Source organism: Vombatus ursinus, unplaced genomic scaffold, assembly GCF_900497805.2.
Source record: "Vombatus ursinus unplaced genomic scaffold, bare-nosed wombat genome assembly UNPS02014832.1, whole genome shotgun sequence".
In the NCBI taxonomy this organism is placed as follows: domain Eukaryota; kingdom Metazoa; phylum Chordata; class Mammalia; order Diprotodontia; family Vombatidae; genus Vombatus; species Vombatus ursinus.
In genome coordinates this window covers 37,069,456-37,213,634 of record NW_020954610.1, presented here as the reverse complement: position 1 = coordinate 37,213,634, position 144,179 = coordinate 37,069,456, and the positions used below count along the sequence as shown (strand labels likewise).

Sequence of the window (144,179 nt, the reverse complement as noted above, 5' to 3'; positions counted from 1 at the left end):
CTCCTTTTTGGTCATTTATATTTCTGATGACATCGTTTATACACCTACCATGCAATTTCTTCATCACCTTTTTTCTGCTTCTCCATAGCAATTGAGATGTAGATAAGCTCTTCCTGGATACTCTCTCCTCTCTGGGTTTTCATGACACTGCTATCTCTTGGCTCTCCTCCTTTCTGTATGATCTCTCCTTAGTTTCCTTTCTTGGATCTCATCCTTGTCCTGCCCACTAATTATAAATGTCCCCTAAGTTTCTGTCCTGAGTTCCCTTTTCTCTCAAAGTTCACTTATTAAGTGATTTCATCAGCTCCAATGAATTCAATTATCATCTCTATGCAGATGGTTCCCAAACTCGTATATCCAGACCTAGTTTCTCTTCTGAGCTCTAAACCCACTTTTCTGTTGGAAATTCTGTTCTAACTCTGTTGGAAATTTCAATCTGAATTCCCATAGTCATCCCAAACTCAATATATCTAAGACAAAACTTATTAACTTTCCCACCAACCTCTCCCCTCTTTCAAATAACTTCCTTCCTACTGTTGTTCATGGTACCATGATCTAACAATTCACCCAAGTTTGCATCCTTGACTTATCACTCTCCTCATCCAGATATCTAACCAATGGCCAAAGCTTGTCATTTTTACTGTCTGGGCCTCCATTTCCTCATCTGTAAAATGATAGGAATGGATTACATGGTGTCTAAGGTCTCTTACATTTATAAACCTGAGTCTATTCATACAATACTCAGAAAATTTCTTGAGGTCAGAGAATATTGTATGTGTGAGAGAGGTATATATATATACACATATATATATATATACACACACACATATATAGATAGATATAGATATATACATATATATACATATATACACACATACATACATATATATGTGTGTGTATGTGTGTGTGTGTTTACATATATAATACGTAGAGAGGGAAGAATTTGTAGCTCATGTATGCCAGTTGAGTTGGTGATAGAATACATGTAAGGGCTACCTAAATACTTAATTCCAGATACAAAATTAATGGGATAAGTTACCAAATTAATAGTATCAAGGAAGATGGAGACAATTATCATAATCTGGGTCTAGGAAAAAGAACTAGAGGGTTAAGACAATTACCCATGGAAGACAAAAGCTCTGGAAAAGGGCCAATTAGTAAAGAACATTTTTGTTGATTCATGCAAATAACTGTCTATCATTAGTGATGGATTCTATTACTGCTTTATAAATTGAAAGACTATAAGATCACAGATTTAGAACTGGGTGGGATATCAGAAGACATCAAGTCCATTATTCATATAAAGAAAATTCAGTCCATAAAGGGTAAGTGACTTGCCCAATATCTCACAGAAAATAGAAGAGCTGGAATCTGAAGCTAGGTCTTCTGTCTCCAAATTCAGCACACTTACCACTAGACACTCACAGACAATATGCTCTCTGGAAGTTGTTCAAGTATTGAAGATACTCTACCTAAGTTTAACTAGAATAGATCAGCTGGGTTCTGGCAGGTTCTATAAAACTGGGAAAGGTTCAAGCATAGGCCTAATGAACAAACTATAAATTTGTCTTCTGAGTAAGAGCCATTGTGTTTAAAGAGTATCATCACTACATGTACAATGCCCAAGGGACTTCTTTTCCCCCACCCACCCAAAGCAACTTATGCAGATCATATATTACTACATAAGGGAAGGAGGTTATAATGCATTATTAAGAGGAGTACACATTGATGAAATCACACATCTTTGAAGAAATGTAGTATTAATAAAGGAAAAGTAGAAGAGAAGCAAGTTAGACTGTTAATTAGAATGTTAAAACTTAACTTGAATATCTTCATTGATTAATGTCACAGCTCCAAGTTCCACTTCCTAAAATCATACTTAATGTCTTATGCCACAATTTCCTAAAGATATTCATTATATGCTTACAATCTCCCCTCTAGTTCAGCAACACTCTCTACTTTCCTCCTCCTGTGCTCTTCCAGACTTTTGGGCAGGTCATCCTCTATGCATGAAATAATGATCTTCCCATTCACCATGTCATCTCCTTTCTATTCTCTTTCTCTTTCTATTCTATTCTATTCTTATAACTTTGCTTATTCTTACCACTTTTCCTTAATAAAGCAGGATTTGTTCCTAATAATGACAGTTCACGTTTCTCTGTTGCTTTTAAGTTTACAAACTCCTTTCTTCATAACTGCTTTGAGCTAGGTGATGTGAGTTTGGGGGCAGCTAGTTGGCTCAATGGAAATGCTGGGCCTGGAGTAAGGAAGATATGAGTTCAAATCCTGCCTCAGACACTTACTAGGTGTGTGAACCTGGATAAATCACTTTACCTGTTTGCCTTAATCTACTGGAGAAGGAAATGCCAAAACACTATAGGATCTTTGCCAAGAAAACCCCACGGACAGTGTGGTCCATGAGGTCAGGAAAAGTTGGATATGACTGAACTGACTGAACAGCAACAACTGAACAATGAAAGTTTTATAATCCCCATTTTACACGTGAAGAAAATGAGAATCTGAGAAATTAAGTGATTTGCCCATAACAAATGTTGGAGTTGAGATCCAATTCCATGTTATTTCCTTCTACTGCACCATACTGTTTCTCTTCACCATCAATTCCACCTAGATAATCATCTATGGTGGCATGTGCCCAGCATACCACAACTGGGAATAGATAGAAAGAAAGAAAGAAAGAAAGAAAGAAAGAAAGAAAGAAAGAAAGAAAGAAAGAAAGAAAGAAAGAAAGAAAGAAAGAAAGAAAGAAAGAGAGAGAGAGAGAAAGAAAGAAAGAAAGAAAGAAAGAAAGATAGATAGATAGATAGACAGACAGATATGCGTGTGTATGTGTGTATAGTTCATGGCCAGTATGGGGATTTCTTTCTTTTGACTATACAGATTTGCAACAGAGGTTTTATTTTTCTTTACCTGTCAGGTGGGGAGAATTGGGAAGGAATGGCACAGAAAAGAGGGTCAACTTTCATTCATTGAAAAAATAATTTTAAATGAATTTTTAAAATGAATTGCTCAAAGTCATACACAAAAGGTATTGGTGTGTTGTATGTGTTGACTGATCTTGCCTCCCAAATTAGATTGGGAGCTTCTCAGTTTTAGAACCACAAGTTCACTCTACTTTGTAATCTTCTAGCAGCTAAAACAGCATTCACAGACAATATGCTCTCTAATATTGATTCAACAAACCTTTTCTTAGCACTTACCATGTGTAAGAGATTGTAGCAATTGTTGTGAGAATGTAAGTAGGAATAAGATGTGGCTCCTGACCTCAAAGTTCCAGATCTGTGATTTAACTGATATATAAAACTCCTAGTATAGAAACAACCTCCATCAATGCAGCTTAGCAACTCATCAACCAATTAATCATTAAGCATATATTAAGTGCCTATTATGTGCCAGGAACTATGTTAAGTGCTAGAGATAGAAAGACCAAAAAAAAAAAAAAAAGAAAAAAAAAGAAAGAAACAATACCAGGCTTAAGCAGTTATAGTCATAGAAAGTGAGTACCTTGGGCACACACCTAGTGTCAGAGGCAGGCAGGGATTGAACCAAAGTCTTAACTTCAAAGTTGGGCCTCTATCTTCTATGCTATATTGCCTTTCATAATGGTACCCAAAATGATTTTATTTAGTAAATAGGATGAAGAAATTCTATAGTTCTTTTGATTATACTTCTACATTCCCTCTATGCCATTTTTTTTAGTTTTCTTGTTCTCACATTTTAAATTTCTCTTTTATGATTATCATTTATTCATTCTTGCAATAATCTATCACCTCCACCTTCTCCCCACAAGTAGCCTGGACCCTGCCCATGAGTCCCTTGGCTCTGATAGACCAGGTTTGTTTTATCTCTCTAGGTCCCAGGCCTACATTCCACATTTTCCTTAAAAAATTAGCAATTAGTACAAATCAGGATTGATTTATTATCTTTTTAATGGTCTAGACTTAAGAAAGTGTTAATAATGCAGATTAAACTTAAAAGTGTGAAAGCATACATTTCTGTTGCAGAGCCCAGTTGTCCAATATTTACCAGCACATCCCTGACTGTTGGGCATTGTGGAGCAGGGCAATGAAAAAGGTCTAAATCTAGAGGTAAAGTAACTAGGCTAAAATTTTGACTTTTCTTCTTACTATGTGACTTTGTGCAAGTCACTCATTATCTTTAGGCTTCCATTTTCTCATTTGTAAAATGAGTGACTTGGAGTGGATGACCTCTAAAATCTCTTCCAACTCTGAATCTATGATTCTATGATGTTACAGAGAGGAAAATTGTACATCGATGAAGAAAAAAACTTTCTGACAGGGCTATGGAAAAATAGATTGGACTCCTTTAGAAGTTAGTGCTTTCCACCTTACTGAAAGGAAGGAAGGAGAGAGGGAGAGAAGGAAAGAAAGAAGGAAAGGGAAGAAAGAAGGAAGGAATGAAAGAAAGAAGGGAGGAAGAAAAAAGAAAGGAAGGAAGGAGGAGAGAGGGAGGAAGAAAAGAAGTTAGAAAGGAAGGAAGGAAGGAAGAAAACAAGCATTTACTAAGTGCTACTATATGTCAAGCCCTTTCCAATATTACTTCATTTGATCCTCACAAGGACCCTGGGACATAGGTGCCATTATTTTGTCCATTTTACAGTTAGGGAAACTGAGGCAAACAATGATCTACCCAGTGCTACACAGATAGTAGGTATCTGAAGTCATATTTGAATTCAGGTCTTCCTCACTCCTTGCCTAGAGTTCTAGCCACTGTGCCACTTAGCTGGCATTTGTCTGCTGTCTTATAGAGAGAAATCATGTTCAGATATGGGTAGGACTAGAAGACCTCAGATTCCTTCCCATCCTGAGATTCCATTATTTCTTTTCCTTTTTTTTGTAAAGGTCTCTTCTTTCTTTTCTTCCTTTTTGAAGCATTTTCAGGTTTATTTTCTTTATCTCCTTTTCTGCCTTTTCTCACTTCTTTTTCCATATTTATTTTTTTTCCATTTCTAGTTATTTCATTTTCACTTACACAGTGATATCTTTTTTTTTACTGTAAGTTTACTTTACATCCTTCGTGTGCTACTGTTTTTTGTTTCCCTATTTAAATTATTCCATCCTCACTTATTCTGTGAATTACTAGCATTCATAACCATGGATTAAATACTTTTCAGAAAATGTAATATACATGTAAATGTATATGCTAAGAATATTTTGTGGTAATGTGCTGCATAAAGTAAGAAATGGTAGTAATTTTGCTGTTGAAAACAAATTGGGCCTCTCAGTATCACACAACTTCTTGTAGTGCTGGCCCTGTTCCCATGGAAGCAATATCTTACAATCATTTTGTTAAAGCTTCAGTTCATCTGCCAAAAGTTGAGAGAACACTTGTGCCCATCTTAAGAACTAACACCATCCTCAAATGCAGTAGAGCGAAGCATTTATTTTTCTTATTTCTTTTAAAGAAAACTCTGATTTTGAGGAGCAGCATGTACTCCACAGAAAATATTTTATGATACTATACGCTGCTGGCCTTAGAATTTACTTGCATCTTTAATCTATGAATATTAGATTTTATGACAACTAAATTTAAAACACAGATTTTACTAATCTTACATGAAGGACAAAGGAAAAAATGCCCAGAGGATTGATAAAAGTCAGGGATATTATGGCAAATCCATATGAGCTCCAAGATGACAATTAAATAGAATTGAAATGTAGAAAGAGCTATACCTAGTGAGAAAACCAAGTCTTGAAGGGGAGGGATGGATTGTTTCCTACCAAAGATAGGCTGCAGACTATAGTCTTTGTACTCCATGTTACCTGTTAGGCCTCTCTTATAAATTCTCTCTTACTACTCTTTCACCCAGGCCTGAACTTCCAACCCCCTAGGGTCTCTTTGTTGTTTCCTGCCTCTCCCAGGGTCTGCCTTCCCAATTTCCCCTACTTGTTTTCTGCCCAACTTCCATACACTCTAGAGCAGGGGTGGGGAACATGTGATCACATGTGGCCCTCTAGGTCCTCAAGTGTGGCCCTTTGACTGAATCCAAACTTCACAGAACAAATCCCCTTAATAAAAGGATTTGTTCTGTAAAACTTGGACTCAGTCAAAAGGCTGCACCCATGGACCTAGAAAGCCATATGTGGCCTTGAGGCCGCAGGTTCCCCACCCCTGCTCTAGAGTAGTAGGGAGTCATGGACTATCAGCCATGCCTTGAGAGTATGGAACAAGTCATCCTCTTTTTTGTAATGACTACACCCAAGATGATCACATTTCTGTACCACTTTCTGTCCTTGAAACTAAATTTACTTCAGGTACAAGAATTCTTATGGCTCTAAATATAAATCTCAATTTATTATTTTAGAGTTGCAATCTCAATTTCTGTGTGATTGAATCTGAACATATTAATGAGAAGCCTATTAAGACTTTCTCACTGCTCAGAACAGAATAAATTCATGTTTTCCATCTAAGTACAAAGGTGAATGAAATGAAAGCAATTAGTTAAACATGAAGTAGCAGCTTAGTTACTTTTTCATCTTTAATATGCACTATGAAAAGCATTTCCTAGAACTCACAGAAAGTAGTTTAGTCTAGAAATAAAAGGGAAACAAAAGGGATAATTCCAAAGAGTTTAGTGACAGATAGTAGACTGAGAACTGACCGGACCTGACCTGGATTTGGTTCCCAGGCCAATGAATTGCCTAGGGCTGACCAGCCTTGTCACTTCCAGCCTCTGATTATTTTGTAAATCTCCCAAACTCTCCCCTGGAGAGATTCCCAAGCTTTTTTTATGGACTTTTGCTTGTTATGCAGAAAAGCTTATCTGGTGAAAGTGAGATATACCTAACCCCTCCCACCTGAAGCCACCATCCTCTCTGCTGTAGAACCCAACATAAATCCTGTTCTGGGCTCCCCTTCAGGTGTGTAGCACCTGAGTTGCAACTCAGTTACCCCAATTAAAGACTTTCATTTTGTTGTATTGACTGTTTGCATTAAAATTCAAGTTGACATTAGCAAGATTTTAAATTTCCCCAAAACTTCTTTTATAGTGGTGTCCAGAAAAAAATGTCAACATGTTGATAATAAAGTCAACCTGAATACCATATAATAGTGCATTCAGCTGAAATAATATTATGATCTCTGCAAAATATATATATGTATACACACACACACACACACACATATATGCTTTAAGGATCTGTGAGCTTGTGTCTGAACAATGAGAGCTAAAAGATGCCTATCAAGTATTCTGTTGAGAATTAAAATTACGACATAGTATCAAATCCTTGTGGAATTTTATCAACTCTTCAGTTGAAAAGTAGGTCCACCTGGTTGATTGAAATGTATAATATTTGAGTCCCTGACTTTAAACTCAAATTTCTAAAACAAAACTCATTAGTATTCCTCCAAACTAACCTTTCTTCCAAATTTTCTTGTTTTTGTCAAATTCACCATGATTTTTCTAGACACCCATATTCACAACCCCAAAGTCATCCTCAAGTCAATCTCACTTGCCCCATGGAGCCAGCAAGTTGCCTAATTTTCCACATCTCTTGTATATGTCTCCATCCCTCTATTCACATAGTCACCACCTTAATTCAGATCTTCATCACTTCTCATCTTGAATATAATAATATTCTCTTCCACTTGAACATCCACATAGATGCCAAAGTTATTTTCTGAAGATGATCTGATCATGCCAACACTTTTCTCAATTATCTCCAGATTAAAATACAAACTTACTATTTGGCATTTAAGGCTCTTCACAAATAAACCCAACCATACCTTTCTGGCCTTCTTGCACACCTTGGTGCAATTTGACTTTTCTTGTTGTTCTTCAACCATGACACCCCATCTCATCTCCATGCCTTTGGCCCAATGTGGAATGCTCTCCCTCTTTACTACTTGGAATCCTTGGTTTCTTTCAACTCTCAGCTCAAGTGTTTCCTTCTATACAAGTCCTAATTCTGATTTTCCATCCCCGCCCCATCCCTGACTCCTGAACTGCTAACATTGTTCTTCCCCCCCCAGGTTATTTCGTGTCTGCTTTCTATGTGTTTTCTGTGTGTGTTTGTGTCTGAAATACTGAGCACAGTACCTAGCACATAGCTGATGGGTGGATTCATTGAAAGCTTTCCATGTCATTTTTTTTTTGTATCCCAGGAACTCTTACTTATGGTACTATGTTAAGGCAGAAATTGAAGATGTTAGAGGTCAGAATTAAATTTCAACACAAACATGGCTTTGAGTACCTCCTAGAGTAGCCCCATAGAACCCTACTGTTTCATGGAATGAGGTTTGAAAATTAAATGTCTACTCTTCCTTTTTTTTTTTCAGAGGTGGGGAATAGAGCAAATATTCTCAAATGTCCAATATGTTGATTGGTTTTACTTAAATGATTTCTTTCTTTTTTTTTAATAAAGAATGACATACTGTTTATGGAGAGAGAAGGGATATATTCAGAAGTAAAAGTTATTTTTAAATATATATATTTAATACTTTTTACAAAGAAAGATGCTTTTTATACATAGCATTTTCCACCATGAGTCTTCAGTCGTATTGCTGAGAAGAGCTAAGTCAATCATAGTTGATCATAGCACAATGTTACTATTGTATACAATGTTCTCCTGGTTCTGTTCACTTCCTTCAGCATCTGCCTACTCATCATTTCTTATAGCATGATAGTGTTACATTACATTCATATATCATAACTTGTTCAGCCATTCCCCAACTGATGGACATTCCCTCAATTTCCAATTCTTTGCCACCACAAAAGGAGCTAGTATAAATATTTTTGTACATGTAGATCCTTTTCCCTTTTGTATGATCTCTTTGGGATATAGACCTAGTAGTGGTATTGTTGGATCAAAGGGTATGCATAGTTCCAGATTGCTCTCCAGAATGATTGGGTCAGTTCACAATTACATCAACAATGCACCAGTTTTCCCACATCTTCTCCAACATTTATCATTTTCCTTTTCTGTCATATTAGCCAATCTGATAGGTGTGAGGTGGGACCTCAGGGTTGTTTTAATTTGTATTTCTCTAACAGTGGTTTAAAGTACTTTTCATATGACTATGGATAACTTTAATTTTTTTTATCTGAAAACTGCCTGTTCTTATCCAAAAAGGTTTCTGTTTTTGTTTATAAGAAGTTTTATTATGTTCGATATTAAAGTTGAACCATAAATTACCAAGGTGGTCCTAATACACATATAAACATACTCAAGCTATTTACATATTTGTCTTTCTCTATCCTCAAGGTTTTTTTTTCTTTTCTTTCATGACTATTAAGAATGGGTAAAGTATAAGATGGCATATTCCAATTGGAAGACCAACCATCCTGATTGCATGCCTTCAAAATCCATCAATCTAAATACATCTGATTTTTTAAATGCTATGTTTTCTTTTTTAAAAAGTATGCTACTCAATAAAGTATGGGATCCCATTGCTTTTAATTGTCTTACAGTAGTTTCCCAAATACATTGCTTACAATAGTTTTTCCAAATAATTTTCACTTTAATTTGCTGACCTTTTTTGTCCACTCTTAGACTCCAACTTCTCAGTTCCCAATGAACTTATAGGGAAGTAGAAAGGGCACTAAAGACAAGAAAGAAGGAAAAGCTTGAAAGAAATGTAGAGCAAATTTATACTGAAGTTGACACAATTGTGAGTGTGAAGAAGTACCATATTCAAATGAAGGAGAAGACATCAAAGATATTGGGGGGGGGGGGTGAATCCCAGACCAAGAGAACATAAATAACTTCTGACTCTTATGACTACTCTACTATTTATGCAAAATCTTTATGAGTTATTTATGCATAAATCAAGAACACCCTTGAGGAAGGCATTATTTGTGAACCAGGAGGCTCTTTACACATGCATATATGTGATAATTCAACAATGGACCACATCTTTACCATTTCACAATTGACTGAAAGTTGCAAATAATACTGAATTTTACTGTGTATATTTTTTATTGATTATTTTTTAAAAGTTCACTCTATAGAGTAAAATGTTGCCTTGCAAGTTCTTTTTTAACAAGGTATCCCCCATCCATACATTAAAATCATTCCAAATTCCTCTAAAGATATTAGGATAGGGTTTGGGACTGTACCTGTGATTTCACTAGCATAGGAAACTCCTAGTAAAGAAACTTCCTCCCCCTACATAGGCCAACACTGTCTGTCATATGTAATCTTAGGCTTAGACTATACTCTAGATCACAGAGAGGCTGGGATAATATAGTATGTTTCAGAAGTGGTATTTAAGCAAGTGTTTTCCTGCTCTACAAGCAACCTTCCATTCACTATGTCACTCTGATTCAGAAACAGAGGCCGATTTGAAGAGGGACTTCCTATAGATGGTGACATCTTCCTGGTGTTCCTGCTTGCAGATTACATTGTGCTGATTGCAATTAGTACTATAATATTGCAGAGCCTCCAGGAAGAGATATATAATCTCTCTAAAGAATTTGGCTTGAACATCCACACAGGCAATGCCAAGTAGATGAAGCTTGACAATTTCCCAGATTATTATATTCATTTGGATGGACAGCCTATATCAGAATTCCCTAACATTTGTTGGGTCTTACATCCCTTTGCCAGTGTGGTAGAGTATATAGACCCCCTCCTCAAAATACCATTTTAAAATGCATTAAATAAAATACATAGGATTTCAAAGGAAATCAAATCTATTGAAATATAGTTATCAAAATATGTGTTTTTTAAGTTCATGAACTGCAGATTAAGAAATTCTGACTTATAAAGCTCATCTATCAGTATACATATTAGGGACAGAATACATAAATGGACAATGAAGTGGGCCCAGAGTTTACCTGGAATGGAAGATGGGGCTATACTGCCTTCAGGTAAGTGCAAATCTCCTTTCCCAGGAAAATTATGGGCCATATTTTTAATTCAACGGTTTTACTGGTGTTGCTGTAATGTGGCAGTGAAACATGGAAGATATTTCAAATGACTGTGACACAAAGGTCAATGGAAAGGTGTATGGGAGTATGTGAAAAGGCTTTAACATACAACTGATGAGAAATTTTGAAGAAAAAGGAATAAAATATATCATCAGGAAATAGTAAGTTGTCAACTCTCAAGATACTAGCAAAAATTGAGGCAAGCCTCCAGCACAAAGGTAGCCCCAATGTTGCAAACTTGCGGGACTCAGAAGAGGATGGGTTTCAACAACTAGAGTAGATTTCTAAATCAATGAAAACATAAGTCCATTTAAGCTTTTGCATAGTCTTCAGCCATTTGGTTACCTATCCTAACCTTACTTTACTTTCTAACTTCACTTTTTACTCTTTCATGTCCAGTGGCTGTTGCTCTGATTGAATGTTCATAGTTTATTAAAATTTTCTGTGCAACCAAAAATTAAAAAAAAAACTTCTACCATGATTCAGTATTCTTTCACTAGCAAAAAAAAAAAAATACATGTTACTTAATTTCTTTTAAATTCAATCTCCTTTTCTATATTTAATTTCTCTAATATTACATACCTATTCATATAATTTTCTTATATTCCTTAATAATCTGTCCTGATTCCCACTTTTTATGGCTTTCTCACATACTTTTCCTATTTCTATTTCACTCTAAAGGGAGTCAGTAGAATCTTGTTACCCTCCCTGTGTTTTCTAAACAATAGTCTACTTTGTTCTTGCTCAGTAAACCATTTATAATGCATACAACTTTCTAGAACTTCTTTGTCACTGATTTTCTTCACATCAGGTGTTTCATACTAATTTCCCTAAAATACTGAGATCATTTGCTTTTCCTTTACAATGCTTTCATATATGAAGTCATAAACATATCAAGCTTCATAGACACATACTGTTCTTAACATAACAGTATATAAAATATCACTTCAAGTGTTTGGGTGGCAAACAACCAAAATTATGTATTTAAGGGATTTTACAGTAATGTTTTATTGGTGTTGGTATTGCAGTGAAAGCATTGCTACAAAATAAGAACAAAAGAGACTTAAGTATTCTATACTGCCCCTACCACAACTCCCTAAATTTTTCCAAGAATTGGCTCGAAAATTGTACCACTCTCAATGGCAATCAGACCAGGAGTCTGGGGCATGACCCGTACTTTTTCATGTATTTTGTAAGAAGGGAGAGGGAACTGTTCATGGGAACTTTTCCTATAGCCCAACTTACATTGTATTATGTGTGTGGTTTGTCCTTCATTCTCGAAGAGGACCATGACATCAAGGAGATGATGACATGACTTGTAATTATGTCAGTCATTTAATCCTTTGACTTTAAAGAACTCTCAAGTTGTATTGAGTCAGAGGCCTGAGGTCTACAAGTTCAACAGAAACAAAAGATTCCCAAAAGGCTTACGATCTAGAATGAATAAAAAGGCACTTATTAAGCACCTATTATGTGCCAAGTACTGCCCTGAGCATTAAGCATTGAGGTTACAAATGGAAATATGAGATAGTCTCTGCTCTCAGGAAGCTCCCATTCTAACTGGAGGATGAAAAAAGAGGTACATAGACACATACATATAGCACATATACATACATGTGTGTTACATATGCATGTTTGTATGTGTATATTTGTTTGTGTATGAGACAGTTAGATGGCATAGTGCAGGCAGGAGTGCTGCCTGCAGTCAGTAAAACTGGAGTAGAAATCTGGCCTCAGACACTTAATAGTTGTACAACCCTGGACAAGTCATTTAACCTTTGTTTGCTTCAGTGTCTTCATCTATAAAATAGGGAAAATAATAGCATCTACCTCCCAGCATTGTTTGGGGGTCACATGGGATAATAATTATTAAGTGCTTAGTACCATGTTTGGCATGATGGTTGACTATGGTTGTTGTTGTATACACACACACACACACACACACACACATATAGGTATATAAATATGAGTTCGATGAAAATTGGCAAAGAAGACAAAAGATGGAAATAGTCAATATTGCAGAGGTTGTGGAAAGTTAGGCACACTAGTGCATAGTTAGTAGACTGTGAATCAGCATAACTAATTTAGGAAGCAATTTGGAATTACGCAAATAAAGTAATGAAATGCTCATACATTTTGGCCCAGAGATTCCACTACTAGGTTTATACCCCAAGGAGGCCATTAATAAGAAAAAAGTCTTATATACATCCAAATTTTTATAGCAGTACTTTTTTTGTGATAGCAAAGAACTAAAACCAAAGTAAATGTCATCATCAGGGCAAATAGTAAATATTAGAAGTCCTACACTTTAACTGAAGGTGGTAGTTGTTAATTCTAGCTCTTTCTCTTTCTATTGGTGATGGATAATCTGGGCTGGGAGTGAGGAGAAGGAAAGAGCCTTGTGCGTGTGTTGAGGGGGAAGGGGGGTGGGAGGTGGGGAGGGTCCTTCTGCTTGTCTCCCAATGGGTGGACTTCAGGTTCAAAAATTCAAATGGAACAAAAACACAAACATAGTATTTCCACACACACATACATATATATGATTTATGTATAAAAGACAGTGTTAGTACGAACATACAAGTTCAGGCCACTTTGAAAATCCAGTGAAGTCCATCCTATTTTGATTGTTTTAATGATACAGAGAAACACACAATTCCTGGGTATGATCCCATGGTCTTTATTCAATATAAACAGTTTTTCTAATTTTTGTATTGTTCAGAAAAATCATGGAATATCTGATTTAAAAAGGATTCACAGAATCAGACTCCTGATCTTGCACCTATGTTTCCATCTGTCATTTTCATTCCCTGCATCACATTGCAACTATTTGTTCCCTTGTGTGTGCTTTGGGGAAATAACAATTTCAAATAATTTGGAATCAAATTTAAGTTTCTGTTTGATTGCATTTAAAAAGGCAAGATGTAAACAGAATATTCCTTATTGCAATGCATCCAAATTACTATTGAGCATTTCATAGAATCATATACTTAGAGCTAGAAGGGGCTGCAGAGGTCATCTAGTACAATATCCATGGTGAAGTACCTGAGGCTTGTATTCCTTCAATTTCCATCAACTTCTTACTCATGCAAGAAAATGATCATCTTAAGGATATAAAGTCTTTGGAAAATTTCATTGTTCTCAAAGAAGTATCTACTAAAATGAGCTACTGCATTTTCCCCAGTCCCGAGGTGAAAGGCTAAGAGATTGGAATGTTCCCTATACAATCAGATGTATCTTTTTGTTGGTTGGTTTTGCTTAAGTTTTTCTTTTTAAGACAGAAGGGTTGAATGGTGTGTGTGGGAGCGAGACATCTATAATGAAATTAATAGAGTGGAAAAAACCCAAAAGAAATAACTAAAACAAAAAAATGAGTGATGTTTATATAAGGAGGGTTAGTATCTTAATGAGAAAGTTAGAGACCCAGTTTTTCCACATTTGAGAGGGGGGAAAATTCATTTAAGCCATCCATTGTTCCATCAAACTTCTTTCTATAGCCCATTGTTTGGTGCATTTTCCTTTTCCAGTCTACTGGAAATCTTATGCCCAAACCCTAGAGGCATCTCCCACTTTCTTTAAAAAGCTCTCCTAACAGCCTATTTAATCAGTCAGGAAATTTCTCTGACTATCCTATTCCTTTCTGGGTTTAATTTCTTTCCTCTTTCCCTAGGAAGTCTCCCAATGGTCTTAAGCAATGAGTTTATTTATTGATGTTTATATTCTTCCAAAAATTGGGGATTTTTTGTCTCCTCTGGAAGGCTTTAAAATGGGATCAGAAGTAGGACATTTATTTTCCTGTAGAGAAGCCTCATGTTTGTGTAGTAATAGCTTGTCACCCAGGTGAAGGCAACAAGTGGCACACATTGATACAGGAAATGATAAGCCATGAGGGTGATGTAATGATCCATGTGGTATATGTTAGCCAAGCACCAACTAGGCTGAAAGAAAACTTTTCTCCACCTCCAACCTAAGTTGTATCTTTTCCAGGGGGAGTCTAAGGAATATAAGAATAGATCAGCATAGACCTTAAAAAATTTGTCCCAGAGTGGCCCCAAAAACTCTAGGAGCTTTCATAAGATAAAATTCATTCCAAAGTTATTCCCAAATAGATTGCATGGCTGCAAACTTCACAAGATAAGACCAGTATGGATATGGCATTAGGACTCCCAAGGAAGACTCTGGAATAGAACCTATTATCACTTTTTCAAATAAAGGTTCTTAACCTTTTTGTGACATGAACCCTTTTGGCAGTCTGACAAAGTTTATGGACCCTTTCTCTGAATAATGTTTTTAAAAGTATATAATAAAACACATGGTATGATGTTTACATACAATTATCAAAATAAGGACTACAGGTTAACAACCCTTCTATTCTACTTTCATACTTAGGAATGGATCTAACCTTTATTTTAGGTAACAATAACCTTTTATCCACACACTTTGGACTCCATAGCACATCATACCCAGTGAGAGTTAAACTAGTGTACAGCTAAATAATTTTCATTATTCCATTCTAATTAACAGTTTCTGATTCTGACAAATAGGAACTAAAGTGTGGGATAGAAATGGTGGGAACCTTTGGAGGCTGTAAACCCAGTCCTCAATATTTGTTATAGATAAAGAAGAGAATCATAGGCATATTTTACATGTACCCTAGATGTTCAAGCAGATATCCAAGAGTTCATAGGTAAAGCAAGAAAAAAATATACTTTAGAGGAATGGAATTCTCTCAGGAATGAAACTATGGAACAATTTCAACTGATTGCCATGAAATAAAAAGGCAGATTTGGCATAGGAGAGGGGAAGCAGCTTAAAGGTCAATGTGGCTGAACTGTGCTATTCAATGAATTCTTGTTTTTACAGAATACATAAAAGAATGAAAGCAAGGGCAAGCACCTGTAGATGACTGCAAAAGAGTGGCATGATACTATAAAAACAATTTGGGGAATGCTACAAAGCCCATGCTACGTGAGCTGAGCTTTGCAATAAATTCCAAAAACAAATAAAAAGGGGATTTAAAAAATTATTTTAGGGTCAGGAACATTGGGTCAGGATGGAAGATTGCCAGCAATTGGACTGGGGATTTGGGAGTTGGGGTGGTAATGGATGATGACAAGAAAATAGATCTGTTTGGCTTCTATTTTGTTTCTGTTCTCTCTATCAAGAAGAATGATCTTAGGACAAGAAAGAAAAGAATGAAAATGATTAAGAAGGCGTTGAAATCTAAGACACAAGAGGAGATGGTAGTCAAGCCCTTAACTGCTTTCAAAGAGTTTGAATTATCTGTCCAAGATGAACTACATCCTAAGGCACTGAAAGAACTTATGACTGACTATGTCACTATCAAGTTGTTTCATTTCATAGTTCTGACCTATGTGTTGTCATTGGAATTTGATAGAGGAAAGAGTAAGGCTAATGACTTTGCATAACTACTTCACTTAAATCCAATTCACTCGCAAGTCAAGACATCACCTTCCTTATGTCATTGGTCCTCTTCAAAAACTAACTAGAGTGGACTGTTATTTCCTTCTTCAGTTCATTTTATGGATGAGGAAACAAGGCAAATAGGGTTAAGTGACTTGCCCAGGGTTATACAATTAGGAAATGCCTGGGCCCAAATTTGGGCTCAGGTCCTCCTGACTACAGGGCTAATTTTCTTTCCACTGTACCACCTAGTAGCCATTGACTGTCAAGTAGCTGTCAATAATCTTTGAAGAACTATGGCAAATGGGAGAAGTATCCTGAGTGAAACAGGCAAATGTTTCAACTTTCTTTTTTTTTGGCTTGCAAATATTTTTATTTAAATGCAATTTTTTGAGGATGGTAGGTTATAGATCTTATTGAAGGCAGCAATATCCATGGATTGCACATAATCTTCAAAGGCAGTTATTTGTTCTTCTAGCATATCTGTCTCAACTTTATCATCTTCAACTACACATTGTATCTGAAGCTTCTTGATGCTATATCTCACTGGAACTGGTTTAGAAGATCCCAGACCAAGCCATCTGCCTGAATACTTATGACACATTGCCCCAATTTTGCCATATCTGTCTCATCATCCCAAGGCTTTACATCTAGTAAGGTGGAAGACTTGGCAACAATTGCAGTTTTTTTTTAATTTCTTTGATTCATACTGAGCAAGGCATTCTTCTTGTAGCCTCTTTGTTTCTTCACTTTCCTCTTCATCAGCAGACCCAAAGAGATCAATGTCATCATCATCTTTGCTATGTGTAGCTCCACCACTTCCTGTGTTATCTCCTACATCAGCAGGCCCATACTTGCCCAAAGCCTTCTTTATTCCTGGCAAGCTTTTGCTTCTCATAGCATTTAATGTGGTTATACCAATGGAGAGCATGGTTGGCAGGTGATGGGCCTAGGACAACTTTAAATACTACAATGTCAGCCTGGGATGGCACATGCCTCTCAATGTAGCTCTTGTCTTCTAGGAAGTTGTTGAGGTGCTGAAGGCCAGTGGATGTCTTGAGATTTCCGAAGTCGATGGTAGTGGCGGGAGGAACCAGGAAGAGGTAGCAGCAATGGTGGTTACAGAGGAACTGAGCACAGAGCAGGAAAGGAGCACAGCGTGTGACCATGCTAGCACACAGCCCAATGAAAAAAGGGTGTGTCTCAACTTTCTTAATAAAAGGGAAAGAGAATAGATACTCCAAACAGTGGGTCAATGTGCTTGATATAACTTAGTTGTAAAATTCTATAAGTTTAACAAGAATTTTACCTAATAAAATTCTAAATTACTAGTGAGATAGTTTTTAAACACTTAGAACAGAAGGAAGTTATCATTAAAAGATGCACAATATTTATTAAAAACAAATCATGTAACGCTAACCCACAAGTTCTCAATGGGTGGTCCAGGGAGCCCTGAGAACTCTGGAGACCCACTCAGGGGTTCCATGAGTTCAAAACTATTTTTATAATACTATTAAGACATTTTAATTTCTAATACAATAAATGTTGATAGACATAACCCACAAAACAACAGCTGTTTCAGGTCCTCAATAACTTTTAAGAGTGTAGAGGGAGAGACTTCAGGGAGCCAAGATGGTGGAGTAAGAAGTAAGTTGCTCTCACTCTCCCTTATTGACTACTAAAAACCCAGAAAATATAACCCCAGGATATCACATGAAGAGGCACAAAGACATATTACGGTAGAGAGAAGGAAGGGCAGGAGATGAGCATTGTTTGAATCTTACTTTCATCAGATTCAGCTCAGAGAGGGAATAACAATCAGTTAGGTATACAAATCTAATCGATCCTCTAGGAAGTAGGAGGGGGAAAAGGGAGGGGATAGATAGAAGGGAGGGAAGAAGTAGTAAGGGAAAGGGGGAAGAAAAGGGAGGGAGCTGATAGTAGGGAGTGTAGATTGAGGGAGGTAGTGGTCAAAAGCAAAACTCTAGTGAGGACGGAAAGGGAGAAATGAGAGAGAAAAGCATAAATGGGGAGAAAATAGGATGGAGAGAAAGACACAGATAATAACCATAACTGTGAATGTGAACGGGATGAACTCTTCCACAAAATAGAAGCAGATAGCCAGCAGAGTGGATTAAAAACCATAATCCTGTAATATGTTGTTTACAAGAAACTTTTGAAACAGAAAAATATATACAGAATAAAGGTAAAAGGCTAGAGCAGAATATATTATGCTTCAATTGAAGTAAAAAAAAAGCAGGGGTAGCCATCCTGATCTCAGACAAAACAAAAGCAAAAATAGATCTAATTAAAACAGATAAGGAAGGAAACAGTATCTCGCTAAAAGGTACCAGAGACAATTCAGTAATATCATTAGTCAACATATATGCACCAAGTGGTATAACATCCAAATTCTTAGAGGAGAAATTAAGGGAGTTACAGGAAGAAATAGACAACAAAGCTACACTACTGGGGGATCTCACCCCCTCCCTCTCAGAAGTAGATAAATCTGATCACAAAATCAACAAGAAAGAAGATAAAGAGGTGAATAGAATTTTAGAAAAGTTAGATATAGTAGACCTCTAGAAAAAATGAATGGGGATAGAAAGGAATATAGCTTTTTCTTGGTGGCACATGACACCTATGCAAAAATTCACCACGTATGAGGGCATAAAAACCTCACAATCCAATGCAGAAGAGGCAAAAATATTAAATGCATTCTTTTCAGATCATGATGCAATAAAAATTACAAGTAATGAAGGACCATGGAAAGATAGACTAAAAATTAATTGGAAACTAAATAATCTAATCCTGAGGAATGAGTGGGTCAAACAACAAATCATAGATACAAATATGGTGCTGATAACTAAACCTGGAAGAGTCAAAACAGAGAAAGAAAATTATAGACCAATTTCCCTAATGAATATAGATGCAAAAATATTAAATAAAATATTAGCAAAGATATTACAGCAACTTATCTTGAGGATAATACACTACGACCAGGTAGGATTTATATTAGGAATGCAAGGTTGGTTCAATATTGGGAAAATTATCAGCATAATTGACCATCTCAACAACAAAATTAATCATATGATTATCTCAATAGAGGCAGAAAAAGCTTTTGACAAAATATAACACCCATTCCTATTAAAAAACACTAGAGAGCATAGGAATAAATGGTGTCTTCCTTAAAATGATAAGTAGCATCTTTCTAAAACATCAGCAAACATCATATGTAATGGGGATAAGCTAGAAGCATTTCCAATAAGATCAGGGGTAAAACAAGGATGTCCATTATCACCACTGTTATTCATTATTCTACTAGAAATGCTAGCTTTAGCAATAATAGAAGAAAAAGAAATTGAAGGAATTAGAATACGCAAAGAAGAAACAAAGCTATCACTCTTTACAGATGATATGATGGTATACTTAGAGAATTCTAGAGAATCAAGTTAAAAATTACTTGAAATAATAAACAAGTTGCAGGATATAAAATAAACCCGCATAAATCTTCAGCATTTCTATATATTACTAACAGCCCAAACAACAAAAGATAGAAAGAGAAATTCCATTTAAAGTTACTGTAGACATAAAATATTTGAGAGTTTACCTGCTGAAACAGACCCAGGAACTATATGAACACAATTACAAAACACTTTTCATACAAATAAAGTCAGATCTAATAATTGGAAAAATACCAGTTGCTCATGGGTAGGTCGAGCTAATATAATAAAAATGACAATTCTACTTAAATTAACTTACTAATTCAGTGCCATACCAATCAAACTACCATAAAATTATTTTATAGAGCTAGAAAAAAATAATAAAATTCATCTGGAAGAACAAAAGGTCCAGAATATCAAAGGAATTAATGAAAAGAAATGCAAGGAAAAGTTGCTAGTTGTACCAGATCTTAAATTGTACTATAAAGCAACAATCATCAAAACTACTTGGCACTGCCTAAGAAATAGAGTGGTGGATCAGTGGAATCAGTTACATATACAAGATAAAGTAGTCAATGACTATAGTAATCTATTGTTTGATAAATTCAAAGACCCCAGATTCTGGGATAAGAACTCACTGTTTAACAAAAACTGCTGGGAAAACTGGAAAAGAGTATGGCAGAAACTAGGCTCAGACCAAAATCTTACACCATATATCAAAATAAAGTCAAAATGGGTACATGATTTAGGTATAAAGACTGATACTATAAACAAACTAGGAGAGCAAGGAATAGTTTACCTGTCAAATCTATGGAGAAGGGAAGAATTTATGACCAAACAAGATAGAGAACATTATGAAATGCAAAATGGATGATTTTGATTATATTAAATTGAAAAGTTTTTGCACAAACAAAGCCAATGCAACCAAGATTAGAAGAAAACAAAAAGCTGGGAAAGAATTTTTACAACCAATGTCTCTGACAAAGACCTCATTTTTAAAATGAGGAAGAATACAAGTCGTTCCCCAATTGATAAATGATCAAAGGATATGAATAGGCAGTTTTCAGAGGAAGAAATTAAAGCTATTTATAGTCATATGAAAAAATGCAAATCAAAACAACTCTGAGGTACCACATCACACCTATCAGATTGGCTAACATGACAAAACAGGAAAGTGATACATGTTGGAGAAGATGTGGGAAAACTGGAACACTAATACATTGTTGGTGGAGTTGTGAACTAATACTACCCTTCTGGAGAGCAATTTGGAACTATGCCCAAAGAGCTATAAAACTGTGCATACCCTCAGACCCAGTAATATCATTTCTAGTTCTGTATCCCAAAGAGATCATACAGATGGGGAAAGTACCTACATGTCAAAAATATTTATAGCAGCTCTTTTTTGTGGTGGTCAAAACTCAGAAATTGAGGGGATGCCCATCAATTGGGGAATGGCTGAACAAGTTGTGGTATATGAATGTAATGGAATACTATTGTTCCATAAGAAATGATGAGCAGGCAGATTTCAGAAAAACCTGCACATACTTTGATGAACTGATGTTGAGTGAAGTGAGCAGAACCAGAACACTGTACAGAGTAACAGCCACATTGTGCAATGACTAACTTTCATAGACATTGCTCTTCTCAGCAATGCAAGTATCTAAAATTCCAAAAGACTCCTTGTAGAAAATGATGTCCACATCCAGAGAAAGAACTATGGAATCTGAATGTAGATCAAAGCATACTATTTGTGCGCTCTCTCTCTCTCTCTCTCTTTTTTGGTTGTTGTTTTGTTTCTTCTTTCTTGTGGTTTCTCCCATTGGTTCTAATTCTTCTCTACAACATGACTAATGTGAAAATATGTTTAATATGAATGTATATGTAGAGCCTATATCAAATTGCACACCAACTTGGGGAGGGGGAAGGGTAGGGAGGGTGAGAAAATTAAAAACTCAAAAACTTATGGAAGTGAATGTTGGAAACTAAAAATACATATTTTTTTAAAAAGTGTATAAAGGGCTCCTGAGACCAAAATGTTTGATAAGTGCTGGCTTATCATTTTTCCTGAGGATGCTAGATTTTGTGTGTACTATGGAATGCTATAAATATATTGCATCTGGATATTAGTAGTCTTCCATGATATTCTTATGGACAAAATGGGGAGATGTGAGATAGATAATAATATAGTTAAATGGGTTCAGAAAAATTGGCCAGACCAAATAGTTTGGCTAGCGAATCTCTGTCAGCCTGGATGGAAGTTTCTAGTGGAGCACAGCAAGGCTTTAGCTGTCCTTAGATCTATTTTGTTCATAATTTTTATTAATTACTTGGATGAAAAAAATATAAGTCATACTTATCAAATTAGGAATACCTAATATAGTAAGTGATGTATTTAAGATAGAATGGAAAAGTGAAGTTAGTAATTAACACTTTGAAATTTAATAAGAGTAAAAATAACTAAATTGCACTAAGTAGAGGATAGGTGTTAAGGTGGGTAAAAAGAAGTTAACATGAGAAATTTCTAGGGATTCTAATGACATACAATATAATCCAATGATATAATATTACAGACAAAATAATGTGAACTTACTCTGCATTTGTGAAAGTATAGCATTCACATTGAAGAAGGTGATAATCCCACTGTTCTCCACAATAGTCAGATGACATCTGGAAGATGGTATTCAATTCTGGGTGCCATATTTTGGTAAAGATATTGACAAACTGGAGTGTGTCCAGATGATGAGAGGACTAGGATCAATTAAAGGAATAAGGGGTGTTTATGGTGGAGAAGAAACCAAGGAGTCCTAAGAAGAACATGATAGCAACATTCCAATAATTAAAGTATGGTCATGTAAAAGTGTAATTAGTCTTATTTAGCTTCAGGTGATACAAGTAGGACTAATAGGTGGAGGTTACAGGAAGGTAGATTGGGCTCAACAAAAAGGGGAAAATATTAATAATTAGAACTAAAAAGTAAGTCAAGTTCCCTTACTATAGTGAGTTTCCTATCATTAGAAATGTTTAAATGGCTCCTGGATAACCAGTTGTCAAGAATTTTGTAGATAGCATTCACAATTTGTATATGTATTAAACTAAGTGATGCATGAATTCTCTTTTAACTCTGATTTTATGATGCTACAATTTATGAACATTGGGTTACTTTTTCCTCAAACTAGAAAAAAAAGAGTAATCCTTTTTACTTCACCTCCATTACTCAAAATACCATCTTTTATATGGTTTCCACCCTCTGTCTGAAAAGAATAATACAAGGTATTCCAAAATAATGGTGATAATCCCCTTGTCAACAGTATACTTACAATAGTTATTCTTTCCTTACTTTCAAGAAATCTTGGAGAAAAATTTCCATTAGTGAAAATTATCCCAAGGGATCTAGCCAGGTTGTTGACAAAGTTTTCCTTCATATTCTTGACTTTAGGGAATGAGAATCAGGACAACCTAAAGCACAGAAAGCTTTCAAAGAGATCATGCTTTTTACTAACAAATTTCCCCAAGAGATTTGCTCTTATTTTAGGCTAATCTTTTACCCAGGAGAGGAAAACAAAAAGGCTTTGTTCTTTATACCAAATCAGTCTAGTCTACCTGGGTCAAAAATGCTTCTCTGAAAAAGCAGAATGCTTTTTTTGAAATTGCATAATTTTCACAAGAAATATATATGTTATATATATATGTAATTATATAATATCTTGCTATCTATACCTATAGATCTTTTACTCTAATTTTGAAAATGTTGCTCAAAATGTAGTGTTTGAATAGAAATATGTATAAATTATATAGCCCATAACTATAGATAGATCAATATGAATATATAGACAGATATGCATATAAGTAGATATAGATTTTGATACAGTTTCTATTGGAAACTGATCCTTATTGGCTTGTAAGTTAATGATAGACTTTAGGATCAGAAAGGATAGGACTTCTGAATAGAATAGAATTCTCAGACCTTGTTGATCTAGTCTGTTCCCCCTTATTTCACAAATGAGGAAACTGAGGAGGAAACTATTATCACTTGGAAAAAGACAATTGCTTATTTTAGTTCAAATATTCTTGAAAGCATTTTGACATGAGAAATCCAGCATATTTCACAATAATATAGAAATGCCTTTGACTTTACCCCCATACAATCACGACTTGTCCAAGAGCCTTTTGTTTAATGGACTGCTTTTATTTTTAATAAAAATTGATTAGTCTTGTAACAACTTTTAAAACTGCATATGGCTCTTCACTCGTACTTCTCAAAAGCATCTTAAAACATACTCTATCATTTCCAGGTCATGTGAGCAACAAGATGGAGGACTAGACTTTTTTTTTCTTTGATCCCAATGACCTCTCAAAAACAGAGAGTATGTGTCAAAGACAAAGCAATGTCAACTGTCTCCAATTTTACCAAGAATCCAAAGGAAAGTTTTTTTTAAATCCCCTAAACAAATTCCATTTGTGTCACAGGCCGACATTGACTGATACATTGTCCCCATATTGAAATTCTACATAAGCTAACTCATATTTTATTTTGCTTACCCATTCTGGGTTAAGTAACTACTGTGATACATTCACTGCCAATTGGAGTAAATTCACTGGTAATCTTTCTTTTGTGAATTTTCAATTGATCTTTGTTTTCATTTGTAAAAGATTACATATTTATGCAGGAGTGGCACTAAAACAGTCAATAATCCTGGCCACTGTTTTATTCCCTCCACATTAAGCAGATTTTTTGCATCCCCATTGGAACATGCCTCACGGTATGAAAAACTCCAAATAGAAGAGAAGACATTGTCTCAGCATCTTCATCCATTAGATTGAGCCTTGAAAGAATGACAAGAATGTTTGAAAATCAACTGCTTTCAGCTAAATAGAGAGATAACCTGAACATTGTATTAATTCTCTCTAAAGTTACATCTGTAATATAAATGTTTAAAGGTAAGTTGAACACTAAACTTATTTCAGTTTTCTAGTTCATCTATGATCTATCAGTGTGGAGGGTCTCCTTCCACTGTTATCCTGTGTGATTCACTCTCATCCTGTGTGATTCACATTGATATCTTTTCATGAATCCACCATAAAGGAGGCACCCAATCATCTAGACTGTTTCTTTTAATAATTCATAGACACCAATGCAATATAGGTTATCCCACACTCACTATGATGAGCCCACATCCTTTTCTGGTCCTGCTTGCTTTTGATGGCATGTAACTTTCAACAAGTACTGTTGATTTTACCTTTCATTAATACCTCTGTCATATTCTGCCCCCTTCTGTTCTCTGACAATGGTACTATCCTATTGTAAGTCCTTATCACCTCATGCCTAGACTTTTATAATAACTTCCTTGTCGGTTTTCCTGCCTCAAGGCTTTCCCTGCTCCAGCTCATGTTCCATTCAGCTTTCAGAGTGATCTTCCTAAAGCAGTTTTAACCATGGCACCTCACCCCTACTCAACAAATTCCAGTGGCTCCCTACCAAGATCACTTATAAAAATTCTGGGTTTTGGGGAAGCTAGGTGATGCAGTGGATAGAGCACTGGCCCTGGAGTCAGGAAGACCTGAGTTCAAATCCAGCCTCAGACACATAATACTTCCTACCTGTGTGACTCTGGGCAAGTCACTTAATCCCAATTGCCTCGCTAAAACAACACACACACAAAAAAAAAAACAAATAAAAATTCTGGGTTTGGTATTCAAAGCCCTTCATAACCTGCCCCCTGTCCAGCTTTCCAGTCTTCTTATATCCCTGTCACCCCTGACGTACTCTCCAATCCAGTGATATTGACCCCTGTACTTTTCCTCAAGCAAGACACTCCATTTCCAGACTCTGGGCATTTTCACTGTCTGGACTTAATTTCCCCCCTCATCTGTTCCTCTTCCCTGGCTTCCTTAAAATCCCAACCCATCACCAATCATCTTGACTTTTGTCCTGCCACTGGATTTTGATGACTCTGGAAGAGAGAGTGAGACCAATGACTTTGCACAACTCTGTCTCTGTCATTGGTCCTCTTTGAAAACAAAGGATGAACAACAAAAAAGCCCCCCTTCTATATGAAACCTTTCCCAACCCCCTTTAATTCTAGTGCCTTCCTGTGAGGGATTGTCTGATGTTGGCTACGTGCCACATGGGGGTTGTGGCAAGATGGGGCAGGGACAAGATATCAGGAAGTAACCGGAGCCCACGCTCCTGAGGCAGGGGCTGTGCTAGGCGGAGTTGTGGTGAACTGGGATGGGAACTGGATACGGAGAAGTAACCAGAGCTCACGCTCCCAAGGCAGTGGGCAGTGCTATGTGGAGCTGTGATAAGCTGGGGAAGGAACAGGATACAGGGAAGTTGCTGGAGCACGTGCTCCTGAGGCAGGGGGCTGTGCCACGTGGGAGTGGGACAGCAGAGAACGAGTTCCCTTTGTCTAATCCTCTCCCTAGGTGCAATGTTAACCCCAGATGTCTCCTTCCTGACTTCCTGGGTCACGTACTTTCCCTTTGTGTAGCACTGACCCCAGACGTCTCCTTCCTGTATCCGGTCCTAGCCTCCTGCGTCACATCCTCTCCCTTGGTGCAGCGCTAAACCCAGACATCCCCTTCTGGTATCTGATCCTACAATCAATGACTAGTAGGTGGGCTGAGGAGGAGGGGCTAAGTAGGTACTTAAGGAACAGTAGAGATCGGAGCTCACTCTCTCTTGCTCCTGCTCTCTTGCTCTGGCTTTCCTGCTTGGCCTTGCTGTGATGGCCTCTAAATAAAGCTCGAGTGTTTGCACCTCCTGATCGGCTCGTCTCTGTGTTTATCCGGGTGGGCACCGAAGACTGGTAAATAGTATGACTCTGGCAGCCTGCTCCTTATAGGAGGAGAGTGCATGGCGCAACCAGCACACCTTCCCTCTATTTGTTGTCTCCGATTTATCCTGTATATAGATTGTTTGTTTATTGCTGTTTGCATGTTGTCCTCACCATCAGACTCTGAGCTTCTTGAGAGTAGAGACTGTCTTTTGCCTTTTTTTGTGTCTCCAAGGCTTAGCACAGTGCTTGGCACAGTAAATGCTTAATAAATGTTTATTCATTGATTTTATGATACTTCTCACATGTAAGTTAATGTTGGTAATATGAGTCAGCCTTATTATACCTGTGATATACTTTTCCATTCATTCCTCTTTGGATCATGTGTAATTATGATTCTCTTAAAATCATGATATTCCACAATTCATACCATTGCACTTAGAGGCAAGAGGATAGATAACAGTTCTCTGGTCCTGTTTGATCATTAATAAATTGTAAGAGTGGCATGTTAAACAGCTAATGCTCAAATTTGATTTGAAGTTACTGGCAATAATACTCTTGAATAATTTGGTATTTATAGTTTTATCTACTTTAGTCTCATTAAAATTTATCAAAATAATAGCTAATATTTATATAGTTTGAAAAGTGATATGTGTGTGATGTATTTGGATATACTATATAAATATGTAGGTATTTATATAAAAGTTAATTTGATCCTTGTAACAACTCTCTGAGATAGGTTTTACAAAGAAACTAAGGCTGAGAGGATAAATGACTTTTTGCAGGATCCCATAGCCAGTACCTGAAGTAGCTTTTGAACTCAGTTCTTCCAAACTCCAGCCCCTCACTCTATCCAATGTTCCACCTATTAGAACCTAGCACAGTGCCTGGTACATATTTGTGCTTATTAAATGCTTGTTGATTGAATGATATCAGGCACTGCTCTAGAGGCACTGTGAGTAATAGATTTGGTTTGAAGTATTTTTTTGCCTGAGTGACTATGGATAAGTGACTTTAACTTTCTAGGTCTAAATACCTTCCTATAAAAAATATGGGGGATGGATTAGTCCCTCCCTGCTCTAAATCTTATGATTCTATGAGAACTTAGAACTATAGTAATTTTCATAGCTAGGACACAGTTATATTTTTATTCTAAAGTCTCAAGTATCCTAATGTTTCATCTAGTGTTCACTGTTCACTGACTGAATGGACAGCTGCTATTTGCCAGTCAAGAGATCAAGAAATAACTATCATCAACACTTTAGCATCCAACGGAGAAAAATTATTAGCATCTAAGATGCAGAGGCTACAATCATCAATGTCAATTGCCTGTGATTTCCTCAATGCAGGAAGGATCTGCCCCCACAAAGGCAGATCACCACCCTACTACAATATAAAGCCATAAAACACTTCTGGAATGCAACTTTAATTATGCTAGGAAAGTGATTGAAACTATTCTGGAAAGCAACTTCAAAGTACACTACTAAGAAAGTGATTAAAATAACATTGGATGCAAATATCCTGCTGCTAAGTATATACTCTTAGGAAGTCAAAGTCAGAAAGCCATTTCTCATATATACCAAACTATTCACCATAGCACTTTGGGTGGTAGTAAAGAATTGAAAAGAAAGTAAATAGATTCTGATACGTGAATGAAAGAGAACATCATTGTACTTTAATGGATGATGAATATGAAGAATACAGAGAAACACAGGAAGATTTATGTCAACTGATGCCAAGCGAAATAAGCAAAACTAGGAAAACACCATAAAATGACTGTGACAATATAAATGGAATGAACAATGACAAAAGTCTACAATGTACAATTACAATGACCAGCCTTAACCCTGAAACAAGGATGAGAAAATATATCTCCTTCCCTTTCTTTGGAAAGATGAGGTATGAATGAGAAACATTGTATTTACAGTCAGACTCTTTTGTAGTATTGGTTTTTCTGAGGTGCCTTATCTCTCTCTTTTTATTTTTTGTTACTGGGATAGCATGCTGTATATTTGGGGAGAAAGGTTATATTTTTTAAAAGATTCCAATAAAAAAGTTTCCTGAGAATCACAGAGGTTAAGTGATTTGCCGTAGGTCATATGGCTCCTAAACATCTGACAGATTTGAACCTAGATCTTCCTCACTCTAAGTTGAATTATATAGTCTCTGGAGCACCTTACAACTCTAAATCTATGATCCTATGAGCCTAAGTCCAACACTCAATCGCTTGCAGAATGCTTCTCCTTTGCATTCACAATAAAAAAAAAGTTGAGAAACAGATGGGCAAGAAGGTCAGCAATCTTCATTTATCTGTATCTGATTCCTTTATGTGGGTTAATTACATACTCCATTAGGTAGACACTCAACCAGAAAGTCCATTTTTACTCTGCTTACAGGAGAGTAATTATTATGCTTGTGATCTTCTTGTTTGTTGTTCAGTCATGCCCGACTCTTCATGACCCCATTTGGGGTTTTCTTGGCAAAGATACTGGAGTGATTTGCCATTTCATTCTCTAGCTCATTTTGTAGATGAGGAAACTGAAGCAAATAGGGTTAAGTGACTTGCCCAGGGTCACACAGCTAGTAAGTGTCTGAGGCCAGATCTGAACTCAGAAAGATGAGTCTTCTTGACTCCATGCCCAGCTCTCTACTGTGCACTACCCAGCTGCCTTTTCCTTGTGACCTTATTACAGAACATAATTCAGCAAAAGGCATCCCTAGGAATTTGTCCTGTATCCCATTCCTTAAGAGCTTTGCTTCATATCAGAGGTTCCCAAACTTTCTTGGTAATTTTTTTTCATGACACCTTTAGGCCAAAACAAATACTTAACAATTAATTAAGTAGCAGTTCCAAATAACTTAATAAGTATTTATGTCCTAACAACTTAGTGACCATTTGAAAAATAATACACATACATTGAAAGAAAATAATATTTTTATTTTATTCTTAAATAACCACTATCTCTAATGGAATGTGTGTGCCTGTTGGGCACTATACAGCTTCTCCAACCTTATAATTATATTGAACACCACCACTCTCATTTCTTGTTGCACATTGGTTTTAGCATGGTATTTGCCTTTTATCATACCAAGTGCTGAAAACCCAGCTTCAAAAAGATATGCTATTATAAATGACAAAGTTAGAGAAGTTGCTGACAGAGTGACCAAGTGTAACCCTTGGTTCAAAGTTCCAATTATATGGCATTTTCTCCTCATTGATGGAGACTGACTACTCAGTGCCCTATTCTTGGATGAGGGCCAGGGAAAGTTGGCAAGAGTAGGAGAGAAGAGAAATCTTGGTTCTTCTAGAGGACACACCATTCCAACCTCTCCAGCCCTCCTGAAGAGAGAAATTCTGGGAAGAAGGCAATGTGTGGAGGTTTAATCATTTTTTCATTCACATCTTGCTACATCAGAGACATCAGTGAATTTTCCCTTTAGGTGAGACCTGGAACTCTCTTGGTTTAGCTGGGTTATTTTATACCCAATGGGAGAACTCCTATTAATTAAATATAATTACAAATTATTATTAATACTTCACTTCAATGGGAATGGAACACAATCACTATTAAAACCCATGGTCCCTAGTGGTAAATGGAGAAGATGTCATTTCATCTGCTTTCTGGAATTTAATTGAAGCCTTGGGCAGGCAGAATAGCTGACATTTCTTTTTCTTTTCTTTTCTTTTCTTTTCTTTTCTTTTCTTATTTTCTTTTTTTGCATTATATCTTCTTTATTTGAATTCCACTAGACTCTTTGCCCCAGTGAACGACATTGACCCTTTCAGATAACGGTTAACAAAAGTCAATCTATTTGATGAATTCAGGTAAAGAAAAAGTCTTAACTCAACCAGCAATAGAAGAAAGCTCTACAGTCTATAACTCCTGCAATGCATTGAATCTAATGAAACCAAAGTAGGCATGAGGAATTGCCATCATTTCTTCTCTAAGTTTGTCCACAGGAGAATGTCCTTTCCTTTGAGCCATCTAGAGATAGGCACAGAAAGACCCAAAATATTGGTATAGGGGCATAAGCCACCACAATAGGACTTCAAATCATTTTTATCTTGAGAAAAAATTCCAAGTCCTCTTTTACTATCTCCCTTCAATGGCAATGCTTTATTGAACTCGATGTCTTTGAATAGATTTTAATAGCTGACATTTCTTGCACAACTCCATGGTCATCAGGATTCAGCTGTGGTTCATGGGTTTGAAGCCATCATGACTACACAACCCCTAGATCCCCTTTTCGCTCCTTCTATCACAAGCTCCACTGCCTGCTTCTCTTCCTGCTGAATCCTTTGGCTCTTATAGTCCAACTTTTCTTGCTCCCATATTCAATATTTTAGGTATGTCTCCAAATTTAACTCTATGTTCAATGTTAACTAATCCCTATTAAATTGTTACTGATAATAGCTGGACACATTGTAGTCTCCAGGGTATTTGCATTTCAAAAAGAAACTCATAAAAGCTAAGAAACCTTTGAGTCCCAAGAGAATTAATTGCTGATTGTGTCATTCCTAGAAATTTGGCAAATCCATATAGGAAGATATTTTGGATAGAGAATTCTAAAATCAAGCTTCATAAGTAGATACCTACTGTGCCTCCTTATCAGGTCAGGCCTAGGAGTGGTAAGTGGAAAGGTGCAGAAGATATGGTAAAATATAATAACCTTGTTGCTGTTCATACTCTCAGAGGTTGTAATGGGCTAGAAAAGAAATCAAAGGATTGTTGAGAAGAATGTGTGGCCCTGATTTGAGCAAGTAATTCACCTTTTCCAAAAGACTAAGCCTGCATTGCTGCTACTAGCATGAAAAATTGGTGTTGAAACTCAGTGATTCCTTTCCCACTGATTCATCACTGTATATATTATACAGTTACATTCTCCACAGTCCAGAGTCTCCTTTCCTATGTACATACCTTTACAAGAGCACAATGCCAGTCAAACCTGCTCCAGCACCTCGGGAATGGTTAGACTCATGAAGGTATACTATTCATATCTCTTATTCACAGATCAACATCAGTAATGGCTCCCTACTCAGTGTAAGAGAACTTCAGATAGAACTCTGAGGCTTGACTTGGAGAAGATGGCTCTGACCTAATTAAATGAAGACATCAAAAGATTTATCTACTGAGTTTATTTCATGAAGAAGCTATAGAGGAAATTTCATTTTTATGCCTTACTCTGAGAACATAATAAACTTTATGAGGTGAAATGTAATACTTTTCCTGCTTTATCACCATGCACTTTCCCCCAACAGACAGTAAGTATGCAATTCTATATTCCTTCAATGAACAAGGAAATAAAAAAAAGAGAAAAAAGAATACTAGCATATCTAAAAGAAAGCATTAACTCTGGACACAGCCCAATAATAAAGCAATAGTCCTTCTTATTTCATCATCTGATCTAATTTTATGGATGCTATGTTTCCTAAAAAGAGATTGGAATCTTAATTCAAAAAGTATATATTTTGAATTCTACTAATAATAGTTACCATGGAGCTCTGAGCATCCCATTGCAAGTTAACATATTCTCAGGGCTAATACTGTTTTGGCATTTCATGTGTTCGCTCTTTCAGTAGATAAACCTGCCTTGAAGAAAATAAAATGCCCTACAATCACCCATAATTATTTCCTTTCACTATATTGGCAATTTTGTCTTTCTTGTAAAATAGTATTAAAAGAAAAACTGGTGGTAGATGGGGGAAATTAGTAATCAGTTCTTTTTTAAAAATCCTTGCTTAGGTTTAAACTCCAAACAGAACCATAATTAAGGGGGAAATCACTACGCAGATCAATAATAGGTTAAAAGAATTCTCCATTGTATCTTTTGCTAACGTACTAACATTAGAAACAAGATGTGATATAAATACAATATATTGCTATTATCTTCCTAACAGCCTCTTTCCTCTGGCTCTTCATCTGAAATTCATCAAGCTTTCAAACAATAATGGGTAGGGAAAGGGAGGAAAGGATAAACACAGGTACTGGAAATTTTACCTGTTATAATTATATTGCCAGGTCTTTGTTAGAGTGATGGATAAACCTTACGAAAGACGGTTTAAAAGATTGCGGGTTCCATTTTGCAGGAGTGGGACTTTGAGCAAGTAACATCATAGTTATCTCTTTGACAAATATCTTAGTGAAATCTTTAATAACATCCAGAGTACATGGGTCACTATTTGCCAAGCCACACTCTCTCAAGGAGAATCATGTTCCTTAAAATTAAGAAGGGAAATTTTTTGGGCTGGTCCTTCTTATAGGTTTCTCAGATAGATGCTTAGGTGCTATAATTTCAAAGAGGGAGAGAGAATTCCTATTCATCATCATCTGCCTCCCCCTCCTCAATTCCGCTTCCAGGACAAAATATAGGCCCCCATCTGCTTAAAATCTCTTTTTAAGAACAGGGAAAATACCTTTTCATTCCATAATTTGAATAAGGCTTTATGGTTGATAAAGCATTTACTAAGTTTTTATTGTCTTTTGGTAGGAGTGGGAGAAGGTTGTGTATTATCATGCTAAATGCTAGGAATACAAATACAAAAGTGAGACAGCCCTTGCCTTCAAAGAGCTTCTATTCTAATGGGGGGAACAACAAGTATAGGAGAGTAGCAGCCAAAGAAAGGAGTTATGGTCAAGGGAATCACAAGGCTTTAGGGTAGTCAATTGATAGGCTCTTTCAAGAAGTGATAGTTTTGTGGATTTGATTACTATTTCTGGAGCAAGAGATTAAAAGAAAGAGGGAGGATGCCCAGGTAACATAAGCGTGCGAGGGGAGGGGGGGGGGGGGGAGAAGAGTGCTGGATTGTATATAAAGCATTATATGGTCTAGAGCTGGCTAGATATAGTTAGCTAAGTGAGTTTGTATTCACCTATCAAGACAATTCAACTTAAAATACAAATACTTTGGAGAGTGTCAACAAATTGACAAATTTGAAAATGCCTGTTTCACATCTTTTCCTGAGAATAAGATTTGATTAGGGGAGATGATACTATGTACATGAAGAAGACTTTCAGAGAGAGATGGTTAGGAAGGCACAGAAAAGGGAAGCTTTGAAACCAAGCTCAGTCAACACATTATTTACAAGCCTTGTATTTCTAACACTATTAATTTCACCCTGCCCCCAACCTTTAGAGTCATAAATTGCAGAGCTGGGAAAAACCTTTGAAACAATCTAATCCAACCCTCTAATTTCCCAGATGAGGAAACTGAGGCTCAGGGGAAAGTTATTGCTTCAGGCCAAAGGGCTTTGTACTCACTGTTTGGCTGACCTGGCATTTGATAGAATAGGCAGAAATAGTTATATGTTATGGAACACAATGATGTGGGGAAAGAACGATAGGAAGAAAGAAGAAAGGAAGGAAGGAGAGAAAGAAACAAAAAGGAGAGAAGGAGGGAGGGAGGAAGCAAGAAGGAAGGAAGGAAAGAAGGAAGGAAGGAGAAAGAGAGGGAGAGAGGAAAGGGAGGAAGGAAGAAAGGGAGGAAAAGATAGAGAAAGCAAGAGAGAGAGAGAAGGGGTAAGAAAGAAAACAAACAAAAAAACAAATGCATCACACTCCCTCCACAACAAATTCTTTTGCCCAAAAGATTTGTCTCAGTGTCTCAACTATAGGAGATCACCTTATTCAGAGAAGAAATACATGAATTACCTGCTTCAGAACAACCTCACCCCAGGGAAAAATTAGAGAAACAACTTGGCATTTGTAATAAATATGATTCTTCCTCAAGCTTTCTATCTGCTGATTGAATGGAGAAGACTCTTATTAGCTCCTATTAAGTGAATTATATGGACAAGCTAGCTCCTTTATTTAACTCTTTCTCTTGTGGACCTTGGCTCAGGCCTCCCTTGTGCAAGATAAGATACTTATTTAGTGTGTGATCCTGGACAAGTCACTTAATCTCTTAGTTTCAGTTACCTCATCTGTAAAATGGAGATGATAGCAATACTTGGGTCACAGAATTGTTGCGATGATCAATGCTTTATAAACCTTAAAGTTCTATATAAATGCTCACTATAATTATTGTTCTACTACTATTACTACTAGTACTAGTACTACTACTACTACTACTACCACCACCACCACCACCACCACTACCACCACTACCACCAGCAACACCACCCTGAACTTGTTAACATTTTTTTTCAGAGGGAATTAGACATATTTATACCAGCGGAGATTCAAGGAAGGAAGCAGGGAAACAAGAGGTTAAAGATTTTGGGAAAAGCTATGGAGCAATGGGGTTAAACTCAATAAAGCCACTAAACCCTAACTAAAGATACCTGTGGGCCATATATTGACTTAGAAAACTACGTAATAATGTTATCTGTTTCATTTTATTTTTATTTATTTTGGTAAATGTTTCTGAATTATATTTTAATCTGGTTTAGGTTGTATATGGAATTATTGTGGACCCTCTGGGGCCAGAGCAGCATATTTGACACATCTGCCACAGATAAAAGGAGCCATTTAACATTGAACTCTGAGAGACCAAAATAAAAAAGTCAATAATAAGATCGTAGATTTAGTTATGGAAGAAACATTGGGGACCATCTAATCCAACATCGTTATTTTGCAAATGAGGAAACTGAGGCCTAGAGAGATGGAATAGGATCCACTAACCCATAATATAGGGTCACAGCAAGGCTCAGTTAGGTAAACAAAGCACAGTTTTCTAAAGACTTCACTAAAGAATTAACTGTTCTTGCTTTGCATCTGAGTGAATACTGATGACCTTTTCAGATTGGTTTCTGCTAAACTCTAGGATTTAACAGAGTCCAACAGTGTGAGGAGCTAGAACTGAAGCTATGGGTTTCTGGGTCTTGAAGATACACTGGAGGCTGCTACAGATTAAGGATCAGACCTTGCCATCCTCACACTAAAGCTATCTCCCCTGTCCCAATGTCCTGCTGGAAGAACTAGGAGTCAGAATTTTCAGAGCCAGAAGTAGCCATAGATATAGATTATCCAGTTCAGCTGCCTCATTTGATATAAGGAGGCTGAGCTGAACTGCAATCCCTCTGACTCAGAAGGTATCGATTTTGTAGCAAAATCCAATCCCTATTCCTACATAGCCTCGTCCGATTTCCATGCTCTCAGCTCCACTTTGCCTGCACAGGGAGCTGACAGATGCTGGCTTCTCTCCTAACTCCTACTGCACTTTCCCTGGCTGGAACGGTAACAGGAACAGTGTTGAGTGTTCTATGTCAGGGCTTCTTAAACTTTTTTTCACTTGCAACCTCTTTTTGCCCGAGAAATTTTTATGCAGCCACGTTTATATAGGTATATAAAATAAGTATACAAATCAAACATTTACTGATAATAAATCATAAAGAAATTTTTAAAAACAATTCTTTGGTAAACATATAATTTTACCATTTATTAAAGATGAAAGCAAATTTGCATACTAATGAGATGGATATGCTTGTTTATTTTTATATAAAGAATTAAATCTTGGTAGAATATTTGATACTCTAGGACATAGAGCATCCTCAACATTTTTCAGAATTGATCGATATTTTGATTTTATAATCATCAGTGCCGAGAATGCCACTTCACATAAATATGTAGTACAAAATGGCAGAAGTATGTTTAGGGCCATTTCAGAAATTGTTGGAAATTCTATCCTAATTCCAAGCCAAAATTCATTTAACGATTTTGTGTGTACAGTGGAAACACTGTAATTCATAATATACAATCATCTTGAAACTGAGCTGAGGTGTTTCTGGAAGCATTCATTAGCATTACATGGTGTGATGGCATGTCCCGTGTAAAGTATACATGTTGTATGTTCAGAACCAAGACTATAGTGAAGTTGCACAATGCAGCACAGGCAAGCACTGCCAGAAATACCTCGGATTTATTATGCATTTGATTTTGAATTAATTTTTGGTTGCATTTTCAGAAACCTTTTATTGTTGCCACAATCTTTTGCAACACCCCCACATTCAGTTATGCAACCCCATATGGGGTCATGACCCACCATTTAAGAAGCACTATCTATCTGATATGAGGTTTTGCTGTTGGGTGAGACAGAGTTCCATCCTACTCTAGGGTCAGAACTAATGATACTGGCACAGAAAAATAATTAAATTGTATTGAAACTAAAGAAAGGATCATTAAATGGAAATTTTTCTTAGTGAGAAATTTAGTAGATAAAACTATCCAACTAACCAGATAATAAGTGACAAAAACCTTTGAGATTCTTTCCCTCCTACTTCTGTTTACCTTTGTTTTTATTTTATTTTATTCTTAATTTATGAAATAAAACAAGCATTTCCATAACATAGTAGAATAAAAAAAATCTAAAATATTTATATCTCTTTGTGGCTGTAAGGAACTGGAAATTGTGGGGATGCCCATCAATTGGGGAATGGCTGAACAAGTTGTGGCATATGATTGTGATGGAATACTACCGTGCTTCTTGTTGTAGTTGTTGTTGTTTGTCCTTGTTCTTGAAGAGGACCATGACAATAGGAAGGTGATATCTTGACTTGCAAGTGAATTGGATTTAAGTGAGGAAGGGCTATGCAAAGTCACCAGCCTCACTTTCTCCTCCAAAGCCATCTGAATCCAGTGGCAAGCTATAGATCGGGACAATTGGAGATGGCCTTGGATGCAACTGGAGATCTTGGCCTTTTTAAGCTAAGGTCTTTCTCAGGTTTCAGTTCATCTGAGGCAATGCCCATTTAGTGATTAAGGTTGGGTAAGAAATGAGGCAAAAAAAAAAAGTGGCCTCTTTTACTACTCAAAAAAAATCAATCTGGGAGGGGAAGACCTTCAGGGTTTCTAGTTAGAACAAAAACAACTGCTATTTACATCACTCTGAGCCATCAAAACCCAAACAATGACCAAGTGAGGCTTGGGCTAAGACCTATTGGGCTAGGACCTATTCAGAGAGAGCCAGAGTGATTTGGGTTTGAGGCATGGTCAAGTAGCTCCATTTGAATCCCAGTGGGCTTTATCAAAGTCTGGTTTTCCAGTCCTGTATTTCAAGAAATCATAAATGGAACTACATTGGGCAAAAAAGTTAATTGTCCCAGTTTTTTTTAATGATAGAATAAATAAATAGAGAACAGGAAAAAAATCTAGTCTGTAAACCCTAAGATATCTTGTGAGGTTTCAGCAATCAAAATTTATATTTCTTTGGGCAGAGCACCAACAGGTAAGTGTATGCACAGAGGGAGAAGAGGGAGAAAAGGGAGGGAGGAAAGGAAGGACGGTAAGTACGAAGAAAGGAAGGAAGGAAGGAAGGAAGGAAGGAAGGAAGGGAGGGAGGGAGGAAGGAAGGAAGGAAGGAAGGAAGGAAGGAAGGAAGGAAGGAAGGAAGGAAGGAAGGAAGGAAGGAAGGAAGGAAGGAAGGAAGGAAGGAAGGAAAGAAGGAAGGAAGGAAAGAAGGAAGGAAGGAAAGAGCAACATTGCCCAACTGGAACTGGCCAGTTATGTTCCCAGTGGGGCAGCTACTACTACTCACAGATTGTTGTTTGTCCTTCGTTCTTGAATAGCACCAAGGACATCAGGAAAGTGATTCTTGACTTGCAAATGAGTTGAATTTAAGGTGCTGTAAGAAATTATGAGCTGTATGATCTTTGAAAAACATGAATAGATTTGCATGAAATAATGAAAAGTGAAATGAGCTGAAGCAAGAGAACATTGTATCCAGTAACAGTAATATTGTTTTAAGAACAACTCTGTTTACCTTTTACAGTTGAATGATTCCTGAAATATTTTCTTCTCAAAGACAACTCTCCAGGTGCAGTCAACAAGTTTACCTGAATTTCAGTTAATATATAATATAAAGAAGTACATATATACATATATGTATACATACATATACACACATATACACATACACACATACATACATTTCTCTTAGCCTTTTTTGTCCCCACTGCCAGCAAAGACATGAAATAATATTCTACAGACAAGACACTCTGAAAAGGTCCTTTTGGCTTTAAAAAAAAATGAACCCTGTATGTTTTTTTGAAAAATTAGTCCTTTTTCCTTCCCAGCTGGTAATTGAATACCTCAATGAAGACTAATTTAGTAGTTTCAATATGCATATTGGGCACTAAAAGATCAAAAGATTAGTGTTAGAAGGGATTTTTAAAGATTATTTAGTTCATTTTTTTCATTTTATAAGTGAAGAAATGGAAGCCCAGAGAGGTGAAGAGACTGATGAAGTTATCTGCTCCTAAATCCAGACCTTTTTCAATGGTTTTATAAAAGTCAGATACGATGTTGTCCATGGCTTCACATCTTACACTTACAAAGTGCTTTCATACACGTTCCTACTTTCTAATTTGATCCTTAGATCAATTCTGTGAGATGAATGAGACAGGTCTTATAATTTTCATTTTATATATGAAGAAATGGAGGCTCGAAGGGAGTATGTGATTTGTCCAACCCTGTCAAAACTAGTGAGTGGCAGAGCTTGAGCATTATATCTTCACCCTAACCATGAACAAAATCATAAATATTCTATTGCCAGAAGTATTTAGCTTCGTAAGTTCAGATGACTATTTTTTTCATAGACTCAGTGAAAATTTCATTGTTAGAAAGGTATAGCAGCGTAGAGTGGAAAAAGTGCTAGATATGAAATCAGGAGACCAGTATTTGATACATGTGCTGTGTGATGATGGGCAAGTTATCTAACTCCTCTTATCCTCTGTTATTTAGTCAGCCAACATTATTATTAAGTAGTTACTTTGTGTCAGCACTGTGCTAAGATCTGGGAATACAAAGAAAGGCAAACATAGTCCTGTCTTCAAGGAGTTCATATTCTAGTGGGGGAAACAATATGGAAGTAACTAGGTATGTATAAGACGATGAGACAACATATCAAAATTTATGGGATGCAGCCAAAGCAGTACTTAGGGGGAAGATGTTTTCATCAATAAAGTAGAGAGAAAGTAGGTCATTCAAATTGTGCATGCAACTGGAAAAGAAAGAAAACTAGAAAAAGAACAAATTAAAAATCCCCAATTCAACACCAAAATGAAAATCTTGAAAATTCAAGGCTAGATTAATAAAATTGAAAGTAAAAAATAAATTGAATTAATAAATAAAACTAGAAGCTGTTTTTATGGAAAAAATAAAATAGAAAAACCATTGGCTAATTTGATTTTTAAAAAGAATAAAATCAAATTACCAGTATCAAAAATGAAAAAGATGAATTCACCACCAATGAAGATGAAAATAAAGCAATTATCAGAAGCTATTTTGCCCAATTCTATGGCAATAAATCTAAAAATGTAAGTGAAATGGATGAATATTTGCCAAAAAAATTCCTGGTTAAGATAAACAGAAGAGGAAATAGAATGCTTAAATAACTCTCTCTTAGGAAAAAAAAATTGAATAAGACATCACTGAGCTCCCTAAGAAAAAATCCCCCAAATTAGATGGATTCACAAATTAATTCTACCGAACATTTAAAGAAGAATTAATTCCAATACTATATAAAATATTTGGGAAAATAGGCAAAGAAAAAATCCTTACCAAATTCCTTTTATGACATAAATATGGTGCTAATTTTTAAACCAGGAAGAGCAAAACCAGAGAAAGAAAACTATAGACCAATTTCCCCAATGCATATTGATGCAAAAAAGTTTAAATAAAATAATAGCAAGGAGATTACAGCAAAATATCACAAAGGTCACATACTATGAATTAATATACTAGGAATGCAGGGCTGGTTAAATATTAGGAAAACTATCAGCATAATTGACCATATCAATAACAAAAACAACACAAATCATTATTATCTCAATAAATGCAGAAAAGGCTTTTGACAAAATACAAAACTCATTCCTATGAAAAACACTGAAAAGTATAGGAATAAATTGAGCTTTCCTTAAAATGATAAGTAATATCTATCTAAAACTATCATCTAGAAGCTTATTGGGGATAAGCTAGAAGCCTCCCATTAAGATCCTGGGTGAAGCAAGAATGTCCATTATTACCATTATTATTCAGTATTATACTAGAAATGCTCGTTATAGCAAAAAGAAATTGGAGAAACCATAATAGACCATGAGGAAACAAAGGTATCACTCTTTGCAGATGATATGATGGTATATTTGGAGAATCCTAGAGAATCAGTTAGAAAAACTCGTTTTGACAATTTTTGCAAAGTTGCAAGATATAAAATAAAAATGAATATTAAAATTTGTTTCCACATGTAATTGGAAAATAATAAAATATATATTTTTTTAAAATAAAAGTAGTGGGGCAGATAGGTGGTGCAGTGCATAGCACACCGGCCCTGGAGTCAGAAGGACCTGAGTTCAAATCCAGCCTCAGACACATAACACTCACTAGCTATGTGACCCTGGGCAAGTCATTGCCTAGCCAAAATAATAGTAGCAGTAGTGGTAGTAGTAGTAGTAGTTACATGTTGGGAAGAAAGGCTTGAACCCAGGTCTCCCTACCTCTTAAGCCCAGTGTTCCCTACACTACAATGAAATGCCTTGTAAGATATTCTATCTGTCCACGTCTTAAAAGGTAGAGACAAACAAGATTATGTGGCTTACCAGCTATCAATTCAATTCAACATTTATTAAGGACTTATTATATGCATTATATTATTTGTTCAGATAAACAGAAGAGAAAATAGAATGCTTAAACAACCATCTCAGAAAAAAAAAATTGAACAAAACATCAATATCAATAATATAATGTAATTATATGTGTGGCAGCTAGGTGGCGGCAGAGAATATAATGCTGGCCCTGGAGTCAGGAAGACCTGAGTTCAAAAGTGACCCCAGACATTTAGTAACTGTGTGACCCTGGGCCAGTCACTTAACCTTGTTTGCCTGAGTTCCTCATCTATAAAATGAGCTGAAGAAGGAAATGGCTAACCACTGAAGTACCTTTGCCATGAAAACCCAAATGGGGTCATGAAGAGTTAAACCCGACTAATTGACTAAACAATAATAGTATGCAAGGCACGGTGCTAGGCACTAAGAATACAAAGACAAAAATAAAACAGCTCCTTCCCTCAGGGAGCTCACATAAAAATCACTCATTCCCAGAGTGCTGTAAGGTTTACATGAAAGGCAGCAGCACGATGGACAGAGAGCTGGCTATAGAGTCAGGAAGACCTGCGTTTAAGTCCTTCTCCTGATATAAATTGGCTGTCTGTGCAAATTACTTAACCTGTCAGACCCACAAACATCATCATCATCATCGCTCACATATAGCAACATCCTTTTCACAAGATATTTCATTTGACCCCCATAAAAATCTGTAGGTTAGATTCTGTTATAGTCATTGTTTTACAAATGAGGAAACTGAAGCTAAGGGATCAAGGGGCTTGCCCAGGTCAGGGAACACAGGTCTTCCTAACTCCAAGTCTCGGGACACAGTAAAAGGTTACACAGCTAAGTAACATCAGTGTTGGGAGTCTATTCCAGGCCTTCTGTCTCCAAATCTAGTACCCTTTCCTTGACACCAAAAAACAAATGGCTTTATATTAATGAACATTACAATGAAAAAGAGAAAACCAACAGGGTATCAGAATAAGTACCATCTTTTGGTGAACTTGGGGGGATAGTGCTCTAAAATATACTTTTTGGTCAGCGAAGTGGGAGGGAATTTTCTCTCTCCTCCCTTGTCTTCTCCCTACTTCCCCATCTCTCTCTCTGTCTCTCTCTGTCTGTCTCTCTGTCTGTCTCTCTCTGTCTCTCTCTCTCTCTCTTCCTCTCTCCCCTTCTCCCCCTCTCTTTTTTTCTTTTCCTCTCCCCTCTCTTCCCCTTTTCTTGCTCTTTCCATCTCCACTCTCTCTTTTTCTCTCTTTCCTCCTTCTCTATTTCTCTCTCTCTCTCCCTCTCTTTCTCTCTCTCCCTCTCCCGCTCTCCTTTTCCCTCTTCTTCTCCCCCTCTCTTCCCCTTTTCTCACTCTTTCCATCTCCATCTCTCTTTCCCCCCTCTTTCTTTCTCTCTCTCTCTCTGTCTCTCCCTCCTTCCCCCCCTTCTTTTCCTTCTACCCTTCTACTCACGACTCCCCCCCCCCCCTTTGGTTAGTTTGGTCACTCCCTGCCTTAAGGACAACTACTTGTTTGGTATGTTATACCAGGGATTCCTTTCATGTATGAGTTACACTACATGGCCTCTGAAGTCCCTTCCAACTTTCGTATTCTGTGATTCTGTGATCTTTCAGCAGACTCAATGAATTTTATGCTCTCCTTTCAGGGAGTCTTGAAAGTAAACTATCAAAACCATCATCTCAGGATAAAAAGGAAAACAATAGAGGCACTCGCCTCTGATATCTAGATCATTCTCAAGTGTAATCCAACGGTCCTCACACAGCTGCCTCCAGATGTACTTTGTACAGTCGTGACTCTCTCTCTGCAACAGACCTTTAAGATAATATGTTAAAAGGGAAAAAGAAAAGAAAAAGAATAAGAATATTTACCTACCAAGATGACTCTTGGTTACTTAGAAATGGAGAGAAATAGGGTCCATAGCACATGATGGGGAGTAAGTGTGTGGATTTTCTTTTGTCCCAGAACTTAAAAGTATACACACCACCAAAATTAACAAACCCAGAATATAAATCAGTTACATAAGTGCATTTTAGTGAAAAGAGTGCTGGATTGAAAAGTCAGGAGAGATGGGTTCTGGTCATGACTCCGCTGCTAAAATGCTAAGTGGTTTAATCACTCTGGGCCTCAGTACACATATCTGTAAAATGAGGCTGTGGCAGTAGTTATTTTCTAAGGTCTCTGACAGTCCTAAAAATCCCTTGGTTTTAATAGACAATGTTCATACAAATCAATTAACAAGAATTATGTGTTACAACAATTTCCAAATGTTGTTTTGTAACAAACAACTGTAATTTTAGGTACTCAATGAAGTGCTGAAATCCATTAACTATCCTCAATCCTGCTTTGTCTCACTATGACAGCTCCCACAGCTCAGCAGTTGCTCAGATACCAAAGGCACTCAAAGACTGGCTATATTACATCTCCAGGTACTGGGGTAGCCTCAGGATAGAACCCCAGGCCTAGGTCACTAGAGACAGACACAATTTGTCTAGATAGATTCTTTGATTTCCAGCATCATTCCTTTTCTGATCTTTAAGTCAACCTCCCCAGTTTGTAGTGTTCTCTACTGCTTGAAATGACATAGTTTTACTTTTTATAGAGAGGAATAAAAAGTTGGCCTCTGATACTGGAAGACCTGAGTTCAAACCCCATCTCTGAAATAAACCAGTTGTGTTACTCTGGGCAAGTAATTTACCTTCCCAAAGCCCTGGGCATCTCTCTAAGAACGTACATTGTAGAGAAAGTGTTCACTTGCACTGGTAAAGGGAGTTCTTTACTGAGAAGGCCCTATGCCAGTAAAATCACGGGCCCAGTTCCTAATTCTACTTTGTATTTACTTCTCTACACACATGTTTTGTCCCTCCCCTCCCCAGTATAATACAAGGGCAGGAACTGCTCCATTTTTATCTCTGTAACTCTCAGGCCTAGATAATTAATAAATGTTTGTTGAAGTATTGAATTGAAAATTGCTTTGATATATACATATGCTCTCCTCAATTGATTGGACCCAGATGCAATGGCAGCCTTCATCCAGAGCAATCCTTTCTAAAACATAATAGGGTGTGGAGCACGGACAACCACTGCAAAACCCTTTGATAGGGATGGAAGCAGGCAAGTCTGGAGCCAAATATGGAGAGAAGGAGGAAGCAATTCAATGTCTATCTTCTCAGGACATAAATCCCCACGATATTTAGGGATCGATATGTGGATGCCACTGTGAAGATCATCTATATCTCTTAAATGTAGGGAAGAGCAATAGAATGGCTTTAACAAATGCTGATTTAATAGCTTCCCCTGTTCCTCTGGTTGGTGTGTAAGTAGGAGCCAGGTTGTTGGCTGTTTTTGATATAAAGTCGTCCACCAGGAGGTGATAGAGCTGGAAACATCTCTGGCTATAACAAAGAGAAGTAGCTATGACTAGCCAGCAGATGGCTATTTCACAGCCCTTCCAACTTGATCTAAAAGCATATATGGCACATCATCTGTGAACTAAGAAACATCTTCACATGTCGGCTTGCTGCCAATCACCTGGTTTTGATTTTGCTGCGGAATAAAATGAAGCAATTACCTTCTTGTTGCTAAAACAGATTTCAGCTTGATTCTTCTTACATATTCCTCCTTACCCCTCTCTCAGCAACTTTTGAACCCCATGGTAATAAGTTTGGTTTTTTTTTTTTATTTTATTTTGTTTCATTTTTTCCCTCACCAACACATTCCAAAATGTTTTGTAAATTAGAAAAACTTTGTTTAAAGACTCTGAAACCATAAAGGTCATTTATACGCCGTTCTATCTCCTCAAAACTAAGTTGGCAGAATCTTATCAAATACCACAGCCAGCTAAACACAAGAAGCAAACTCTTCCTCTCTTTCTCAGGTTGCATTATTTACATTGCCTTCCACTTTTCCCATGTTCCATTCCTGTTGACATTACACCTAAGTTTCATTTGTGTTTTCAGGAACAAATAAATCATTTTTACTTTAACTCCATAGCAAAGAAATGTCTTTACTCTATTTTTGCAACTGATGTTTTTACTTTATTTCTGCCATGAGGCTAGCTTTTTTTTTTATTCAGGCTTTCATTTATGGTTCTTATCGTCTTTCCCTACTCCCTCCCCTTAACCTCAAGAAGCAGCTTAGCATGGGAGATAAGAGCACAGGATACCGACTTTGGAAAATTGCCACAGTGGAAAAAGGATTGGAATTTGAATTAAGGGACCCAGGTTCAAATTTTGCCTCTGAATTTTAAAATAAGGGAGTTATAACTTCTATGGACCCTCCCCCACCCCCAGCTGGAGTCAGTAAGACTCACCTTCCTGAGTTCAAATCTGTCTTCAGACACTTACTAGCTATGTGACTGTGGGCAAGTCACTTACCCCTGTTTGCCTCAGTTCCCTCAACTATGAAATGAGCTGGAGAAGGAAATGGCAAACCACTCCAGTATCTTTGCCAAGCAAACCCAAATGGAGTCACAAAGAGTTGGACACAACTGAACAACAAAATCATCTTAAAAAGAAATTATACTTACTAGCTGTGTGACCCTGGGCAAGTCACTTAACCCCCATCGCCTCACCAAAAAGCAAAAAAAAAAAAAAAAAAAAAGGATTAGACATTCTGTTTTGCCTCATAAGGCAGAACCAAGGAGCATTTGGTGGAAGACATGACTGAAAAACAACTGAACAACAACATGGACCCTTCCAACTCTCAATACAGGATCCTAAGACCTGGATTCTAGTCTTCCTCTAACACTGACTAGTTATGTGACCATGGATAAGTCACTTAAACTCTGAGCTTGAATCAGACAATTTTCTCTGATACTGCTAAGATATAGAGGGTTGCTGGAGCAAGCTCTTATACTAATGAAATCACAGGTCTTAGACATATTCTCCTGTCCCTTTGAATTGTGTTTAAAATATTTGTGTCTGTGTGAAGATCCATTTTATTTTTATTTCTATATAAATACATATTTCTATTATATTTATTATTTACATATATATTTATATTATTGATTTAGTATTTATTTTAATTATATTTATGTGTACATGTATACATTTATCATTTATTTCTATTATATTTTTATATTCACACAAAGGCACTAAACACATATACTGTACTCATTTGTATTTTAGCCTTGGAAAATGTTTTCAAAAATACTAGATTGGCCAAAGTATTTTTAGTCCATAACTATGTAATGACCTCACCCATGAAATTGACTTATGCTAAGCCTTACCCAAGTATTCATCATACCCCAACACCTACACACACACACACACACACACACACACACACACACACATACACACACACACACACCAATTATCCTACAGTTGCAGTTGTCAGGCATAATCGAATGCTGTTTTTACCTAGCCCTATGTTGGGCATATATTCCACATGCTTATTTGATTGAGGCATGACTGTAAAATAACTAGACTTATTTTTCACATATGGCTTATAAAATTTCTATGATACAGTTAAAACCTTTTGGGGGTTTCTGGAGAGTCTGTGGATCTGTCACTACCATACCATAGTATCTGCTCTCTAGTCATCATCCTCAAGTCCCTCCAACACAACCTTGGATTCTGTCCCTGTGTTCCCTGACTCTGGTAGAGGAACCTTTGCCTTATCTTTTGGGACTCAGACCTCCATGCCATTTCTCAACCATCTCATGTCACCTAATGTGGACCATTCTTCTTTCTAATCTCTCCTTTTACACCACTCCTTCATGTGTTTTCTTTCCTGGAAGATGGAAATAAAAGCTCCCTGAAGACTGCCTTACTTGGTTGTTTCAGTGCCTGGTACATAATAATTACTTATTATTAAATTGTCTAGCTAGCTATCTGTCTGTCTGTCTGCCTATCTACCTATCTATCTAGTCCCAATTAGAATCACATCTTCTAGAAACCTTTCTCAATACTTTTTAATATTGGTGCCTTCCCTTTATTGATTATCCCCAATTGATCCTGTACATATCTTGTTTGTACTTAATTGATTGCAAGTCATCTCCCCTATTAGAGTGTTTTGTTTTGCTTGCTTTTGCCTTTCTTGGTATCCCCAGAGCTTAATCCAGATGCTGACTATATAAGTACATAAGCACATTTGAGTCAGTCTTCATTGCTGTGTATGTGTGTGTTTGTGTCTATAAGCATGCATAAGAAGTACCTGTGCTGTCCACAATAAGTTGTCTCCATTTAGGGACCTTTCCAATGCCTAACGTCCCAACTTCCTTCTCCCTTCATTCTTCCTTACTGTATGTCACTCACAAGGGAATATAGCAAGTTAGAATGTAGTTGGTGTTTGTCCTTCATTTTTGAAGAGGACCATTTTGAAGAGGACCACTAACATCATGGGGTGATATCTTGACTCGTGCATGAATCGGACTTAAGTGAGGCAGAGTTGCACAAAGTTATCAGCCTCATTGTCTTTTCCAGAGTCATAGAAGTCCAGTGGCAAGACAAAAGTCAAGATTACTGGCAATGGCTTGGGATGCAGTGGTCTTTAATGCCTGACCAAGTTCTATGAGCTCCACAGCTCCTGCATCAGCCGCCTTTATGGCCATTGGAACAAATTGTTCTCATCTGCCCATTCTGCCAGGCAAACTCTTCACATGTTTGGGGTAGATATCCCCCTAACTAACTGATAGATTTGAGGCCCGTGGGTTACCCTCCACCTGATTTAACCATTCTGCCAAGATGTTTTTACCAGCATGTGGCTGCTGCACATGCTACTGGTTCTTGGAGTCACAGGTGAGAGTTGAGTGCCAGGTGGACACCAAAGGTGGATGTATGGGGTGTTCAGGGAGGACTAGCACCTCTGGTGTGAAGGTTTGCTGAGTCCTTTTCAGGGCTACTCATCCAAGTTGGAATGTAAGAAACAATGGGAAGAGTTCCCTAGAGATATTGGGCTTGGTACAGGGCCAATCAATAAATAGTAAATTTAATTTGTTGAATGAATGTGTAAATGAATAGATTAATACTGGTAGATAAACCTGTCTCAGAACTGCCCTAAATGAAGTTGTAAAGTAGGATAATTTTTTTTTCTCAGCTCTTTTGGTGATTTCTTCCTTCCTTGTGGAGAGCCCTGCTCCAGGGTCCTCATGCTGCCCCCAGCTGTCCAGTAGCCCTCACTATGCTAGCTACTGACCTCTCCTGAACTATCTCATGCTTAGCATCTTTTCTCACCCTCTCCCTCACATCAAAATGGAAAGTACTAGTCAGGGTTGGAACTGCTCTATTTGACTTGCAACCTTGGAGAATAGAGAACTAATATTAATAGCAGACATTTATGTAGCATTTTACATCCCATTTGATTCTCAAAACAACCCTGTGAGATAAGTGACACAACTGTAACACGCTATACCCTCAGTCCTCCATTTCTTCATCTGTAAAATGAGGAGACTAGATGAGATGTTTTCTAAGGCCTCTTCCAGTTCTGATCCTAGAATCCCATCATTATCCTCATGTTAGATATGAGGAAACTGAATCTCAGAGATAGTTAAGTGATTTACCCAAGGGCTCCTACCAGGTAAGTAGCAGAATCTCAACTTAAACCAACATCTTTTAAATCAAAATCCAATATACATTCCACTATATCACAGGTAGCCTTTCCAAGCACCAAACCTCAGAGCCATTGCAAGCCTAAGCTCTTGCTTCAAGGTGCAAGCAATGAGAAGAGATGGCACACAACTGTGAAAAGGCTTCAAGTATTTCCTTATTTAAAGGAAAAGTCTATGGTATCTATAACTAGGACAGGTTAAACAAGCTATACACCAATGACTTTCTAAGGGAAAAAAAAAACTCTTTGTAAACTTATTCCATTCTGCATCTTTCTGGCACCTGGGCAGAAAGGTATTGTTAGAGTAAGGAGAATCCCAAAAGGGGCAGATGTTAATTAGGATAGTGACAACCTAAAACTATATCTATATCTATATCTATATATGTATGCATACATATGTATATATGTATATATACACATATACACATACACAGAGAGAGAGAGAGAGAGAGAGAGTTCTGTGGTGAAGAAACCCCCTCAGCCAATGCAGGTCAGCAAATTATAGTCATAAGCAGCTAGGTGGTACAGTGTGTAGAATCCTATGCCTGGAGTCAGGAATACCAAATTTCAAATTCAACCTTAGACATTTACTATCTGTGTGACCCTGGGCAAGTCACTTGACTACTATATGCCTTAATTTCCTCATCTTTAATAATAGTACCTAGGTTGTTGTGAGGATAAAATGAAATAATATTTATAAAGCACTTTGAAAATCTTAAAAGCACTATATAAATGATAGCTGTTATTATTATTAGTCTGAGAGAGTTACTAAGAGTACTGAGAGGTTGAGTAATTTGTCCAAAGTCTCACAGCCAGCATGAACCAGAGGCAGGATTTGAACCCAGGTCTTTCTGGCTTCAAGGCCAGTTCTATCCATTGCACCATGCTGATTATATACTATAAATTCTAGTATATATATAGTATAATGAAATGAAAGAGCATGAGAGTGACAGCTTGAGTATTAAAGAATTATAAGTATCAGCCAGAAGCAAGTACTTTAGGACTATGACCTCACGGTTTTCCAAGAAATCCGAATAAGAAGAGACTGAAACAGAAACAGCAAGTCTTTCTCTTAGATATATTGCCTTACTTCCCTCAGGAACATCTTGATTTCTTTAATGTCATTGCCATATACGCTAGGGCTCATAGGCTACAGAAAAGGCTATAACAAGATATATTAAATTATCTCCTTCAGACAAAGGGGAATAGAATAGCTAACTGTTGACTTAGAAGAACATAAGTAACACAGACTTGAAACCCTAGAGACACAATGATGATATTGAACTTCCTATCAATAAAATATTCATTGGAATTTGCTATTCCTTTTGGTTTCTTTCAAAGTATTAAACACATTAAAAAAAAAGAAGAAAAAAAAAACAAAAGACCCAGACCAAGAGATGAAATGTTAAGTAAACTTTTCTGTTCAAAAATGGCGTAGCAGATACTCTTGTTGCCAGTAGACAGCTGGACTCAAATAAATCAAGAAAATTCTTTTTCATGGGTTAGCAGATAGATTGCAGACTGTAAAGAAGAAATAAGTTTGAAGCTCACCTCTGCCACACATTTTCTTTCTTGGCCTTAGGTAGGGCCCTCCCATCTTTTCTCTCTCAGTGATCTCAACTCCCACAGATGATTCAACATTCACCTTTGTATAAAATCAATATATCCAGCCAACTATAGTCATAGATTTTAGCTAGCTAGCTAGCTAGCTAGATGGGTGGGTAGATAGATGAATATAACTGGAGGGGATGTTATAAGTCATATACTATAGTCCCCAAATATTGGAGATGAGAGAACTGTGACTCGATGTAAGTCTGTCCATTCCAGTGTGTTATCATCTTAATGCTAATAATTTAGTCACCAGCTGCATTATGGACATGTCCAAGCAGATATCTCATAGATCAAATTCCACATCTCCAAAACTGAACTTATGATTCCTTCTCACAATGTCCCCCACCAAAATCAACTTTCCTTTTCCTATCTTTCCTGGTTGTTTTGAGGGCATCACTATTGTTCCTTTCACATTTGCACATTTGAAGTTATCTTTAGATTTTCCCTATCCATTAGTCCTGATACCAAATTAGTTTTGCCAAGTCCTAGAGATTCTACCTACTCAGTATGTCAAATCCATGCCATTCTCACAAAGCTTTAATTCTGGTTGAGTTCCTCATTATTATTTGCCTGGACTACTGCAATGGTCCCCTAATTTGTCTCCTTGCATCCTGCCTCTCCCCTCTCTGATATATCCTACAAATAGCTATCAAATTGAATTTCCTAAAGAACTTATCTGACCATATCACTGCTCTGCATCATCACCATCATCATCATCATCATCATCACTGATATTTATATAGCACTTACTAGATGCCAGGCACTGTGCAAAATGCTCTATGGTTATTTTCTCATTTGATCTGCCCCCATGATTGTTGTGCTCTTATGTTGTGCTCTATATACTCTTAAGTGCTATTATTATCTTCATTTTATAGATGAGTAAACCAAGGCAGAGCAGAAATTCAGTAGTTTTCCTAGGGTCACACAGCTCATGAGTACCTGAGGTCAGATTTGAACTCTAATCTCCCTGTCTTCAGGCCTGGAAAAAATAGTAATATACTAAGTTACAAAAGGATATTGACAGGCTAGAGCACTGGGCCAAATCTATTCAAATGAAATTCACTAGGGATTATTGTAAAGTATTGTACAAAAAATAATCGATTTCATAACCACGTGATGGGGGAGGCACAGTAGTTCTGAAAAAGATATGAAGATTTTAGCAGACCGTAAGCTCAATATTTGGCCATAAGCTCAAAGTAAACAATTTGAGTAGGAGCAGCCAAAAAAAAAAAAAGCTAATAAGATCTTGGGCTTCATTGAGGGACATAGATTTAAGGAATAGACATAATACTCTCTATATACTCTGCCCTTGTCAGACCTTATAGGATTTCTGGGCATCACAGTTTAAGAAAAACCTTGGTTAAGCTAAACAGTGTTCAGAGGAAGGCAGTTAGCATGGTTAAGAGACTACATGTTTTATCAGTCTGTTGATAAACATTTATTAAATGCTTATTATGTGTCAGGGACTGTGCTAAGCTCTGGAGACACATAAAGAAGCAAAAGACAGTCCCTGACCTCAAGGAGCTCACAAGGATCCATTGAACAAATTAGACATATCTAACCTGAGAAGAGTCGACTCTGAGGGGCCATGATAGCAGTCTTCAAATATCTAAAAAGCTATCATTTAAACAACAGACAGCTGGGTGACATAGTGGATATAGTGCTAATTGTAGGGTCAGGAAGACTCATCTCCCTGAGTTCAAATCTGGCCTCAGCTACTTACTAGCTGTGTGACCCTGGGCAAGTCACTGTTTGCCTCAGTTTCCTTATCTGTAAAATGAGCTGGAGAAGGAAATGGCAAACCACTCTAGCATCTTTGCCAGGAAAACCTCAAATGGGGTCACAAAGAGTTGGACAGGACTGAACAGCAAAATCATCTTTAAAAGGGATTAGACTTGTTCTGTTTTGCCTCTTAGGGCATAGGCAAGGAGCATTTGGTAGAAGTTACAAAAACTCAATTTAGGTTTGATGTCAGGAAAAACTTTCAGACAATTAGAGATGTCTATGATTGGAAGGGGCTGCCCAGCAAGTTTGATGGGTTCCCTCTGTTCAGAGGTCTTCAGGCAGAGGTGAGATGATCATTTCTAAGGTATATAATAAGGGGGCTTCCTTTCATATACGGATTGAACTCGATCCTGTGGGCTCTAAGGTTTTTTCAGTTCTAGTGCTACCATCCCTATAATTCTATTAATTAATTAATTAAATTACAATTAATTTTATTGTTTGTTTTTAAGTGAAGGTCAGTGAAGGTGCCTATCATGGGAACTGACAAAATTGATGAACTGGGAGATCAAGATGTTTGAGAGGATGTCAGTATGTATAATGCAGTCCTCAAATAGAAGTTAAGAGTTATTCTGAAGGGTAAGACAAAACCAAGTATGGAACTCGGAGAAAGAAGGGGGAAGAACCTGGGAGTCAATAAATAACTGAGTTGTTGTTGTAGTTCAGTCATTTTTCAGTTGTGTTCAACTCTTCATGACCCTATTTGGGGTTTTTCTTGGACAAAATACTGGAGTGTATTGCCATTTCCTTCTCCAGCTCATTTTGTAGATGAGGAAACTGAGGCAAAAAGTTAAGTGACTTTCCCAGGCTCTCACAGTTAGTAAGTGAATGTAGCCAGATTTGAACTCAAGAAGATGAGACTTCCTTACTCCAGGCCTGTCTCTATCCACTGTACCACCTAGCTGCCCCTAAATAGCAGCTACTAAGATTTAAATAGGGAGAGATTACACACCTCCAAAATTAACTACAGGATAAGTAACTGTACATATATGTATGTATAGAGTACCTAAGAGAGACACAAACAAATTATTCTACAAATATCAAGAAAAGAAAAATAGTTTCTAACTGGATGGCTCAAGGAAGGCTTCTTGATTTTAAAAGCCAATCCATTTTTTAGGTTGAGTACATTTTAAAAAGATCTTAAGTATTTTCACTTGCTGCTTCTAATCAAGAATAAGCCTTGATTGTTTTCCTGCAGTTGGATAGACAGACCATGGAGCTAGTCCATCAGCACACATGTCTAAGGGAGATGCTGCTAATGGACAATGAGCTGGGTCCAGGATAGAGCAGGATGCAGAGAGTTGAATTTCATTTGAAAAATTATACAATAATTTTAGCTATTCCTAGATGCTTCCTGTAACTAAAATTTTTCTTCTTAACATAAAAGACATGTGGTGGACACAAATAAACCACAACATATTACCAATCATGGATTGCATGTTAAAAGACGTATAAAAAAATACTATAAGATAAGGAAACACTTGGACCTCTGAAGGAAGATGTTTTCCACCTCCAGAGAAAGAGATGGCAAATGAAAATATGCATAGTACAGTATTACATGTATGCATATTAGCTTATATGTATATATATATGTATGTTTATAGATATCTATTATATATATATTCGTGTTTAATTGTAGCCTTATTTAGGGTGGGGGAGGGGAGAAAAAATAAAGTAAAAAGTACACATCAGAGGACAAAAGAAAACCTAGAAAGAAGCAAAGGAAAGCTGGATAGTTTTGAAAACAACTCTTATGTTCTGCTGTGTATATGGAAATGTTGTTTATTTTTTATTTTCTTATTTTGTATTTAAGTTTAAAATGAATAATTTTTTAATACTATAAGATATAACTGACTAGAAAAAGAAGTGAGCCAATCACAAAATGAAAGCAAGAGATAACAGGTAGCCCAAATGCTGCATTGGTACCCACATAATGTTGTGACCAAATGGGAGGCCCCCAAAATGTTATATGAATCCCCTATGGAGGATTTATGGGAGGAAATGCAAAAGAGTATTATGATCTTCATGACTGGAGAACTACCAACATTAACAAGATCAGAGAGCTAGTAAAAAATTAACGTAAATTTTCCTCTAGCTACTCTTTTATAAAAACTCCCTCTTGGCTAGGTTGGGGTCTTCAGTATAAAGCTTTTTATATCTTTATTTTAACCTCATAAAAATCCTGTGGTGCTTTATTGTGCTGTGGCAATGACTCTTGGAGAGTCCTATAAAGCTAGAAAGGCTTCAAATTTGATACGAACATCCCAAGACTGACCTAGTCAAGTTTGGTGCAGCTTATTATCAGAAGACTGACCGTAAGGTATTAACTGGGTGGAGAGGGGAGGGGAAGTGGGGGCGGGGGACAGCAACTTACAAAGATTGCTTACTAAAGGTATGAAAGCCAATTCATCTGAATCAGTGAGGACAGTGCCCATGGTGATATAATCAGACACTTAAGAGACAAGGGTAAGGACTGGATTTGTTATTTCAGTGGCATAGAGAAAACCTTGGAGAGGAAACTTTCTCTACTGATGCAGGTTAGCACTTCCCCTCCAATTTATATCCTTAGAAAATTGTTAAGAGCACAGAGAAGTCAAGTGACTTGACTAGAGTAATAGAGAGGCATAAGTTACTATTACAAATTATGATGATAGCTAACATTTACGTAGTACTTTAAGGTTTGCAAAGCACTTTGTGAATATTATATCTTTTGATTTTTATAACCACCTTGAGAGGTAGGTGCTATTATTATCCCTATTTTACAGATAGGGAAACTAAGTGACTCGCCCAGGTTCACACAGCTAGTTGGTGTCTAATATGGGTTCTGAACTCAGATCTTCCTAACTCCAGGTCCAAAATTTTATCCACCTAACTGGCTCCTGGGTTTAAAGCTAATCTTATATTCATTCTGCCACTCTGCCTTAAAGTATTGAAATAGTACCCCTTTATGACCTTGCTGCACAAGTTTATATGTCTTCTTTGTGTTAGTTTAACATGAGAAACATGATGTAGTGGTTTTAAACCCAGATAGGAATGAATCCCTGAAGAAAACCACAAATTAACATTTACCTATGTTCTATTTTATTTTATTGATTTTTGTTAAACGTTTCTCCATTACATTTTAATATGGTTTTCCCTGTGAGTTTGATATCTATAATGGATAGTGTAGTGGATAAAGTGTTGGACTCAAAGTCTGGAAAAACTGAGTTTAAGCCATGCCTTAGATACATATTGATTTTGTTGTTTTTTAGTCCTTTCAGTAGTGTCCGACTCTCCTTAACCCCATTCTGGGTTTTCTTGGCAAAGATACAGAGTGGTTTCGCCATTTCCTTCTCCAGGTCATTTTACAGATGAGGAACTGAGGAAGAACAAGATTGAGTGACTTCCCCAGAGTCTCACAGCTAATAAGTGTCTGAGGCAGATTTGAATTCAAGAAGATGAGTCTCTATGACTCCAAGCCCAATATCCACTGTACCACCTAGCTGCCCCAAATCACTTACTATTGCCTGAGGCAAGTCTCTATGACTAAATTGCAGAACAGACGCTGACCCTCGTTGTTAAAGTGAGTTACTTCACCAAGATTTCCCCAAACCAATCAAATCATAGGTCTGGTCCAAAAGAAAAAGATACTGCATCCTTTTTGTGATAAATGTGTTTGTTCCTCATAAATTTTGTATAGATTAAATCACATTTTAAATACCATATGGGAACTTGTTATAGGAATACTTTGATAAATACTTTTGCGAAGCAAAAATAATGTGATAAACCTGTTCTTTAGTAAATCCTAAGTTTCATGTATTTTGTTATAAAGTAGGATATACTCATTTGTGCTGTTTGATTTCTTTCCCGTGCTTCCTGCCTCTTGCCCATTAAATTATTTTCCTCCCAAGAACAGGGACTGAACTGTGCCTTCTATTCCTTCTACGTGACCTGAAGGGAGCATCTTTCCACAGTTACAATGGGTGCTCACAAGTAGGAACATGACCAACTGGTAGAGCTGTGTTTTCGGGAGAGTGTTGCAAATTGTGTAAGTTCCTGGTTTCCAACGGGGACATGCTTATTATAGACAATTGTATACCTAAGAGAACACAGACAGATCCTGGTGGGCCTGGAAAGGGACTGATGATCCTCTGTAAGTACATTCTTACTCTTAACATGCAATTAATTCCCATCACTTTTATCTGTAGTATTCATTTCCTAGTCCCTGAGAGTCAAATTTCTAAAAGGTTGATTACATTCTGAATTCCCTTTGAAAAGATATTTTTATCCAGCTAGATGAATGACTAGAAGGGCGTGGAGGGTAGGGGAGGACTCGGTTGTTGGAACTAGAAGCAAAGTTAAAGAGTAAGTTTTTCTTCCTATTTCAGATAAAATGCAGAATAAGCTCATATGTAGAAATTTTATACTAATAGGGTACCAGATATAATTCTAAAGTACATAAATGTAACTGAGCATGGGGAGCACATATGGCTAGATTTGGAAACTCGGGGTTTTGCCCAAAGAGGGCAGTACTTGCTCAGAATTAAAAATATGAAGGACTCTCCCCCCTCCCAATTTAGCCTTTAGTACACTTGTGAGTTGCTATAGTCCCCAAAAAAGAATAATCACCTTGTGGTCAGCCTGCTTATAACATAAGACTTACAAATGACTCATATACAGTAATGGACACAGTAACCCTTCGCCTCTCTCCCTGAAGATCCTGCAATGATTATGGAAACCACTGTCTCTGGAGTACTCACTCAACCCATACTCCCATCATCAGGACTTCCCTTCCACCCTTACTTCCCAGAATCAGGAAGAGTCCTCAGATCCTTCCATGGAAGCTGTTGAACCTTTACCCAGCATTTATCCCCTCTCTTTTCTCAGGAATCAGGGAGATTCAAGAGGTTTTGGGGCTCAGAGGTGCCCAGAGGACAAAGGAGTACAGTGTGACTAGACGCTACTTACTATGTGTATTGTATTAAATACTATAGTATTAAATACTACAAGGATTTGTGATTTCCTTGGGAGAGCTTAGGGGGAGGGACCACGGCAAAGGAAGAGGGAGGTGGTCTTTTTACCCACACAGATCACAGGCTCTGATAGATGGTTTTTAGGACTTTCGATGGCAGCAAAACAAAACAAAACAAAAACAAAAAATCAAGCTGAGACCAACCTGGTGGTGAACCTGTTCAAACCAAGCTAGACGGGTCCTCAGACAGCAAGTCTCAGATAACCTATCACCTGGTCCAGATTCAAAGATTTTTTTAGCCCTTTCATGCTGTCCCAGAATTTGTGCTCAGTTGGCACAGCTTTCAAGAACCCAGGGTAATCCCCATACCACAGAGAAGAAGTTGTGGAGGGTTTCACTCACATTATTAGTTACATAGGCTATTCAGCCATAGCTGGGCTAGTAGTACCACTTTAACCTGGCAGCATGGTTTTATCTTACATAGTGCTGTCACCCACTTCTTTAAGCAATGGAAAACTGAATGTGAGGTCAAGTGTCCCAAGTTCATAACCTTAGTTATCTTTTCCTCACTCTCTCTTATCCCACGTATGTAGTCAATTGCCAAGTCTTGCCATTTCTACCTCTATAACATCTCTCTCTATTCACACAACTGCCACCTTAAGTCAGGCCCTAATTACCTTTCATTTTCATTATTGCAAAAGCCTCCTTATTGGTATCCCTATCTCAAGTCTGTCCCCAACATTGCTGCCAAAGTGATTATCCCCAAGCACAGATTTCATCATCTCATTCCCCTATTCAAAATACCCCATTAGCTTCTTATTACCTCTAGAATCAAAAATGAAACTTCTTTGTTTAGATTTTAAAGCCTTTTACAATCTTGCCCCCATCTATCTCTCCTGCCTCATTATATACATTGTTTCCTTTCCCATACTCTGCCATCTAGTCAAACTGGCCTTCTCACCATTCCTTACACAAGACATTCTATTTTGTATCACTGAGTCTTCCTACTTGTGATGTCTGGAATGAATTTCCTCCTGACCTCCACCCTGTATAACCTCTCTCTTCCTTCAAGTTTCAACTCAAGTACCCCCTTCTATATGAAGCTGATCCTATGAAAGAAGGAAAGAAACAAACATTTATTAAGTACCCACTGTATGCCAGGCACTGGGTTAAGCACTTTACAAAATATCTAATTTGATCCTCACACCAGCCCTGAGGTAAGTGCTATTATTATCTCTTTTTTACAGATAAGGAAACTGAGGCAAATAGAAGTTAAATGACTTGCACAGAGTCACACAGCTAGAAAATATCTAAGGCTAGTTTTGAACTCAAGTCTTCCTGATTTCAGGAAGACTCTGTGATGCTTTGGATGAAGTACAGCCTGAAGAATAAAATTAAGTGCTGTGCTTTCCTTCCTTTAGCCAATCTCAAGGGCAAGACTAGGGAAGAAATCCATTTTGAATTTTCATAGCAGTCAGCTGTGCCTGACATCTTTCAGATACAGTAGCTTCTTTTGGGTTTCTATTGTTACTAGTGATGAACTTAACCAGTCCATTTTGAAAGCTATCCGTAGTATACCTGAGAACCTGAAAATGGCCAACAGTCTATCCATTGTACCACCTAGTTGACCCAGAGATGAGATGAGAAAGAAATACATTCTAGGTGTGGTGTAATAGTCAATTGCAAAGGCACAGAAAATGGGGGATGGAGGGTTGTGTGTGTGAGGAACAGTAAGAAGGCCAGTCTGACTGGATTGTAGAGTACATGAAGAAGAGTAACGTGTAAAGAAGCCAGAAAGGCATTATTCCTATGTCGTCTATAAAAAAGATCTCTATGCCTCTAAGGAGGCCTGTAGGCCAGAGGCAGCCAGAGAATTGCAGCTGAAAGAATAAAATCAAAGCTATGGAATTACAATTAAATTGTTTCAAATAATAAAGTAATTTATATTTTTACTTCAACATCAGAAAAACTCATCCTGCAGCTGCTTCAAAAAAGTTTTTTTAAATCTGTTCCTTTGAGCAAAAGGTAAAAGGGACTCCTAGGTGATTTAAAAGTAGTCCACATTACTGTACCAGTGGGATATGTACATTAATGAGAAGAGGTATCAAGTATGAAAAATTAAGTTCTTTCTGTTTTTTTCCCTGTGAAAAGATGATTTTAATTTCCTTATGCAATTGAATTGCTCTCAACACCAGTTGTTTCAATGGACATTAAAATTCTTCTTCTACAATTAAGACTAATCCCTGAAGTTAATCCTGAGAATAACAGTTTAGTTTATTTGCACATACAATGGCAATTATGCCTTACTGTGCTTATGAGATGCACTTAAAAAAGTTGCCCTGTATGTCAATTTTCAATCTAAATAAAATTTTAATATTGCCTGAGTTTCACCAGAAAATAGGCACTAATGCCTAGCAAATGGTCCTAGGACATACTTTACCGTATTGAATAGGGACCAATGACTACCAAAGCTTCTTACAATGCCCTCTCTGAGATGCTTTGGATGAAGTATAGCCTGAAGGACCAATTAAATGCCGTACCTTCCTTTCTTTAGCCAATCTCAAGGGCAAGACTACGGGAAAAATTCATTTTGAATTTTCATAGCAGTCAGCTGTACCTGACATCTTTCAGGTACAGTAGCTTCTTTTTGGTTTCTATTATTACTAGTGATGAACTTAACCAGTCCATTTTGAAAGCTATCAGTATTATACCTGAGAACTTGAAAATGGCATTCTGAATAATGAAATAATTTCATTTTGTTTGTCATTAACTTATTTGTTACTTCTTGTGTTTCAGGCTACAGAGTACTTAGAAGACATCAACAATACTATATCCTTCCACTCTGAGTGAGATCCAGCCAGATTTAGAGATGGCTAGAACCTTAAAGACTCTTGAATCCCATCCTGTCATTTCACAGTTAAGGAAGCTGACGCTAAAGGTGACTAGGGTCATTCACTTGTAAGTGTCGGGGGCAGGATTTCAACTTGGGTTTCCTTGATTCCATGCCCAGCATTCTATTGCTCTGCACCCTTAGCTTCTCTTTCTAACCCCTGACAGTGTCACTGTCCCTGCAACCACTTAGTGCTCACGTATTGCCTTGGTTGTCTCTTGTCGAGAGGAAAGGGTCTGATCAACTTTACACAATGGTGTTTGTGACAATGTCAGCCTTCCAGCAGAGCAGAATCACCCTAGGACAATTAGACAGACCCAAATCCCAACTAGAATTGACAGGATTATAGATATAGAGGTGGAAACCTCCAAACTTGTCTCATCACTCCCCACAATTGTATTTTCTTATATGCCCTATAACTATTACTTCTTATTGTTGAGTAGTTCAGTCATGTCCAATTCTATGTGACCACATGGACTTGGTCCGTGGGGTTTTCTTGGCAAAGATGTTGAAGTGGTTTGCCATTTCATTCTCCAATGTGTCCCCATGTTACATATGAGGAACTGAGGCAAACAAAGGTTAAGTGACTTACCCAGGGTGACATAGCTAGTAACTGTCTGAGGCTAGATTTGAACTCAATTCTTCCTGACTCTAGGCCCAGCACTCTATCCAGTGCACCACCTAGCTGCCCATAGCTATTACTAGGGCCCCACTAGTTGATTCCTTTCTTTGAACTCCTCAAATTATGTCACATAGGCGCTATATAGTTCACCTACTCCTAAAAGTATTCTATATATAATCTCTGAGAGAAATTAAATGAAGCTCTTAGGATCCCTTATCATCATCATAAAATCCAATAGCAAGAGCAACGTGGAGGGGATGTCACTCTTGTCAAACTCAAATTTAAATTAAACAAGCTTTTAAAAAATTAAGCGCCTAATATGTCCACAGCATTGTGCTAAACTCTGGAGATGCAAAGTTCTCAAGGAGATTACAAAGAGGATGTCATGTATTCAACTATGCTTAAAATGATAAGTGCTTTGTTGTTGAATCATGTCCATTTCTTTGTGGCCCCAGTTGAAGTTTTCTTGGTGAAGATGCTGGAGTGGTTTGCCATTTCCTCCTCCATTTCATTTTATAGATGAGTAAACTGAGGCAAGCAAGGTTAAGTGACTTGTCCAGGCTCACACAGCTAGTAACTGTCTGAGGCCAGATTTGAACTCAAAAAAGATGAGCCTTCTTGTCTCCAGGCCCAGCATTCTATCCACTATACCACCTAGCTACCCTGATAAATGCTTAGGAGATATCAAAAGTTCAGAGAGACTTAAGGGAAAACTCAATTCTTGAGAGATCAGGAAAATCACCTGACTGTGGGTTTGAAGGAAAAGAAGGCAGAGATATTTGGCAGGGAATAGGGAAAGAGGAGGCCTTAGGCTCAGATACCGGATTACAGACCATTAAGTAGTTCGGTTTATTTGCAGCAAAGAATAAGGGAAGGGGTCCCATATGAACCAGAAGTATGTATGCAAGGTAGGGATACTGTGCAAGGTGGAGATAGGTTGGCCTATTCTCTTACCAACAAGTGCCTTTATACGTTCCATATCCTTCATAACTTGAGGAGTGAACTGGGAATCAAAAGATCTGAGTTCAAATCCTTCTTCAGATACTTACTAGATGGATGGCCCCAGGCAACCACTTAACTACTGTTAGCCTCAGATTTCTTATCTGTACCATAGAAATAATAGGACCTTCCTCACAAAGTGGTGAAGATTTAATATGTTATTTTTTTTTCAGCCAAAGATAAGATATATTAGAATATCCATTATATCGGGCAAATTCTTAAGGAATCTGAACAGTGGCTAGATTTTAAGAATCTGGGCAGTTGGCTAGATTATAAGAATCTGAGCAGGGGCTAGATTATAAGAATCTAAGCATCTTAATGGAGACAAGATGGACCTTATATACAGCATATGTTGTTATTAAGTTGTGAAGAATTAATATGCATGAAGCACTTTTCAAACTTTAAGGAGCTATATATGTTAGCTCTCATTATCAAAAGAAGGAAGACGGTCTGTATTATCATCATTTAAAATACTCATACTCATGGAACTAGGAGGGGATAATACAGAACAAGAATATAGCATTGTATCTAGACTCAAATTTTGTTCTGGGGCAAAGGGTAGAAAGTAAGAAAGCAAGACCAACAAATGCTATTAAAAACAGAGCTATAAGAATATGTTTCATGTAACACCTCTGTCCACCCATGCTGAGCAGTACACCTGAAGGACAGCCCTGTGACACTATACGATGTGTAAGCAGAGGGAGACGTGACTCCTGATTGGCTGAGAGAATTCTGAGCTACAAAGATGAGTATGGGTGTGAGTGGAAAAGGGACAACTCAAGATTGTTGGAGGACTTCAAAAAAAAGCAGCAAAAGGAACCTTAGATTTTTGAATAGGGAGATGGGAGATCTCTCAGGAGTCAGAAACATGTGAAAGCTGCTCTCCACCCCTTATCCCTTATTTCCAGTGCTGGCAACTCTAAAGAATGCTAAGAGGGACTCCCTCTGGGTGAGATCATTCTCTCCTTGACTAAGCAGAGGTGTTTTATCTTGTTCCCACACTAAAAAGCTCATTTATTTTATTCTATTGTCCATTCTAATCCGCATAACTTCCCTAGTTTCTACACAACTGAGATAAAGATTTACTACCTATTCATAACAGTCATTTGTATAATCAGGATTAGGTGGGAGGGAACTAAGCTGGTAACAGTAAACTAACTATTTCCTTCTCCAAGAAAGCAATCAGAGAATGTGGCATATATCCTGAATCCTTTATTTTGCCCCTAATTACCAATATTTAAGGTGTGCTAGATAGATATATTTCTCCACCAATACCTCTCCTGGAGAAAGTCAAGGGAAAGAAAAATCAACCAGCCAGAACCCTCTTCTTATTCCCCCAAAAGTTGGAAATCATAGTTCTCTTTAGAGACTGGGTGGAACAGATCCCAGATCAGAGATCTATCCATACCACACATGAAAGAAGCAATTTTTAGACACCAACCATGTATATATCTTCATTTGCAAAAATCCATTTGCACATTCAAATCATAACATTTGTACATCCAAAGAAGAGTAAAGCTATATAATTAATATAATTTCTTAAAACTGGAAATATTATTTCATCCATGTTGGGAGCCCCTATTGAGAAACTTCCCTTCCAGTGCAAATCAGAAGCTTCTCTGAAAGTTATAATATTTCAATGTTACCTAAGGGCACTGAGATTTTATGTGACTTGCCCAGGGTCACAAAACCTGTACGTGTCAGAAGAGGACTTGACCCAAAGTTTTCCTGAATAGACAACTTGTGATATATCTATTAAACATACATATCAAGAGGTAAAACTATACAGAAGATTAAAAGATATTTCGCCACAAGGTCAGTGAAACTGGGGGATAGAAAGCCAAAAACTTACATGGTTGTATTTGGTCTTCTACAGTGGATGAAGCACCAGCCTGGAGTCAGGAAGACTTAGTTCAAATCCACCCTCAGACATTTACTAGCTGTGTGAATCCTGAGTAAGTCATTTTTATCTCTGTCTGCCTCTGTTCCCTCATCTATAAAATGGGGATAATAATAGCACCCACCTCCTAGGGCTGTTGGGGGGATCAAAGCAAATAATATTTGCAAAACATTTAGCACAGTGCCTGGCACATGGTAGACACTATATAAATGTTAGCTATTATTGTTATTATGTTATATATCAGGAAAAGGAAGAGGTTTGTTATAGATCACTCAGGAAATGTATCCTGGAGGGCATGGGCTTTAAGCTGCATGTCAGGGTGTAGCAGAAAGAGTACTAGACCTATAGTCAGGAGAGACTTGGTTTTCACTTCAAATGGAAGTACTTGCTTAGCTATTACAACCCTGGCATGTATCTGAAGACCTCCAGTGATGAGGAACTCACTACCTCCTGAGGCAGTCTCTTGAATTTTTTGACAACTTTAATTGTTCTGAATTTTTCCTTCTATAAAAATGAAGTCTGCCTATTTCAATTCCACTTCTGGCTCCAAATCCTTTCCTGAAAATATCTCATTGGTGGAATATAATTGATATTATAAATTCATGTGGTACTGTTATTATATCCTGAATCATTATCATCATCATCATTATCAAAGAATCTGTCAATTATTCATTTGGCTGAACTCTTTTACCATAAACCTGATTCTTGTGTCTGAAGCTGACTGGACTCTGCTTGTCACCTATTCTGCCAGATATTCATTTGTTGTATCTTAGCATAATGAATAATTGGAATGAATAGAATTCCAATATTGCTGGATCATCAGGATGCTAATAGTAAAACTTTAAATAAAGTGACAGATTATTATTTCCTATGGGATTCCCATCAATAGTTATGCTCAATATTCTCACTAGGCGTGTGGATTAAAGAATCTTCCATTGGCAGATTTAGAACTCACTCAAGTTGCAGGGAGGAAAAATTTTAAAAATGGAAAACAAAAGAGGGGTGTTTGAGATTTGAATTCTATTTCACTTTTATGTGAGATTTGGCTCCTAGTTTCAAAGTGAGCATTGCATTTAGCTCTGTGATGAATTAGATGAGGATGGACAGAATGCTCCCAGAGAGATTGTAAATGCTGAATTTAATCAGTCAAACACTAACTTAGCTCAAATTACCTGAACAGCTATGTCTATGTTAGCTTAATAGCCATTATTAGGTGTGGTGCCATCAATAGATTAAGTGAGATACATGACCCATTATTGCTAATTGGTCCCAGCCTTTCACTTCTTATTATCTTTGGAATTAGCCATATTGCAATAAAAAGAACATTGGCCAAGACACCAGGAGACCCCAGTCCTAATCCTACTTTTGCCACTAACTAGCTCTGTGACCTCAAATACTGATTTCACCTTTCTGATCCTCAGTTTTCTCCTTGAATAAGTTGAGACAGATTAAATATTCCCAAAGACCCTCTCTTTATAATATTTCTTTTGGCTCTTGAATTTCATACTCTAAAACAGAGGTTCTTAACAATTTATGTATGTTAATGGACCCATTTGACAAGTTTGATAAAACCTATCAACTCCTTGCTCAGAAAAATGTTTTTAAAAACATAAAATAAAATACATTGGATTTCAAAGAAAACCAATGATATTGAAATAAAGATGTAATTTTTTCCCATCTGAGTTCACAGATTGCTTTACCTTACCTGGAAATCTACTCACAGATCCTTTGAGGGTCTATGGACCCCAGATTATGAATCCTTACTCTAAAGTAGCAAAATACAACATTCACAAAAAAGTACTATTCTGATGCCTTATCATGACACATTGGACCTTGAAGGTTGGTAGACTTTCAAGTACAGAACCAATGATAGTATCTACTATCCAAAGAGAAGTATGAAGAAGCCTGTGAAGAGTTTAGTCAGTAGATGACGGATTCTTTAAAACATAAGAAACAAAACAAATAAAAAATCCAGTCCTGTGTGGCCCCATTCTCTTTCTGTAGTGATGGTAACAGAATGATAGAAAGTAGAATAGTGAGTGTTAAAGATCACACATTTTCGACTGTCTATAAACATTGATTTAAATGTTTGTACTCTTAACATGAGATTCTTATCCAAAAACCTGGAGTGATATACCAATAAAGAAACTGAATCAAGGCAATATGACACTCTCACTCTAAATAGAATCAGAAAACATAAGGAAGTTACTGCCAAACGAAAGGATGGCTCACAGGTTCTCTTTTTAAAATGTCAAATAAACGAATTGACAGAGCTACTTTCATCAATTACCCAAAGTCAATGAGAAATATAATTTCATAGTATCCTTAAGTGTTTCAATGTGCAGCATTCATGATAGTTCAATTAAGGACAGTACTAAGAAAAGAATTGGAGCTTATGGGTCAACATCTGTTGCAAAGAAGGAATAGGTGGAGAAATTCTTTTAACTTCTTCCAAAACCAAATGTATAATATATATGTATATATACACATACATATGTACACACATATACATATGTATGTGTATATATGTCTATATGATGATTATTACTATTGCTGTTATTATTACTAGCAGTATCTGGCAATTTCAAAGCAAAATTGAGCATAGGAAAGAATGATAGAAAACATACATACACATACACATATACTTACACATACATATGCACATACACATGTACATACCCACACAAACTGCTAGAAAATATGGTCCAGGCTTAAGAAATGAAAAAAGACCCCCAAAAAAGAAATTTAAAAAGTCAATTTCTTATAGACTGACTAGAAGCATCATGCTTGTATATGCATACTTTTGTCAAGAAGAGAGTGGTGAAGAAGGAAAGTGATGAACATGATGAGAACCAAAGACTTTCCTAGATGTAGCTAGGTAGTGCATTAGATAGAGTGCTGACTCTGAATTTAGGAAGATCTGAGTTCAAATCTTGTCTAAGACACTTACTAGTTGTTTGACTCTGGAAGAGTTACTTGACCTCTCTGTCTGCCTCTATTTCCTCAAGTGTAAAATGTGAACAATAATACCACCTGCCTCCAAGGGTTGTTGCAAGAATAAATTGTATAATATTTATAAAGCACTCAGCACAGTTCCTACATACTAGGCATTTACTAACTGTCTTTCTTCTTAGCAGACAGAAGGTACCTCTTTCTGAGAGAGGCATTTCCAGATCAGCTCTATGTGTAGAGATAAAACATCAACTAGTTAAGGTAAAGATCAAAATCAACACTAAATTAAAAGAAAGCACAAACATGAGCAGATGCTACATGCTAATACAATAAATCAAACCTAATCTCCTTAAGCAAACTATTGATACTTGAAAGCTGGAAACTGGTAAAGGGAAAGATGTTGATTCGATGATGACAATTTCTTAGGGAACTTTGACTCCAACAGTTGCCACAACAAAAGCCAAAAGAGGCCAGAAACCATCTCAGCCAAGAAATACTGGCTCTCACTGCTAAGTAGAGAAACATAGCATAAAAGGGAACACTGATTAAGAATATAAACTAACTTACAGGATCATGTGAGCAATAAGATGGAGGACTAGACATTTTATCTGGTCCCCACAACCTTTTAAACCTCTCCAAAACAGAAATTATACTCCAAAGATAAAGCAGCTTCAGCTGTCTCCATGGTCTAGGACACCCAGAATCCAAAAAGAAGGTAGATACAATAGGTAGAAACAAGGTAGAAGGTAGAACAATAAATTCTGAATTGATATTCACTGACCCTGAGCTCACTCAACTTCCTTCCCCCACCACTCTTACTTCTGACAGTGAGGTTGCATTAGCAGACCCAAGGACACCACACAGACTTATAACAAAACCCATGCCACATTCCAGGTCCCCTTGCCTCTTTTTCAGTGTTATGGAGATCCTTCAACCACAACAAAAGCCTGCTGGAAGCTGCATCCCTATAACACCAGCTCTGCAAAGCTCGGAAATGCTAGGGTCAGGGTATACAACCCTAAACACCAGAGCAGTAGCTGTCTGAAATGCTGGTGCTGGGCCAGAGAACTAAAGAACAGAAGAAATGAGACAGGATGACAGGGCAGGACATTGGGTGTATTATGTGTGGGGGGTGCTGTGCAGCAGTTCACTAAGCCTAAAGCAAAGAGCACAGCAGTCAACTGGAGCCAGTTCTGACTACCCAAAAGTCACTTGGGGCAATGATCTTGGCTGGTGAACTGTGACTTGCCCAGAGTAGAAGGAGGTTAAGTAGCTTTAAGATCTAGCCCCTAAGAAAACCACCACCAGAGGGGGCAGAATCTGAAAGTAAATAGGAAAAAATCAAGGGAGAAAAGATTGAAATTTCCAAAGATCTTAAGAAGAAGAAGATTCAAAGACTTTGAACATAAATGGATATAGCAATAGGGAAAACATTAACAATGAAATATGGCTTCCAGATCCAGTAAATAAGTTCAGGTATCTATGAGTAAGTACTTCTAAACAAAGGAAAATAACCCAACACTGGGTGTAGCTTGGGGGATTTGGTGCTTGAAAAATGTACTCATCTCACTTTGGTAGTGGGAGGACTTGGAACTCCTGGGGGCAACTGACACCTGGAAAAGTGGGAAAGCATGGACATATCGAAGAAATTTTGAGGCAAATGGAGAAAAAAAGTGGTAATGAGGGGAGGGAATAAAGTAATGGTGGGCTAATAATCAGGGATATGGTGGGAGTGGGGCTCTCTAACACCTGCAATTGGCATGGTCTGCTCCCACATAGATACCCAGGCATAGATAGTGGTTCATCAGTGTTGACAAGTCTCAGGAGACTTTCTGTCACATTCCAATTGCCTGCCTTGGGAAAATATCAGACCTCTCTATTTTATTTATATCTGATTGGCTTGTGGTTGCCTCAGTATGCCTCAGTTGGTGATCAGTCAATATAACTCAGATATTCTGCTTTCTGGCCATTACTGAGTGACCTGTTTTCCTGTGGATCTACCCCATAGTTCCTTGGTCACACAAAAATTCTTCTTTTTGGGGAGCCTCGCTCTATACTCTTCAAGAAGAACTGCTCACTAGTTTCATAGAACTAATGATATAGTGGTGTTTCTTTCCTTCCTTCTCTCGAATTTTTTTCTAGGTAATTTAATAATTTTATTAATAATACCAGTATTTTAATAAAAGGTTGGTCATTTGGCTGTCTCATTTTTAGGCCAAAAAAATCATGGCAGTGGATTCACAATTTTTTTCTTTATAATAGTATTTTATTTCCCCCCAATTACATGTCAAGAAAATTTTTAGCATTCATTTTTACCAGATTTTGAGTTCCAAATTTTTTCTCCCTCCTTCCCTCCCCTCTCCTCTTCCTAAAATGGTGGGCAATTTGATATAGGTTATGGATGTGCTATTATGTAAAACATTTCCATATTAGTCACAGTTGTGAAAGAAGAAACATATCAAAAGGAAAAAAAACATGAAAAAGAATAAAGTAAGTGAAAAAAAGTGTTTTTTAATTTGCATTCAGAGTCCATCAGTTCTTTATCTGGATGTGGACAGAATTTTCCTTTGTGAGTCCTTTGTACTTGTCTTGGATTATTATATTGTTGAGAAGAGTTGAGTCATTCATAGTTGATATTGTATGTTGCTGATATGTATACAATGTTTTCCTGGTTCTACTCATTTCACTTTGCATCAGTTCATACAAGTCTTTCCAGGTTTTTCTGAAAAGTACCTATTTATCATTTCTTATTGCACAATTGTGTTCTATTACATTCACATACCACAGCTTGTTCAACCATTCCCCAATTGATGGATGATCCTCAATTTCCAATATTTTGACTCAAGGAAAAGGGCTGTTATTAATATTTTTGTACATGTAGTTCCTTTTCTCATTTTTATGATCTCTTTGGGATACAGACCTAGTAGTGGTATTGATGGATCAAAGGGTATGTGCAGTATGGTTGCCCTTGTCAATCTAATAGGTGTGAGGTGGTCCCTCAGAGTTGTTTTTATTTGCATTTCTCTAATCAAAAGTAATTTAGAACACTTCTTCATGTGCCTATAGATAGTTTTGATTTCTTTGTCTGAGAACTTCTTGTTCATAACCTTTGACCATTTATCAGGTGGGGAATGGCTTGTATTCTTATAAATTTGACTCAGTTCTCTATGTATTTGAAAAATTAGGCCTTTAACAGAGATACTTTCTATAAATACCGTTTCTCAGTTTTCTGCTTTCCTTTTCATCTTTGTTCCATTGGTTTCGGTTGTGCAAAAGCTTTTTAATTTAATATAATCAAAATTATTTATTTTATATTTCATAATGTTCTCTATCTCTTGTTTGGTCATGAACCTGTAACTCACTTAACTTCTCCTTTAAGACTCTGGATGCTATACCACTTGGTGCATATATGTTTACTTCATTGTCTATGGTACCTTTTTAGGAAGATATAGTTTCCTTCCTTATCTCTTTCAATTTGGTCTTTTTTTGCTTTTCCAGACCCTTACCTTTGCTCTGTGTCTGTGTCTCTTTGCTTCAAGTGTGTTTCTTGTAAACAACATATTATAGGATTCTTGTTTTTGATCTACTCTGCTATCTGCTTCCATTTTATGGGAGAGTTCATCCCATTCACATTTATAGTTATGATTACTAATTGTACTAATTGTACACATCCATCCTATGTACTCCAACCTATTTTTCCTCCTGTTTGCCCTCTCTCTATGTTCACCCTTTCCCTCCTTGACAGTGTTTTGCTTCTGTCTACTGCTTCCTATGGTCTGCCCTCTCTTCTGTCAGTCCCCCTGCCTTTTACTTAATCTCCTCCCCTCCTATTTTCCCATCTGGTAAGATAGATTTCTATATTCAATTGATTGTGGATATCATTCCCTATTTGAGCCAATACTGATGACAGTAAGGTTCAAGCAATGCCTGTCACCCACCCTCCCTTCTTTTCCTCCACTTTAATAGGTTTTTCCTTACCTCTTCATGTGAAATAATTTACTCCATTCTATCTCTACTTTACTTCTGCACCCCCCAGTGTACTCCTATTTCTCATCCTTTAATTATTTTTATCATTCCCTCAAATTCATCTTATACTCATACCCATACCCTCTGTCTATATATATTCCTTCTAGCTGCACCATTAGTGATACAGTTCTTAATAATTATAAGCATCATCTTTGCATGTAAGTATATAAACAGTTTAGCTCTATTGAATCCTTTATGTTGTGTTTTCCCTTTTTATTCTTCTCTTAGGTCTTGATATTAGAGATCAAATTTTTTTTCAACTCTGGTCTTCTCCTTAGGAAAGCTTGAAATCCTTATATTTCATTGAATGACCATTTTTTTCCCTTGGCATATTATGCTTAATTTTACCAGGTACATGACTCTCAGTTGTAGTCTTAGTTCTTTTGCCTTCCAGAATACCATGTTCTATGACCTCTGATCCCTCAATGTTGCAGCTTCTAAGTCCTGTGTAATCCTGATTGTGGCTCCCCAATATTTGAATCATTCCTTTCTGGCCATTTGCAGTATTTTTCTTTGACCTGATAGTTCTGTAATTTTGCTACAATGTTCCTTGGGGTTTTTAATTTGGGCATTTCTTTCCTGAGGTGATGGTGATTTCTTTCGATATCTATTTTGCCCTCTTGTTCCAGGATATGAAGGTCATTTTCCTTGATAATTGCTTGAAAGATTCTGTCCAGGTGTTCCTTTTGATTATGGCTTTCAGGTAGTCCAATGATCCTGACGTTGTCTCTCTTGGTCAGTTATTTTTTTTTCATTCTTTCGAATTTGTTTAATTGATTTTTGATGTCTCATAGAGTCATTAGCTTTCACTTGCCCAATTCTAACTTTTAAGGAGTTGTTTTTTACATTGGACTTTTATATCTTATTTTTCATTTGGCCAATTCTACTTTTTAAGCAGTTGCTTTCGTTTTCCAAGCTGTTGATGTTTTTTCATAATTCTCTTACATTGTTCTCATTTCTTTTTCCAATTTTTCTTATACCTCTCTTATATGATTTTAAGCTCCTTTTTTGGGTTCTTCCATGAGTTCTTTCTGGGCTTGAGACCACTTCCCATTTTTCTTTGGGGTTTTACCCTGTTTTGACATTGTTGTACTCTTCTGAGTTTGTGTCTTGATCTTCCTTGTCACTATAATAACATTCTGTGGTCAGATTCTTTTTTTTTTTTGTTTGTTTGTTTTTTGCTCATCTTTTTTAGCCTTTTCCCTTTCTTTTAATTTTGAGTTCTGCCCTCATCGGGGAAGGGGCACTGTCTCAGGCTTCTTATGCCAGGGGCTTCAGGAACTGACTGTTTACCTGGTGCTGCACTAATGTTGCCCTGAGGCCCATGGGGAACCTTTCTGGTGCTGTGCTGTGGGGGTGAGCGGTGGCTGACTGCTGGAGTCCATAGTTGTCTGGCAACTTACCTGGTGCTGAGCTGGGGTCCTAGTGCTGGTGACTGGCATGTCCTGTGGCCAATAGGGTGTTTCTGCATTTCCCTGGGGCTACACTGAAGCACGAAGCAGTTTGGCTGCTGGAGGCTGTCTATTTGCCCAGGGCTATGCTGGAGTTGGAGGCTGCTCCTTTACCTGGCTATACTGGGGCATGGGGGGGGGGGGGGTCCTGGTGTTGGTGTTTGCCTACTCCATTTCACTGGGACTCAGGATCTCCGACTGGTTTGCTGAGGTGGGGCTTGCTGCTGGCTTACTCAGATAGATGCTTCCTGTCCTGGGCTGGGTTCCCCTTTTACCCAAATGAGGCAAACATTTCTTACCAATCTTCCAAGTTTCTTAGGTTAAAAGATTACTTCACTCCATCTTTTTGCTAGTTCTGATGTTCCAGAATTTATTTTGGGGTACTATTTTATGGTTGTTTGGAGGTGAATATGGGATCCACCATCTTGGCTCCCAGACATCTTCATTATCTTTTCCAACTTATTCTCTTTGAAATATTTCTTTCATTCTTCTAAGAAAAAATTGATTTTCCCTGATAATCCTAAGAGTAGAGTGGCCTTCCTCTAACACTTTCACCTATTCCTCTGTTAGGGAGCCAGTTATGTTCATTGTACACACAGTTAGTTGTCATTGGCAGAAACACAAACATTGCATACTCTAGGTCACTGCAACATTGTCCTTGCTTTCCACACATCATAAAATTAAAAACCTCTGTGCCTTGTCATTCTTGTTACTCGTTCTTGCAGCAAATTACAATAAGGACTCAGTTGGGGAAGGGAGTGAGGGTTCTAAGAGAAGCTTTATTTCTTTAAAGTAGGCTTTCTGATTTTTCTACCCATGGGATATTAGAGTGCTTAGCTACCTTTGTTCAGTGATTCTAGTTCTAAGCAAAGCTCTAATATAAATAGAAGTTGACTTCAGGTGCCTGAAAGATGGTCCCAAGGAGAAATCCAGCAAATAGCTACTTCTTATCTCTTTGTACTCCTTTTCTCCTCTTCCTACTTATTAGGATTCAGTCACTTGTCTTGTTACATTTGTCAGACCATCCTCTGACTCTTATGTACTCTCTTCTCTTCTCCTCTTCTCTCTCTCTTCACCTAGCTGATCATACTTTTCCCTTCTCCTTTCTCTTTTTTTTTCTGATTGTTTTAATTTTTTATGCTCCTCTATTTTATCTATTTCATTTGAGGATTGGTTGACAGTCAACTGAGCAATAATGGAACACAGAAGAGGTACTTGAAAGAAGGAAATGCCTCTTCAAATGATACTATTATTAATACTTTTATTAATTAATTTAAAATATTTTATTAATTTTATTAATTTAATTAATTAATATGAAAATTAATAAAATTTCATAATTTTTATTAATTAACTATAGCATTTTTGTAATGATAGAGAATGAGGCAGATGACTTTGCACAGCTGTGCTTCACTTAATTCCATTTCATATCCAAGTCTAGATATCACCTTCATGATGACATTGGTTCTCTTCAAGAACAAAGGATGAATAACAACACTTGATCTGTACAGATGCTATATCCCCCAGTATAATATAAGCTTGTACTACTTTTTGATTTTGTCTTTGCATTACCAGTGCCTAGCACCTTTACCCACCAGTGGGTAAAATCTCAAAAACTTGCTCAAAAACATATTGAATTCAAAGAGGTAGTATTCAAATTGGGTCCTAAAGAATAGATAAGATCTCAAATGTTGGAGATAGAGTGGAGGACATTCTGGGTATAGGGAACTATATATGCTAAAGTGTGTAAGCTATTAGTGGTGGTGGGGAGGAGAGGGAGAGAACTCCCAAGTACATATAAGGAATAGCATGAAAGAAAGTTGGGAGGGTAGAGTACTACCAGACTAAGAATTAATCAATCAACAATTATTAATTAAAGGTCTGCTATGTGCTAGGCACTATGCTAGAAGCTTACATTCTTTTTTTTATTAGGCAGTTGGGGTTAAGTGACTTGCCCAGGGTCACACAGCTAGTAAGTGTCAAGTGTTTGGTCTGAGGCTGGATTTGAACTCAGGTCCTCCTGACTTGAGGGCTGGTGCTCTATCCACTGTGCCACCTGGCTGCCCCAGGAGCTTACATTCTAAAGGGTCTTGAATGCTAGGCTAAGGAGTTTGGATTATACAATCATGGGTTTAGGGCAAGAAACCTCTTTAGCACTACTGTAGTATGCTCCTCTTCCCTTCCTTCCTCCCTCCTTTCCTTTGTCCCTTCCTTCTTTCCTTCTTTCCTCCTTCCTTTCCTCCTTTCGTTCCTTCCTTACTTGTTTCCTTCCTTCTTTCCTCCTTTTCTTCCTTTCTTTTCTGGTTTGTTAATTCACTTATTCATTCATTCATTCATTCATTGCAGATGAGGAAACTGAGCTCTAAATTGGTGAAGTGATTGCTCAGATTCACACAGTAAATAGTAAAGCTGGATTCTGGCTGCAGTCCTATGACTCTAAATTCAGTCCTCTTTCAACTAGAGGTATACTTAGACTTTGTTCTTCAGTCAATAGTAATTAACTAGCAGATTTTGAGCAGAAAGTCATGATGAGACCTGAGCATTAGGAAGATCACTTGGGCAGCTACATCAAATGTAGTTTATAGAGGCAGGGAAGCTAGACAAGAGGAGATACAGACCCAAACTGGGGTGGCAACAGTGGGGAAAAGAGGGAAAAAAGGGTGCAAGAAGATATTTTGCAGATATAATGAATAGGACTTGGTAACTGATTAGATGTGTAAGTTAAGGGAACAGGAAAAGACAAATGTAATTCCAATTATCTGTAATGTGGTATTAATAACTTGTATTTCCTATCAGTGTTGTAAGGAAAATGTCCATTATTCTCATTATTGTTGAGCTCTGAGGTCTAGTGAAGCCAAATCAACAATTTATTAAGCAGTAGGCAAAATACTAAGCTCTGGGGGTACAAAGAAGTAAAAAACCAGTCCCTGTTCTCAAGGAGCTCACATTCTAATAAGGAAGACAATATGCAAACACTCTGTACAAATAAGCTATATGTAGGATAAGGCAGAGATAATCAACGTAGAAAATACCTTTAAGGGAAATTGCAAAAGGCTTCTCATGGGTGAAATTTTAGCTGTCTTGAAGGAAGCCAGAAAACAGAGATGAGGAGAGAGAAGTGAATGATTTTAAATAATGGGAAAGAAAGAGATTTTAAGACAAATATTGTTCAGAATAATTTTTCAATCTACGTCTTTGTTAATGTAAACAATAATCAATCTTTCAAATTCCTTCTAGGAAAAATAGCCATGCTATCTCCAATGACATAATTTTATCTCAAATTTTTTTAGCCTTATACTTTTAATATGCCCCTCCATGACATGGGGAGGGGTAGGGGATGTGGCACAAAGGGAAGAACTCCTGATACTAATCATGCATGGGCCTTTCTGATGTAAAAGAAACTTCATGAACTCTTGGATTTTTACTTAGCTCTTCACATGTAGCTGGGTTTTGCTATCAGTGCCCTTTACCACCCACAAACTTTTAAAAAAAAATTTTTGAACATCTGAGGAAAAGCTCTTTTCTAGCAATAATCCTCAATTTGTATAACGTGAGTCATCTCATTAAGTACAATACAGGGGTAAAATGATAATTACCCAGAAGAACTGCAAGGCATTTTCTTTTCTCCCTCCTCTCCCTACCCATTTGCAAACTGATGAGGTCCAAAGGAAAAAAAATTCCTTAAGGGAGAAATTGAAGAATACACAGAGATTTCAAAGAGAAAATATTACTCGCATTTACATTACAAAATGCTTGCCTTATAACTCCCTGATGAAGGATAGATAGATACATAGATAAATAAATGGAGAGGGGGAGAGAGAGAGAGAGAGAGAGAGAGAGAGAGAGAATTTGTTCAGCACTTATTATATGTCAGGCCCTGTGCTAAGTGTAGAAAATACAAATACAAGCAAAAAGCCTGTCCCTGCCCTCAAGATGCTTACATTCTAATGGAGGAAGACAACACATAACAGGTAGCTTTAGTACCATTAACTTCCTTTTGCAAATGAGGAAACTGAGGTTCAGTGATTTGCCAACAATCACATGGCTGGTAGATCCAGTATTTGAACCCAGGTCTCCTTACATCAAGTTCAGTGTTCTTTTTAATATATTACACTTTTTTTCTTTGAAAGAAAAAGGTGACTAAGAAATAGTGAACTTGGATAAGTATTCCCTGGATCTCGCTCAGATACATGGAAGCCATTGTGTGAAGGGAAACCCCAAAGTGAAGAGTGTAACCTCTGTTTGGGAAATCAAATGACAGTGACTGAGTGGCCCTCCTGCCCCCTTTACCCCAGAACCATCCCCTCACCTTCTTTTCCCATGATTCACAACCATAATTTAGCTGCCATCTTATGGTCTCCCTCTACTACTTCACCCAACTCCCTCTGTAGCAAAGAGAAAACAATCTGTGGTTGGGTAACCTTGGTAAATAGGAGAAGATGTAAAGGTTCAGGGGTTAAAAAGGATGCTCATATGGAAGCCTGATGGAAAGTTCCCAGAGTTCAGATAGTGTCTCAGGCTACTAAACTCAGTGTCTTCACTCTCTCCTTCCTGTCACCTTCCATTACACATTTGGAACTTTATTATGAAATATCTTGTTCTCTAATCATCTGTATGGCACAATTAAGCACTTTATTAAATGATATCTTGTTCTCTAATTGTTCCAGCATGGCATGTAGTTTCCTCAACTAGATTATAACTTATTTATGGGTGAGGATTATTATGTCTTACACTGATTTTGTGCCAGCAATCCTAGCACAGTGTTGGACATTTAATAAGTGCTAATTGGCAGGGGGAGGGGGGAAGGGCTGGTTAGGAAATGGGGAGAGAATGAGACCTGTGATTTCATTAGTTCATGTTGTCTCTTCTATCAATTAGTATAGCAACTCCCTCTACCAATTAGAATAGCAGCTGCTCTGAAATGTATAATTGTAGAGTTTGATCAATTATTCAAATAATTTTTGTGGATCATTAATAAAGATTTTCCCACTTAAAAGATTGTTTTTTATCTTCCAATGCTCGCAAATAATACTCTTTCCCCCAATTCTCTTAAAAGAGCTAAGTTGAACTTTCTCTAGTTTGTGTTAGATTCATGCTTAACTCACTGTGAACAAATATTTATTAAGCACCTGTTATGTGCCAGGCACTGTACTTAGATTCTGAGAATGCAAAAATTTTATTTTAAACTGTTCTTGACCCAAGGAATTTATTTACACATGTATGTTTCCATGCCCATCAATCAATCAACAAGCTTTTTAAAGTGACTACTCTGTGGCAGGGGATAAAAAGACAAAAATGAAACAGGACATACCTCTCTAAATTGAGTTAACATCCACTTTGAATTCAGGTTGCTATTGTGAAGATGGGGTCATTTCAAGGCAGAATACCAAAGCTATGTACCAAATACTAATATTTGTATAGTACTTATTATATACAAGGTATTATGCTAAATGCTTTATAATTATTATCTCTTTTGATTCTCACAACAACCCAGGGAGGTAGGTTCTTTTTTTTTTTAAGGCAATTGGGGTTAAGTGACTTGCCCAGGGTCACACAGCTAGTAAGTGTCAAGTGTTTGATCTGAGGCCGAATTTGAACTCAGGGCTGCCTGACTTCAGGGCCAGTGCTTTATCCACTGTGCCACCTAGCTGCTCCAGGGAGGTGGGTTCTATTGTTATCCCTATTTAATAGACAAGGAAACTGAGGCAGATGGCAGGGTTTCCTAGCTAGTACATGTCTGAGGCCAGATTTGAACTCAGGTCTTCTTGACTCTAGGCCTGGCATTCTATCTATTTCATGACCTATCTGACTCATCCTTCACAGCCTCCTTGCCAACCTCCTCCCTACACATACCAAAAACCATGCCCTGGAAATATGGAAGCATTTCTTCCCTGAGGCTCCACTTTCCTGATTGGTGAGTAGCTCTCCCAAAATACTATTTCAGTTTAACAGGGAGAGGAGAGAGGCTTGTCAATGAGGGTCCAGTCTTTGAACAACATGGACAGAGGACCCACATGTATGTTTGGTAAGCCTAGTTTTAGAGTCCCACTATGATGTGACCAGGCACATGACCTCAAGGCATATATAGGTGTTCAGTGACTATTTCCTGTCCGGTTACTACATGGTGAAGAAAATCCTTTCAGTGGGGTGCTGACCCAGAACTGAGAGTGCATTGGAAGATGCCAACATAGAAAGGGGCTCTCTTTCTTTCCTGCTAGTAACAATTATAAGGACCACCCTCTGAGCCACAGACAGCTAGTGAACACATAGTTTCCTATGTAAACCTGTATCTAGGATGAGCCCCCCATTGTTTCTGTCTTATTTCCTTCAATATCAAAATGTCAGAAGGCCTATTAGAAGTCTAACAGCCAAGTTCAAGAAAGAGCAAGCCCTAAGGTGCAACCTGCTTTCACCCAACCCATTAGTGTATTGATCCAGCAGCTAAGACATTGTGTCTTCAGACAAGATTGTGATTCTATCCTTTGGCTATACCACACTTGTAAGTCAACATGTTGCAACCACTTTTAGTTTGAATCCACTAACCACAAGAACTAACATAGTAGAGGGGAGAGTATGCTCTGGTTTGGAGGATATTTCTGTACTTTGTTCTTGCTAAATCTTTTTAGTAAATATCCTTTTGTAAAAGATAATGGAAGTCAGTTGCTTATCCATGATATTAAGGATGTATCAAATGGTTAAATGATACTGGGGAGACCTAACTGGCACTTGCAAATAATACTGGGGTACTAATTTCTAATAATTTATATTGAAGGGAACACATCAGAATGGGGGCTCAAGCTTATAGCATTATAGTAGGGTTTTCCCCAATGCTATTAGCTCATGCCCCAAGTCCTATGTATTCTCCCCAATAACAATAGTATTAGTTAATATCTCCTCAATATCACTAGTACCATTGATTGACTTAATGAGTAGTGTTCCAAGTTCATTTAACCAATTAACATCAGCTAGCTTTTATAAGAAGATATTTACTGAAAATATACCCTTAGGACAAGGGAAGAATCATTACCTTACCAGCTTGGTCAGGAGGGATATATTTAGAAATGAACCTAATTTTTTTTATAGACAGCAATAAAACTAAAAAGGAAAAAAAAAAGATTAAGTGACTCACATAGGGTCACAGGATTCAAACCCTTATCTCCTGATTCCAAGCCCCAAACGCTATCCACTGCATTATGTTGCTCATTGGCTTTTTCTATATGTTCAGGGAAATGTATATTGGAGGAAAGACTCTGAGTATATTTTTTGCAAGCAGATGCTTGTTTTATCTGAAGTATGGTGATGTAGGGAGTGGTAGCAGGAAATGAGGATGACTAGGTTGGGACAGTTGTGAAGGTGGGTGGAACAGATGCTATTTTTTTAAAGATAATAATTTCTGAAAAGTAGGTGTTAGGCAGCTCAGAGAGGTTAAGTAAAATCACAGGTCCTTGATGTATTCAAGGCAGCAGTGAATAAGCAGAAATGAAGGAAGTATGCACATGAGCCCTTACTGTGTATTTAGGGAGACTCTAGCGTACTCCATAAGGAACTCAATAATTATAAGGAAATAGTATACCTGCTATGTCCCTAGCACCATGCTACACTCTGTTGGGGGACACACATAAAAAGGTGATGTGATTGCTACTTTTAAGATTACAATTGAGTTAAGGCCCTGGTGGCAAGAAAAAACATCAAGAAGTTTACAGTTGTAGATACCTTTGGTGTTCTACTTTGAAATGACCTTGACTTATAATAGCAATTTGAGTTCAAGGCAGATATAAATTCAATGGACTATTTTGTTTTTCTTATTGATTTTTTTAATCCCTTACCACATAGTAGACATTTTATAAATTCCTATTGGATGGCAGACTGATTGGTTGGCATGGAAACCTATACTTGTAAGAAAACCCCTTGAGGACAGGGACTGGTTGTTGTTGTTGTTTTAATCTTTGTATTCTTAGGACCTAAATACAATGTCTGATATATACTAGGTACTTAATAAATGCTTGTTGAACATGACTAATGAGGAAATATGTTTAATATGATTGTACGTGCATAGCCTGTATCAGATTGCATGCCATCTTGGGGAGGAGAAAGGGGAGCAAAGGGAAAAAAATTAGAACTCAAAAATCTTATAAAAGTGAATGTTGAAAACTATAAATAAATGAATAATGCTTGTTGAAGAATAACCAAAACATCAGCCTAGTGCAAGCTTATAGAAAGTTCTACTTTTATAAGAGAACTGAGAATGTGGGAGTTATTTGCAGACATTGAAAGATAAGAAATTATCTTTAAAGTGAGAATGTTTGTTAATGATCTGTTAAAAAAAAAAACCTCTATGAATGCTTTTTTAGTTCCCAGAAATGGTCTTTGGTAGATGACTGTCATTTTTCAAATAAAACATTTTAATTCATGTTGATTTGGCAGTTTTAAAATCCATGGCTCATTTGACAAGAAAGCTGTTCTCTCTACATTAGCTGCTTAGTTTCATACCAGCTTTGACCCAAGGGTTTAGAGCAAGTGACAGAATAATGGGTGGCCCCTTGGGGAGGAGACTGGAAGAGATAAGGAGTTTTGTGTGATTGTGTGTGTGTGTGTGTGTGTGTGTGTGTGTGTGTGTGTGAGAGAGAGACAGAGACAGAGACAGAGACAGACAGACAGACACAGAGAGAGACAGACACAGAGACAGCGACACAGAGACAGAGATAGACAGAGATAGAGACAGAGACATAGAAGCAGAGAATAGTACAGCTATGCAGATGAGCAGTTTTCTGCTCGCCAGTGGTGAGTGAAAAGTTAGGTGACCAGCCAGTAAGCTTACAGATAGCACAGTTTTAAGAAAGTTTTGTGCAGTAGAATTTGCAGTTAATGTTGCTGCTGTTAACTTGTGCTACAGAAGGCTAGGTTGGTGAGAGAGATTTGCTACAGAGAGGCAAGAAAGCAGAAGTAACTCCAAGTAGGGGAGGGTGATAAGGGCTTTTGCCCTCAAGCGCTGAAATTTAGAGGGAGCTGATGCCCCTTAATTCCTCCAGCAGTTCAAAAATAACTGAGATTAGTACCTAGTTAAATAAGAGTGTTAAATTAGGGAAGATATTAACCCCGGTGAGCTCCTCTCCATTCTCAATCAATCAACATGCATTTATTAAGCACCCTATCCCAGGTACCCTATTAGCCCCGAGGATTAAAAAAATAGTGAAATCTCTGCCTTCAAAGACTTTATATTTATAAATTTAAGATAATTTTTTGGAGGGGGAGGCACTAGAAATTTAAGGTTTCAAGAAAAGTTTCATGTAGAAGTTAGCACTTGATGTAAACCTCAAAGGAAAGTAGAGATTAGAGAGTATGGACAGAAGTGAAGAGGGAACGGATTCCAGGCCTGTGCAAAGACCCAGAGACGAAGATAAAACATCAAGCGTGAGGGATAGTAAGAAGGACAGTTTTACTGGATGATAATATACAAGTAGGAAATATGTAGTAAGGTTAGAAAGTTAGGCTGGGGTCAAGTTGTAAAGTGCTTTCAATGCCAACCAGGCGAATGCGTATTTGATTCTAGATGCAATAGAAAGCCACTGGAGTTTAATGAGGGCAATAACATAGTCAGACCTCCACTTTAGGAAAGCCATTTTGGTAATTGAAAGTTAGAGGATGGACTGGAATGAGGAGAGGCCAGGAAGCTATTGCAATAGTCCTGGTGACAGATATGATAAGGCAAATGTGAGTTGAGAGAAGGGGACAGATGTTGTGGAAGAACAACTGAGTTTAATACCTAGTTTACAAGAGCAGTTAAATAAAATAGAAAGATATTAGCTGGCATTTACTCCACTAGTGGCTGCCACCCAATTGAGCTTCTCTCCATCCTGGCCCTAATCTACTCCTTCCATGGTAGCCTCCTCAGAAGTGGTATCATGGTGTCTCAGGGTTTCTCCTCCAGACACACTACTCAACATTGTGTTTTATTAAAATCAATTTGAGGGTATATTTCATGCTGCTTGCCCCAGGCACCAAGATTTCTAATTATAACTCTGCATGTAGAAGGACCCAAAGGGCCACAAAGACATCTATAAAAAGGCATAGGGGTTAGGAAATATATGAGGAATACCATTACTATTGTCATTACAGTCATTGTTCAGTCAATAAAAGTTAGCCAAATTTCCATTATCTGATGAACTTTGTTGGGAGATTTCTGAGCTTGAGAATATTTGTCTACAAGAAAGGACCAATGGCAAATTGGGGCCTTAAGTGTGGCCCTCATTATATTTGACCAGTTAAGAGTTATTCCTATAGTACTTCCTTCCATCTAGGTTCTGCAAAGTAGATAAGCACAATGTGTTTATCTGTGCCACGGGCAAAATAAAGGAAGGCAATTATTGATATTGGTGAATCTCAATCTCAAGAAAAATAAAGAATTGTTTTAATTCAATTTCTCTGTCAGCTCTTAAGATCTAGAAGAAGTGTCACCATTTGAATTAAAGTCTTTTTTCTGAGAAAATCAATTGAACCAAAATAATAATAATAACTAGCATTTATATAGCATTACTATGTGCCAGGCATTGTGCCACATGCTTTACAATTATTATCTCATTTAATCCTCACAAGAACTCTGGAACATAGAACAAGAATTTCCTTAACATAGTAGAATAGAAAAAAGATGCATTCACATAAAACTACAAATCTATTATGTACAGCTTGCTATTATTTTAAAATAAATAATAATTATCACGTAATTTTCTTTTTTTTAATTTTTTCTTCTTTCCCTCTCTCCAGCCCTAGAGATGTTTACCACTGGACACAAATGTGTATGTGTGTGTGTGTGTGTGTGTGTGAGTGTGTAAATTATGATATACATGTTTCTATTTATCAGTTCTTTCTCTGAATACAGATAGTGTCTTCTTTTATTGGTCCTTTGTAGTTAATTTGGGTATTTATAATAGTCAAAATGACTTAATTGCTCAAAATTGTTCTTAAAACAATATTGCTGCCACTGTATACAACATTAGATTTTAAGCTTGTGGGCATGAGAATTCTATCAAACATTTCTAGACTTTGGTTTCCTCATATGTAAAATGAAGGGGTTGGAGTTCATGACTTCTGAGGTCCTTTCAAGCTTTAAATCTATGATTCTATGATCCTATGGTTCTTATGCCCCAAGACCTAGCCCAGTTGTTTAACAAGCAGCTACTTAATAAATGTTTGTTGAGAACCATAAGAAAATGATGAATGCAGAGAAGCATGCAAGCATGTAAAGACTCATATGAACTGATCCAGAGTGAAGTAAGCAGATTCAAGAAAACAATATTCACAATGACTACCATGATATAAATGGAAAGAACAACCACAAAATGAAACTGCAATGATAAAGTTTGACCCCAAAGAAGACAGGAGAAAAATACATCTTCCTCCCTTCTTTAAGATAGGGAGATTGTGAATATGAAACATATTGTCAGATGTAGTTTTGCTGAACTCCTTGTATCCCTTTTTTTTTTTTCAATATTGGCCCTAAGAATGGCTGTTTGGGGTAAGGAGAGAGAGATATATTTATAAATAAAGGTGAAGTAAAAACAGGAGATATCAATAATTATTTTAAAAATACTAAAAAGGTCCAACCATTTTGGAGAGCAATTTGAAACTATGCCCAAAGGGCTATAAAAATGTGCATACCTTTTACCCGGCAATAGCACTTTTATGGCTGTATCCCAAAGAGATCATAAAAATGGAAAAAGGACCAACATGCACAAAAATATTCATAGCAGCTCTTTCTGTGGTGGCAAAGAATTGGAAAGTGAGAGGATGCCCATCAATTGAGGAATGACTGAACAAGCTGTGGTATATGAATGTAATGGAATACTATTGTGCTGTAAGAAATAATGAGTAAGTGGACTTCAGAAAAACCTGGAAAGGCTTGCGTGGACTGATACTGAGTGAAGTGAGCAGAACCAGCAGAACATTGTATACAGCAACAGCCATGTTATGTGAGGACTAATGTTGATAGACTTAGCTCTTCTCAGCAATGCAAGGATCTAAGACATCTCCAAAAGTCAAAATGGAAAATGTTATCCACATCCAGAGAAAGAACTATGGAGTTTGTGTGCAGATTGAAGCATACTATTTGCTCTTTTTTTCTGTTTTGTTTTGTTTCTTCTTTCTTGTGATTCCTCCTATTGGTTCGAATTCTTCTTTACAACATGACTATTGTGAAAATATGTTTAATAGTAATGTATATGTAGAGCCTATATCAGATTGCACACCATCTTGGGGAGGGAGGTGGGAAGGGAAGGGAAGAAAATTTAAAACTCAAAAGCTTATGGAAGTGATTGCTGAAAACTAAAAATAAATAAATTTTGAAAAAAAATACTAAAAAAGGTAAGGTTTTTTTTAAACACATTTGCTGAATTGAATTCAAAGAATAATTTTCATGTGATAGATTCACAGGTACCTTATAACCAACCTAAAGTCAGACAAAAATCACAGAATAAAGATCTCAGAGATCTAGTTCTAGTCACAACTAAAATACAGGACTTCCTAGTAGTCCATACCCATGAGTTCCTTTGCTGGGACTTATGTCTTTAAATTGCATATTTATCTCCAATCTTTTAATCCTTGGCTTACCCTCTTGCAAATGACTCATGTTCTTATACCAGCCCTTGTGGGCACAAGAAGAAGACCTCTGCATGTTTTGCCTCTACACACTTTTTTGAGATACATAGGAAATCTTTTGGCTGTAATCAGACATTTAAATCCAACCCAGATTTTAAAGAAATATATATTTGATTTCTTTTTGAAATATGACCAACCCGGGGAGAATCCATTTGAATTTCCTGACATTTATTACACACAAATTATTAATTGATAAATAAGCAACAAAGAACTATTAAAGACAAAACATTCCATATTATTTCATGAACAGAGTTCCCTTTGACTTTATAAGCACACCATGCAGATGGGGAGATAGGAATCTGTGAGTTGGCTTCAAATTCAGCCACAGGGTTGCCACACATGCATGTTAACCCAGTATATGATGGAAACTTTGGTTCTGGGAAAGAAATCAAAACTCCACAATCTGGTTAACATCTGGTTTCAAGCAGCAGCTTCAAACGTCGCTGCAGTTCTCAGTTGCAAAGCATTGTTGAACTCCCTATAGAAAGTTTCTGATCATAAGAAAGCTAAATGGAGCAGATTGTGCCCTCAAATACAAAATAGAGACATGGGAGGCAAAAGTTCGGCCCACTCCCTAAAAGGACTAATTGTTCTTGTGGTGACACCCATTCTACTTGCACCCTAGGAAGCAACTGTGCTAATTGTTGTCAGCTTAAAAGAAGAGGCATGATAATTGAACAATAATCAAGTGTAACTAATCATCTCATATTCCTTGGACCCTTGATAAGAACCATTTCCTGAACTTTGAATGGATTAATATCTCCTGAAATTCATCACTGGAGAAAACCAAAATTACTACCCCATTAGGAACCTTAACCTGGTAAGCTTGCAGCCACTGTTTAGTCTCTCCTTTTGTTCAGGGCTAATAGCATTAATTTAAAATTTTCATTCCCCAAGGCTATCTACCCTAAGCATTTGAAGCTTTTTCCATCACATTTTTTATTCAGGCATGAATAATCCTAAGGTTGCACCAATACTGTAGTCCAGATTTTATAATAATCAGCTGGCCAATAGTGACTGTAGAAAGAGTCCTCTCTACACCCTTTCCCCTTCAAATACTCAATGGCAAATCTAAGAAATGGGATTTAACATAATACTATAAAACTATCATTAATAATAATATTAATCATAATAATTTATATAACCATTTATATGATTTCCTCATTACATCCCCTGATATAGGTAGCACAAGTATTATTATACTCATTTAACAGATGAAGTAGCTGAAGTTTGAATTGATTTGCTCAAGGTATATAGCTAGTAAGCGAGAGAACTAGGACTTGAACCCAGGATTCTCTTCTTTCCATTATATTGTGATATCTGTTTATGTCTCATACTTGACCATTAACAATTATTAGCATCTTTCTCTGCTAAACATAGATAAATGATACCTTGGTATCTGTGGTATTACAACAATAGCATTCTAAAGTGCTTGGGAATGTTGACATTAGAAAGTAAGGAAACACAGAACATCAGAATTTCAGCATTGGGGGAAAAAAATTTCAGTAGACTTCTAGTCCAAGCAATACCTAGAATAGAATTCTCTCTTCATCCTATCCAACCAATACTCATACAAATTTTGCTTAAAAACTTCCAATAGAGTAGTCCATCCAGTTTGTGATATACCAGATTGTTAAGTTTTTTCTTTACACCAAACTTGAATTTATCCCCTTACAATTTCTATTCAATGTCCTTTGGCTTTAAACGAAGAAACTTAAAATCTTATTACTTTTATGATACAAATATGGAGCTGATACCTAAACCAGGAAAAGTCAAAACAGAGAAAGAAAATTATAGACCAATTTCCCTAATGAATGTAGATGCAAAAAATTTAAATAAAATATTAGCAAATAGATTACAGCAACTTATCACAAGAATAATACACTATGACCAGGTAGAAATGATACCAGGAATGCAGGGCTGATTCAATTTTAGGAAAACTATCAGCATAATTGATCAATACAACAGCAAAACTAACAGAAACTACATGATCATCTCAATAGAAGCAGAAAAAGCTTTTGATAAATTCAACACCCATTCCTATTAAAAACATTAGAGAGCATAGGAATAAATGGAGTCTTCCTTAAAATAATAAATAGCATCTACCTAAAACCTTCAGCAAGCATCCTATGTAATGGGAGCAAGCTAGAAGCATTTCCAATGAGATCAGGGATGAAACAAGGATGTCCATTATCACCACTGTTTTTCAATATTGTACTGGAAATGTTAACTTTAGCAATAAGAGAAGAAAAGAAATTGAAGGTATTGGAATAGGCAAAGAAGAAACAAAGCTATCACTCATTGCAGATGATATGATGATATACTTAAAGAATCCTAGAGAATCAAGTAAAAAACTACTTGAAATAGTAAACAACTTTAGCAAAGTTGAAGGCTATAAAATAAACCCACAAAAACCATCGGCATTTCTATATATTACCAACAAAGCTCAACAGCAAGAGATAGAAAGAGAAATTACATTTAAAATTACTGTAGACATTATAAGATATTTAGGAGTCTACCTCCCAAAACAAACCCAGGAACTATATGAACACAATTACTTTCCACTTTTCATACAAATGAAGTCAGATCTAAATAGTTAGGAAAACATCAATTGCTCATGGGTAGGCTGAACTAATATAATAAAAATGACAATTCTACCTAAACTAATTTACTTATTCAGTGCCATACCAGTCAAACTACCAAAAATTATTTTATAGAGCTAGAAAAAATAATAACAAGATTCATTTGGAATAACAAAATTTCCAGAATATTAAGGGAACTAATGGAAAGAAATACAGGGGAAGATGACATAGCCATTCTAGATCTTAAATTGTATTACAAAGCAGCAATCATCAAAACTACTTGGTACTGGCTAAGAAATCAAGTGGTGGATCAGTGGAGTAGGTTAGGTATGCAAGACACAGTAGTCAATGACTATAGTAATCTACTATATGATAAACCCAAAGACCCCAGCTTCTGGGATAAGAACTTACTATTTGACAAAAACTGCTAGGAAAACTGGAAAAGAGTATAGCAGAAACTAGGCATAGACCAAAATCTCACACCAAAATATACCAAAATATACAAAAGAAAAAATCAAAATGGGTACATGATTTAGATATAAAGGCTGATACTATAAGAAAACGAGGAGAGCAAAGAATAGTTTACCTGTCAGATTTATGGAGAACAGAAGAATCCATGAAAAACAGGAGATAGAGAACATTACGAAATGCAAAATGGATGATTTTGATTACATTAAATTGAAAAGTTTTTGCACAAACAAAGCCAACGCAACCAAGATTAGGAGGGAAGTAGAAAACTGGGAAAGAATTTTTACATCCAATGTCTCTGATAGGAGCCTCATTTCTAAAATATATAGAGAATTAAGTCAAATACAAGTCATTCCCCAATTGATAAATGGTCAAAGAATATGAACAGGCAGTTCTCAGATGAAAAAATTAAAGCCATCTATAGTCACATGAAAAAATGCTCTAACTCACTATTGATTAAAGAAATGCAAATCAAAACAACTTTGGGGTACCACATCACACCTATCATGTTGGCTAACATGACAAAACAAGAAAATGATAATTGTTGGGGAAGATGTGGGGATTGGAACACTAAAGCATTGTTGGTGGAGTTGTGAAATGATCCAACCATTTCGGAGAGCAATTTGGAACTATGCCCAAAGGACTATAAAAATGTGCCATACCTTTGACCCAGTAATAGCATTTCTAAGTCTGTATCCCAAAAAGATCATAAAAATGGGAAAAGGACCCACATGTACAAAAAATATTTGTAGCAGTTCTTTTTGTGGTGGCAAAGAATTGGAAATTGAGGGGATGCTCATCAATTGGGGAATGGCCGAACAAGTGGTAGTACATGAATGTAATGAAATACTATTGTGCTATAAGAAATAATGAGTAGGCAGACTTCAGAAAAACCTACAAAGATTTATATGGACTGATGCTGAGTGAAGTGAGCAGAACCAGGAGAATGTTGTACACAGTAACAGCCACATTGACTGATGACTGATTTTGATAGACTTAACCCCTGTCAGCAATACAAGGATCTAAGACATCTCCAAAAGCCTCATTATGGAAAATGCTATACACATCCAAAGAAAGAATTATGGAATTTGAATGCAGATCAAAGCATACTATTTGCTCTTTTTTTCTTCTATTTTATTTTGTTTTCTCTTTCTGGTGGTTCCTCCTATTGGTTCTAATTCTTCCTTACAACATCATTAATGTCAAAATATGTGTAATAGGAAAAAAAAGAAGAAACTTAATCCATGTGATAGTCTTGGAAATACTTGCAATGTTCCTTCCAAGCCTTCTGTTCTTTAATCTAAACATATCCAATTCCTTCAATTACTCTTTATATGGCACAGTTCTGGAGGTCCTTCACCATGCTGGTCATATTCCTATAAACACACTCCAGCTTGTCAATGTTCTTCTTAAAATAAGTTACCCAGAATTGGCTACTTTCATGTGTATATTTTGTATAAGCATCCAACACATGAGGGTACCTCTTCACATATTTACAACACCATATGTTCTCAGACTGGTTCTCAGAAAAAAGTAGAATACTTATGCCTAAGTAATCAAAAGTACTTATAGATTCCGACTTTCATTATTTTCTATGATTCTGTTATTTTCCTAATTAGTCATTGCCTTGTCTGTGTGAGGTAGGATAGAGATTGTAAACCTATTTACAGATTTGAAAACTACGATATTCCAAAGTTAACCAATTTATCAAGGTTCACATAGCAAATCTGTGACTGAGTCATAATATTCCATAATTTCAAGAGGAGTGGAGTAGTAGAGGAAGTGGAGATTCCATGAAAAGATTATAGTCTTATAAGCTTATGAGCTTGAAGGTACTTTTGACATTCATCTTAAAGAAGAAAATACTAGGGGTGGGGAGTGTAGATAGATGGCAACAACATTCAAGAATTTGAACAGTTTTCACATGGAAGATGCATTAAACTTGTGCTACCCTAGAGGACACTACCCTTGGAGTGTTACATGTAGATTTCAGATTGATCTAAGGGAAAAAAAAATAGGATCATAGATTTAGAGCTTGAATAGATTTTAGAGGTTATTTAGTCCAACCCACTCATTTTATGGATGAAGAAATTGATCCCCAAAACTTAGTCATGATCACATGGCTAATAACGTCTGAGGTGAGAATTATGTTGCATCCTTGGGATGTAGATACTAATTCTGTACTCCATCAACTAGAGCTGTCCAAAAATAGAATGGACTGCCTTGAGACACAATGGAATCTCCCACACTAAAATTCTTTTTTTTTTAAGTTTCAGAGGTAGTTTTTATTTTTATTTTTATTTTTTATTAATAAATTTATTTATTTTTAGTTTTTAACATTTTCTTCCACAAGATTTTGAGTTCCAAATATTCACCCCATCTTGCCCCTCCCCACACCCCATGCATGCATGCATTCTGAATACCCCTTCCCCTATTCTGCTTTCCCTTCTATCTCTACACCTCTTCTCTTATCCCCTTCCCCTTCTATTTTCCTGTAGGGCAGGATGGATTTCTGTACCCCATTTCCTGTATTTCTTATTTCCCAGTTGCATGTGAAAACATTTTTTAGACATGTGTTTTTAAAACTTTGGGCTCCAAATTTTTCTCCCTTCCTCCCTCCCCACCCACCCTCATCGAAGAGGCAAGCAACTCAATATAGGTTATACATGTGCAGTCATGCAAAACACTTCCATAGTAGACATGCTGTGAAAAACTAACTCTATTTCCCTTAATCCTAAATTATCCAAAGTTTGGATAACTCTGTGTGTGTGTGTGTGTGTGTGTGTGTATCTATATATCTAATGAAAAAAGATTCTTGTTTAAGAATGATTTAAATGATATGACCTCTAAGGTTTCTTTACACTCTGAGATTTTGTGATTCTTGGCATGTGAAATGAAGCAGAGAAAGTAAAGTCAGACTGATACTGCATTTTCAAAGTGAAAATTTCCCATTTCTCATTTTCAGCCAAAGAGTACCAAAATTGAATGGTGGTCAATTTCTCATGACTTAATAATTATCATATAAGATGACAGTTGTTCAGAAGTTTCTGGACTTCATTGTGTGATAGAGTGGTAGAAGGGAAGTTAGAAAACCTAGCCTTGGAATATAGAATTTCCTCAAAACAAATTCTACTTTACCACTGATTTCTTTCATTAATGTATTCAAGTTTCCACTAAATAAATGACCAGGAAAGGAGATTGTCTGGTCATGTAGGGATAATGAGACAACTGATACACAGCTAGAAGGATTTCAGAGGTATTAAAAGATTCAGAGGAGAGCCTCTAGGGAAAAGGCTGGATCTTCTCATAATAGGAGCTTAATAAATGCTTGTTGACTTGACAGACTTAGAGAAAGACAGATAAGAGCTGCACAGAATTAAGAAGATGTGGAAGAACTGTAATCTTCATTAGTAGAGGGAATACCCATATTGAAGAGGCCACACATTTGCCAAAATATGAATACTCTGATACACTAAAGACATAACAAGGGGAACTGTAATGGAAAAGAGCAACCAGGAGCAGACTGTGATATTCACACATATCTATAAGCAGGCAAGTAGTTATACATTTACACAACTCCCACTAAAGTTGCACAACAGCAATGGAGGGTGGAACACACACTCACATATACATATCTATGGCTCTGGAAATCTAATGAGCAAATATTGTGATGTTTAATATTTTTAAAAATGCTTAATTTTTCTGCACAGACATATTTTACTGATATATTTATATATACACATGTTTACATATGTATGAAATCTGATCAACAAATATTATGATGCTTAACATATCTTAGTTTCTTATGCTTAATATTTCATACACATATGGCTCTGGAAATCCTATGAGCAAACATTGTGATGCTTAAAATTTCTTGCAACAGGCAGTTCAAATCCAAGTTCCTAGTGGGTTATGTAAAGTGTCCCCCTATGAGTGAAAATATTTCAGATGAGAACACTCCCCAGGTTACCCACTGTGTACTGTTTGTACAGCTTATTTAAAAAAAATTTTGAAAGGTGGGGGAGGCTGGTCTTAGGATTTATACAAAGAAAAAAAAACTGCCCCATGAATTTCAGGTTTGATTTGGCAGAACAGAATATGCCCATGTATACAATATTGATGTTCCCCATTCAAAGGCTGACACCAAGCCCTGCTCTTCTCTTCTTTCAGCAAATGAAGTGATAAATAGATGCTGAGGATTTCCAACACGTGGGGCTAACTTTGCTGGCCTTCACTGCAACCTAATATATCCTTCCAAAAAGTTTTGTAGGAGGAGAGAAAAAAATTTAAACAGTAATTTGCATGTAAAAGGTATCATCTTTACACTTTTTTACATTTACAAATTTTTACATTTACAAAGCACCTGCATCAGTCAACTAGGCTTTAGGTGCTGACATTTCTTCCAAACTGGTGCACTGTAACTAAAAATAGAAGGGAGAGGGGCTTTGGTAGTTTTGGGGGAATTAAAAAAAAGTAATTAGAACACACAGAGATAAACCCACTAAGACTTTTTTTTCAAAAGGAAAATGGAAATTGGAAAATATAGGGGCGAGGGGGAGTGGAGAATTGTTTATAAAACATCTGTTGTTTCCATTGTTGTGAATCTTTTAGAAGTTCTGAAAAATTGCCCAAGAATACTGAGTACCTTAGGGAAAACATTATAAGTGACCTCACAACAGACCATACGTAAAAGCAGAACACTTGCAAAAGTACACTTGTGGGAAAAATCAATTTTAATTTTAGGCCATTTTTGGCAGGGTCATGAAATATGAACAAATACCCAAAGGAGAGTGTTACTCAGAGGAATCATATAAATGAGTTCTATTGTACAGTGGTTTAAAAAAAAAGACACTCAAACAGTTGTGAAACCAACTAAGCAAATAAATGGAAACTTTAATACAAGACTCCAACCTAGGACAAGTCCCCCAACCATATGGCCAGGCCAAATGGAAGAGATTAACATCCTCCAACATAGCTGTGCACTTGGAAAAGCTATTCAATGCAATAACTGCCAAAAGGTCAAGAAATCAACTCAAGAATTTCATTTTGGAACCTCACCTTCAAGGCTGTACCAAGTTTATGCTCATGCTGCTTCATTCCAGTTTCTTTAAGGAACATTTTAAATTATTTGATTGGAACTGTGCTTGTCAGAAATACCCGAATACACAGCCTGAGACATTTATTACTAGCTGGGTGATCCTGAGTAAGTCCCTTAACCTATTAGCCTCAACATCTTCATCTGCAAAATGGTGATAGTAATAGCATCAACCTCACAGGTTGGTCGTGAGGACCAAATGTTGCAAACCTGCTTGTTGTTAGCTATTATTGCTTGGAGTTGAGACCTTCGAAATCTCCTGTGAACTTGAAGAATGGGGGTGGAGAGAGAGCAAGGGTAATGGGCCATATATATATCAGTGGATGTTCCAGGACAAAATCAACAATCATTTGAAGTAAAAATGAAGTTATTGTCCATGAAAAGCCTGATTCCCAAGAGGAATTTGAAAACAAATTATACTTACAAAATAAGTCTTTTAGATAAGAAAAATAAGCCTTATGAACAGTGATCAAAATGGCAAAAACTGGAGAGGCCTGTGGTTTCAAAACATGATGAGAGCATTTCCAAAAAAAAAAAAATCACCAGAGAAGCGAAAGTGCATAAAGCAGGGGAAAGGAAAGCAGTTATCTCAATCAATAAGTAATTTTAGAAAGATGTGATCTTATCAGGGTACCTAAGTGATATTTTTTTCACCTTATATTTTATGTACTCAGTAAAAACAAAAATATACTCAACTTAAAATTTAAGAGTTGCTATGGGAACCATGAAACCTTAATTTGGTAGTCTTTTTTAAAACAAAATTAATTTAACTTCATGACACCTCAGCTATATTTTTGAATTATTAATTAATTACAACATGCAGAAATACCTGGAATCTCTGCAGGATTGGCCATGCATGAAATTTGTGAAGTGGGTGAAATTTGTTTTGTCATCCACCAATCAATAAACACTTATTAAGTGCCTGCTATGTGCCAGGCACTGTGCTAAGCACTGAATCCCACTCACTCATAGAAGATGAGGAGAAGGAAGTGATGCCCCAAAACAATGTGTTGAGATTGTTGGGATCAGAAGACCTGAGTTCAAATCCATCTGATTGCTACAGCCCTGAGTGATTTTGAGTAATGATAATCACTTATTATCTCTGGACATGATCCAAGACAATTCCAAAAGACTCATGATGGAAAATGCAATCCACACCCAGAGAAAGTACTGCTGGAGCCTGAATGCAGATCAAAGCATATAATTTTCGCTTTCTTTATTTTTTTCATGATATTTTCCTTTTGCATGTAATTGTTTTGCAAACTGTTTCTTCTTTTACAACATGACTAATATGGAAATGGGTTTTACATGATTGCACGTATATAACCTACATCAAATTGCTTACTTCTTAGGGAGAAGAGAAGGAATGGAGGGAGGGAAAAATTTGGAACTTAAGATTTTATTTAAAAATGAATGTTAAAAATTGTCTTTACGTGTAATTAGAAAAATTAAATGCTATTTTAAAAACATCTCAGGACCTCAGTGTCCTCTATAAAAAAGAAGGGGGCAGGTGAAAAGATCTTAATTATTTTAAAATTTTCTCTACCTCCCACAGATACTTAGCACACTTATACTGTCATACACAATCCATTATTTCCTTGGGGAAAATAAGTTGAAATGGTTTTGAAAAGTCCCTTATCTTCTATTTCTTCACTTACAGATCCTACTTGTATGAGCCCACAGCCTCATGGACATAGCTGGATCAGAAGGAATGCTTTGGGACTAGTCCCTGATCATGCCTGCAAGAAGTGAAGGTGATTATTCCATTGGGAAGAGAGCTCTCTGTTCTATTTGGGTCTCTATTGTTCAGTTTTTGACTCTTAACTCAGCTTCCTAATGACTGGGTTTTCTTTCCAGTGAAAAAAAAGAGTCTGAATAGTTAGATGACAACATAGTAAAAGAGGTTTAACTAGAAAAAGTAATCCCCCATTATATAGGTAATGTGTTTCCCCTCTCTGGAATGATCATGTTTTAAACAATTTCAAAGAAATATCATTTTTCTCAAAAGTCCCCAGGAATTATTTGAATCATAAGAACTTCAATCACAGCATTTAAGCATATAACATGTATGTGTATATATGTATATGGTTAGATATGTATGTATTAATCCAAGGAGCTCTTTTGCAGCCCTCAAATCACTCCAGCAGTTTGATCTTTACTCTACCTGCTGATAGGGTTAGCCTTGTTGCTAGATATTTTAAGACTCTGACTGCTGTCAAGCAATAGTAGAAGAGACCAGACAAAGGAAAGCTGTGTCCTAGGAATCTAGACAGATCCATGAAATATTTGAAATGACAGGTGCTAGAACACAAAGGATCATAGGATGTAGGACTGGATACAAATAATGAGACTAAAGCCCAGAGAGGTAACATATCTTACCAAGAGTATGTGGCTATAACAGAGCTATAAAATGAACCCAGATCCTTTGATTCCAAATCCAGCACATTTTCTATTGGCAAGACCAGGCAATGGTCTTATGAACATGCAGTTTTCCAATGAAGAAATCAAAACAATTTATGGTTACATGAAAAAATGCTCTAAATCATTATCAGTTAGAGAAATGCAAATTAAAAGACCTTGCTAAAATGATCGAAGGGGAAAGTTACAAATGTTGGAAGAGATGAGATAAAATTTGGATACTAATTCATTGTTGATGGAATTGTGAACTGATCCAACCATTTTGGAGAGCAATCTGGAATTATGCACAGAGTAGTTAAACTATCTACATTCTTTGACCCAGCAATCCAGCAATACCAGTACTAGGTCTATTTCTAAAGATGATTAGGGATAAAGGAAATGAACCTACATATATATATATATATATATATGTTTATAGCAATTTTCTTTGTGGTGGCAAAGAACTGGAAATTTCAGGGATGCCCATCAATTGGGGAATGTCTAAAGAAGATGTGGTATATGATAATGATGGAATATTACTGTGCTATAAGAAATGATAAGCTCAATGATCTTAGAAAAACATGGAAAGTCTTGCATGAAATAATGAAGAGCAAAATAAGCGGAACCAAAATAACATTACATACAGTAACAGTAATACCGTTTTAGGAATGACTTTGAGAGACTATATTATTTTGACCATTATAAATATACAAATTAAAAATAAAGGACAAAGGAAGAAAGAAGCTATCTGTATCTAGAGAAAGAACTGATAAATAGAAGTATGTATAGACAAATTTTACATATATGCATATATATATATTTACACACACATATATCTCTTTGTGTCTAATAGTAGCCATCGCTAGGGTGGGGTAGGGGTAGAGTAGGGAAAAAAAAGAAAAAAAGATAAATTTACATGATAATTTTGTTTTATATTTGAAAGGAATAGCAAGATTCATGTACAATCATCTTTTTTATTGTACTATGCTATTTAAATGCTTGTTTTATTCATAAGTATGTATTAATGTAAAAAAATAAAAGAAAAAAGAAAGTACAGAGAAAATTATGTCTAAAGCAAATGCCAAAGCTATATGATCAACCAACCCAAAGAAGAAAGGGTCCAAACAAAATGCAAGATCCATTTACGTAGGGGCAAGGAAGGCAACTGACAGAGATCCAAATTGTAAGAAATTTTCCAGTCTGCTAGGATCTAGAAAGACAGTGATTGGTTTCAAAGTGCTTTGGCAGCAGGTACTAGAGGCAAAGAGATTGGTGTTCATGAATGGGAAATTATTTTGGGGAGGGATTGGAGTGAGGAGGAGGGAAGAGACACCATTCAGGCTTTTACTCACTGGCTAACTACGAAGAAAACCCGGTCATTAAGGAGTTGAGTTACAAGTCAGGGATTGAGCAAGAGAGTCTCAAAGCAGAACGCATTTACTGAAGGACTGAATTACCAAGATTAGAGCAAGACCAGCAACGACACAAAAGAAACCAGCAAGTTACTGACCTAGGGTTTTTTGTATTCCTTCTTATTTCAGGATAATATTGATCCCAGAGACTGGGACAGGCCTAAACTCACAGATGAGGGTTAAATAACTATGGCTTAAAATGTTGCAGGGATGAAACCAACCGGGTCACTACAGCTAATGTCTCCATGGCTTTTAGAAATAAGTGTCACCTGCTTCTAACTTCTCAGAATATACTGTATTCTCTCTTCTCTTTCCTTAATCCGTAACATACCCTTGTCCACCTTTCTCCTGATTCTTGTTTCGTTCAAAAGTATCTTCTCATCATTGACCAATACTTATGGAGAAACAGTGGAAAGTGAAGACAGATAGATGGGGCAGTGGATAGAGCACTGGGTTTGGAATCAAGATGACTCAACTTCCTGAATCAAATCTGACTTCAGACATTTACTAGCTGTGTCACACACACACTTGCCCAGCAAGTCATTTAACTCTGTCTCAGTTCCTCATCTGGAAAAGGAAATGACAAACCACTCCAGTATCTTTGTTAAGAAAATCCCAAATGAAGAACTAGAACACTATTGCATTGTTGGAGTTGTGAATTGATCCAACCATTCTGGAGAGCAATTTGGAACTATGCCCAAAGGGTTATAAAACTGTGTATACCCTTTGATCGAGTAATACCACTTCTAGGTTTGTGTCCCAAAGAGATCATAAAAATGGGGGAAGGACCCACATGTACAAAAATATTTATAGTAGCTCTTTTGTGGTGGCCACGAATTAGAAATTGAGGGAATGCCCATCGATTAGGAAATGGCTGAACAAGTTGTGGTATACGAATGTAATGGAATATTATAGTTCCATAAGAAATGATGAGCAAGTGGACTTCAGAAAAACCTGGAAAGATTTGCATGAACTGATGATGAGTGAAGTGAGCAGAACTAGAAAAACATTGTACACATAACAGCAATGTTGTACGATGACCAATTTGGGTAGCTTTTCTCAGAAATTCAATGATTTAAGACAATTCCGAAAGCCTCCTGATGGAAAATGCTATTCACATCCAAAGAAAGAACTATGGAGTCTGATCGAAGCACATTATTTTTCTTTTTTCTTTTTTTTTGTTTTTTTTTTCTTTCTCATGGTTTTTGCCTTTGGTTCTAATTCTTCTTTACAACATGACTAATGTGGAAATATGTTTAATATAATTGTACATGTATGGCCTATATCTGATTGCCCACTGTCTTGGATAGGGGGAAGGGAAAAAGGAAGAAAATTTAAACTCAAAATCTTATATAAATGAAAAATGAATTAATTAATTAATTAATTAAAAAAAAAAGAAGACCCCAAATGGGGTTATGAAGGATCAGACACAACTGCAATGACTGAACAGTAGGATGTGAAAAGAGTATTGGGCATTTAGAAGCAGGAAGCTTGGGTTTGAATCATGGCTCTGATACTTACAATCTGTGTCACTAAAGAATAGGATCCTTTACTTCTATATATTTCAGTTTCCTCACCTTCAAAATAAGCATGAAAATAAGATTTGTAGACGCTGTAAGACTATGAGATACAAAAGAGTGGCTAATCTGCATAGATAAAAAGAAGTTTTCTTGCTAGAAATTCCCTACATGAATGAAATCAAAGATACAGACCCCTTGGTAGTACCCCAATGTGCATACTGCCTGCTTCACAGTAGGTAATACTATATAGATATGAAAGGAAAAAGTGATTTGTAAGTCTTAAGTTACTATGTGAAATATTACTCATACCCTTTTGTTCATAGGGCTATAAAAAGATGACTTGGCATACTTCTAGGCTTCTTTCAGAGTTATAAATTATTTTATCTTTAGAACTTCCATGCACTCAATCAGATCTTTTCATGGGCCCCTAGATTTCACTGTAGGAAGCTAAATGTCATTCCAGCGAACCAATCATTATCTTGTCAGTAATAAAATGTTATATTTTTCACTTTTTATGATTGCTACTGTGCTTACATTGTACCACTCAGGCTTTTAGATTTTCCAAGTATTTATTTGGCCAAATGGACAAATTTAGCTAGCCTTGGCCATCTTTGTGATTGATACACCTGGCAGTTGAAACAACTACAAAATACACCAAGAATGTATTATGTCTGACAGAGAGATTTTTATGATGGGATTTTTTCATTAGGCTTTTCTACAATTCAATTTTATTCTTTGAAATTGTTTCCAATGTGTGTAGGGAGACAGGCAAGTGCTGCCTTGACAGAAATCATCTAGTCTCTGGGAAGATTTGGATTTGTTTATATTTACTGAATAAATTAGAGCAACACAAACAGATGGATGCCAAAAAGCATCGATAAAACTAAACGAAGAAGCTTCATTTTCCCTTCAACATCATTCTTGGGTCCATGCAATGTGACCAAGTTATAGGCATGGTTCCAAGGAAAGAACTCTTGGCTAGGAGTCAAGAGAGACAGCATCTGACACTTACTACCTCTATGAATCTGGACCAGTCACTTAATGCCTCTGACAGAGCTGTAAGGGCAGAACATCGGGGCACTCAAATTTAGAGATTACTGATGACGGTTGCTTTCCTTTTGCAATACAGAAATAAGTGAATTTAATATTTAGTGAACAAGAACTCCGCTCATTAACTCCTACACAATGCTTTTCCTGATTCCCCCCAGCTCTTAGTTCCTTCCACACCTCCAAATAGACCCTGTGTTTATTTTTGTTTATGGTTTGTATATATGTATAATCGTGTTGTCTCCCCCGCATGGGATGTAAGCTCCTTAAAAGTAGGGATTATGTCATTTTTGTCTTTGCATTTTTCTCCTAGCGAAAACAGGAAACTACCAGTTGGCATGCCTCATCCCTCCAGTAGCCATACTCCAGATGAACTCTAGTCACCTATCTTAGCTTTACCAGTTTCTTCCCAAGAGTGGCTGGGTGATATCTATCCCAGGATCCCCTCCAACCCCAATTTGTTTTAAAAAATTGATTTGAGACTTCCAGGTCATCTGAGCAACAAGATGGCAGATTAGATATTTTCTCTGATTCCCTCAACCTTTCAAACTTCTCCAAAACAGAGATGATGCACCAAAGAGAAAGAAGTTCAACTGTTTCCATAGTCTAGAACACCCAGAATCCAAAAGAAGTTTGGAAAAATCACTGACCCTGGGCTTACTTAGCACCCTTTCCCTTTTCCCCACACTAGGGACAGTGAAGCTGTACTAGCAGACCCAAGGACACAACATAGGCTTGCATCATAGCCCACCTTTGTACCTTGCTCCCCACCCCCCTTTCCAGTACCATGGAAATCACAGCTCTAGGCTATGAAAGTTTGCTCAGGTGTCAACAACCAGCTTGGCCATAGTTCTTCAGGAGCAAGGGTTGTTTCTGAAGGCTGTAATCCAGAAGCACTACAAAGCATTGCAAAGCTCTTAACTGTTAGTGCTAGGGAAAGCAGGCTCTGAACTGTCAGTGTGAGACCAGAAAACTAAGGAACAGAGGGAGGGCAACAGGTCACCAGGACAGAAAACCCTGCTTGTAGAGATCTGTGCAACACCCCACCAAGCCTGAGAGAAAGAGCATAGTGTCTAACTGGGGCCATTTCTGATTAGCAGAAAGACAATGGGGACAGAGACCTAGGCTGGTGAACCATGTATTGCCCAATGTGGGAGGAAGCTGAGACCCTTTAAGATCAAGCTCCTAAGGAAACTGCAGTCAGGAAGTGAGTGAAAAGTAAAATAAGGTGGAAGCAAGCAGACCAAAAATACCAACAATTTCAAGAAGACAAAAATCTCAAGGACCTTGAACAGAAATAGCTAAATCAACAGGATAAACAGTAATGGAAAGAAATATTACCTCCAGATCTAGTAAACAAATCCCGGCATCTATGAATAAATACTATAAAATGAAAGAAAATGATATAACACTTGAAAAGACAGAGGACCCTGTGGAATTTGAGAACATGGAACCACAAAACACTGTTTCTAAGTGGTCAAAAATAATAAGCAGAATAGAAAAATGAGAATATATAAAATGAGAAAATGCACCAGAGGAACAAAAGAAAGAATAGATTGAGAATATAAATATACAGAAGTGAAAGACAACCTAAAAAAAGAGAAGCAAAAAACAAAAATATTAAAAGAAAATATGCTCACTATGCAAATAAAACACACAGACCTCAGACAGGCTATGTAGAGACAATGTAAGGATCATAGATCTCCCAGAAAAGCATGACAGGAGAGCACAAAAATCTTTAACACTATAATAATGTAATAATGGAAGAGAATTACCCATAATTTTTGAATATAGAAAAAGAAATCCCAATGGAAAGAATTCACAGACCACCTTTAGGAAAAAAAAAACAAACCTAAGGCTGCAAACTCTAAAACACACAGTGGTTAAATTTAACAATTCAATTCAGAAACAAGTTCTGCAAGCCATCTGGTGAAAGATTATCAAATACAAAGGAAAGGACATTCAAAGAATGCATAACTATTCCACACCCACTAGAAAAAGGAGGCGGGAATGGAATAATGTGTTCTGAAGAGCATTGGAGCTAAAGGTGCAACCCAACATGACCTATCCTGAAAATCTGAACTGAACCATATAGGAGAAAAGATGGATGTTCAATAATAAAGAAAAGCTTGAAACATTTTTATAAATAAAACCAGAACTAAAGGTCTTGAAAACCCCAAATAACAGAATTATATAAGAAGTGAATGAATCCAGATAGCAACATCAATAGAGTGACAACAGAAAGACCAGTAAGAGACTTCTTTATAAAGGCAGTGAAGGAAACAGAGATTGAATATGGAAGCCTGACAGAGGCAACAGTGCAGTGGCAGAGTAGGGGCATTGTGGACAGAACCTGGAGACACTCTGCCTACTGGTGAATCATTCATTTGTTTGACTCCATTACAACATAGGAGGGAATATGAAAGGGGAAAAGGGAACAGGGAGAAAGAGAGGAGTGATATTCTCAGGTCAAATAAAAAACTAGTAATAAGGGGAAGGTGATTTCTGTGGCCTCTGAAAGAGAAGAATGTGTAGCGGAATGGCTAAGAAGGAGAGAGGAAAGATTGAAAAGGAGGAAAAATGCAGGAGGACTTTCTTTGGAGGTAGAAGGGGGTTCCACTGATGAATGCTTATATAGATAAAGGAAGATGAGAACCTCATAGCAGATGAGGCCTGGGGGCTTTGGTGCCTGAAAAGTCTAGTTTTCATAGGAAGGGTAGAGGTTGAACCCCTTGGGACAACTGGCACCTGGAGGGGTGGGGAAGTAAAGACAGGGAGGAGATTTTCAAGCAAATATGGAAGGGAGGTTAAAAAAAAAGTCTACACGAAGGGCTATAAATCAAGAAGCAGAGGGGCAGAGTTACCCTTGGGACACTGCCTTCTCTGATATCTGCAATAATTAACATGATTCTGAGAGTAAGGTACAATGTAGAAAAGGAATCCATGGGGTAAGCCCTGCAAGGCAGTGGCAATAAGTGCCTAGAAGGCAGAACCTAGAATGGATACCTTGGAAGCTTTGAATGCATAAAGAATACAGAGAAAAAAGAAAGATCAGGTGATTGTAGGAGCCAAGAATCACAGAATGAGGGTGTAAACAGAAAGAAAATGGATAATGAAGGGAGTAAGAGAAATTATTTTTGGAAAGAAGTATAAAAAATGAAATTTTTCAAATGAATGAACAGGACTGACTGAAGAGAAGGAGAGGAAGGGGGAATCTACTTGACTAACTAAAAGGAAAAAAGAGGGGGAAAAAATGTGCAACCATAAAAGCAGGAGAGAGGAACATATAAGCAAAACCCTAAAGGGAAAAGGGTAACAAATGAGAAGAGGAGATCAAGGGAGAGGGAAAGAGAGCCAGTGGGAACAGGGCCACCTTAAAAAAAAAAGAATAAAGCAAAATAATTGAAGGAACATAATTCTGTGTTTAAAGCAGAAGGGGGAAATAACAACTTGAAAAACAAACAATTTTAGAGACAGATGGAGGAAAACATATTCCTAACTCTAACAACTTTAAACGTGAATGGAATAAACAATCCAATAAAATGAAAAAGTGACAGATTGGATAAGAAAACAAAACTCTATTGCTTAGTTTATAAGAAACACATTTAAAAAATAAAGATGTACACAAAATAAAACTGAGGAGTTGGAAAAAAAAACTTTACTACACATCTAGTGAATCAAAAAAAATTAAGAGTTGCCATCATGCTATCAGACAAAGCATAAACAAATACTTAAAAAAATAAAAAGTGACAAACAAGAAAATGATATTATGCTGAAAGAAATCATAGGAAAAAAACAACTCCAAAAGCCTTAGCATCTAAATTCCTAAAGGGAACATTGTCTGAGCTTCAAGAAGAAATAGGCAGTTATGTAATTGTGACAGGAGATTTCCCTATCAGTTTTGGATATCTAACAGAAAAATAAACAAAAGGGAAAATATGGCACTGAACAAATTTCTGAAGAAACTAGAGTTAGAAGAAACTTATGGCATTTTCCAAATACATATTTTTCTGTACCACATGAAATTTTTACAAAAATTGACCATACACTAGTGCACAGATCTGTTGCAAACAAATGTAAAAAGGCAGAAATAGTCAATATATCCTTTACAGAACATAACACAATAAGAATAAAAATTGGTTCAGGGTCCACAAACAAAAGATATATACTTACATGAAGACTTAACAATAAAATCTTGGATAATGAGTGAGTCAAAGCACAAATCATAGAAACAATTAAAACTATATAAAAATGCTAATGATGAAACAGCATACCAAAATTTCTGGGATGCAGCTAAAGCAATCCTCAGGGGGAAAATTATATCCTTACAAACATGCATTAATAGAATAGAAAAAAAAAGATTAATGAACTGAAATGCATTTTTAAAAAATAGAAAATCAACAAATAAACAAACCTAAAATAAAAAAGGAGATATTGAAAAATTGTGGGGGGGGGACAGATAAGTTGGAAACAAAAAAAATCCCATAGGAATGATAAATAAGCAAGAAACTGTTTTTTTTTAAGACTGATAAAATTGATAAACCTTTAGCTAATCTGATTAAAGAGAGCAGAAAATTAAATGAATAAAATAGCAAATGAGAAAGATGAAATCATGGCAAAATCAGAGCAAATAAAAATAATCAGAATATATTATACACATTGTTGTTGTTGACTCATGTCAATTCTTGTGTTCAACTCTTCAGGACTCTTTTTAGGCTTTTGTTGGCAAGAATACTGGAGTGGTTTGCCATTTCCTTCTCCAGCTCATTTACAAATGAGAAACTGAGGCAAACAGGGTTAAATGACTTGTTCAGGGTCATATAGCTAGTAAGTATCTGAGGCCAGATTTGAAGTCAGGAAGTTGAATCTCCCTGACTCTAGGCCTGGCACTCTATCCACTGTACTACCCACCTGCATATTATGTGCTTTAAAAAAAAGAAACCCTGGGGGACAGCTAGGTGGTGTAGTGGATAGAGCACCAGCCTTGGAGACAGGAGAACCTGAGTTCAAATCCGGCCTCAGACACTTGATAATTATTAGTTGTGTGACCCTGGGCAAATCACTTAACCCCAAATGACTCGCAAGCAAACAAAACAAAAAACAAAAAACAAAAAACAAAAAACAAAACCCTGAAAGTACAAAAGAAATAGACGAATACCTTAAAAATATAATAAAATACCCAAACTACTAGAAGACCAGGTGAAGATATTAAATAACTTGATCTCTGGAAAGGAAATAGATCTAGTTGTAAAGGAACTATTTTAAAAAATGATGTTAGGACCTGATGGATTCACAGGAAAAATCTATCAAGTTTTTAAAGAAGAGTTAGTACCCATACTTCACAAATCATTCTCAAAAATTGAGAAAAAAAGCCTCCTACCAGAATCCTTTTATAAGACAAATATAGACCCAATCTAAATAACTACAAAATGCATAAAATACCTAAGGATCCCAAAGTATATAGTGGCAAAGTACACAAAGTACGAGACGTATGTAGATCCAATTACAAAGAACTCCTTAAAGAAATAAATATCCTAAATAGTTGATACTTGTTGCTAGGCTGAGCCAATATAATAAAAATTACAACACTACCAAAATTAATTTATACTTTTAATGCTATACCAATCAAATTACCAAGAGGATACTCTATAGAGCTTGATAAAATAATGGCAAAATTTATTTGGAAAAACAAACTATCTAGAAAACCAAGGAAAATTATGAAAAGAAGGATGAAGAAGGAATAGCTCCTGTAGGCCTCAAAGTATATTATAAAGAAGCAGTCATCAAAACCATCTGGTATTGGTTAGAGAATAGAGAGATAGATCAATGGAATAGACTAAATAAGGGAAATTCAGAAACAATAGAATTCAATAACCCAGTGTCTGATAAAGTGGAAAATATAAGTTACCTGGGAGAAAACTACTTATTTGATAAAAAAAAAAAACTGTTGGGGAAACTAGAAAGAAGTCTGGCAGAAATTAGGCTTAGACCAACACCTTATACCATATACCACAAGACATTCTAAATGGATATATGACCTTAATATTAAAGATCATACTAAAAAAATTGGAAGAAGACAGATCATATACTTCTCACAGCTATGGGTAAAAGAAATATTCTTAACCAAACAAGAAATAGAGAAAATTAGTACACAAAAGATAAAATAGACAACTGATTTCTTAAAACTAAAAGGCTTCTGCATAGACAACATTAATGAATGTAGGATAAGAATGAAAATAGTTCCTCTGGGGAAAAAACAACTTTGTATCAAATTGCTCTGATAAGGGTTTAATATCCAAGAAATATAAACAATTTGTGTGTATATATGTGTGTGGACTAATAGTCATTCCCTGTTAAATATGTGGTCAAAAGATAAGAACAAAAACTTCTCAAAAGAAAAATTGTAAAATATTCACAACCACATCCTCGAAATCACTTTTATATTTTTTTTTGTGAGGCAATTGAGGTTAAGTGACTTGTCCAGAGTCACACAGCTAGTAAGTGTTATGTGTCTGAGGCTGGATTTGAACTCAGGTCCTCCTGATTGCAGGGCCAATGTGCAGCGCAGGCCCCAAATCACTTATAAGAAGAAAAAAGCAAATCAAAATAACCCTGAAGCTTTATCTCACACTCTGAAAACTGGCAAAAATGACCAAAAAAAAAAAGACAACAGTCAGTTTTGGAAAGGTTGTAGAAGATAGGCATGCTACTATATTGTTGGTGGAGCTGTAAAGTGGTAAACCATTTTGGAACTATGCAAATAAAGTGACAAAAATGTACATACCCTTTGAACCTGAGAGTCTATAACTGGACTTATGTCCCAAGGAAGCCACTGATAAGAAAAAAAAAATAACCATGTATGCCAAAATATTTATAGTAGCACTTTTTGTGATTTGGAATTGGAAACAAACTAGATAACCATTAATTGGGGAATGGGGAAGGGCTAAATAAATTGTGGTACATGAGTACAATGGAATACTACTATGCTGTAAGAAATGATATGTGTGCTAAATACAGAGAAGCATGAAAAGATCTATATGAGCTGATGCTGAATGAAGTTAGCAGAACCAAGAGAACAGCATATATAACCACCACAACATAAGTGGAAAGAACAATACACCAAAAATTCACAAATAAGTGAAACAAAATTATAGGAACAAGTAGAACTCAAAAGAAGAAATATAAGAAGACACCTACAACCTACCCCTTTCTGGAGATGGGAGGTCTAACACATTGCTTGTATTTTTGGACTTTTTCAATGTATCAATCAATTATGCTGATTTTTTTCCTCTCTAAAAAATTACTTTCTGTCATATGGGATAGCTTTCAGGGAGGGGGAAAGATACATAGTATGTCATGGTTATGTGAAAAAACAGAAAAATATCAATAAAAACTTATTTTTAAAAAATTAAAATAATAAAAGTGGAAGGCATATTTTATGCCACTGGTCCCAAGCACCAAAGTTTTTTTCTATGAACCTCCATTTCCTTATCCATAAACTATAGGAAATTATTCTTGTACCATGTAACTCAGGACACTGTTGTGAGATTCACATGAAATAAAGTATGCAAAGCATTACACATGTTAACTGTTATGTTTTATTTTTACCAGCCCTGTTATTTCATTAATATAGGGAGCTCCCAGGGAGGAAACTCTCTCTTCCAATATAGAGAGGCACCTTCACTGAAACTTATATTCTTACAAAATTAGTTGCTCAAAATGTTGAGAGATTAAATAACTTGCCCAGGATCTAATAGACAGCATGTGTCAGAGGGAGAATTCAAACTCAGATATTAATGGTTCCTAGTTATTCTTAGTGTGAATAAAGTGATAATGTGACAGTCTTCTTTTTGTGATAATCCTTGAGGCCAAAGCAAATTAATACATATTTGTTGAATGCCTAATGCATACAGTGCTAGTCACTGAGGGGAATGGCAAAGATGAGTAAGACATGGTTTGCTCTGGAGTAGCTTACAAACCAAAGAGAAACAAAGTAAAAACAATAAAAGTATAAATAAATATGAACAACAAAAAGCTAAAATCACAATAAAGGAATCTGCACAAGAACTTTCACAGAGAAGGAGATAATATTTATGACACCAAATTAGTACCAACATGGTTGTCATGAGTTTAGAGGAGGCAGAGATCATTGTAGACTGGAATGGTTTGGGAAGACTTCATGCAGAAGAAAGAACCTGGGCCTTCAGAGATGATTAAAAATTGAGTAGGTAAAAAGGATAGATGATAGCATTCCAGAAAGTGACCAAATGCATAGCATTAGAAAAGCACAGGCATGATGGGAGCCAGTCAATAATAAATGAGTTTGATTGTAGGACAGATTTGTATCAGGGAGAATGGTAGGTAGAAATAGATTATGGAGGGCCTTGAATGAGTTACGAAGATGTAACTCCTTGAATTCTAACCTATAGGCAATGGGGAGTCTTTGAATGTTCTTGAGCAGGAGAGTGACGTATTAAGAGTGATGTTTTAAGAAGAGTCATCAGCAGTATTGCACAGAATCAATTAAATAAGGGGAGCCTCGGGACAAGTAAGGTAACTAAGTGGTGTAGTGGAGAGAGTTCTGGGCCTGGGGTTGAAAAGACTAATCTTCATGAGTTCAAATCTGGCCTCAGCTAACTACTAGCTGTGTGAACCTGGGCAAGTCACTTAACCCTATTTGCCTCAGTTTCCTCATCTGTAAAATGAGCTGAAGAGAAAATGATAAGCTATTCTAGTTTCTCTGCCAAGAAAAACCCAAATGAGGTCACAAACAGTCAGATATGACAAGAAAATGACTTAACAATAAGAGAGGCAAGTAGACCAGTTAGGAAGCTATAGAAATACTTCAGATATGAAATGAAAAGGTCTTGAACTAGAGTGGTGGCAGCAGGAATGGAAAATAAAGATAGGACATAAAAGATATTGCTAAGACACACAGATAATCCCACAGCAAAGCTGATCAATTTATATAAAAAACAGTATATTAAGTAAAACATTCCATTAAAAGCATGTATTGTGTATATGTTAATTTTAAGAATTAAAATCCTAGAAATCAAGATAAGCAACTGAAAAGCAGCAAATCAGGGGAAATCTACCATGAATATGAATATGCAAGTCTCCAACAGATCTTTTCCCCCCATATTCAGGTTCATTTATTGTCATCAAATTATACTATTTACCCTCAAACCTCTATTCAGATGGCATGTGAAAGGTAGCAATTTGTATTTTAATACACAAATTTATTGTAACCTTTGCAAGCTAATGATATATTATATTTGAACATTTTATGAACTTTTGTGAAAAATTACTAGTTTGGTACTAAAATAAAGAAAAGACTTTGAAGCCATGGGTTAAATCTACCCGAGTCAAGTACATTGTAATTATAAAGTCATTAGTTTTTGGTTACCTGCATATGAAAGCTGTGTCAGTATAATTAGTTCTGACAAATGTAAAAAAATCACTTAGTAAATTACTCATTTAATTGTTTTTATCTTAGATATGGAAATGTTCTTTAATTGAGCATGAGTCAACTAACTTTTCAGAGAATTTTCTGATACCAAGGTAGTCTAATATAAGAAGCACAGCACAGTCCTAGCAGAACTTTAAAAAAAAAAAAACCTTATTGCCCTTTTAGTCTCCTGTGAAAAAATTGTCCTGATTCTTTATTATGGTGGCCATTTTCATTATATTTTATGTACTATTCCCTTCAGAGCTTAATGAAAATAAAATTCTGGAGATTGCCAGTATCAAGTATCTTCAGTTATATAATGATTTTTAGATCTCCTTCTAATCAGCTACCAAAGATGGATTAGTTTTGATCTCTCAACTTCACAGATGAAGCAACTGAAACCTAGAGAGAGAAATTGTGTTTGCAGAGTCACCTAGGCCTAAAGACAAAAACTGGAACTTTCAGTATCTGTTCTTTAGCCTACTGAACAAGTATACTTCTGTGGTTACAGACAACAGATGCCTTTTCAGGCCTGAAGTATATCAATGTGATCTGTGATTTCATCTAGGTAGACTCTACTTCTTTTTTTTTTTCTTTTTGGTGAGGCAATCAGGGTTAAGAGACTTGCCCAGGGTCACACAGCTAGTAAGTGTCACGTGTCTGAGGCTGGATTTGAACTCAGGTCCTTCTGACTCCAAGGCCGGTGCTCTATCCACTGCACCACCTAGCTGCCCCTAAACACTACTTCTAACAGTACAATTCACAACCCATGCATTGTTTTTCATCCTCTGCAACTCTTGTCCAAGCCCTCCCATAAATTCTCTACAGAGGTTCTATTCAATGGACTTGGAGTCTTCTTCTACATATAGTGACATTTTATGGATGCCAATGTAGTATGCAGGCTGTCATTACTCATTCTTCACTTCACTACATGACCTCTTTCAAAAGATATTTTAAAAGCATCTAGTGTGTGAATGGCTCTGTCCTAGGTTCTGAAGGATATAAGATTAATAAGCTATAGTTTTTGTTCTCAGGAAGCTTACAATCTAGTAGGGAAGATAAGATGTGTACATAAATGTCAAGCAAGTATAATGTGACAAATACATGAAATCTATAACTGAAGGGTTGTGAGAGTTCAGAGTTGGGAGACATCACTTCTTGCTGGCAAGGACACAGAAAGCTTCCTGGAAGAGTTAGCATTTTTTCTTGGCCTTGATAGATAACTAAGGTTTTAATAGGTAGAGAAGGGAGGAAAGGAGGTATAGAGAGGTGAAAAAGCACCTAAAGTATTTAGGGAATGACAAGTAGTCCAGTTAGGCTAGTGAAAGGTTACAAAAGATAGACTCTTTTTTTCCTTTTTATCAGATCTGTGATTTCATCAGTGCAGAGAGGTCCTACAGGTTTGAGCCTCCTCTGAACTGTGGTCTTAAAGAGTTACCTCCTTCAGGAATAGGTAAGCTTTACAAACAGACAATAACTTTATGACCCTACCCCATATTTCTCTTCTGCAAAGTAGCAGATAGTTATTTTTTCTTGTCCCAACCTAGATTTTCTTTCACTTTTCCATTCCAGTACTTTCAAAGATAGCAAAGTCAGTGTCAAGTTTTGTTCTGACTTGGAGTGAACCAAGGTCCTTCATAATGTTCTTTGTCCTCCCTCACAAATCCATAAAATCCCTCTGGCTTTCTGGGCCTGATGATTCTCATGATGGGGTATTTTTGCCTCATATACATCCCTATGTATGTGTGCTCTGTGCCATTTGTAATATAGGGCTTTAAGATTTGTAAAGTGCTTTGAATGTATTGTCTTATTTGATCCTCACAACAACCCTGGGAGGTAGGTATTATCGTTATCCCCATTTTTTTTAAGTGAGGCAATTGGGGTTAAGTGACTTGCCCAAGGTCACACAGCTAGTACACATCAAGTGTTGGGTCTGAGGCTGGATTTGAACTCAGGTCCTCCTGACTTCAGGGCCGGTACTCTATCCACTGTGCCACCTAGCTGCCCCTGTTATCCCCATTCTTGCAGAAGACCAGACTGAAACTGAAATAGGTTGTTATTGACCCAGGGTCACACAGGTAGAAATGCCTGAGGCAAGATTTTAAATCATGTCTTCCAACACCGGGTCCAGCACCTTAACCACTATACTGCATTGATGCCAACTTCTATAGAAGAAACTGTTGACACTAGAAATTGCCATTTCACCTGAAATTTCACTAATTTAGGTACCTACCAGATGCCAGGTATTGGGAAAGCCAATCAGTCCTAAATGAGACCCCACCAATCCCTGTAAAACCCTTGGACCTTTGATGGCATTACAGAGCTGCCCCTGTTGCAAGGGATGGAACCTAAGCACATCCACCCAAACCTATAACATGTAGTAAGACTCTGGAAGTATTTGGCATCCAGATCAAAGAGTGCATCTTTCTGAGGCTGCCAAGGTCTAAAGGTCTTCTATCACATGGTGCAGAGTTCTCCAATGGCTGAGTCATAGATATAACCTGTCTTCTCCTGAGATCTAGTTGTATTCTTGTCTCTCCAGTGATTATTATCCAGATGTATTCTTTTTCCTATCTTCCTATACTCCCCTTCTCACATCCCTGCCTCAAGTTAAATCACAACTTTTCCTGTGTGGGAGTCCTAATAAAGCCCTAATAAAGGCTTATTGCTTTTTCTGTATTAGCAGGTCTGCTTCCTATGTGGAATCCTCTAAGCCCCTAAAAGCAGCTACAATAGACCAGGCCAACAAAAATGTGGGCAGGAATTGCCTGGAAGTACTGCTGAGTAAATTCTCTGTGGACCTTGTGCCTATTTTCCCAATCACCTTTCTGTGTATTCCATCTCTGCCACCTCATTAAGCCTCACTGAAATTACCAGTGTCTGCTAGCTACAGTAATAATTGCCAACTTATTAAAAACAGATCTAATTAGATTGAACAATGATGGCCTGGATATAAATATTAGTTTCCTGTGGATTGGAATTTCATGATTGCCAAGTTGCAAATATTGTGTTCTTAGAATAAATGGGCACTAGTAAGAAATCATGGAGATAAGTATATTTAGCTCACAAGAAGTCCAAGTCACAAATGAAGACATGCTAAAATGTTATCAGTTGAGACCTCTTACTTGAAAAGAACACAGAAGTGTTCAGGTGCTTTTTATGCAGCTTGTCATTTAAGGAACTCCTTAAGGCTTAGCATTGTGGGTATATTAGTAGCTGCCCTGGACTCGTACCCAAGGAAGTAGATCAGTTGTGACCTGAGAAGAGTCAAAGACAGTTACATAAATTGAATTACTATGAAAACTCCCTAGGTGTCTCAAGAAATGTTGTACTTAGGATTCAAATCATTCCTGAATTAGAAAAAAAATCCCAAGACCTTTTGCTCAGAGACCCAGTCTAACAAGGTCTTCTAGCCCCTAAAACAGAACACCAGAATGGCTTTGGGTAATTAAAAAAAAAGACATTACAAGACAGACATAACTTCCTTTAATCCATTCTAGGCATGGTACCTTGCTAGATCAGAAGTATACTTGGAGATCTAAGTTTTAAAAGATTTTTGCTTTCTTTTCAGCAATTCAGTATCCCTGAAGTGGGGAAAAATTCAAATGTCACCAGCATAGTAGAGGTGTGATGCTAGGCAAATCACTAGGCAAATCACCCTCTCACAAGTATCAGTTTCTTCATCTACAAAATGAAGGGGTTGGGCTAAAAGACTACTATGGTCCTTTCCAGGTCTGACATAATGACTGCATGATGTGGGTAAACTGAGACTTACTAAGACTTTAGGCTGGAGATCCCACCTCGGGATTTTGAGATTCTCTAACCTTGCCACTTTTCTGAAGCTGCAGATGAGATGACAACAATATAAAAACAGCTTCATACCCAAATACATGTTCTTTATTGCTATCTATGATAGTGTTTTAAGGTCTTCAAAGTATTTTAGGTAAAATATCTTATTGGAATCTGGCAAAAGCTCTGCAAAGTAGGCAAAGCAAATAATTATTATCCCCATTTTATTGAAAAATAAACTGAATCTGGTACTGCCTAGAGGAAAGAGAGGCAGTTTTGAGTAGTGGATACAAAGCATCAGGAAGTTCTAGGTTCAAATCTTTATTTATCATTTATAGATTATGTGACACAGATAAGTCTTTTAATTTAGGAGTCTCAGTTTCCTCATATGTAAAATGAAGATGATACCTATGGTATCTACTTAGATTACTGTGAAAATGAAATAATATATTAAATGAAGTAATGTATAATATTTGGGGCAGCTAGGTGGTGCAGTGGATAGAGCACTGAGTCTGGAGTCAGGAAGACCTGAGTTCAAATTAGGCCTCAGACATTAGCTGTGTGACCCTGGGTAAATCATTTAACCCTGTTTGCCTCAGTTCCTCATCTGTAAAATAAGTTGGAGAAGGAAATGGCAAATCACTTCACTACCTTTGCCAAGAAAACTCTAAATAGGCTCACAAAGAATTGAACAGGACTGAAAAATGACTGAACAATAACAAAAATAGAATATTAATCTGAATCAACTAATATATGAAAGATGCTTTGTCCATTTCTGTTGTTATTGTGAGAAGTAAGTCTTCTGATATTTGCTTCCTCCTGGCATCTTGTTATTTGAGAATCCTTTGCCACAACTGACTAACTGTCAGCTGCCTGCCAAAATAATATTTTTCCAGGAGATGGAAAAGTGATGCAGACAAAATTCAGGGAAATTCCTGATTATTTTGAAAGGTAACTTAAAAATGTATAGGATAAAACATGTAAATCCTAGATCAAAGGATGTAAAAGCTAGAAAAAGGATGTTGGCAATCATCCAGGCAAAGAAACATTAAATATTAGACACATAGGAGCTTAGGACTCATCCAACCATTCAATTTATAAATGAGGAAACTGAGGCTCACAGAGGTTAAATCATTTACCCAAAGTCATGCAGTTTTTCAAAGATAGAGCCAAGATTAGAATTTAACTTTATGCTGAATCCTCTTCCGCCACTGTTACCAGTGCAAGGACTATTTTTGCTTCTTTATTTGTATCCCCAGTACTTATCACAGTGTTTTGCACATAGTTAGCATTTAATAAATGCTCTTTCATTCATTCATGTAACAAAGCCCTTGGCTTTTTCCTTCCTTTTCTTCCTTCCTTTCTTTCTTTTTTCCATCCTTTCTTCTTTCCTTCCTTCCTTCCTTTCTTCCTTTCTTCCTTCCTGAAAAGACCTTAACTTAAAAGGTCAAGGTTTTCCACTACACTTGAGGCCATTTCAGTCATCCTGATCTATATCTTGCCACTGGACCCGGATGGCTCTGGTGGAGAGAGTGAGGCTGATGACTTTGCATAGTCCTGCCTCACTTAAATCTAATTCACTTGCAAGTCATAACATCACCTTCCTGATGTCCTCTTCAAAAATGAAAGACAAACAACAACCTGTGAGTAGTAGTTGCTGCCCCACTGGGGACCCAACTGGCCAGTTGCAATTGGGCAACACAGTTCCTTCCTTCCTTCCTTCCTTCCTTTCTTCCTTTCTTCCTTCCTTCCTTCCTTCCTTCCTTCCTTCCTTCCTTCCTCCCTTCTTTCTTTTTCTCCCTTTCTTCCTTCCTTCTGTCCCTCCCTCCCCTCCTTCCATCCACATCATACACTTACCTGCAGGTACTCTGCCCAAAGGAATATGAATTTTAATCACTGAAACCTAGCAAGATATCTTGAGTTTTACAGGCTAGATTTCTTTTATGGACCATGCCTTAAACTCAAATCATTCTGGCTTTCATTGATTGGACAACAACAGGTCCCAGCCCGAGCCTCTCTGGATCACGGTTTGGATTCTGATGGCTCAGAGTGAGTGTAAATAGCAATGGTTTCTGTTTTGGCCAGTAACCCTGAGGGTCTTCCCCTCCCAGACTAATTTTTTTAAGTAAATAAAAGGCCATTCTTTGCCTCATTTTTACTTAACCTTAATCAGTGAATGGACATTTAGACAAACTGAAACCTGAGAAAGACCTTACCTTAAAAAGGCCAAGGTCTCCCACTATATCTAGGGCCATCTCTATATCTTGCCACTGGACCCAGATGGCTCCAGAGGAGAGACTGAGGCTGGTGACCTTGCACAGCCCTAGCTCACTTAAATCCAATTCAGTTGCAAGTCATGATATCACTTTTCTGATGTCATTGGTCATCTTTGAGAATGAAGTACAAACAACAACATTTCATATGTGTGCTAAATAAGTTTTATCCAATGCTGTCAATTAGAAGGAAAAGTGGGATGAGTACTATGGCCCATAAATTTTGTCTCTTCTTAGCTGTGTTATGAACCATATTTCAGTCATATAAAAATAAGGAAATAAAGGAATGAAGTATATTCATTTTAACTCAACTAAATAATTCCATTCAATTCGTGAAATATTTATTTAACTTACACAGTATCATTCTCCTTGGGACCTTATCTCCCCCAAGAGATAACACTAAAGATGCCTTTCAAAGTATGCCTTGAAGGAGTTAGGCTCAGAAAGTTGTTTAAAAAAAAAAACCTCTTGCTTTTGTATCCTGTAGACTGCAGTACTTTCTACCTTTGCAGAAGTGGTTTTGTTAGTTTTCCCAAAATTCTGACTGGAAAAAAAATACATTTTAAAGTTCCTTTTTGGTTAACCTTCAAATTCTGACAATTTTCAGAATCTTTAAGGTGAGAATTATAATTCCTTAAAATTAAAGGAATTTGACATCAGCATTGTGGCTGGATAAGTATAGCTAGCATTACATAGGGCTTTACATAGATTATCTTTTTAATCCTCACAATACCCTGGTGATGCAGGTATGATTACTATCCCCATTTATAGTTGGGAAAACTGAGGCAGATAGACAGCAACTTGCCCAGGGCCTAAGAGCTAATAAGTATTTGAGACAGGATTTGAACTCAAATCATCCTAACTCTCATTCTAGCACTCTGTCTACTTTGCCACTTATCTGTCATCTATGTGACAAGATGTATAAAGTAAAGCTTCCTTCTTTATAAATTATGGTAGTTCCAACAATATGCTGTTCCTTTTCCATTCCCTAAATCCTATTCTGAAAATATTTCTATAGTGGATTTTTTTCCCCAGAGGAGTCTAGAGGCAATAACCATAGTATGAAGGATTGCTCATCTCTTTCCTATTCAGCAGTAAATGACACAGCAATAAATCAAGTAACAAAGTTGCTCTCTTCTGAATTACTTAAATTGTAAAAGCAAGGCAGCCAGTAACTAAAGAATATTTGGGAGGTGAGTTATCTTGATAATGGTCTTGCCTCAGCTTTAGAGTCAGGCAACCAGGTGGCCTACTTTGGACAAGACAATCCCAGATTCTTACTGCTGTCAGAAAGTTCTACCATTAGAGATTTGTGTCTTCTCATTAAGCATTAATCTCTATTAAAATGCAAATACTTCTAAGAGGAGAACACATTTAGCTCTTACTAATCACCAACACATTAACCTAAATTCATTTATCAGCTCCTTTCCATTCCTAGCTGGGACTGAGTTTGGATATGAAGAGGGAGACCTCTGGAATCCAGGACTTCCTAGGGTAAGTGGATGAAGGGTGATCCAAAAAGAGGAGTTTCATGTTGTGAAGAAATGCCTCAGGCCCAATTCTCCTCTATACCATCCACTGTTGCTATTCTCATTCTTTTTTTTTTTTTTGCATGCTGATCATGAATACAAGATTCACTAGGTTTATATCCTGAGTCCTTCCTCACAATACCCCTGTGATGCAGGTGCTACTACTATCTCCACTTATAGTTGGGAAAACTGAGGCAGACAGAGGTTAAGTGACTTACTTGCCCAGGGTCTAATAGCCAATAAATGTCTGAGACAGGATTTGAACTCAAATCTTCCTAATTCTCATCCTGGCACTCTGTCTACTATAACACCCATCTGTCATCTGCATGGCAAGAGGTACAAAGAAGAGTTTCTTTCTTTATGAGTTATGGTAGTTCCAGCAGCATGTTGATCCTTTTCAGTTTGTATTCTGGCTAATCCAAAAGCTAGCCTGACAGCATGGTAACAGCTGAATGCCTGGTTCTTTATGAAAGCACAATTTCCTAATAGACAGATGTCTAGTGATACTGCAGAGTAAGACCCACAAAAGTATTCACACCAGAGAAATCAGATTGATTCAGCAAGAAAGACACAGACCCATAAAGTTTTCAGGCTGGAAGAGACTTTGGAGATGATGTATGCTGATGCCTCCTTTTATCAATAAAGAATAAGGGGCCTAGAGAAGCCGTCTATCTTGCCCGAGTTCCCACTGCCGGCCAACTTCTTACAAAGTTAGAGCTAAAAGTCAGGTCTCCTGACTCACACTCAAGGGTCCTTTCCACTTCAGCATTCTGCAAGCCTGCTTTTGTTTTCAGTTTTCCATGTGGTAACTCCTGAATTCATTACATGGAAAAGAAACATGATCTAGTGTATAAAATTCTGGACTTGAAGTCAGGAAGATCTGGGTTTGAACATCATGTCATACACTTACCACCTGTATGACCTTGGATGAGTCACTTAATCTCTCTCTGCCTCAGTTTTTTTCTTTTGCAAAAGAAGTTACAGCTTAAATGTTCCTTTAAGTCTCTTCTGGCTTTAAATTTATGATCTTATATGTAAACAGATGTGAATTTCACTTAATAGTCTAGGTATGGACTGGAAATAACCTGAAAGATGAGCATGCAAATCAAATTGGAAAATATGGCCCTCATCACCAGAGCATCTATTCAAGAGGGAAGTCCAGTGAAACACAAAGGGACTACTTTTTTTATTTTTATTTTTAGGTATTTGGAGTTAAGTGACTTGCCCAGGGTCACACAGCTGGTAAGTGTCAAGTGTTTGGTCTGAGGATGGATTTGAACTCAGGTCCTCCTGACTTCCACTGTGCCACCTAGCTGCCCCTACTTTTTATTTTCTAAAGCACATACTGTTGTTCAGTCATGACTGACACTTTATAACCCCAATGGAACATAGCACACCAATACTGTCCATAGGATTTTCTTGACAATGTACTGGAGTGATTTGCCATTTCCTTCTCCAGTCAATTAAGACAGAAATTAAGTAACTTGCCCAAGGTCACAAAGATAGTAAGTGTCTGAGGTCAGATTTGAATTCACGTCTTCCTGACTCCAGGCCCAGCTCTCTATCCATTGAACCCCTAGCTGCCTCTCTAAAACATATACAAGGTAAAATTACCATACTATTGAACTTTTTTTTTCATAAGCAGCCTCATAGGGAATTTCGGGTGACCTTAGACCCATAGCTATGATGAAAGCTTTATTTAGTCTCAAAGATACAGGCCACAGCAGTGGTTTTCATTCTTGTTGGCCTCAGCAACTGGGTGCATGCATTTACGTGATTACATAGAGTTTGTGCTTAATGAAAAGTTTATATTTTTGTTCTTTTCTGAAGGTGTCTTCAGAACACTATGTCAGTACAAAAGGATGAAAATATTTGGAATCTGAAGCCACAGAACACAAAGGACTTTGCAATGCTAAGATAAGATTATATTTCAAAAAATATAAAACTCACCCTAATCTAGCCCCAGGTAGAATGTTAGTTTAACCAATAGCAAAGTGACTCCTGGTGGCTTTCCAAAGTCTCTACTAAGAAGATGATTCAGTCATCTTTAATATTCAGTCCATAACAATGACAGCACACCTATTATCTAAAGAATACCTTGTGGGAGATACTACTGGGAATCAGAGGATCATAGAGTATAGTATGTAAAGAGACCTCAGTAATCATCAAGTTCAATCCTTCTTTTTTATATATGAGGGGAATGAGGCCCAGGGAAAGGGAATCCTTGGAAGGAGGAACCAAAGAAATAGAAACATATTTCCCATTCTTAGAGGGTTGAAAATCTAGTTTAGAATGCAGAACAGTCAGCAGAAAATAAGAAAGACAGAAAGAAAGAGTGAAAGAAAGAAAGAGTGAAGGAAAAAGAAAAAATGGAGAATTTTCAAGTAATAGTATCAAATAGAACAAATTAATATGATATAAATTAGCCTGTAAACTCCCTGAAGGTTTATCTTAACTTTTTATCTCCCCCAGGACCTTGCATAGTGCTTTGAACTCAAGTAAATGTTTGCTAAATTTAATCCAATTACAAACTTAGGAGGCAAGTACCAGGTAGAGTTTATGGAGAGTAGTGAAGTTATACAGGAACAGTAGCCAGCATTTACAGAGTAATTTAGTGTTTGCTGAGCACTTTACAGATGTTTATCTCATTTGACAATCACAGTCATCCTATAAGGGAGATGCTATTAGCTCCACTTTACAGATGAGGAGAGTAAAGATGAGAGAGATTAACTGATTAACTGATCTCCTCTAGGAAGCATTCTATTACATTCATGGGGCAGCTAGATGGTACAGTGGAAAGCATGATGGACTTGGAGTCAGGAAGAGCTGAGTTCAAATGTCACCTCAAACATATCCTAGATTTGTGACCTTGGACAAGTCACTGAACATTTCTCAGCCTGTTTAATCATCTGAAAAATGGAGATAATAATAACACCTACCTCACAGTTTTTTGAGAATCAAACAAGAACATACACACACACACACACAAGAAAGACAGAGAGAGAGAGAGAGAGAAATAGAGAGAGAGAGAGAGAGACATTGATTCACTTTACAAGCCTGAAGGTGCTATGGAAAGATTAGCTATCATTATTAGAGGGGGTTATAAGCTAGGCGATAAACAAGGAGAGGCCTTAGTTACAGTTCTGGAATGTTTCAGGTGTCTCTGCATGAGATTATTGAGTGAGTAGGAGTGATGTTGACAATTCAGGTTGAGCATTCAAGTGAAGTATGAAAGAAAGAATTAAGGGAGATAGGTACTGTGCACAGGCATGGGGCTGTGATCTGGCTGCTAGATCTTCAACTTCATTTAGTTTATAACTGGATGAGAAGCAATGATGAAAAACTATCTTTTACAGTCTAGTATCTGAAATGTGGGTGCCTGAGCAATTTCATGGTTACTCTATTTTGGAAGAAGACAGCTGATTGTGAGGATGAGAGGCAGAAACAGACTGAATGATCCAGGACACTGAGCAAACTAATGGGATCATTATATGGTAAAGTTTCAATGCTTCTGTTATACAAGGATGAGGAGTTTGCTTGATGAAAGTAGTGTTTAAGAAATATTTTTTCTTTCTAGAAGATAGTGAAAGTTACAGGTAGGCAGATCTGGATTGAACATACACCATATAATTGTATAATTTCACAAGTTCCCTTATAAGCCCAGTTTCTGAATAGTCAAGAGATGGTAATACTATTGGATGAAAGTAGAGGAGGGAAAAAAAGTATTTATATAATGCCTACTATGTGCTTAGCACTAGAAATATTGTCTCGTTTTTTCCTCATGCTAATCCTATAAGGTAGGTGCTATCATTATCCCCATTTTACAGTTGAGGAAACTGAACTAAACAGAGGTTAAATAACTTGCCCAAAGTCACACAGCTAGTAAGTTTCTGAGGTCAGATTAGAACTCAGGTCCTCCTGACTCCAGGTCCAGTGCTCTTACCTTATTTTATCCTCATGAAAATTCTGTAGGGCACTTGGCTAGTATCATCTCCATTTTACAGTTGCCGAGGCAGCTAGATGTTTCTGACTTATCCAGGGCCATAGTAGTAAGTGTTAGAGGTTGGAACTGAACTCAGGTCTTTCTGTCTCCAAGTCTAGTGTTCTATCCACTATGCCACCTAGCTATTTCCTACAAATATACATTAACTTGTTAGTGCCTAAAAAGGGCCACCCTGAAATGAATTTCCAGATTTGATATGACCTCTGGACATTATACATTTGCTAGGTAACTTTTTTGCCCTCTAAATCACATGGGCATTAAGTGGAAACTTCAGTTCCATAGATCCTGGATGTCTATATCCAGGAGCTATACACTTATACCCCTGTGGCAGGTTCCAACCCAGAACTAAGGGATTTGAAACTTTGGAGACTGCTCAGTGTATCCAACTCCATTTGTTTTTCTGTCTTAATCTAGCCACATTAGATATACAAAGAAAATTTTGACTATTCTGTATTTACCTAAAGCTGGGCATCTAGCCGAGTAAAACACACACACACACACACACACACACACACAAACACACAAGTTGGCTGCACTGTGGCCCTGGTAAAAGTGGGAGCAGGGAAGGTATGTCTCTGATACCTTCCGATCTTTCTGTACCCTTCTCTCACTGCCAGGGCTTCCTTGTGCAATGAACCAAGTGTTTTCATGCTGACTTTTGGCTGGCTGATGCCTCAAGTCTTAAAATCATTTCTCTTCCTATCCAAAGTGCCATTCCCTCCCTCTGTTGATCTCTCCTATATTTTGGAGAGAAACTTATCAACCATTAAAAAATTACTTATGTGCCAGTCACTCTGCTAAGTGTTGGCGATATAAACAAAGACTCTGAGGCAATCCCTGCTCTCAAGGAACTTACATTCTAATGGGGGAAGACAGTACTCAAAAAAGGACTGAAAAGTATTGGGGAGTAGTAGAAGGGGAAATGGAGGTACACATGCAGGGACATGGTTTTGAAGTCCAGAAATCTAGGAGCAAAGATAGGAAAGGAATAAAGATTGGCAGACCTCGGAAGGAACTTGCTAATGGGAGAAGGAGGCAGGCCTGGTAGAGAAATATTCCAGAGTAAGAATGCTGGAGGGATAGTGGAATGTTCCAGGTTGAGAAAGGCCTGAGATGCAAAGGGAAGTTCCAGAATGAAACAGCAGTTGAAACATGGCTTTGAAGTTCAGAAAATCAAGAGTAGAAGTGAGAAGCTTGATGTGATCACAGTAATTTGTGCTATAAATGGTTGCTAATTTACAATATTAATGACAGAATGGCTGTAGCCCTCCAGATGATACCAGCATTTTAAAGGAGGATCTTGGTGACCCAAATGAATCTCTAAATAGTCAAATGAGAGTGGGGTACACCTTTCTGAGCAATCAATTAACAAATATGGGGACTTCTTGTGTCCCTTGTCATCTCCTAGCCACCATATACCCCTTAAGTCCCCAGTGACCAGAATAATAGGGTGGGCCAATTCTGAAAGTTTGCTGACCCCAGACTTATGCCTTAAGAATATTTTCTCCATGATATTTGAATGATAGTTTCATGTATTATACTTATAACCCTTTGACTAGGAAAGACACAGCAGAATGAGATAATTACAAAGGAAAGTAAGTCTATCATTGACCATGGTTCCAAGGGGAGAGTTAGAAGTTTCAAACTAAAAGAACTGGTGATTTATGTATGCATTCCAAACTTATGGGGCTATTTTTTTGTTTATTTATTTTTATAATCTTGAAGCATACAGCACAAGTATCAAAAATATGTAAGCAAAATGTCTAAGAAAGTGTTTGCTTTTGGCTTCCAAAATTCCTTACAGCTGATTGCAAACTCTTTCAATTTAAGGATAGCAATAAATTATAAATAGATAGTAATTCCAAGTTTACAAAGTATTTCCTCACAGCCCTCAAAAGCAGGTGGTACGAGTAATATTGTCACCATTTTGCAAATGAGGAAAGTGAGTCTCAGAGATGTTAAACTTTTTGTCTGAATCACTCTTTTGTCTGTATCACATCCTCCTTTGAATTATCCTTATTTGTCTATAGCCAAGTCTCTGTTAATGTGAATAATGAACCTCACGAAGCAGTTATATTATTATAATTCAGACTGAATATTTTCATCGGGCTAAAACCAATTTACATATTTTACAAAATTATAACTTCAAATAGTGAGAACTTGACCACTTTATGGAAATCATTCACACCAATCAAGATCTAATTTTACATTCTATATCTCTTCCCATTGTTTGTAAGCTTGGGAGATATTGTCATATAGTGGGGAAAGCACTGGATTTTGAATCATAGAGCTTAGGCCAAATTTCATACTTTGGCACTTATTACCTATATAACTTTGGGCAAGTGACAACCACCCTGGGCCTCAGTTTCCCTAAGTGTAAAATTTGAGGTTGGCCCAGAATGACCTCAAAAATTCCTTCTATGGGACCTAAATCTAGATCTCTAGATTTTCTTTTTTTTTTACAAAGATGAAAGTGTAGTCCCTTGCCCAAAATAAGAATGTAATAAATGTCTGTAGAATCTAATTGAGTTGAACTAATTTGAGTAGAACAACTTGCCCAGAATCAGAGAACCAGTAAGTAGAGATTCAAACCCAGTACTCCTGCCTTTCCAGGTCTCCAGTTCGCCAGAACGTCAGGTCTCCTGCCTCCAAATCCCATACTATTTCCACTAAAGTATTTTCTCTATCTAAAAGCAAAGTTACAAACTTCTAGAGATTAAAGAAATCAGAAGAGAGTAAGAAAGCACCAGGAAGAGAAAGCAAGTCCCTGGAGCATCTTGTTCCTCCCCTAAAATATCAGCCTCTTCTGAGATGCTCAATTATACTTTTTAGCTTCAAACTCACAGAGCAAATTAGCTTAGGGAATTATACAAATTAAATTTAAAAAGCAAAAAGAAATCAGCAACAATTGGAAAAAAGCTACAAAAGCATCTTTTTTTTTTTCTTTCCCAAGCCCAGGTATTATGAAATCATTTCTGGTTTTCTTAGCCAGCACAACAAAAACTTGGGATAAACCTAGTTGGGCTAGTTTATCAGGAAACTCCATCACCTTATTGTGCAACTGTGGCATTTTCCATGCAAAGAGAATTTGAATGTGAAAAGTTTTCCATTTCTTTATAATTGCATTCACCCACTAAAGTGAGTTCATTTGTGAGCTGAAAAAGTTAGAGATTTTTTTCTTTCAAATCACAAAAATTAGAACACAAAAGGACCTTAGATCATATTGTTTAAACCCTTATTTTACATGGGAAGAAACTAAGGCCCATAAAGGTGAAATTATTGGATTATGGAAAGAGCACAAGTTCATAAAGACTTGGGTTTAAATTCTAGATCTACCACTTACAAGCCATTACCTTCTATAGGTCTCAGTCTCACAATAGCTAATAATAATTATAACAATAGCAACAGCAATAATATTAATAATAACTAGCATTTATTTGGTGCTTTAAGGTTTGTAAAATGCTTCACAAATATTATCTCATTTTGTCTTTGCAATGACCCCAGGAAGTAGGTGCTATTATTATCTCCATTTTACAGATGAGGAAACTGAGGCAGCCAGCAGTTCAATGACTGGTCAATGACTTAACAGCACCATTATCTGTAAAATGAGGATATTGGAATAAATTATCTCTAAAGTTTTCTTCAAACTGCAGATTCTGTAATCCTAAGACTTATCTGGGGTTTCACAGCTACTAAGCAACAGATACAGAATTTGAACCCAGATCTTCAGACTCCAAGTCAAGAGTTTGTTTCACCACTCCATGCTCCCTGCCTTAAGTAAGTAAATTGTAGAATATGTAAAGATATATCAGTCTGTAGAATATGTAAAGATATATCAGCACTTCTAGCCCATCTTAGGCTTACTACAACAGAGTGATAATTGCCTACTGATAGCTTGCTTGCTTGCTTCCTTCCTTCCTTTCTTTCTTCCTTCCTTCCTTCCTTCCTCTCAACATAGCCTGATAGGGTAGGTAAAGTATAACAAAAGGAAGGCAGAAATCTATTAGCACCAAAGCTGGCCTTTTGATAGGACTTCATCTCCAGGCTCTCTGAAAGTCTTCACAGTAGGTGATGCTGGCAAGGCAAATGCCTCTGATCTTTGAGTCTATTCCTTCTGTAATGAACATTCCAAGTTCTAAAAACTAAAATGGAATCCAACAAAATTGTGAAGATACTCTTTACTATTCAGATAGCCCCTGCCCCTAGGTTAAAGATTACAACTTAATTTTTCTCAAGGTGACCTTGGGGGAAAAAAAAACTATTCTGTATATTCTAGCACTGAATTCTCATAAAATTTCCCAAAACTTTCTCATTCATTTACATCCAAATGACAGGCTCTCCATTGTCTCATTCACTGAAATGGTACTTTCAGAACCTATTCACTTTCCAGTGTACATATGGTGCTTTTACTTGATTATTTAATTTTGTGTGTGTACATGTGAAGGCTAAAATCTAGTCAGTGTTTGTCAACCAGTAAATTAGTAGACTATCTCTTAAACTAATGGCTTGCTTATTTAATTGATGCCTACTGCCTTCATTACATTTGTTTAGGTTGGGGGAAAAAATGGTAATTTATGTGTGTGTATTCACTCTTTGAAGACCAAAGTTAATTGCTGTTTTTACCTATCATTTTCATGTGTTGAATTGTTAAAGTCAACAGCTAATGAAAAAAAAACCTTATTAATATTAAAACTGAAATGCGAACCCAATTTGCTGATTTTTTTGGTGGTTCACAGACTGTGACCCATTTTTTGTTTGTTCCATTATAAATTCTAAATCTCACATCAACCTTCTTTTCCTCCTAGTCCCCCTGCCCCTCTTCTTCCTCTCCTTCCCTTTTATAGACAATGAGTTCTTTAAGGAAAGGTTCCATGTCTTCTTCATACCCTAGAATTCTTTATTCTAGAATTCTTGGATAGGCCAAGGTCAAATATAAAAGATATGTTTTCTGTGTTGCTGCTATTGCTGCTGTTAATGTGGAATTATTACCTTGTCCCCTCCCCTGCTACCCCAACAGAAAGGTTGATGGTATAGAATATATAATTTTAGCATAGGAAAGATTATTTTAAATACCTTTCAAGAATAGTTTGCTGTAAGTAATATTTTTTGCAATTGTTAAAAAAATCATGCTAATATCAGACATTTACGTAGCATTTTAATGTTTTTCAAGTTTAAAGTTTTAAAAGTTTTTAAAGTCCTTAAGTTTAAGGTCATAATATTTCATTTGTGCATCAGAATAACCTTATGAGCTAAGTATCAGTGGTATCATTATCCTCATTTCACAGATAAGGAAACAGGAGAGTTGTAGTTATCTTACAATCAGGCCTCTATTATCTTTGACCATTGATCATAGCAGAGCATGGATAAATAAGATAGCAAGGTTATTTTTTAAAGATGTAATCATTTAGTTTATTTCTTCCATATGAAGCATTTTTTGAGAGCTGCCAACTCACAGTAAAATAGACTGAAGGCAGAGTAAGAAAGGAGGGAAGTGGTTTGTGTATTTAGCTCAGCCTCTGGATAATTGAGAGTCATCAATGTTACTCATCACATGATGAGAAGATATTTATTCTCTTCCTGTTTTCAAACAGGCCACCTGCAGTTTGGTGAAGAGAGTTACAACAGTCAACTCATGGCAGGCATAGATGGTGGCAAATGAAAAGCGAGGGGTGGGGAGTAAGAGAAATCACTATTTGATTCAAGGCATCTCAACTATTTCTTACATTTTTCATACAGTTCCTAAAAGACTAAATTCAAAAGTGCCTCATTTTCAGATGCTGAACTATCACTTTGCACCTATGAAATAATTTCATTGGGTGATGACACATTTCTGCAACAGTGGTGATTTCTCATTTCAGCCAAGCTATCACTTAGACCCTGCGTTTGCAGGGGAAGCCTGTGCTTGCTAACACGTGGTGAATTGCAATCTAGATCCAATTTGTTCCAAAAGGCTAAAGGAAATAACATCAACTCACAAAGGAACACAACAAGCAGAAAAAACCAAAGCTACTTTTGTGGAATTCCCAACCTGCTATACGTGTATTATAAATAAAATATGTATAAAACAATCTGAAAGTTTTAAGTAGGCAAAATATACACAAATACACATGACTCCAGGCAAGTCTTATGCATGTATATGTGTGTATATAAATATATATATAATATATACATTTATATAGACATCTATTTATAATATCTCTACATACATGTAGCTATATACCCACAAGACTTTGGGCAGGTCTCATACATATATGCATGTGTGTATACGTGTTTATATATATATATATATACATATATGTATAAGACTTACCTAGAATCATGTGTGTGTATAGATATGTAAGACTTGCCCAGTCATGTATATGTGTGTGTAGTTAATTAGATTTACATAGTTCCGGATTCAAAGATAGATAGATAGATAAACAGAATGATAGATAGATTCTACTTAGCTCGGGATTCAAATATATAAAACAATTTGAAAAACTTAACTGGCAAGAGTACGGTATAGTAAAAAAAAAAAACCATTGAATTTGGATTGGTAAAATCTAGTTTTGAGATTTGCCACTAACAAGTTCTGTAAACCTGGACAAATTATTTCACCCCTCTAAGCCTCAATTTCCTCATCTGTAAAATGGAGATAATATTGTCACTACCTCCTTCACAAGGTTATGGTAAGAAAAGTGCTTTGTGAACTTTGACATATTATGGAAATATGTTAGTAGTATTCTCTTCTAAAAACTTTTTGCCTAGAAAAAATTTTCATTCCAAAACTTTCTGTATCTCCCTCATCATTAATTGTGCTCTTATTTTTTTTTATTTTCTAACATTCAAAAATACCATGTGAGGTTTTAGGAAAAATCAACAAAAATTAAAAAGTGCCAAGTATTATGCTGTCAAAGAAACAAAAACAAAAAAAAATGCCCTGCCCTCAAGGGCTTACCAAATATTAGAAATCCATTGTAAATTGTCTCAGGCACACCAATTTAACAGTTCCCATAGACTAGTGTTGTGATCTGAAAGACTTGTCTGCTACTATATTAACTTGTATTTTTTATTTCTGTTTTGTAACTTTTCACAAAGTCCTAATCAGATGTGTCACTGTGGTATGGAGGTCTCTGTCATATTTACCGCATTACAAAGGCTATAGTTATGTCAGCCGTATACTGTGTGTGTTCTTGGAGAACTCATCTAGTTAACTATGGAGATGGTCATCACCAACAAAATGATTTCTTTTTTGTCAATGGAATGGTAGCCCATGAAACAAAGAGAAATGTAAAAATTGTCCTCAGCCTTAGGTGGCCCTCTTTTGCTTCTGCAATGATGCAAGCAAAGTTAGAGAAGAAGGCACAGAAATGACTAAGAAATTGTTTTTAGACTATCAATAAACTGCAGTTTGACTATTGATACTCTAAATGCAAGATCCTTGAATTAATATATGTGTGTGTACACACACACACACACACACACACACATATATACACATGTTTGTTGATGGAGGTAGTGAATCACAAATGTTAACATTAGTATTATAAATGAAATCAAAAGAAGGAAGTTGCAGTTAAAGTTGGCTCACAGGTATTCCTTGGGGAAACAAAGAATGGAAATAGTGGAGTTTTACTGTATACCCAAGAAACATTATTTCATGGGATATTTAATTTTTACATATTGCAGTATTCATGACAAGTATTTACAAAAAGACCAACCTGAAAAAAATAATAGCTTACACACCAACATCAATTGCTAAGAATAGTAAATAATAGTAAAGAATTCTATTAAGAACTTGGAAAGATCATTCAAATTAAATCAATATATACTCTGGTACTTGTTTACTTCAATGAAATGGTGGGGGAGAGAAGTGAGGATGGGAAGAAATACATTGGAAAACATGGTTCAAGAAAAAAGAATTAGAAAGGCCAAAGACTGATGGATTACACAAAAGCTTCACATCTCTATATTGTAAATATTTTCTTTTTTAAAAAATGGTTGGCCTTGGACACGATGAATACCAAAAAACATCATAAAAATAGATATATCTTAATGGACAGGAAAAAATTTCTTGTTGATGTAGTAGTTATTCCTAAGGTTAGATTTCATTTTTTTTATTTAGTTTTATTTATTTTTTGTTACATTTTAAGTTCTGAACTGTCTCTCTCCCTACCCCACACTAGAGAAAGCCACCATTTGACACAGATATAGATATATATCTACATATATATGTATATGTAAAATTCATTTTTAAAAGAAAGATTAACAATGAGAAAAAGACAAGATATTCAAACTGAACAGCTTAAGCAAGAACTATTTAAACAATCAAAAATCAGAAGTGGGAAATGGACAAAGAAACGACCTCTACACCAGCTATCATAATTTTATCCATTAATTGGCACGAGGAGACTACAAAAGACTAGAAAGTCTCTTAGTCAGCAAACATTTGACTTACTTAAAAAACAGAGAGACAGCTGCCAAAGGTAGAGAACACTAACAACTACCTATAGGCCTACTTTTGCATCTATACAAAATCTCCAAAAGAATCTTGTATCCATGAACTGAGGACATCTTTAATGAGGGTATTAGTAGAGAACAATTAGTTTTTTGCAAATACTAGTCAACAATGGATTGCATCTTCACTATTTCATAATTAACTGATAGATATAGAGAATATAAGATTTAATTGTACTTTTTGTTTGTTGATTACAAAAAAGTATTTGATTCACTAGAACATGTTTTTAGTACTAATGTTCTACCAATATTGCTAAAAGGCAGCAAGCAATGGAACAGAACTGCCTCTAAACAATGAAAAATGAGGGGGCTGCTAGGTGGCACAGAGGATAGAGCACCGGCCCTGGTTCAGGAGGACCTGAGTTCAAATCCAGCCTCAGACACGTAACACTTACTAGCTGTGTGACCTTGGGCAAGTCACTTAACCCCATTACCTAGCCAAAAAAAAAAAAGGAATGAAAAATAACTATCATGCAAAGGATTCTGGAGAGGCACAAAATGAATGTGAACAGATTACAATGTACAACCAGTAAGGAAGTTGTAAAAAAAAATCATGAATAAAAGAAGTTACACAGACGTCTGTTCACCTGTCATCCTTCATTCTTGCCACAAATGAGGGGTGACATATAAACAGACAAAATACTCTACTGGTACCCTCAAAATGTTAGGAGAAAGGAAGGAATGCCTCCAGTGGGTTGTGATAATAATTTTTAAAAGGAGGACATGGACAAGAGTCTCATAGGATGGGCAGGTATGCACAGGTTGCAATCTCTATCATTTGAGGGAATTCCTAAATTAATAAGATCATCAATCCATTTGCATATTTAAAGATTTTATAATCATTATAAAGTGACTTCCCCTTCAGTACATTTGTGTTTTCCCTTTGACTAGCTTAGCTCCTGAGCTTCTTAAAAGCAACTATACATATCAAACATTTCAAAAACTAACTTGGAATAAAATGTATTTTATTAGACCTTTGATTCCTATTTATACCTTTTCTTTAGCTTCTAAGACACAATGAGAAAAAATACAAACTTGAGTACTCCATAATTATAATAGAGAAAAGTTGGGAAAATGCATGTCCTCTACAGTGCAAAGGTAGAGGACTTTGGATTTGGAATGTTATATATACTGTTCGACACAGGGAATGTGGTTAATTTTGCTGAAATATGGCTTTTTTTCCTCTCTTAATCTTTGTTACAAGGGGCGACTCACAAGGTGGGAAAATAGAAAAGAATATATTCAGAAACAAATGTAATATGAAAACAGATCATTTTTTTAAAAAGATGCAATGAGGAAATTGGGAACTATAAGCCACTCTTTAAGGACTCTGAGATTTTATGGGAAAAAAAACTAGCAATCTCAGATATCAAAGGAAAATGCCAATAATTTGTCCCTATATTAAGGGGCTAGGGGATAAAGGAAAATACTGGAACCCAACGAAGGAACTCAAGTGCAAATGGTACTTGGCATTACAAAATAGAGGAGTATCTCAACAAAGGTCTTTCAATAATTACCGATTTTGATATCTGATTTTTGTAGCCACTTAAAGTTTTAGTGTTTATTAAAGTAAAAGTAAGATCCTCAACCTTCTCCAAATTAATGAGTAAATACAACATCCCCTTACCTGAACTCAAGCCCCTTTACCCTAAAGATACATATGATTTTGATTTCATTTAGTAAATATGAATGCCATTGTAATTATGATTCAATTCCAGTTTGTAGTTTGTACACTAGAAAGGGAATCTAATTACTTTCATCCTGAGTAGCAATTAGTATATAATCCAATTATCCAAATTCAATTTTCAAGTTTATTTATATGTATTGCACACAGACATGGGAATCAGATATGTCTGTATATCTCTGTGCTATACCACATACATATATAATATTTAAAATATATTTTCCCTTAAATATAGTGTTTGCATATGGTCTTCTCTCTGTAACCAATACACACATACACAATCACACACACACACAGAGAAATATTTAAAGGAATTCAATTCAATAGCAGTTATGAAATGACTACTATGTACAAAATACTATGCTCAGAGCTAGGGATGCAAAGATGAAAAGTGAGAGTCCCTACCTTCAGACCTTACAATGTAACAGTAGGTGAGATACAACAGTTTATGATCCGAAGCAGAATGATCTGGGAAAATGTATGTGCTTACAAAAACCCTTCAGCACATAAAATAAAGTCAACTTTTAGCATTCTTAGGTATGGATAATGTAGATACATGGTGTGCTGTCCTGTCCTTTGATATAATAGTTTTCTTTTTGTTTTGAGTATGGGAGACTTTCAATGACACAAAGGGAGACAGAGTAAGTAAGTACTACCTTTAAAATCCAAAGAGATACAAGCAGTTGAGAACGGTACAATAATATGAAGGAGATCATTTCTGCCCCCTTGACCAGCCTTCCAGTGGTTTAAAAACTTGCTGATGCCTCATAGAAAAAATTCAGAACAATATTGTCATTGGAGATAGTTTTATTTTATTTTTCATTTTGTACTGCACCCATCTGGAACAAATCTCCCTGGGTGTGTTACATCTTGAAAACACAATTAAAAACATTAATAGGACCTGGCCTGCTAGATCACAGAGCTTCCCTCTGAACTTCCTTCACCAAAGGAAAAAACGTGGCAATGAAATAACTGCTTATAGTTATGGACTCTATTGTGGCTGTCTAGTAAAGGCTGAGTCCACTAATAGAAAAGGCTAGACAACCAAGAATGGCATCTCCCTTCTCCATAACACACACACGACCTGGCTTTGGCAAACCAGCACTACCCTCAAGGAACGAACCAGCCACTGTCTTTGGGGATGAGAAAAGAGACAATCTCAGCAGTTGAATTAATAACCCAAGGTGATTGTATGAATGAAGCTTTCTTTTTCTAATGTGCCCCTATATAAGGTCTCTTTGTCTTAACTGAGGGCTAACTGAATAGAACAGATATATTTGCAGGGTACAGATAGACCTTGAGAACTCCAAGGCAACTACTGCTTAAGACTCATTACTAAAGATAAACCAACATAGGGAAGTTCCATTTTTATTTTGGGGGGAGTGACTAAAAACAAGATAATTTCATTTTAAAGACTCTATTCCCCCCTGCTGTTTTTATACACTCTACCCAAAGCTGTAATCCTCAGTTGCTCATATCACTGTTGGGCTACAGAAGGTTATGATGTCAAAAGCAACAGGAGAATACTCATAAAACAAGGTATCCTATTTTCTCACAAATATAAAACTCAAAGATACAAATACCATGAAAGATTTCCACAGTAGATTATTTTGCAAAAGGTTTCCATCAGACCTTAATGGCTTCATGGAATTTTTAGGTGAACTTTATAAGAATCCCTGTGATTTCAACTTAGGTATGAGGAAAGATGCCTGCTATATTTTTCATGACTCTGAAGTCGGGGTGTATATGCCATAGAAATGTCATCTGGTAGACATTTCCATTATTAAAGATATCTTTTTTTAGAAGAGAAAAAGGCAACTATATTGTATAGATATCAAAGAGTTGAGATTTTCCACATCTAAAGCACAAAGCCCTAACAAGTAAGATCATGCTTCTTGTAGCACCCACTTTATGGGAAACAATTGGCTTTTTAAAAGAATTTTTGGATTAAAAAATAATAGATAGCTAGATGTAATATCAACAGCATCAGTTCCACTGTTTATGGGATATATAAAGTTTATGAGATATATATCCTCAATAAAAATATACAGAAGTGTTTTTCTAATACTATAAAAACATATTATTGACAATAGAAGATAAAAAGGAAAGAAGATTGTGAAGACAGAGCTTTCTCCTAGAGAGACCAAGATTAAGGGAAAGGATGAATTCTTATTACGAAGAAAAAAATATTCAGAATTTTGCCATAATGTTCATGCATTCATTACACAATCTATGCAAACATACACAATAGTTTCTAAACACTAAATGTGTAGACCTTTTGCATAGCAAGTGAGCATTAATTAATCTTTCAAACCTTTTCCCAAGGTATTTAGTAAGGCAAAAGGAAAATTTCTTTTACTGATACCTGCCTCAAAAAAAAAGAAAAAAACCACAGTAATTCAAAGTTACTGTGTACAGCTTAGTTTACAAAGTATAGCCATTCTTGCAAAAACAGTTATGTTTACATTCATTTCCTTTTAAATCAGATGATTGTAATGCCTTAAAAAGCCACTTAGGGGCTATAATGTGGAAACCTGGTGATGGATCCCTTCAGAGGACTGAGTACCCCAATAATGAAACACAGGGCTTCAATTCAGGATTCCTCTTGCATGTTTTTTCCCCATGCAGACTTACCTTTTGGTGATAATAGCTTCAAACCTACCTGTGGTGAGGTACCATCACAGAGGCTATTTAAATAAAAATGAATTAAAGGGCAACAGTGAAACCTGAAAGAGGTTAGAGTTCATGTGGTGAAGAAATTGATTTCTTTGATCAGTCTAGTTTTTCAGATGACTGTAAGGATGGTCAAAAGTATTTTGGCATCTTAACTTTTATATATTATTTAATTCAAAAACATCCTTTACATTCATTGCTAAAAAATTTGAAATTAAAAAAAAAACATCTTTCCCCAATCCTTTGCTGCTGTCAAAGACTGTATATAAGCCCCAAATACTTCAATATAATTCCTTTCTCAGGCATATATGAAATTAAAAATATGAGGCAAAAAATTGTCCATCAGATAAGCTTCAGGTGTTACTAGTAAAGTAGAAATAACGTTTATTTTTGACAACAAACATCAAAAATCTGTTACTAAAATAGGTTTTCATTATATATCAAGATGTAAGTAACAGAAAAGATAATGACAATGTATCTACCTTGTTATAGTCACACATTTCATATACCTAAATAGAATTGTTTTGTTTTTGTTTTTTGCTGGGAGAAGGAAGAAGGGGACAGTGTATAAAGGTAAAAGACATGTAGCATGTCCAAATTGGAGCAGAAATTACTCAAAGACAGATAAAATGCTTCAGGGGAAAGTTAGTCTGCTCACCTACCTGGGTCAGAACAAAAACTGCAACTTTTACAAGGTTTCAGTTTTGTATGCAAAGGGAATGTTAGCATTCCAAATTAAATTACCCACTTTTTTTCTATTGCAAACCATACCTTCTTGTAATTTTGTATCAGTTCATAGACAATGCTATGATCTTTAAAAACAAATGAAGGAAGAATAGCCAATGCCCCAATTTAAAATATATCTACTACAAGTATCTGCCAAATGGATCAAAAGAAATAATTTTAAAAGTAAATTATTTACAAATAGAGCAATATAGATTGTAACACATTTGAAGTCAATATAATCAAAACCAATGAACTCATTGTTTTACAGATATATATAATTGTCTTAGAGAATAATTTTACATTTTCAAATATTATAAAATGTTTTCTTAAAGTGATAATGCCAAATTATGCATAACAGAAGTTCCAGAATTCACATACAATCCTTCATTCCATTCTTTTCTGTATACTGAAATGTCTGTTTGGTAAGGATTGTTGATTTCATAATAAGAAATAGATTTTCAATGTAATAAAGCTTTACAACTTCAAATTGCATTTTTCCACCATCACTGCCCCCCTCACTAAGTGTTTACCAATTAATTGTACACCTAAAACTCTATTCTCCTTTGTTAAAGAAATACTGAAAAAAACTATTTATCTCATTCGTTGTACCATTAAAAAACACACAGCCTCAAAAATCAATACCACATCCAACCTAGAGATCAATAGGAAGAGAGGTTTTTGAGTCCTAGGAAAGGCTTTTTGCCAATTCTGATGACTTCTAAACACACCAGCATTCTCCTGTAACTTCCTTGAAAGTTTCCTAACAAAACCTCCACAGAGAACCACACACCATCAGCTCACTTGAAGAAGAAACCCTGATTTTAAAAGGGTCCCCTTTCTACCTCCTCAACACAACCAACATAGTATTTGCATTTCCAGAAACTTTAAGAGAAAACAGAGCAACTCACCAGATTTGTCTGTTTGTTTTTCATTTGGGCAACCTTCATGCAGATGAACTCACTACCAGGAATCCAGCTGCCTCCCCTGGAGCATTCTGCCAAGAGCAGGGGCTTGGACAGGTGCAGACAGCAACAGCAACAGCAGACAAGCACAGGGCTGGGGAGGGGGTGAGAGGGGCCCAAGCTGGTTGTCGTTGAGCCTCACAGCACTTTCAGAGTTCAGGCATCTCTCTCCTGCCACAGGTTGCTGTGACCAACTGAGCTGAGCTCTCCTCTAACATTGCTCCCAGGCTGAATGGGGAGTGTGCAAAGGAAAGCAAGGCTAACCACTGGGTGCCATGAGCTGATTCCTGGAGCAAACCCCAGTGTCTTGGTGGCAACTGTGGAGATAAATCAACATCAGAAGAAAAAAAATTAAACAAAACGGGAAACCTCTCAGGGTCCTTGCCACCTGTCACCTGAGGTAAAAGAAGTGGTTTAGAGACTTACCCAGCTACAGAGAGAGCATCTCCAGCCTTCACCTTAGACTGTGAAGTGCATTGATTATTAATACTTGCATGGAACACTTCCTGACAGGAGCCCTATTTATAGGATAAGTGCCCTTTGTTTATGGTGCCTTTTGAGACCATGGGGGAGCATACCATTTCCTCAGCACAGCGCCGAACTTCTCCACAAGGCTCATTACTTACTCTAAATATGAAATATGAGCCTTCACAATTGTGACAAAATATAATAAAACAGTTGGTGGCTGCTCAATAGTTCATTTTACTTATTTATGCACGAATAAATGCAAAGCAGCTCGGTGAACCTGTGGGGTGTGTGTGTGCCAGGAGCCTCAAAGTGAGATGAAGGTGCTGCCTCCTGACGTCAGAATGGCATCTTGGGATTGCCTACAATACAGAGTTTCTCCCAAAGCCTCCTGGGACTCTCTGTTTTCCGACACTTAAATACTGGCACCAGAAATGGGGTCAGGAGGCACACTTAGAGTTCTTTCTGTCTTGAGAATGGTTGGAAAGTGGAATTCTCATTCTCTCTTTTTTGGTTATCCTTCATTTCTCTATTTTATAATCTGACTAATGCTAGCTACTGTCCATGTTCCTTACAGGGTCTTTTTAAACACGATATACAAGTCAGAAATAATAGAGAATAAGCATCATAAATTAATACACATTTATTAAGCTCTTACTGTGTGCTGGGCATTGTGCTAAGCACCAAGGATTCAAAGAAAGAGTAGAGCAATCCCTGCCCTCAAGAAGCTTACATTCTATACAGGAAGACCACGTATAAATAATTACGTACATGTGAGCAACATACAGAGTTTATGAAAGGTAGCCTCAGAGGGGAGGCTTTAACAGCTGGGGAACTGGAAAGGCCTCCTGCGAGAGCTGGGGTTTGTGCCGAATCGGAAGGAACCCAAGATTTCTAAGAGGCAGAGATATAATCCAAGAGCACTCTAAACACGGAGAAGAGCTGGTATGAAATCACAGAGATGGAAGGGGAATTGTAATTGTTGCCTGAGATAACCTTCAAAGAGGTTCAGCAGCAGGAACTATTTCAAATAAGTGGGTGTATTTTAGAGACATTTTGCCCCTCACTATTGTAACAAAAATGGACGAGGCCTCTTGGTTGTCATTCAGTTGTTTTTTCAGGCGTGTCCGACTCTTTGTGACTTTATTTTGGGGTTTTATTGGCAAAGATATTGGAGTGGTTTGCCATTTCCTTCCTCAGCAAATTTTACAGATGAAAAGCTGAGGCAAACAAGGTTAAATGACTTGCCTGGGGTCATACAGCTAGTATCTGAGGCTGGATTTGAACTCAGGAGGATGAGTCTTCTTGATTCCAAGCCCATCTAATTACCCACGAAGAGGCCTCTACTCTTATTCTAATCATTTTTCTAGCACAAGGCCTGCTTCTCACAGCACTGAGGAAGATGTCTACTATGCTAGAACTCTTAGAGGACAGCATGGTAGTTATGCCCTAAATCTTGCTGCAGCTTCAAAGAGGGATCCATATTCCCAACTAAACCTCGCTATACTCAGCTCTGTGACACCAGCTTCAGGATTATTGAGGGTCAGAGACAAGATGAGCTCAGGACTAATGGACAGGACACAGGCAATAAGAGGAAGAAATTGTGACAACTTTGCTGACATGACACTCTCATAATTCTAGGGGTAGAGATAAGAGAGAAAGCTCCATTCTGCCACCACCCTTCTTCCTAAAGACCCATACACAATCTCTTCCTCTCCTGATCCCTGCCTCCTCAGTCTTTCTAATCAATCACTGAACTCCAGTATCTTCCTCCAGAAAGCACTCAGTCACCCTCAGTTGACTACAGACCCTCTGTCCTTCTTAACCCCCTTACCACTTATTTTCTTATAATGATTATGCCTTTTGCCTTCCAGGAATTGTCCCATAAGTCATTTCCTTGGACTCCCAACCTTGCAGCCACCCTTGAAGGCTCCAATCAACCATTCTTAGTTTCTTCCCTGAACCTCTCCTAACCAGGCACCATCTTGAATTTAATTGGTCCCTATGACTACCCCCAAGCAGCTGCTCTTGGCTTCATTTCTCCCTCAGCAATTTCCATGAAGGATTTCATTTATTTTCTTGGGATACTCCATCCAAGAGACACTTTCTATTGGCATGAGGAGGAAAGGTATTCTTCCTTGGAGCTCTACTCTATTGCTCCCCCAATCAATCACCCTTCCATGTCACCTTGTTTTTTCTTCCAGGAATCTCTCTACCACATGGCTCCTCATCACCATAGTCAGACACCTTCTTAAAACAGAGTATGCTACCTCAAGAGCGAGTGAGTTCCCTAATGCTAAAAGGCTTCAAAGGGAGGTTGAATAACCCTGTCAGGGATGTGATAGAGAAAAATACTGCTTAGACACAAACTGAGCTACTTCTGGGATCCCTTCTAGCTCTGATATTCTATGGGAAGAGTGTCTACAGAAAAGCCTAGACTAGGATATTAAGAAGGGATATAGCTCATAATTTCTTTTTGGAAAGCAGGAAGATAGAGGGGAACCAAAGTGCCTTACAGAAAAAAAAAATAGGATAAGAAGAGAGTGGAGGGGGGCAGCTAGGTTGTGCAGTGGATAGAGCTCTGGCCTTGGGGGAGGACCTGAGTTCAAAGCTGGCCTCAGACACATAACATTTACTAGCTGTGTGACCCTGGGCAAGTCACTTAACCCCATTGCCTAGCCAAAGAAAAATAATAATAATAAAATAAAAATAGAAATAGAAGAGAGTAGAGGGCACTCCAAGTGGAGGAAATTGTCATTCTATCAACTACTCTCCCAAGGAAGAGCAAATCCTAACCCCAAGGTTAGGTATGTTGGCATGACCAAACCGGGTCAAGCAGTAGTGGTGAGGGCTCATCCTGCATGGCATTGCTTCAAAGAGAAAGCCACTCCCATGCATACTAAAGAAAGTCAAAGTAGGGACTGTATCCTAATTCTTCTTCTACATCTATGTAAAAGAAGGGGAATAATGGAAAGACCATTAAGCCAGGAAAGCTGAATTTGAATTTGTGTTCTGATACTTTTAAGCATGAGACTATGGATAAGACACTTAACCAGGAGGAATTTATCAAGCTGAACTGCATTTGGGGAATTGTGTAGTGCTTTCAACCACCTCAAACTACTCTCTGCCCCTAAAACCAATTATTTAATTCTAATGTTCTCCCAATGATGTTCTTTGGGTATGAATCATGAAACAACATAGTCTTCAAAGGGTCAAAATCACAGGGCAATGGGTAAATGCATAGTGCATATAAGTAAGCTTTAGCATATGAATAATAGTCACCTTCAGTTTCCTCACCTTTAAGATGGGGAAGATTATATCAGTAGTACATACATCACACATGGACAGTGAAGTGATACATTGGATAGAGTACTGGGCCTGGAGTCAGGAAGACCTGACTCCACATCTCAGATTTTGGCCTCAGAGACTTACTACTTATTTGACCTTGGGCTTAACCCTTTTGCCTCAGTTTCCTCATCTATAAAATGAGCTGGAGAAGGAAATGGCAAACCACTCCAGTATCTTTGCCAAGAAAACCCCAAATGGGGTCAGGAAGAGTTGGACATGACTAAAATGACTGAACAACAACAGCAACAAACATACTTCACAAGTTTGGTAATAAGAAAAGAGCTTCATAAACTTTACAGGGCAAAGTAAATATGAGCTATCATTCCCTCAGAGGAGTGTCTTTCTTGAAGGAAGAACTGTTAGATCGCTAGTGGAAGAAGGCTGAGTTCCCATTTGAGATCCTTATGTATCATTTTATCCTCTATAGTGCCTTTCATATAGTTGGTGTTCAATGAATGAGGAATATAAGTTTCTTGGAGGCAAGTATTTTTCTTTTTTGTTCTTGTAATCCTTGTGCCTAGCACATAATAGGGGTACTTAAATATGCACTGAGTCGAGATGGGGACCAAACCTGTGATTTCACTATATAGGTAATTCTCAGGTATTTCTCAAAGTTCCCTTGACCAACATAGGTTGGCATCTTCTTTGTTATTTTAAAGTCTTAGAAAGTTGCCTGGAGTGCTAAGATGTTAAGTAACCTGCCCAGGGTTACCCAACCAGTATATATAGAGGCTGGTTTTAAACCTATGTCTTTTGGGCTTTGAGTTTAGCTCTCCAACCATCATGCAATACTGCCTCTCAATGAATTGAGATTATAAAACATTTTAAGGTCATACTCATATCACTACTACAGTGCCTCAGTAACAGCAGTAATAGCTAACATTGCATCACTCCACTATTAGAATGTGTCTTTGGGCAGGTGCTACAGATGGAAAGTGACCTGGGCCCAGAATTGATTAGGAGTAACAGTGTAGGCAGAATTACACTTGGAGAACTGCTTAGTACTCAACCCCAAACTGAAATCTGTCACCAGTCTATTATTTAATTCTAATGTTCTCCCAATGATGCTATATGGCTATGAATCATGAGAAACAATATGCTCTTTAAAGAATCAAAATTACAGAGCTATGAAAAGATGCATGACAGACATAAGTATTGAATTTTATTTGAGAAATGACATAAAAAGATACCATTCATATGCATACAAATGTATGACCAGAAAAGGATGTTGGCTTGAAATAAACTACACAGAGAGAGGATTCCAACATACTGAGTAGATCATCTGTATAGGATTTAACAAAGACATAGGCAAGAATCACATTGGGTGGAAATACATAATATAGTTATTTTCTATATCAATGGAAGAAATCTCTTCACTGATAACATCAACAACCCACTGAAGTGTCGAATTAACTCAAGTTTACAAATTCCTTTCTTCAAAACAATATCCATTTGAAGAAAATGAGAGTCAAAGGGGTGAGGTGACACCTCTATGATCACATTGGATCCCATGACCAACATAACAAGGTTGGAGGTGGCAAAGAACTTGGGGCTCCTAAATTCAAGTTCAGCATGTTTCTGCTACACCATGCAACTCTGAACCAGTTTAGAACCAGAATGGTGTAACAAAACTAAGTGTGGATCAATCAGTTGATAAGCATTCATTAAGTGCCTACTGTATTCCAGGAACTGGGCAAAGAACTGGGGAGACAAAGAAAGGCAAAAGACAATCCTGGCTCTCAAAGAGCTCATAGTTTAATGATGGAAACACCATACAACAACTACATGCAAATGAACTATATGCAGGATAAATTGGAGATGATCAACAGAGGGAAGGCATTAGAATTAAAGAGATCAGCAAAGGCTTCCTGGAAAAGGTGGGATTTTAGGTGAGACCTGAAGAAAGCTAGGAGGCTGAGATAAGGAGAGAGAGCATTTGCTAATGCATCCAGGACATAGTATTTGAGTCTTAAGAGGGTTTTTTGGGGCAGCTAGGTGGCACAGTGGGTAGAGAGGAGGGTCTGGAGTCAGGAAGACCTGAGTTCAAATCTGGCCCCAGAGACTTCATAGTTGTGTGACTCTGGGCAAGTCACTTACCTCTCTTTGCCTCAATTTCCTCATCTGTAAAATGAGCTGGCAAACTACTCCAGTATCTTTGCCAAGAAAATCCCGAAGGGGGTCCCAAAGAGTCAGGTATAACTGAAAATAACTAGACAACAAGAGTTTCTTGAGCCTCAGAGAAGGTAAGTGACTTGCCCAGGGTCACATAGTTAGTCAGTATCAGAAATGGGGTTTAAACTTAGTTCTTCTTGACCCAAGTCCAGAATTCTGTCCACTATGCCTATTGCTATTATTGTTAAAGACCTATAATTTCATTCATGTTGGGAATACCTGGTGGGGGAATTCCCTTTACCAACACCAAATAGCACCTTCTCTGCAGCCTATAGCCTTAAAGAATTGCTCAAGGTCATTGAAAGGTCAAGTTATTTATGCAGTCACATAGCCAGTATGTGTCAGAGGCAAGACTAGAACCCATACATTACTGACTCCTGGGCCAGCTCTCCATCCACCACACCACGATGCCTCTCATATACTACATACCTGAAAAAACAAGTTCTATTTGATAATTTATGTCCCACTAGACTGATATCTTGGATCAGATTTCGCAACCAATAGCTTTTTTTCCCCTGTAGCCAAGATCATGACCTTATTTTCTCACAGAGGGGGAAAGTCCATTCCTACTTTGCTTTGTCATAATTCCTTAAATAAATGCCACCATGAAATATCAATAACCCCATCTAAAGCAGCCAAGGGGAAATACATTTTTATTATTTACGTAGGGTCATAGCTATGTATGGCAGTCAACAATAGCTGACATTCCAGTCGAACAATTTTCAGTCAAAAGTTTTCAGTAAAAAAAAAAAAAATCTTGGTGTTATTCCCTTTCCCCCTAAACCACTAGTCCCTAATTAAAGGTCCTCATGTTGCTCTGAAATAAGGAAACACCAAGGTTTTATATTCCTGCCAAAGGGTATCTGGGAGCATTACACTTTTCCTCAAAATCCCAAAGACTAGAGACTAGCTTGCTAATTATAATCATGACTTCTTCCTAACTTTCTTAATACTATTAAATGTACTGCCATCCTTCCAATCGCCCAGTCCTATCATTGTAATCTCTGGTAAATGTTCCCTTCTCTGCCCCCCCCCCCCATTGCTGTATAGATGTACATCATCTCACACATGGACTAATGCAATAGTTTGCTGATTGGTCTCCTTGCTTCAATCTCTCCCACTCCACTCCATCAAATGGGTCTTCCCAAAGCTCAGGTTTCACCAAGTCACATACTCCACTCTGCTTCTCTTTCACTCAATAAACTCCAGTGGCTTCCTATTGCCTCCAGGATCAGATATAGAATCATTCATCTGGCTTTTAAAGCCCTCGATAACCTGGGCACTTTTAACCTTTCCAGTCTTCTTACATCTTCCTCCTCTCCATGTTTTCTATAATCTAAATATCACTGGCCTCCTTGCTGTTCCTTGCTCAAAACACCCCATCTCCTAACTCCAAGCATCTTCACTGGCTAATCCCCATACTTAGATCACTCTCCCTTTTCATCTTTATCTACTGGATTCTCTGTCTTTCTTCAAATCCCAACTAAAATACCACATTCTACAAGAAGGCTTACTGATCCCCCTTAATGCCAATACCTTCCATTTGTGATTATTTCCAATTTATCTTGTATACATCATGTTTGTACATAGTTGTTTGCATGTTGTCTCTACCATTAGACCATGAGTTCCTTAGGGAAGGAACGGTTTTTTTCCCTTTTTTTTTGTATCTACATTATTTAGAACAGTGCTTAACACATAGTAAGCATTTAACAAATGCGTATTTGTAGGCTGTACTTAAATGCATTTTAAAAAAAATCTTTCTGCAGGTTGTCCACTTGTCTCCTTATCATTCTTGTTTATTTTATCTGGTTTCTTTGTTATATGCCAGCTTGTAATCATAACACCAAAGTCCAAATCTGATACGGGTGCTATGGTACATTTCATAATATGTGTCTGAGATATTCTCCATCAAATCACATTAATGTTGTATTTTTACAACAAAGTATAAATGAGTTATTCTTTTTTAGAGTCCTTTGGCCTTTGCTGTTTTTTAAGTTTCTTTCTGTCATGAGGTACCTGGGTTTGAAACCATTTTACAGATCGATAATCCAAAATTTGCCTCCTCAGTTGCAGTTTGTTGCTGTATTTTGCCTCTTGGCACATGGATGTAATTCTTCTGTTAATACTTATGTTTGTATTTCATAATTAGTAGGATCCATGGAATTCTAAGTCTTATAGATAAAAATTTCAGAATTTGCTGCTATTTTTTGTGTTGTTTTTATAATCAGGAAAATCTGAATTCAAGTAACATATACAGTTATAGGAATATGGGTAAGTCACTTAAAATCTCCATGACATCCAGATAACTGTCTAAGATTGTAAGTTGTAAAGCACATAGACATGCATACCATCTTCTAGCTTAGATGGGGTAATAATTTCATAAAGTCCAATAAAATCTACAAAAGTTTACTTTTGATGTTTTAGAAAATTCTGGGCAAAGTTAGGTAAGAATAAAGGTTGCTGGGGCAGTTAGGTGGCACAGTGGATAGAGCACCGGCCCTGAAGTCAGGAGGACCTGAGTTCAAATTCAGCCTCAGACCAAACACTTGACACTTACTAGCTGTGTTGCCTGGGCAAGTCACTTAATCATAATTGCCTAAAAAGAAAAAAAAAAGAACAAAGGTTGCTAGAATTCACCTAAAAGGTGGACATTGAGTTCACATACCATAGATGTATACTGTCAGTCCTAGGGAATTATCTGGGGAATCTGCTTCTAAATTCTTATTAGTATTATCTATCACCCATCCTGCTTAATTTTAATATACAGTTGACATAAAATATCAAAATTGTTTACTCCATCTTAGGGTCAAAATTTTTGCTGCCAAAATCCTGTAGTGCTCCTGAATCTGAAAGATGAGAGGAAAGGCACATAAGGGTAGATTTCAGCCAAAGGATTCACAACTATGCTTTTCAAAGATTAGTAGCACAGTTATTAACTAAGGAGCTTTGTTAACTTCTCACATAAATACACAAACATGCACACACTCACACACAGAGGCACCATTTACATCCCCATTCAATTTAGAGTAGGCATTCCTCTGAGCCTTGACAAGACTCTGATAGCATTCCAGAAAAGCTGAGAAGTATTTTTGATGGAGTATCTCTGGCAAAACTTCTTTCTCTGGGTCATTCGCAAGCAAACATTCTTGGCTTTGTTTTCCCAGGGCGGCTATGCCTGGTACATCTAGCCTGCCTTAGCTCCATGCATCATCTTTGTTTATTGACCCAAGATCTAACAATGCCCCAACCAGAGGGAACGACTATCACATCATGCCAGACCTAGGCAATGTATCTAAACCTTGGTAACTCGGTAAATTTAACAAATAGTTAACATAAACTGACAATGAATATCACACACTCTTTCACTACTGCTTACTTGAAGAAAATCTAAAGAGATTTTTACTTGCTTTTATAATTACTTTTTAATCCATTAATATAAAATCAATGTTGTTTCACTATCATGATTACAGTTATTCCATAAGCATAACTATTGATGTCAATTGCCAGCTTATATTATTTTCCACATAGCAAGAACCAGATAAGCCTTTAAATATAAAAAGTTCCCTTCCTATGCTAAAGGATTTTGTACACCCAAAGCATTTTGTTCAAAGAAATCT

The 144,179-nt window shown here is 36.9% G+C and overlaps 1 pseudogene; it reads right to left on the bottom strand.

Annotated features, from left to right (window-relative positions):
* Positions 1–16,706: 16,706 nt before the first annotated feature.
* On the bottom strand, positions 16,707–17,499 carry LOC114025842 (annotated as a pseudogene).
* Positions 17,500–144,179: the final 126,680 nt, after the last annotated feature.